We start from the raw sequence: 144,179 nt of genomic DNA, 5'->3' as shown, positions 1-144,179 counted from the left end.
ATGTATATACTTTATAGTCATGTCTTATCATCATGATTTTAAGGATATATTTTAGTTACATCTTCAAAAGAGATAGATTTGGTATTTCTTGTAAACCCTCCAATATGTTTGTCAACTTCTAGAAGCATAGGTGGTGATTCCACCATAAACTCTAGTGGAAGATTGGAGAGCTTAAATGTATATTTATTTCCATTGACAGTTTTTTTCCTCTCCCTTTCCAAAAGAATCTCAACAAAATGTCAAACACTTCACAAAGTGGACAATGCCCATGCTTAGAATCTCAAATGTCTTTAATTTGATAAAGAAAGATTGGAAGGAAGTATATGGTTGAGTTTCCATTTCAACCTCACCAACTTCTTCTATAGGTAAGGGTTAGAGAATATGTGTGTTGTGACTATGGTAAAAAAAAGAATTAATGAATTTAAATTAACTATGTGAATGTTAATCCTACTCTATGTCAATTCATATCATTATTTTTAACATGGTTGGAAAGTTTTTATATATATATATATATATATAATATATGGAGAATTGAATTTTAATATAAATTTTATGTCAGTTGAAAACTATTTATAGTTTAGTAAGAAATATTTTGAATAAAGAAGGTATATTATTATTATACTTTGAATATTTATCTCTTACTACATTGTCATTCATATTTATATTTAGACCAAAATGAACCAAATTAATAATAGAAATAGTCTATTTAAAACTATTAGTAAATATAGCAAAATCTAAACAGAATATCTAAAAACCCCTCAACATTACTGATATACAACAAATCAATAATACATCGATTTATTTTCAACTATTTGCATGTATAGTTTTATTTTCTTCTTCGTAATTTTTTCTACAATATTAGTTTTCGTAGTTTTATTTTTGGTTCATTTAAATAAGTTCCCTAGTCTATAAACAACACTGTTCTTCAACCATTTTTTATTATTTTCATTTTCGTAAGTCATTTCTCATCTATGCGTGTTTTATTTGATTGTTTTTTTTTAAAAAAAAAAAAAAATTTATCAACTGTGTTACTTTTTTTTATCAATTGTGTTTTTAATTAGTTTATAATCTTAGTGGTCTTCATAGTTTCGCATATTTTTTAGCCATTTTTTACGAAGTCGTTTTGTAGTTATTCTTTTTTATCAACTAAAGTTTCTTTTTCTTTCTTTGTTTTTTTTTAATAAACTGAGTATCTAATTAGCTCATGAGTTTTAGTCAACCTTCATGACTTTGTTTTTTGTTTTATCCCTAAAGTCTTCATATCTATAGAGATAATCATCCTCACTTTTATACCCATGATCTTCTTTTTATCTAACCAATGTAGGACTTTAGTCACATTCCTAACAGATTGAGTTTCTAATTTTATTATCTCCCTACCATTGATAAACTTCAGTAAGTGACAAGAGTTTATCACTAATAGACTTGAATTGTGAGTGAAGTCTTTGAGTGATTGGCAAACTCTTATCACAAATTGATGTAAAATATATTTATCATGATATTTGTGTCAATATTAGGAAGCTATTAGAGTCTAGCATTATGATTGAAGTATAAAGTTGAAAGGATTTTATCATTAATAAACTAATTGATAGTCTATTGATGATAGAAGACTATAACTAATATAAGTTTGCCTCCGACTACTACCTCCGATGGCAACCACCACCAATTGATAGTCTATTGATGATAGAAGACTATAACTATAACGGTCAGCTCCAATGACTAACTGCATCAATTATCTCCAACAATCAACTCCTAACGACTTACTCTAATGACCAATTAGATCAATCAAATACTAAAAAAAACTCAGCCAATGTGTTTTAAAATTATTAGTTCATAGTGTTTGATCTGTGTATTTTATAGTTATTTGACATAGATAGAAAAACTTTTATAGGACATTTGACGCGCAAAGTTGAGTTGAGTTGGTAATAATTATCTGTGGAGTTAAATTATCTATGTTTGGGTTGCAAAGTTATGTTTATGTTTGGGGTGTTGAGTTGAGTCAGAAAGTTTGTATTTATGCAAATTGTGATAGCTATATTCTTTTGATTATTCTTCTAGAAGCAGGTGATGTCAGCTAAGCTTACTGTAAAACACGTGGTGATTTCTATTAGACATATTTAAATAATAATATATTTAATTAAAGTATGGACTATATATGTGGATTAATAATTTATCATATTGGGTTATTTTATTAGATTGAGTCATATTATGTGATCTAATTAAATGACCCTAGATTCCTAATTGAATATAGACTTAATGAGTAAAAGTCTTTTCCTAGTTAATTAAGGTTTAATGGGAACCCTAATTGAACTAGTATATAAAGAGACCTTAGGGCTATGGTCCCCGGTATGTTATTATTCTTGACAATTTCGCACGATTGATTCTAGGGTTTATCTATTCAATATAGATAATTAGGCTAACAAGTGGTATCCGAGCATTTTTACAAGTGGTATTAGAGCATTTTATGTTGGATTGTTGGTTTATATTTGTTTTCCATTGGGATTTTGATTCAATTTTGGTTTTGATTAAAGAATTAAAGAGGTTTTTTTTTAAAAAAAAAAAAAAAAAAAAAAAGTGTGCAGTCGAACGAAGACTGTAGGTCTCGCCGGCAGAGGGACATCACCGGCGTGTAGTCTTGCCGACGGCGATGTCATTGGGGATCATGATTTTGCTGGTCCTTGGCCAATTGATTTTACCGGTTTTGTTTATTTGATGAAATTGGTGTTTTTTTAAGGTTACAATTCGTCGAGAAAAACTTATATTTATCAAGAATTAATCAATTTTAATTCACTATGAACTTCTATTGCAATCAAACAAAACCGTTGGTAATTCCTATTTAATTAGGAATTGGTTGATAATTACCTATTTAATTGGTTTAAATTATTGAATTTGAATCTCGTTTTAATTAATATTTTTGTAATTTTAAAATTTTAGTTTTTTTTAAATCAATAATTATGTGAATGTAAATCTCAATTTTAATTGATAATTGTGTACATCTAAATTTGAGTTAGATTGATCTAAGTTCTAATTAGATTGATCATTATCATGGATTAAATTTAAATTTAAATTTGATTAATTACATTGTGGTTTTAAGTTTAATTAATCATTATGCGGATTTAAGTTAAAATTTGATTAATTATGTTGTGGATTCAATTTTAGTTGATCATATTGTGGATTCAAATTTAATTGATCATGTTGTAGTGTCAACTTGAATATGATTAATAATTTTTTGGAGATATTCACATGTTTATGTTAGTTTAATTGTATTATATGTAATTATTGAGTGAATTTTGGGAAAGACTATTTGGTGTTCTTGTCCCATTATTTTTTGTACAATAATATCGTTATATTATTGTATCCTATATTTTAGATTGGATTGGTCAAAATAATATGTTACCAAAGTAACCTCCCTTATCTAGATTAATTTAATTATGAAGTATAAGATATGCATATTCATGAATTTATGTGGATAATTATCGGCCCAAAGGAAGCTAATTATTTTGCCAAATTGTGGTATGCATGTGGTAATAAGTATGTGGCAATTATAAGGATTACTCATATGAAAAATAGTCGGTCCAAAGAAAGGTTATTTTTCGACAGAGTTTATTATTAGTACTTGATTACTGCATTGAGAGTGCCATGTGCAATTGGTGTTGTTGCCCAAAGATTGGACATCAATGTTGTGCTAGGTATCTTGTTAAAGGGGCCCACCACATATGTGAAATTATTTTGTTAGATTTTAATTGTGAGTATATGTTTTGTTGTTTATTTGTTTCAGTTGGTCTTACTTAAATATCTGGAAATATGAGTTCGATCCCTAAATTGAGTGGAACAAACTTCAAGATTTGGAAGGAAAGCCTAGAGATACCTCTTGGGTATATGGATTTGGACCTTGCATTAAGGACCGATAAACCTACTTCTACTGAGGAACAGACAAATACGACTAATATAGAGAAGTGGGAACGGTCAAATCGCATGTGTCTGATGATCATTAAGCACTCCATTCCGGAGTCTTTTCAAGACTCTATCACGGAAAGTGAAAATGTCAATAAGTTCCTTGCTCAAATTGAGAAATATTTTGCTAAAAATGAAAAAGGGGAAGTAAGTAGTCTTTTGACTTCTTTAACTTCTATGAGGTATAAGAGCAATGGAAACATAAGGAGTACATTATGAAAATGTCCAATCTCGTAGGTAAATTAAAGGCACTTGATATCGAGATAAACGAAAATTTACTCATACATCTAATACTTATCTCTCTTATGTACAATTCACTCAGTTTAAGATAAGTTATAATCCTCTGAAGGATAAATGGAGTATTAATGAGTTTATCTCACAATGTGTGCAAGAAAAAGATAGGATTAAGAGAGGAAGAACATAAAGAGTTCATTTGGTAACTGACTCTCGTGATAAGAAGAAAAGAAAATTTACGGGTGCTGCAGAAGAGACATCTCAGCCGAACAAGAGCAAGAAACATGCTACTGAAAATCTTTGTTTTTCTACAAAAGGGGAGGTCACTTCAAGAAAGATTGTCCCAAGTACGCTAAGTGGCATGTAAAGAAGGGGTTGCCTGTAGAGTCGGCCGCCAAGTGATACCGAAAAATTCATCTATGTGGGTGATGACAAAGCAGTTCCAGTTGAAGCTATCGAGAATTTCATATTACTTTTAAAAACTGGTTGTTATTTGGATTTGAATAAGACTTTTGTTGTATCGTCATTTAGACGAAATTTAGTTTTTATTTTCAGTTTGGACAATTTTGGTTTTTCTTATTCTTTTCTTTTGGAAATAATAAAGTTAGTCTTTTTCAAGATTCCAAGCTTATTGGTACCGGTTCTTTAATTGATAATCTATATATACTTGATTCTTTTGCTTCATTTAACAAGATACTTTTATCTAATTCATATAGTACAAAGCGTAAATTAAATGAGAAATCTACTATGCTATGGCACAAGTGTTTAGGTCACATCTCTAAACAGAGAATTCAAAGACTTGTGTTAGATGGAATTCTTGATTCCCTTGATTTAAGTAACTTTGACATTTGTATGGAATGTATTAAGGAAAATAGACAAACATAAGAAAATTAAGTATCAACAGATGCTCAAATGTCTTAGAACTAATACGTACAGACATTTGTGGTCCATTCCCTAAGGCTTCTTGGAATGGACAAAAATATTTTATTATGTTCATAGAAAATTATTCAAGATGTGAGTATCTATATTTAATTCATGAGAAGTCTCAATCTTTGGATGTTTTCAAGTATTTCAAAGCTAAAGTTGAACTTCAACTTGAAAAGAAAATTAAGGTTGTCAAATTTGGCCGTGGTGGTGAATGCTACGGTAGATATAATGAATCAGGTGAACAACGTCCAAGGCCCTTTGCCAAATATCTAGAGGAATGTGAAATCGTCCCACAATACACTATGTTGGACAAACCTAGCATGAATGGTGTAGTAGAAAGGCGAAACAAAACACTTAAGGATATGGTAAGAAATATGATTAGTCATTCTTCTCTACCAGAATCCCTCTGGGGTGAGAAACTAGAGACTGCAACATATATCATTAATAGGGTACCTAGTAAAGCAATAGCTATAACCCCTTATGAGTTGTGGAAAGGAAAAAAAAAAACTAGTATTAAGCATCTTCACATATGGGTTTGTTCAGCTGAGGCTAGGCCTTACAGGCCTAATGAAAGAAAATTGGACTCAAGAATTATTAGCTCCTATTTTATTGGGTATTCTGAGCGCTCTCGGGATTTCAAGTTTTATGATCCCACTTATAGATCATTGTTTGAGACGGGAAGTGCTAGAGTCCTTGAGGATGTCAAGTTTTAGGGGAAGATAACATAAGGAAAGTTATCTTTGAAGAGGAATTAGTTTCTTTTCCTTATGTGGTTATAAATAATGTTTAGACTCCAATTCCTGATTTCACTATGTTATAGAACAAGACAACATTGAAGTCCCTATTACTGATCCTGAAGTTCAAACTCAACAACCTCAAGAAGTGTCACTAAGGAGATTTACTAGAGAGAGAATAAGTGCAATTCCAGATAATTATATTGTATTTCATCAAGAACATCAGGATGGTATGGGCATAATGGAAGATGATCCAATCAATATCTAACAAGCTATATAAAGTTCTAACACTTAAAAGTGGATAAATGTTATGGAAGAGGAAATAAAATACATGAAAGACAATGACATTTGGGAACTTGTCGAATTGCCATCAAGAGTGAAACCCATAGGTTGTAAATGGATATTTAAAACCAAAAGCGATTCACATAGCAATATCGAAAGATATAAATCTCGTCTTATTGCAAAGAGTTTTACTCAAAAGGAAGACATTGATTACAAAAAGACTTTCCCTCTGGTTTTATCGAAAGACTTTTTTAGGGTAATCATGGTACTAGTGGCTGATGACATGTAGAAATGCACGTCATTAGGCCTCTTATTTAGAATTATGAGGGCTGTTAAGCATAATATGCGGCAATTATGTTAGGAATTCATGAGAAAATGAGTTGCGTCGTTCAGCATCAAGAATCTCGGCTAACCCACTATTATGCGTTCAATTGTCTATCTTTGTAGCTAATGTAGGAATCGGACATAGACGCGGAAGCCGGGCTAACGTACAGACGACCGCATGCGGAGAAATTCTCCATCGCAAACGCGAGTGCATACGTTCAACGCATGGGTGTTGTGGTAATCAATCGCATGCGCCCATCACATAGGAGTTGCGATCGTCAAGCGATTGCGATCATCGTGTAAAAGTTGCGGTAACCAAGCGATTGCGGTCATTTCAAGATTGCTGCTACGCGATGATAACCATAATAGCAGGATCACCGCAAGGTTGGTGGAATGGAAGCATCAACGTATATCTCGAAAAAATCAAAAGATGATGTTGACATTTCACCTACCATGCCGTTAGCAGCCGAGATTTAGAAAAGGACCAATATGCCGCGAATATCAAAATCAGAGCAGGTCCATTAATGTTGTCGGCGATCAAGCTTTATAAATAGAAACCACTGAGCAGAATTTCAATTCATCCAAGGTTTTCTCCCAAGGTCTCCTACCTTCGGATGGATCTTTGTGATCCAGACGAACGCGTTAGAAGAAAGCTTGAAAGTTCTTCATCTCCTTCATCCATTCTGAGTGACGACCGGAACCTTCACCAGAGTTAGATCTTGAGAGAGTCAGCTCCACCGTCCTTTCATGGCACCACCGACAGCCTTGACACACATCCACTAGAAGCAAGACATTGCTTCCAATTGGTCCTTTCATTTTCTCTTCTTTTCTTATATTGTATTGTACTACATTTTGGATTAAGAAATTAATACATTGTGTGTTCAATGCATTTCTGTGTTTCCTTCGATTCCATCTCCATCTTTCTTTGCTTAGCACCTTTAACATTCATTGCATCACTTAGTGAGACTGTTAGAGTATCGTATACTTAATCATGCGGCATAGAAATATGAAGCATGTAGCAAACCACCGGAAGGTGTATGTTGTGTGAGTGTGTGAGAAAATCTTATTTGCTTAGTGTGAAGCTGTAGCAACGCCTGTCTGTAGGTAGACGCAACGCTTGTCTATGAGTAAAATCAGCAACAACTAACTGCATGGGAGGGTAAGTGGTTGGTCGCATTAAGCATTGTAAGCCAATGTTCACTAGAGATAGGAATAATCTTGCGTCAGCCAAGTTTATGTGATTATCTTGTCTTATGAGCGCATCATTCATCATTTAGGAGTACTTGGAAGAGTAGTCTAAAATCAAAATCTAAGTCTTGGGAGAGCAGATTGGATCGCATAAGCAAGAATGGGGAACTTAGGAATAAGCTCTGTTTGCTATTACACAGTGTATGCACCCTACGAAGAGGATATTACATGCGTCCAAGAAGTAGGATATGGTGGCAGTATGCGGTCATCCCAACATTTTGCATACACATCGCATACGTCCTAGAAATAGGCTCAAGCGTGTGTAGCATGATCGCATAGCTTGCATTGGCTAAGGTTGCCCTTGCAGTCACTCTTAAGGGTTGCGATGAAGACACCCTCACATTTTATCTATTTTCCATCTATTTACTTCACGTCAACAGTTGTGTATCTCTACCTCTCATTCACACTTCTCAATGCGTTGTTTGTTAGATAGGAGTAGGAGTAGTATTAGCTTATACCCTCCATCATCCTTTTATTCAACCGTCGCAAACATATTACCGCATAGCATTTAGTTACAAGTCCCTGAGTTCGACCTCAGATCACCCAAGAAACTTGCGTTCGCGTTATATTGGCTTGAGCGCAAGAAAACTTGTGACGGGAATGCATGGTCATCGCATACATTTGTTAACGTATAGTTTCATTCCAACACACAACCACCGACACATGAGAATCAACGCATATCTTAAGATATGCATCACATAGTGCATCCCCCTAATTTTAGTCATCAAGTCTTTGACAACTAATTTTTCGTCATCAGTAGCTGACTTTGATTTAGAGCTACACCAGATGGATGTAAAACTGTGTTTCTCAATAGGAACATTGATGAGACGATTTATATGATGCAATTAAAAAAATTTATGTCTGGTAATTCAAAGTCTTTGGTGTGCAAATTGAAGAAATCCATCTACACTCTCAAGCAAGCCTCTCGTCAATGGTATCACAAATTCCATGAAGTGATAAACTCCTTTGGTTTTTAGGTGAATATAGTGGAAGATTGTGTATATCACAAGTTTAGTGGGAGTAAATCAATCTTTTTGGTGTTATATGTCAATGGCATGCTCGTAGCAAGTAATGATGTAGGTTTATTGCATGACACTAAGAGATTTCTCAAAAGGAATTTTGAGATGAAGGATCTTTGTGATACTTCTTTTGTATTAGGAATTGAAATACTGCGAGATCGTTCTCGAGGTATTTTGAGATTGTCACAAAAGAACTACATTGAAAAGATTTTGAGTAGATTTGGCATGAAAGATCATGCACCAGGAGATACCTTGGTTGCTAAAAGTAATAAATTACATTTAGGTCAATGCCCTGAGACCCCACTCAAGACTAAGGAGATGTAGATGGTTCCCTATGCATCGGCTGTTGGAAGTCTAATGTACGCTCAAATATGTACGCATCTAGATATTGTGTTCATAGTTGGAGTGTTAAGAAGATATTTGAGCAACTCGAGGATGGATCATTGGAAAGCAGCCAAACGGGTTATAGGGTATTTACAAAGGACAAAAGATTATATGCTCACTTATCAGAAATCATAACTTTTGGAGATCATTGGGTATTCTAATTTCGATTATATTGGATGCTAAGATACTTTGCGATCCATTTCAGGCTATATCTTCATGTTGGTTGGAGGAGTTGTATCCTGGAAAAATGTTAAACTAACATGTTTCTTTTACCATGACTGCGGAGTTTATAACATGTTATGAGGTGTCCAATCATGGAATATGGTTGCGAAATTTTGTCATTGGGTTGTGGATAGTAGTTGACCTAGAAAGACCACTAAAATTATTTTGTGAAAATAAGTTGACAGTGATGTATTCCAATAACAACAGAGGCAATACAAAATCAAAGCATGTAGACATGAAGTTTCTGGTTATTAAAGAAAGAGTTTAGGATGGTCAAATTTCAATAGAACACATACGAACAAACTCTATGGTGGCAGATCCATTGACTAAAGGTTTACTACCTAAAGTTTTTCATGAGCATGTTGCTCATAAGAGTGTTAGTCACTTTTCTGATTCCATGGTTTAGTGGAAGTTTGTTATTGAGAATGTTCGTTGATCTTATTTGTTTATTTTCTGTATAGAATAAAGTCGATGGCTTATGTTTTATTGTCTAAACTTGTTTATCATGCATGCAGTTTAGCATAAATTTTATTTTATTTTATTTTTTTTAAGAATGATTGCACTAAGGAATTTGGACCAATTAAAAACAAGTATGATCTAGATCACTTTGCATGTGATTTCCATGCTATCCATCCATTCTTGATCTATGTCATTGAATGTATTGTAATTGGTGATCAAGGAAGGTTTAATTACAAGGATAGTGATGAAAGTTGCCTTAATTCTGTGCTAATATAAGAGATGGACTAGATTGAACTAAAGGGAAATTCTATTATTGAAATAACCTGTTTATGCGTGCTTAAGATTTATGTGATTTAATTATATCAGGTACATAGACATAGCCCAAGTGTGAAATTGTTAGACATATTTAAATAATAATATGTTTAATTAAAGTATGGACTATGTATGTGGAGTAATATTTTATTACATTGGATTATTTTATTAAATTGGGTCATATTATGTGATCTAATTAATTAGGGCCCTAGATTCCTAATTGAGTATGCACTTAATGGGCAGAAGTCTATTCCTAGTTCATTAGGTTTTAATGAGAACCCTAATTGAACTAGTATATAAAGAGTCTCCCATATACCAAAACAATAAGCACTCAGTCTTTCTTGACTCCCATCTAGAGAGAGATCCCACTAAAGGCATTCAGAGTTTTTGTTGAAGAATCTTGAAGCTATCATTAGCTTCTCAATGAAATCCAATGTCTTGACAATTTGGCATGAATGATATTATTGTTTATCTATTCAATATAGATATTAAGTAATTAGGCTAATAATTTCTGTTATTAATTCACAGAGGTTAGCACGTGATACACTGAGTAATTTTTTTATTACATTATTCATCGAATAAAAGCAGATTTATTGTACTTGAAGAAAAAGGAATATAGATAGAGGGATTTTGGGGGTTTTGAGAGAATTCTAAAGAAGATATTGAAATTCCTCCCAATATCGATAGAGGTTCGAGTTTGAATCTTCTATTAGTGCAAGGGGAAGGTTAGTTTGCAAAAGAAGGTTTCATCAAATCAGGTATTTGCAGAATATGAGTTTCTCCATCTTTTTCTACTTCATCATCTCAAAATTCCTAATGTGTAATGAATTGATGCAACCTTAATAAAAGTGACTAAAGTGGATGTAGACTTTTTATAGTCAAACCACTATAAATTGCTTGTGTTCCTTCTTCTACTCCTCTTGTTTTTATTTCCAGCAAGCTATCTTCTTCTTGATACTCTGGTTACTTGGTGTTGTTGCATTATCTCTGGCTTCTATAGTTTATTAAACTCGACAATTGGTATTAGAGCCAATTCAGCTAACCGATCGTTATTGTTTGCTTTATTTTCTGAGGAGGATGACAACCAAATTCCTAGTTAAGAGGTTCGATGGAAAAGAGGATTTCTCACCGTGGAAAAAGAAAATGAAGGCCTTACTAGTGTAGCATAAGGTAGTAAAGGCATTTTCCGAATCTGATGATAAACCTCAAAACATGACTGATGAGGATTTTGCTGAGATGAAAGAGATAGCATACAACACCATTATTTTGTACCTAAAATATTGATAGCTTGTAGAAATACAAATTATTGTAGCCTTTTACTTAGAATTACGAGGGCTAATACGCAGAAAATGTGTTAATAATACCAAGAATTCATGTGGAAAAGTGATCTTGCGTTGACTAGCACTGAAAATCCTCACTAACTCTATATCATGTGTTATTCTGCATCAACATGTCTATTTTTGCAGCTATTGCTGGAATTGATCGCATGCGTCGATCCCAGACCGCCGCAAGGTTAATCGCATGCGTTGATCCTCATGAAAACTAGTTCGTCGATGGAATGCTGCATCCACAGAGTGATAATCGTGATAGAAGGTTGATCACAAGGTGGGTGGAATGCGTTAACACTTCAGTAGAAATGAGCATGAACGCATACTTTGGGAGTATGTACAAGATAAGGTAATGCTGACATTTCCCATACTACGACAGAAGTAGCAGTGAGTCAGAATAGAATCATCAATGCTATTGACGTCTGAGCTCTATAAATAGAGCCTTTGAGCCTAACTTAAAGGGATCTGAGTTTCTGCTTTAGGCAGATTCTTGTGATCACAGATGAGAGCATGAGCAAGAGATTCTTTAAGAATTTTTCACTTCCACAAGCCCTTCTGAGTGATGATCGGAACTTCATCAGAGATTGGGCTCGAGAGAGACGTTTTCACCACTCATCCATGACACCACCGACAACCTTGACGCACTTCGGATGAAACGTAAGAGATTGCTTACATCCAGCCCTTCATCTCTCATCTTATCTTTTTATTGAATTACACTTTGGCTTAAGACATTAATACATTTTGTAAGCAATGCATCTCTTTAGTTCCTTCAACACCATCTTAATCATCTGCATCTTCTTTATCGTCATTTACCTCCATAGTTGAGTTAAGTGTTAATTGTAAGAATCGCACACTCAATCATGTGGCCTAGAGATATGACACATGTAGCAAATCACCGAGAGGTGTGCGTTGCATGAATATAGTGAATTAATCCTCTTTGCTTGGTGTGAGGCTATCGTAATGCTTGTCTATGAGTTGATTAGCTACAACCAACTGCCCGAGAGGGTAAGTAGTGAAGCACACTAAAGCAAAGTAAGCATTGTTCCTAGAGATAGGAACGATCTTATGCTCGATGCAACCATGCGTTATAGAGATATAAGCATGTGGTCGACCACCGAGAGGTGTGCGATGCGTTAGTATGGCAAGCTGGGATTACTCTTGCGACCAAGCGTAATGAAGTGGGGAATTCACTCCCTCCACGATTTTGTTCCTTCATTCACTTTATTATGTGTTAACATTTGTCGCATCTCTTCCAATTCTCACAGTCAAACTTCCATTGCTCAATCTGTTTAGTTAGAAGTAGGAGTAGTGCATATTCCATTAACTTCTGTCTTTTTACTTTTATTCATCGCCTCAAACGCATTACTTTACAAACATCATTTAATTACAAGTTCCTGTGTTCGACCTTGGATCATTTCAAGAAACTTGCATTCTCGTTATACTTGGCGAGAAAGCAAGAAAACTTATGACAGGAATGCATGGTGATCGCATACATGCTTAACGCATATTGCATATTCTCCAGTCCAATGCATGACCATCAATGCATAGAGATTAACGCATATCAAAAGACGAGTGCATTTTTCCTCTTTCTTTTTCTACCAACAAAGATAATGCACTTCAACAAATGAATGATCAAAATACTACAGAAGTGGTATGGAAAAAAATAGACGAAATCTACCTTACCAAATATTTGATTAAGTAACTATACCTAAAGGAGAAGTTCTTTGGCTTCAAAATGGATACATCAAAAGATCTTGAACAAAATCTGGATGAATTTAATAGGACCACAATCGATCAAAGTAACATAAGGGAAAATTAGATTATGAAAACAAGGCTATCATATTGCTTAACTCATTACTTGAATCATATAATGAGATTAAGAATGCAATTAAATGTAGTAGACTATGGAGATTATGGTGAATGCTCTAAGATCTCGTGATCTAGAATCTAAGAAATCTTGTTCCAAAGATGGTGAAGTTCACTTCACAAGGGAAAGGTCTAAAAAGAAGTCAAATAAAGGAAATCCAGCTGGGGAAAGTTAGAGAACAATAAAGAAAGATCTAAATCTCAGGGGAAAAGCAAGAAATTCTTTTATTGCCATAAGGAAGGCCATATCCAGAGGGATTACATCGAGTTGAAGAGTAAAAGAAAAACCCAAAATAAGAATAGAGAAGAGAATAACAATGCAAATGTCATTAAAGGTTATGATTCAACTGAAGTATTGATGGTAGCATAATGTGTATATGATTTTGGATCCTCTGATTGGATATTTGACTTGGGGTGTCCTTATCATGTAATACCCAATCGAAGTTGGTTTCAGGAATTTCAACCTATGAATGAAGGAACAATATACTGGGTAACCACTGTGAGTGTAAGGTAAAGAGCATTCAATCGATTCAAGTGAAAATGTGCGATAACTAAATTAGGACTATTCCACAAGTAAGATATGTTCTAGAATACGAGAGAATTCTTCTTTCTCTTGGAGTTTTTGACAAGGCTAGATACATATGTAAGACATAAAATGGTGTCATGAAGGTCATCAAGAGAGCCATGGTGAAACTGAAAGGAAAGTTGATTAATGGATTGTACATCCTTGAAGGATCCACTATTCTTGGATCAGCAGTAGTGGCTCATTATAATGATAAAAAAAGGTAGAGCTATGGCATGTCAGGCTTGGCCATATTAGTGAGAAGAGACTTACTGAATTAAATAAACAAAGGCTACTTAGATCCTCTCCAATTGGCACTCTAGGGTTGTGTGAACATTATATATGGTAAGACAACTCAGGTGTCATTTGGCAAAGGAAAACACACTTCCTCTGGTATGTTGAAGTATGTACATGCAGATCTATGAGGGTCTGAGAAAACACCATACTGGAAGGAGCTAAGTATTTTTTTTTTCAATAATGGATGATTACTCAAGAAAAGTATGGGTATATCCAATGAAATCAAAAGATGAAACATTTCAAAAGTTTCATCAATGGAAAGTCCTCACAGAAAATAAGATGACAAGAAACTGAAGTGTATCTGTGCTGACAATGGCTTGAATTTGGCAATCAACAATTCAAGCACATGTGTGAAAAAAGAAGGGATTGAGAGGCACTTCATTGTGAGAGACACACCTCGACAAAATGGACTTGCTGAACGCATGAACAGAATACTCTTGGAGCGAGTCAGGTGTCTTCTATCTAATGCAAATCTTGACAAATGTTTTTGGGGAGAATCCATAGTGACAGCAATATACTTGATCAATAGTAGACCTTCTTCAGAAATCAAGTTCAAAACACCTATGAAGATGTTGTTTAAAGCTCCCCTTATTCTATCCAATTTGAAAATATTTGGATATGTAGCTTACGCACATGCCAAAGAGGAAAAATTGGACAATCGTGCCAAGAATGCATCTTTTTGGGATACTTGCATAGTGTTAAAGGTTATAGACTATGGAACTTAGAAAATGAGAATGAGAAGTTATTTATAAGCTTAGATGTTACCTTTGATGAATCTACCATGGCAATGAAACAAGAAGTTTTAGACATCAGCTTCAGAGGTAAGAAGAAAATAGTTGTAGAAATTTAGCTCGGAGGAATTTCTCGCATGAATATGAGGAATTCTACTACACAAGACAACTTTGATCAAGGTGGAGTGTCTAGCACAGATTTGAGTGGAGTTCAATAGTCTTCTAAAGAAGTCCTACAAGTAGATTCGGAGCAATCCTCAGAGAATGGTCGGAGTGAGTCATCTAATGTACACCCAAATGATCTTCAATCTTAATTAGTCAGGGATAGGCAGAGGAGGGAGATCAAACAACCAACAAGGTATGCATATGATGATCTTGTTTATTATGCATTAAGTGCTAAGATGATTGAAGTTGATAATGAACCTTTAACTTTCAATGAGGCTATTAACTCATCTGATGGAGATAAATGGATGTTTACCGTGCAAGAAGAAATGGAATCAAACATAAAAATAATACGTGGACCTTAGTAGATGAACCAACTAATCAGAAATTAGTTGGTTGTAAGTGGATCTTTAAACTTAAACCTAGTGTTGATAATAGATAACCACCAAGGTATAAGGCAAGATTGGTTGTCAAGGGCTTTGCACAAACTCAAGGCGTAGATTATAAAGATATTTTTTCTCCTGTTATCCGATATACATCTATTAGAATTTTAATATCATTAATAGTTGCTTTTGATTTGGAACTAGAGCAACTTGATGTTAAGAAAACATTTTTATATGGAGATTTATAAGAGACAGTTTTTATGTCGCAACCTATAGGAATTGTTGATAAAGAAATTGAGAACAAGGTATGTCTCCTTAACAAGTCGATATATGGTCTAAAACGATCTCCAAGGCAATGACATTTGAAATTTGATTCTTTTATAGTTTCTTGTGGATTCTTTACAAGCATACTTGATCATCGTGTCTACTTTAAGCATAGTAAAGATAAATATTCAATCTTTTTGTTGCTTTATGTAGATGACATTGATTGCTAGTAAAGATAAGCTAGAATAGAAAATTTGAAATATAAATGAAAGAGAAAGTTCGATATAAAGGAACTTGGGCAAGCTAGAAGAATATTAGGAATTGATATCAAAAGAGATAAAAATGAAGGAAAATTAACACTATCCCAAGAATCATATTCTTCTAAAATGCTTGCTAGATTTAACATGACTGATTGTGAAGGAGTTACCATTCCTTTAGCTAAGCGTTTTAAACTTTTTGTTACGCAATCTCCTAACATAGACATATGAGAAACTTTATATAGCTAATGTTCCATATGCAAGTGTCGTTGGTTGATTGTTTGATGTACTTGAGGGTTTGTATTAGACCTGATTTATCACATTCAATGAGTATTATAAGCAGATTTATGAATAATCTGGGTAAAGAACATTGGAATGCTGTTAAATGGGTAATAAGGTATGTCAAATCAACCCTGCCTGTCGGTATACTATACACTAGAGATAATTCAAACCAAAATTGTTTGATTTGGGTATGTAGATGCTGAATATGCAGTGTAACAAGAAAAGATCATTATATGAATATGTTTTTTCATATTTAGGAAATCTGGTTAGTTGGAAAACTATATTGCAGCCTATTGTAGCTTTGTCGACTACAGAATCAGACTATACAACTGCCACTGATGCCATTAAATAAGAAATTTGGTTGAAAGAGAGTATTAATGAATTAGTACATGATGATAGTGTGATTAGGGTTTTTTTTTTTTTTTTAATAACCAAAATGTTGTGTATCTGTTTAAAAACCAAACTTTCCATAACAAAACAAAGCATATAGGTATTCAATATCATTTTCTAAGAGATATTTTGAGTAGTGGTAAGATCACTTTAGAGAAAATAAGCTCAAATGAAAATTTAGCAGATGCTTTTACTAATGCATTTCCATCGAGTAAGCTTGAGAGCTGTCTTAAAACTCTCAAGACTTCTTTTGTTTAAAGAAATTATGTTTGGAGAGTTATTTTTATTAGGTGTTTAGTAGTTGTGAAAAGATTTAAGCTAGCAAGGTAGAGATTTGTAAATTGTGATAGCTGAATTCTTTTGATTATTCTTCTAGAAGCAGGTGATGTCAACTAAGCTAGAAGATTGTTGTAAATCACGTGGCAGATAACAAATTTCTATTATTGATTCACAGATAGTGCGCGATACACTGTAGTAATTTTGTGATTATATTCTTCATCGAATAAAAGCTGATTTGTTATGCTTGAAAGAAGAAGGAAACAGGTTGAGGGATTTTGGGGTTTTGAGAGAGTTCTGCAGAAGATATTGAATTCCTCTCAATATCGATAGAGGTTTATAAGGCAGGGTGTTGGGTCTTCTTCCAGTGCAAGGGGAAGATTGGTTTGCAGAAGAAGGTTTCATCATATTAGGTATTTATAGAATCTGAGTTTCTCATTCTTCTTTTCCTTCATCGTCACAAAATTCCTGGAATATATCATATGTAATAAGCTGCCGAAATCCTAATAAAAGTGACTAAAGTGAATGTAAGACTTTTTATAGTCCAACCACCGTAAAGTGCTTGTGTTCTTTCTTTTACTCCTCTTGTTTTTATTTCCAACAAACTATCTTCTTCTTGATACTATGGTTGCTTGGTGTTGTTGTATTATCTTTAGTATCTAGAGTTTATTAAACTCAACAATTGGTATCAGAGCCAATTCAACTAATCAATCATTCTTATTTGCTTAATTTTCTTAAAACATAACGAATTCCTACAAAGTATTCATATACTAAAGAAAAATTTTGATTATAATTTTTGAACATCCGATTATATAACATATTTTTTCCATTCCTAAACACCAAACATATTTCAAACAAATGAAAACTTTTCAACTACTTAGCTCTCAATCATGAATACTGAATAAACTTAAAAATTGAATAGCCTTTTGTTTTTCCTTCTTGAAAAATGTAACATATTTTCACCACACAATTTAAACACTCAATTGCATAACAATTTTATTTACATCCAAAAGATATGTTATATTCCAATAAAATGAACATTTTTTCTACTCTCCAACTCTCAAATTTTAACTCTCAATTACTTAGAAACTGAATTTTTTTTAGGCCTAAAACAAAACTCCAAAAAATATAAATCTAAACGAAGAAACGAAAGCGAAATAGGAAAAATATTCAAACATACAAAAATAATCACATACCTAGTAGATCTAAAACAAATAACACAAAAAAGATAAAATCACCACAACCATTGGAGAAGTAGATGAACAAGAGAAAAGAGAGGTTCTTAATAAACATAAATTAAAAAGAACGTAACTAACAACCTAGAAGAGGGAGAGAAGAGAGAGGAGAGAGAATTTGAGGAAAATAATCCAGAGGGAATGAAGGAGAAGGGAAACTAGACAAGTGAAAGAAGAGAAAAGATGAAAGGAGTAATGTGAAGAAACATGTGAGAGAGAAAAACTCCATAGTTGAAACATGTGAAATGAGTAAATGAAGGGAGTTAGAAAACACGTGAGAGGAGTAATGTGAACAAAAAACATCTTATGAGATGATAAAACGATGAGTTACTAAATCTAATGTTTTTTATTATTAGGGGACAAAACGTTGGATGTGTTTTTTCTTTTGCCTACCCAATCCAACTCAATTTAAAGGGCTAAATGCTCCCTTAGTATATAACAAATCAAACAAATTTGTATATAAAAATATTTTTGAGAAAGTGATACATGAATGTTTTTATTTTAAGCGGTTTTTTAATGAAAATATTCAAATGAAAATGAATTTTTGAAAAGTCAATCAAACATACGGGCTGGGCCAAATGAAAGGGAGGATCTAGACCACTAAACATTGCCCAGTGTCGAATTTGGGCCTGGCTTTGGGCTACAGGCTATTTAACTGGGCCTATTCACAAAAGCCCACCAAAAAGTTATCAACAATTTCCGTTTTCTTTAGTCGTCGCCTCCGGCTATAAGTTTGGCATTCTATTCCACCTCTAGAACCCTAGAAACAATGGTGGGTTTAGAAAATGCAGACAAAGCTTCTGAAGCTTCTCTTCGAAACCCTAGAAAGAAGCGCAAACAGCGGCCTCCAAACAACCCTAAGAACTCCAAGAAGAGGAAGTCCGTTGTGAACAACAACCGCGATGCGCAAAATGCCAACAATGGTAGTGAAAACAGTGCATCGGAGGCACTTCCATTGGAGCCCTTCAGCTTTTTTCTGGATGAGTTCCAGACGGCTAATGATGTGCAGATTTCTTCGCTTGAGTTTGAGTCCATGAAAGGTACTTTACTAATCTGGATCATTTTCTCCTTTTTTGAGTCGAATAAAACGTAACATCTTTTGGAGTGTTTAATTAGCCGTTCTAGTGAAATGGTATTTAAAGTATGGTTGATAGAGCCTAATTGTATGACTTTTTCTGTAATGCGTGAGAATTTATTTGATTTTTGTTATGATTGGAGAATTTTGTAGATAGATGTATTCTGGGTCCTCCTGAAAGTTCAGTGCAGGATGATAAAACCTTGGTGAAACATATCAAGGAAGCTTTTGGGTCATCGTGGAAAGAAGTTCTTTGTAAAGGGAAACTCTTTGAAGGAAAGACTGAACCTGGTAGTCCTGCTGTTCTTATAATCAGCACATCTGCACTTAGGTCGATTGAACTTTTAAAGTAAGATGGAGACTGCTTTTCTGCTAGTATTGATATATATGGAGTGCCTGCTTTTGTTTAACTTATTTCTCTATATTCATCAGGGGTTTTCGATCGCTAACTGAAGAATGCCATGCTGTAAAGCTATTTTCAAAGCACATGAAGATTGAGGAGCAGGTAGTATGAAGTTTCTTTCCATTCTCTTTTCTCTTTTAAATGGTTCAGAGATAGGAAGGAGATAGGAGTAACATATGTTTTCGTTGTTTAATGATGTTTCAAGTTTTATTGTTCACTTATTTTGTGAATTGAATGCTTGTTGTATATCAACACTATACAGAGGGGGGATGATAATTGTTTTCATTTTGCTATCAGGAACAAGTAAGAAAAACTCCACTATATGCTTTTAGAGTTCTAAAGTATTCAAATTCTTATCTTTATTTTGAAACCCTCTTAGTTTCAAACTTTGGATTTGGGAGATGAAGATACTTCAAATAACTATCAGAGGCAAAAGCACTGCTGAATTTGATGGTTTGCACGTCAGTCTGATCCTGTATTTTCGTTACCTTTTCTTTTAATTGTACTGATTTCAGAACCTGGTCTTCTCTTGTGCTTAGTTCCTGTTTTGATCTTCATGGTCACATGATTAATTACGAATAATTTTTGTAATGCCCTGCTTTTCTTGATGAGCATGGAAAGCTCAAGCAATGATTTAGATTCTTGATTCTTAAACACATCAATTAACAATGTTCAGCAAGTGATTGGTGATTTTTTATGGCTCTAGTAGATTTGTGTCTTGACCAATTACTGGTTTGCAAGATGTTTCATATTTTTGTGGTGAGATGTGTTGTCCTTTCACCCTACTAGTTTCCGTTTTGATCTTCATGGTCATGTGATTAATTATGAATAATTTTTGTAATGCGCTGCTTTTCTTGATGAGCATGGAAAGCTCCAGCAATGATTTAGATTCTTGATTCTTGAACGGATCAATTAACAATATTCAGCAATAGTGGTTTGTGATTTTTATGACTCTAGTATATCCTGTGTCTTGGCCAATTACTGGTTTGCAAGTTATTTCATATTTTTGTGGTGAGATTTGTTGTCCGTCCATCCTACTAGTTTAGTTTATTGGGTTTGGGAATTGATGACAAGCTAGAAAATTTTCTCAGATGCAGCTGCTATGCTGAATGTATTATTTGCACGTCAGTCTGATCCCTTATTCTCAATGACAGTTGTCATTTCTCAGCTTCTGAATGCTGGACTTGTAATTACCTTGTTATTTTTATTGTTTTTTTAAATATGGATAAAGGAAATGGTGTTTTAGCATTTCCCTCCAACCTCTTAAAACAAACATTTACATCTTAACTTTTCCTGTTTTGAAAATTTTGTGTTTCTCATTCTTATGGTTTTCCTCCATCCATTTTATGCACAGGTCTGTTATTTTTATATGAAATCTTCAGCTGAACTCCCAATTTTATTGTCAGCTGTCTGTGTTGACTACAATTTTGGTTTCTTATTTTTATGTTTGGGAAATGAAGACAAATTGAACTGTTTCAACAGAGGTAGATACTGTGCTGAACTCTATTGCACGTCAGTCTGATCCCTATGATTATTGGGTATAACCTAAGCTCTTATTATGGGAAGTATATCTTTTGGCCCAAGATTTTTTTTTTTTTTTGGGGGGGGTGGGAATTCTGGGTTTTTTTGTACTTTTGTCATGATTTGGATCATTGTCTCAAATCCTCATTTCTGCTGAATTGGCAATCAAAGATCCTTTTGAATTGGCCAAATGACATTTTATTTCAATTTCGTCAAACTGTCTGTAATGCAATCTTACTTTGTGGTTTAGCTGCATCATCGTTTGATTTCTTAAAATCTCCAGTTTTGTAAACGATGGTTTTCAGTTGTGTTATTTTTAATGGACCATTAGTTTCTTGAACTGTTATTGTTTTCCCTTTATGATGGGTGCAGGTACAGCTGTTGAAGAACCGTGTTAACATTGCGAGTGGTACACCGAGCAGGTTAGCTTTCAGTATTGGGTTTATGACCGTTGATTAAAGAGTTCCAGTTCTAGGATTTTGTTTTGGATATAGGAGTGGTGTTGAGTATCGTTGGAGTAAAATAAATACTGAAAATCTACAACCTTCTTCCTGGATCTATCACCTTTTGCATCGATATTCAAAGAACATTTATTTTCTTTCCATTCATTCTAAAGTTTATCAACTGTTTGACTGATCCTTTGTCACATTCTCTAATTTATCAATTTTAGGATTAAAAAATTGATTGATACCGAGGCCTTGGGGCTTTCAAGATTAGCAGTTATTGTGCTCGACATTCAACCAGATATTAAGGGATATTCTTTATTTTCACTTCCACAAGTCAGGTTTGAACCTCATAATTTTTCGCAATTTCCCTTTCAAAACTTTTTATTCTATGCTCTTAATTGTGAAAATACAGATTAAAAAAAATATTTTCGTGTAGATTCACAAAAGCTAATCATTGGACTCTTTCTTACTCCTGAAATTCATGTTGCAGAGATGAGTTCTGGGATTTGTACAAGAGCTACTTACACCCAAGAGTTGTTGAAGGTGAGCTACGAATTTGCCTCTTTGGACCTTTACAACCTTCTCGAAAGCGAAGGAAAAAAGAACTTACCAGTCCACCAGGTGAGTAAAGTATCAACAAAGTCGAAATTTAGACCAGCCCTTTTGTTAATGTATCCTCAAATTAATTTCATCTGTTGATCAGTTTTCCTTTTCCTCCATTCCTATATTTCCCGATTTGGTTGGGTTGTACCAAAATTTTGCAACCTGAGCTGAGCCCTATTGTTGTAGTTTGGCTTATAGTTACCAAAATATATCTGAGAGTGCCCATGCTTTTCTTGAAGTCAGAGCCACGCGAAATTTTATATGGAATGTGGTGTTATACATTTTTTTTTTTGTATTATCTCCCATTTCTCAGGGCATAAAAATAGGTAGCCTTTATTTGTAATGTAAGAGGTTGTGGAACATTACATAAATTGTTTGTGTTGGAAGTAGATATGGAATCTGTGTTAGCTCGAAGGAAAATGGTTGTATATGCATGTAGATCCGTCGAAAATATATTTCAGAATATATAATTGTGCGTGTTTTTTCCATTAAATTTGAATACAAGACAAATACAATCACATGTTTAGCTTGGGTGGTGTATGGGCAGTTTTGCATGGATGACTATTTTGAGTCTCAGATTTTGATGAAAACCAAAGGTTTGTTTGTTTGTTTTTGACGTTTTGCTTGCATCATTGTTATGTGGAAGGAATGGCTAATGTTGGTGGTGGGTGTCACTCTTTGATCTCACCTTCGATCCTTGATTCATGTTCATTCTCCTTCTCGCTTCCACTATTTTTAGAAAATTCTTTCCCGATTGTTGCTTTAGTTTCAATTCATGTTTGATCCTTTCGCAAGAAAAAAATTTTCTTCTCTCAAAATTCTGCTTGAAGAAGAGAAAATTGAAGAATCTCAAAATCTTAAAAGTGTAGACTTAATACACCTAGAAGGAAGAAGGTACAAACTAGAGGAGGAACAAAAATTGAAAAGTGAGAGAGAGAATCAAGGAAAGAAGTCCATCACATGTACATTTTGTCATGTGAAATACAAATTATATGTTTGTATGTTTGTATTCTTTCTAAACACTTTTCTGATGTCGACCTTTTGTCACGTGAGATACAAATTATACCTTCAAAGTTTTAATAATATTTGAAAAGTCGTTACATTAGCTTTCTTTCCTTCTTTTCGATTCATTCCTTTAATGATGACATAAGTACCAATATTTCACCTGTGTTATTGATATCAAGTATGAGACAAGTAATGGAAGGTTATTCTTAGTTATTCAATTTTGGTCGAACTCCTCAACTTCTTTTCTCATTGTTCTCCCAGTTTTAGGCCAACATTCTTCTTGTTGATCGCTTTCAACGAGTTTTACTTCATTTTTTTTGTAGGTACAGAGCAAGAAGAATCAGAAATGGAGAGAATGTAAGTGTTGATGAAGTATCAGTGTACTTTCATAATGGGGCACACATTTAATCATGAAATCGCCTACACCAATGTAAGCGACTGAGTAATATTATATATAAGTGATCGTTACAATCATATAAACGATCAATTATTAAAAAAAAAAAAGCAAAATGTTGGGTTTAATCAAGTCTAAATACGATCAAGTTGGTCGAATATACCGTATGTCCGATGAGATTATGGGGTGAATATAACCTATGGGTGGGCTTACTGCGTGTTTGCACGAGGATCGCGATAAAGTCATATGCTCTTGTTAACGCATATGGCGAGGCACTGAAGTTTGCAAATCCGAGCATGGTCTTTGAGGTTGAAGTAGAAGACGATCAATACTTCACGTACGTCTTCATGGCATTCGATTTGCATATTAGGAGATTCTTGAACTGCATCTGCTCTGTAATTGTTGTTGACGGGACACATTTGCATGAGAAACATAAAGGTATATTGTTAATAGCAACGTGCATTGATCGTAATAACAACACATCCTATTGCGTTCAATATTGTAGATGGTGAGATGATGTGTCATGGAATTGGTTCATGACTCATTTGAAGGCTTTGATTGGAAACATTCCATATTTAGTGATTATATCAGATCGTTACATCTCCATTGGAAATGCTTTCACATGTATATTCCCCAACACATGCCATGCCCTATGTATATACCACATTTGGATTAATTTGATGGACAGATTCAAGAATAAGAACATAATCCCACACTTCTATTTTGCGACCAACGTTTATAGGATGTCTAAGTTTCAAATATCTTGGGCTAAGCTCCATCAATGTCCCGGGGTGGTAGCTATCTTGAGAAAGTTGGATTACAATGGTGGGCAAGAGTTTATCATGTCCATTGTAGATATGATAAGATGACGATGAATATAGTAGTATGTCTCAACGGTGGGCAAGATTTTATTAAGTCCATTGGAACATATTTGTGTATGGCTGCAGGGTTAGTTATGAAGGAACTCGTTTTACAGAGAACCTATGAGTGGAAGCGGATCGCCCAAATCTCATTTCGATTGAAACAAACATTTATAATAAAATAATACAAATTATGCATCATAACATAAGTTATAACATGCTTTCTAATAAGAAAAAGAGTTTAGAGATTTATCCTCCAATCTCACGTATATCCCTCGAACAAACTCGAACACTTCGAACAGCAACAAAACTCCTCGAACAACAACCAAACTTCAACCAAAAGGAGAAGAACACTACCAGTTGGTGACCTTGGTATTATCCGGGTGAGAATCCAGGAGTAGTGGGCTCTGGCTATTTTGGTTAGGAAGGAGTTTGTGAGATTGGAGGATGAAGACGATTGAAGGAAGAAACACAATATCGCATAGCAAAGTTTGCTTCAATCGTGTAGGCGATGAGACTATCGAATAGTCTCTGATTAATCGTGTAGCCTTGACTCAAGTCGTGTAACATTTCTTTTTGGAAAAAATAAAATCATATTTTATTTATCCCAATAGCCACAAAACCACTTAACTTCCCACTAAGGCGATTAGAGAAAAAAATGAATTAATTATCAAATAATTAACAATTATAAATAAATATGATAACCAACTTATCGTATTATATTTATAACCTATAGTTTTAATATTGAATCATATACAATATAAATAATAGTTCTTTTTTTCTATTTTATGGCATTTAATATAAATCATATTTATATTAATTTAACAACTATGAATCTTATTCATAGAAAATATACTTGAATCAGATTCAAATATTTGTTCCTCCAATTAAACTATAATGTATCATATACATTATGTCAATTATATCATATATAATTGAATCTATTTAATTATATCATATATAATTAAATTCCTTCTTATTAATTTGAACAATTCAAATTAACCCAAAAAATTATTTTCAACTAAATCCTTTTGAGCTACTAAGGGGACTTTATGGAGTTGTAGCTTGAAGCTCCAACGGTACGTGAATAAATAATTAAACTCTTTAATTTCATAATCCACCATCCGTTAACTATCGGGCACTCCACCAAAGACCGATAATTGTACTCTTCGTACTACAAACATATTTCTGTGCCCATTGAATATAACCAATCAATAGTACGATGACTCTTCACAAATTGCTCGTAAGTATAGCTAGGCCAAATTACCGTTTTGCCCCTATAGTTACATCTAACTTCTTATATACCACTTATCCCTCTAATGAATAATAGATCATAGTCCTACTATGACTAAACCCCTCTCGGGCCAAGAGATGGTGTGGCGCAACATTGTTCAAAACCCGGAATCAACCCTTATTGGATGTTAGTTTTTTGGTTTGTGGTTAATGCAACTAAAATATCATATATTTCATAGACAAAGTGAATAAAATATCGTATATTATTAATCACGGAAATGTTTTTTCATACAAGGGTTACAAACTATAGGACCCTACGAGATTTAGGGCATCAACACCAACAATCTCCAGCTTTTCCTACAACTAGTGGGGTGTACAAGATAATCAAACTACAAGTACACAAAACAATAAACTAGGACATAACATGCCCAGTACAAGATTTCCCACTTGCCCTAGTCTAGACGTGGTCTGTTCCATAGACCCATACTCTGCAGGTGACCCTCAAACACTGTAGACATGAGAGCCTTCGTAAATGGATCAGCAACATTGTGCTCCAAAGCTATCTTCGTGACAATCATGTCCCTTCGATGCATAATCTCTTGAATGAGATGGTATTTCTACTCAATTGCTTCAATCTTTACTTTGTCCACCTCCAACCCATCCAGGAAGACCTTATGTCCCAACACTATGCCCTCCTTCACCATGAAATGAAAATTTTCCCAATTAAGCACCAGATTTGTCTCTTCACATCTTTTCCGAATCTTCTTTAAGTTGGCTAGGTAGACTTCATAAGTGTTCCCATAAACGGAGAAGTCATCCATGAGATTGTGCATCGAGTGGACAAAGCAAAAATTGAACAACTTCCAAATCAGTCAAGAATTTTCTGAGCCAAACGACCTCCTTAGCAGCTTCACAAGTTGCTACATACTTAAACTCCATGGTGGAGTCCACGATGCACCCCTACTTGGTGCTTTGCCATAGTACAACCCCTCCGTTAAGAGTGAACACTGGTCCTGAAGTTGATTTATGAGAATCCCTATCAGTCTAAAAATTAGAGTTCGTGCATCTCGTAAGGATCAAATCCTTAGAACCATACACAAGCATGTAGTAGCTCGTTCTTCGTAGATACTTGAGGATGTTCTTGACGGCTGTCCAGTGATCCTAGATTAGACTGATATCTACTGACTATCCCTACGGCGTAGCAGATGTCATGTCTAGTACATAACATTGCATACATCAAACTGCCTACGACAGATGCATAGAGGACCTGTCTCATTTTCTCAACCTCTTGACGTGACTTAGGACATTGTTACTTAGACAATGTAACTCTGTTCCTGAAAGGCAAAAGGCCCCTCTTGGAGTTTTGCATCAAGTACTTGATAAACATCTTTCAATGTATGATGCGTGAGACAGTGCTAGCATTTTGTTCTTTCGATCCCGAATAATCTGAATCCCAAGAACAAACTGAGCCTCTCCCAAATCTTTCATTTGGAATTGGGTTGCTAGCCAGTTCTTAACTGCAGTCAGTAAGCCTATGTCATTCCTAATGAGTAGGATATCATCTACGTATAACACTAGGGAAACTACTGAACTGTTGATGATTTTCTTGTAGACACAAGGCTCATCAACGTTTTGGTCAAAGCCATATGATTTGATCGCAGTATCAAACCTTATGTTCCAAGATCGAGATGCCTGTTTCAGTCCATAAATGGACTGATTCAGCTTGCAAACCTTTTGCTCTTAACCTTGGACTATAAATCCCTTGGACTGCACCATATAAATGGTCTTCTCAAGATTGTCATTCAGAAAAGCAGTTTTGACATCCATTTTCCATATCTTATAGTCATAATATGAGGCAATGGATAGGAGGATGCAGATAGACTTCAGCATAGTAGCAGGCGAGAAAGTCTCCTCATAGTCAACTTCATCTGCCTAGGTATAACACTTTGCCACCAGTCTAGCATTAAATGTTTGCACCTTTCCATCAGCACCCCGTTTCCTCTTGTAGATCCATTTACAACCTATAGTTTTAATCCCATCAGGTTGATCTACAAGATCCCAAACTGAATTGAAGTATATAAACTCCATTTCGAGATCCATGGCTTTGATCCATTCATCTCTGTCAACACCCTCCATTGCCTTCTTATAAGACAATGGATCATCAACCTCGCCAATAACTACCATAGCCAGGATTTCAGTTAAACCCATATAGCGAATAGGTGGGTTTGCAACCCTCCCACTACGTTGAGGTTCTCTCAACACTTTAGGTGGATTTGACCTACTAGATGAACCTACTTTAACAATGAGGTACTAGGCTCTTCAACAACTCTTGTTGAAGATTCAATAGTTTCTTTGGAAAGCTCATTCAACACGATTTTGCTTCTAGATCTGTGCTCCTTTATATGATCTTACTCAAGAAAAGTAGCATTTGTCGATACAAACACTTTGTTTTCTTTAGGTTTATAGAAATAACCTTCTCTCGTTCCCTTGAGGTTGCCTACAAATAGGCAAAACCTCGAATGTAGTTCCAGCTTCTTAGGACTAGTCTCAAGCACAAGTGTTGAGCGACCCCAAATTCTGAAATGACGTAAACTAGCTTTACGACCATTCCATATCTCCAAAGGTGTTCTGGCAACACTCTTGGAGGGAACACAGTTCAGGATATAAGCTGCAGTCTCTACTGCATAACCCTAAAACGAGTCAGGCAAGGAAACGTAACTCATCATAGACCAAACCATGTCCAACAGGGTTCGATTTCTCCTCTCTGATACACCATTTTTCTGAGGTGCAGGTGCTGAGAGTTGGGAAACTATTTCACGTTTTATCAAATAGTTTTGGGAAGTTGAATCCGAAAACTCTCCACCTCGATCAGATTGAAGTGCCTTAATCATTCTATTTAATGTGTTTTCAACTTTAGCCTTGAACTCTTTGAACTTTTCAAAGGACTCAGACTTATGTTGCATTAAATAAATGTATCAATATCTAGAATAATCATCAGTAAAAGTGATGAAATATTCATAACCTTCCCTGGCTCTTACATTCATCGAATCGCAAAGGTCTGAATGCATTAGCTTTAGAGGTTCTTTGGCTCTATAACCTTTTTCAGTAAAAGGCCTTTTGATCATCTTGCCTTCAAGGCATGACCTATATACAGGTAAAGAATTTTCTTCTAACTCGCTTAGAAGTCTATGAAAGATCTCTTACCGAAGAGTTCTATGAGCGCGGTCGGATCGCTTCGATCTCACCGTGACTGAAATACATATTATACATTCAAACGCACAGTTATGCAAACGTGCAGTCAATTAAAGGCATGGTATGAACAACAAAAAAAAAAATAAGGGAATGAGTTGCTATACCAGTTGAAGACAATCTTCAATCTTCGGAACTCAACGCAGTGGAAACCTCCACGCAATCTACCAACACCCAGCAGAATCGTCGACTGCAGCAGCACGCACAACTGCACGAACACGAACGTAATGAGGACGACACCACCAGAAAAGAGCCCCGGGTATTCTCGGAGTGAGAACCCAAAGCGTGATCTTTGGTGAATTTGGTAGAGGAAGAAGGAAGACCAGATCGCATAGCAAAATCTTATCATTTAGGAGAAGCTACACGATCGTGTAGGTTTTACTAAATGATCATTTAGGAAAGGATAGACGATCATTTAGCTAACACGACATACTATACGATCGTTTAGGGAAGTTATTCAATCATTTAGGACTTAGTGTGTGATCGTTTAGGCGTGAGGTGGAAGATCGTCTAGGCGCAGAGCGACTATTTTATAGGCTTTCGATTTACTTAAGCGATCGTTTACGATTCACCAGCGCGCTTCTCTGATTTCTTTTTGGACGAGCGATTCAAAATGAAAACTATTTTCATTTTAGTTCATCAGTTACAATAACCGATGCTGCCCCATTAACCCATGTCCAAACATTATTTTTGGGTTAATTATCATATAATTAACCAATTAAAATATTAATAAATATAATTATATTATATTTTTACCCTATAGAAATATCACATATCTACTATAGTGTTTTCTCCTCTACTTGATATAAATCATATTTATATCTAATTTCCTCCAAAATAATGTATCTCATACATTTAGCCAATTATATCATATATACTCGAACTTCCTCTTATCAATTTGAATATTTCAAGTTAACCCAAATACTGGTTCTCGACTTTATCCAAGCTACCCAGGGGACCTAATGGATCTGTAGCTCTAAACTTCAATGGTTTGTGAATAGTTGACTAAACTCTTTAGCCTCGAGATCCATCATCTATTAACTGTCGGGCATTCCACTAAAGACCAACAGCTGAACTCTTTTTACCATAGATATATTTCTATGTCCATCGAATATAACTAATCATGAGTACGATGACCCTTCACAGATGCTCGTAAGTATAGCTAGGCCTAATTATCGTTTTGCTTCTGTAGTTACATCCCACTTCTTAAGTACCACTGATTCCTCTAATGAACAATACAACATAGTCCAACTATGTGTGAACACCTCTCAGACCAAGAGAAGGTGTGTGGCGCCACATCGTTCAAGCCCTGGAATTAGTCCTTAAGGGAGCTATCTATCTACTTACCCCTGCCTCGGGGAAGGAGTGAATTCCATCTTGTGTAGTTGCGTTCCCAGCTCCCAAATCAGACGAATCCCCAAAATGGTAGGTTTGAATCGACGATCTGGCCACTCGAACCCATACAAATCAAAGGATCACCCTCAATGGCAGAAGTTCCCAACTCACTCAGGATTGAGGTCATGTTACCTATGGTCATCTTAGTGAAGCAAAGTCTCTGTCATGAACGGTGTTATATAACGAGATGTTAACACTTCGTGGTCAGGTCTCATACACACTCTTTGTATAGGATGCCCCCGCTCACATGTCCCCAACACGAATGATCAAGATCAGACCATCTGACAAGTCACAACACTTGTGACCATTCCATAAAGTGGGCCGCATCCGTAGCGTTACCAGGATAAGGTTTCCCTCCTATATCCATATACTACAGACCATTTTGGTTATCACTCAAGACATGACCCACTTGTATGTCACCACATACATGCTTGAGTCACATACAGATAACCAGAGATTTTATGTTTATCCGTTTGTGGTAAAGTAAATAAAACAAGCAACTATGCAAAATACAAGATGTGAAGTAAATATCATATATTATACAACACAAGTGTTCGTACAAACTGTTTACAAACTATAGTGCACGAGACTTTAGGGCATCAATCCCAATAGTCTATTCTTCACCAACCTCTCGTTCCTATTGAGATTAATGTGTCCTAATCTTAGGTGGCAAAGTTGGGCGTTTTCTTTAGGAGAAATTTTAAGTCTTTTATTTTGAGTTACGACAATTTTAAACATCTCTATATTATGGAGGGTATTTTTGCTAACGGCCTTAGCACATACAAATTACTTTCTAGTTGAGCTGAACATATATCAACACTATTTTTCGTAATAAACACTTTATTAAATTAGAAAAAGAGTTGATATTTACATTCAAGCAGACACTTTACAGAAACTAAGTTCCTCTTTAAATCGAGAACTACATATACATAATTCGGAATGAGAATTTTGTTACGTAAAGTCAACTAGAAACCTCCCACTGCCATAGCTGAGACGATGTGCCCGATTCCAACTCGCATCGTCATCTCACCAGCACCAAGCTGTTGTTGGGATTGATGTCCTAAAGTCTCGTGTCCTGTAGTTTGTAAACAATTTTGTATGAATGCTTGTGATTTATAATATATATGATATTTACTTCATTTCTTGACTTTGCACATTTAGATGTTTTTTATTTTATCATAAACCAATAAACTTAAATTCCCTGATTGTCTTTACGTAACTTAAGCATGTATGTAGCGACATACAAGTGGATCATGCCTTAAGTGACAACCAAAATGGTCTGTAGTATATGGATATAGGAGGGAAACCTTATCCTGGTAACACTACGAATGCGACCCGCTTTGTGGAATAGTTACAAGTGTTGTGATTTGTCACAGATGGTCTGATCCTGATCATTCGTGTAGGGGACATGCGAGCTAGGACGTCCTATACAAAGAGTTTATATAAGACATGACCACGAAGTGTTAACGTTTCGTCATATAACTCCGTTCATGACAGAGACTTCATTTCACTAGGAAGACCATAGGTAACGTGACCTCAATCCTGAGTGAGTTTGGAACTCCTGTCATTGAGGGCAATCCTTTGATTTGCATGGGAGCGAGTGGCCAGAGTGCCGACTCAAACCTACCACTTTGGGAATTCGTCTGATTTGGGAGTTAGGAACTCAGCTTCATAAGATGGAATTCACTCCTTCCCCGAAGCAGGGGTAAGTAGATAGATTTCTCTCTTAAGGATTGATCCCAGGGCTTGAACGATGTGGCATCACACACCTTCTCATGGCCTGAAAGGTGTTCACATATAATAGGACTATGTTGTATTGTTCATTAAAGGGATCAGTGGTACTTAAGGAATAAGATGTAACTATATGGGCAAAACGGTAAATTGGCTCAGCTGTACTTACGAGCATTTGTGAAGGGTCATCATACTGATGATTGGTTATATCCAATGGATATAGAAATATATCTATGGTAAGAAGAGTTCAACTGTCGGTCTCTAGTGGAATGTTTGGCAGTTAACAGATGGTGGATATCGTGACTAAAGAGTTTAGTCAGTTATTCACATACCGTTGGAACTTTAAGCCATAGGTCCATAAGGTCCCTTTGGTAGCTTGGATAAAAGTTGAAAATCAGTTTTTGGGTCAGTTTGTAATGTTCAAATTGACAAGAGGGAGTTCAATTATATATGATATAACTGATTTAGTTAACTATATATGATATAATTAATTTTATGTATTAGATACATTAATTTGGAGGAAATTAGATATAAATATGATTTATATCTAGTGGAGGAAAAATACTATGGTTAATATATGATATTAATCCATAGATTACAAATATAATGTGATTATATTTATTGTCTATTAATTGGATGGTTAAGGGATAATTGGCCAGCATCTTTTCTGTTTTTATAACAGATGAGTAAGATGAAGAATGGTTTTGAGACGCTTAAATAGCTCAGAGTGTGTTAAGCATTGGATGCGCGACATAGTGTTGAAGTGTGTCATCGCATAGTAAAATCAGAGCCTATACGATAGTACTAAACGATCGTTTACCTATATTTTATAGTGTTGAGCGATCGCTTAACGCTTACACCCGCGTACGTGATATTTACTAAACAATTGTTTAGCGCTCGATATTTACTAGACGACCACTTAGCTTTTCCTACACGAACGTTTAGACGATCACTTACCTTTTCCTACACGATCGTATACTTCACCTAAACGATCAAACATTTTGTCTATACGATAGGCGAGCTTTTCTCGCACTTGCTTGATTGTTGTTTACGATCTCCCTTCCTGCTTCCCTCTACCAAATCCGAACAAAGCCCACCATTTGGATTCTCACTCCGAGAATACTAAGGGCTCTGAATGGTGGCGTCATCCTCGTTTCCTTCTATTTGTGTGGAGACTGTTCGAGGTAGACGATTGGGATTTGCTGAAGATAGCTTGCCATTCCAACGAAAGCGAGATTTGCTGTGAAGAAAAAGTCTTTAACTGGTATGATCTCTTAGTCTCTTGTTTATTGTTCCTTTGAGCATGCTTGTAATTTAGCATTATGAATGCATATCTATATGTTTGAATGTATATATGGAAATTCCGTCACAATGAATTGGAAAGATTCGCCTCCACTCGTAGGTACTCTTGAATAAGAGTTTCTTTAGCTGCCGCCAGGAACTAATTCCTTGAAATGGAGAAAAAACATGGTTAGTGGCCCTAGAGTTAATAATCCATGCAGAATCATCATTCTCCACTAAACAAGTTTTCAAAACTAATAAATCACATTTACCTTATTTGGTATTCTTCTTCTCTGCCAAATATCTGGGTAGTTCCTCTTCCAGTGCCCATTTTGGTTGCAATGGAAACATTTTCTTTTGTCAACTCGCATTGGTTGTCTACCCTTTGGGGTAGCAGGTTGTGGGTTAGCAGGCGCCTTCCCCTTACCACTCTTTTTCTTCTTCCACTTTCTGGTACCGGAAGAAGAAGATGCGGACTTAGTTCTAGAGGTCGAACATTTGTGGAACTTTTTGGATGATGAAGCAACATTTGCTTCACCAACCTTCTTCTTCTTACTTTTCAGTAAATATTGGAAAGCCTGCAACTCATTAAGTAGAGTTGTAAGGTTGTAGTCAACCCTATTCAGAGCAACGTTGCTAATGAAATGAAGGAAGCTTTCTGGCAAGGATTCCAGAATTATGCTAACCTGGCTAGCTCATCGCCTATTCATTTCAGCCACGTTAAAGTGGACCATCATGTTGTGAACATGTTCCCGAACAGATGTTCCTTCCTTCATGGGTGAGTAGAAGATGTACTTAAGAGCATCGTGTTTCAGCTGCACAGACGGTTTTCTAAACATTCCCATCAGGGACTCCATGATTTCTTATGCAATGACCAAGGCTCATGGTTCTTGGCCAAAACTTCGTTAAGGTTGGCTAAGATATACGTTCAGGCCTTTTCGTTCGCTCGTGTCAAACAATCATACGCTTCTCGAACGTTTTGAGCAGTAGTAGAAGGGAGAATAGGAGGACAATGCTCTATAAGGACGAACCTAAGATCATTAATGATCAATATCGTGTTAATGGTGATTTTCCAACTAGCATAATTTTCGTCAGTCAGTTTATCAGCGGCAAGAAAACTAAGTGTAGTGGTATCCATAAATAAATTGATGAAAAAATGAACAAACTTAATTAAGTCTACTTGCATTAAACCACTTTTAGAACCAATCAAGTTTTAGCAAAATAGTTCTAGTGTACCCTAAGTGACATCTATTTTGCAATGATGTTTCAGTGAGGCAGGACAAAAGTCACTGTAGGATGATCAAGTGCCCCTTCACTGAAATAAGACAATCTCAACCATTAGACAAAAACAACTGCTTGTAATTGAATCTAATAGTCACCATTGTTCGATCCAGAATTTGTTAACATCCTTAACAATTTTGTGTAAGCGTAACCCCTCATTTTAGGTCCTAGAGTTCCACCCTAATGAGCCAACCTTAGGGAAAAGCCGATTAGGACAAGAGATTAAAGCAACCCTATCCCTTTCTGGAGATCAAATAAAGAGTTGTGCAAAACTGTCATCCTTTAGGGGGACACCCACGATGCCACAAGGCGATGCACAAAAACTTTATCCAACCTAATGAGAGAGACTGAGAGATATGTTGTCACGCGTCTGGCTTCCACTTACTATGAACATTCTCTTGATTCACCTTGGTATTGACCTACCCAAATGCCACCAGTAAGAGGACACTCTCGTGGTGCCTCGAGGTCGAGGATAGATCTCACAGTGTGAACTTTTAAGGAGAAACGTGAAGAGGTTAAAGTGAAGTATCATATACCTTATTTACCTCCAACTAAATGTTCTACCTAAGGTTCATTAACTTAGGAAATTTGACTACTGATTTTATCTAAGTGATTTATTTAATTTGCTAAAAAGCAATACTTGCTTTTGATGATTAAACAACTTTGATTCAAGTCTTATTAAACTCTTTAATAGACTTTCATCAAATATGCATGCATGTAATATATCTATCTAATTCACCTTTTCAGGTAGGTTTCCAGGTAGGGGTGCGACGTTTTCATCGACTTAAGTACCCCAACCCTAACCAGAACCAGCCTTAAACAAAAGGTCCCTTATAGGTACATTTGTTACATATTTAATCTTTTATTAGAATCAATTTAATCCTACTAATCCGATTTAAAAGATTAAACTTAGAATTCTAATCTTATTAGAAATGTGATTTTAGATTTATCTCAATCAAATTTTAAAACACTTTTAAAAAATGATTAAAGCCTGGTGTGCATGCAACTCTTTATTATTGATTTTAATTCTAATTTCATTAATTATAACTTTTATAAAAAATGAAGCAATTAAAACCATTCAACATTACTAGCTAGACATACATAAGTTATTTATAACACTTATAAATGAACCTAAGGTAGTGTCATGCTTCTTGCAATATTCATTCATTACTAATATATAACTTTTGTATAAATAATAATGAGCTAAGTTGTAGCATACATTCCATGCCAACATACAACCTTATATTATAACATTTATAATATAAATGATGCATGGATATGCTATAATGCATATATATATTATCACTCTTATATTATATGATGCATGAACATGCTTAATGTAATTTAAACATGCATAGTAATATATTATAATACTTATAATATAAAATGATGCATGAAAAAAAATATGCATAACCTATGGTGGGTTTTAAAAACTATATGACATATATAATAAACATACATCAAATGCATATTTAAATAAAGTTGATGGACCGGGATAGTATATCTCAAAACCGGAAAAGAAGAGGCTAATCTATTACAAAATTTTGAGTCCTTCGTTTCGAAATAGGTGAACCGGGTCTTGAACCGCTCGCCTTGAAGCCTTGCAGCTTGATTGTGTAGCAATCCTTCTGATCGTCGAGCAACGAGCGTCAAGTATAAACAATCGTGTAGCAATGATCGCACAACTTTGGACTATGCAATGAGCATGAAAGTCCACGTCATCGTGCAACGTGCGTCGAGTAGCGCATACCATGCGATCGTGTAGCTAACGACTATGTATAGTTTACATGTATAGCACCGAGTATCATATACTATGCGATCATGTAACTAATGACTATACGATGAGCATGATAGTCTACATGATCGTTTAGCACACATGCCTTGCATCGAGTGTCAAATACCGCACGATCGTTTACCCCCAGTGCCTACACAATCATGCAACTAACGCAACACGATCGAGTAGAGAACTCTACACGATCGTGTAGCATTAGCCATGCGATCGTGTAGCTAATGACTATGCGATGAGCATGATAGTCTACACAATCGTGTAGCATGCACCGAGAATCGTATACTATGCGATCATGTAGCTAATGACTATGCGATGAGTATGATAGTCTACACGATCGTTTAGCACGCATGCCTTGCGTTAAGTATCAGATACCACATGCTCGTTTACCCCCGAGCGCCTACGCAATCATGCAGCCAACGCAACCTGGCTTTGGAATTTGGAATCAGAACTACAACCTGGCTTTGATACCAATTGAAGGAACTTGTTTTACAGAGAACCTATGAGCGAAAGCGGGTAATCCAATTCTCGTTTCGATTGAAACAAACATTTACAGTAAAATAGTCCATCATAACATAAATTATAGCATGCTTTCTAATAAGAAAAAAAGTTTAGAGATTATACCTTTCAAGAACACTTCTTCATGTATATCCCTCGAACAAACTCGAACACTTCAAATAGAAACAGAACTTCTTGAACAGCAACCAAACTCGAACCAAAAAGGAGGATGCTACCACTTGGCGACGGGGTGAGAACCCAGGAGTGCTGGGCTCTAGCTATATTGGTTGGGAGGGAGTTTGTGACATTGGAGGAGGAAGACGATTGAAGGAAGAAACACACTATCGCATAGCAAAGTTTGCTTCAATCGTGTAGGCGATGAGGCTATCGAATAGTCTCTGAGTTAATCATGTAGTCTTGACTCAAGTCGTGTAACCGTTCTTTTTGGAAAAAGTAAAATCATATTTTATTTATCCCAATAGCCAAAATATCACTTTCGCGTTTTCACCCGCCGGAAAGTTCGCGCACAAAAATTGGGTCCCGGGGCAACCCCGTTGAGCCCGATAGCCATTTAAGACATCAAATAAGCCCCGTTCGCAAAACTGTCTAGCGCATGGCTTTTTTTCATCGTTCTTAACCCTTGGGTCTGTTTTCGCGTTTTCGCCCACTGGAAAGTTCGGGGACAAAAATTGGTCCACGGAGCAGCCCCAAATGAGCTCCATTCGCAAAACCGTCTGGCACACGACGCTTTTTCATCGTTCTTAACCCCTAGGCACACAAAAATTGGGCCCTGAGGCAGCCCCACCGGGCTCGATAACCATTTGGGGATCCAAATGAGCTTCGTTCACAAAACCGTCTAGCAAACAGTTTTCTTTCATCGTTTTTAACCCCTGGGTCTGTTTTCGCGTTCTAGCCTGCCGGAAAATACGGGCACAAAAATTGGGCCCTAGGGCAGCCCCGCCAAGCCCGATAGCTATTTGGGACGTCGAATGAGCTTCATTCGCAAAACTGTCTGGCGCATGACTTTTTTTCATCGTTTTTAACCCCTGGGTCCATTTTTGTATTTCCGCCCGGTAGAAAGTTTGCGCATAAAAATTGGACCTCGTGGCAACCCCACCGGGCCCGATAGCCATTTAGAGAACCAAAGGAGCTCCATTTGCAAAACAGTCTGGCACACGGCTTTTTTTCATCATTTTTAACCCCTTGTTTCGTTTTCGTGTTTTCGCCCAGTGAAAAGTTTGCACACAAAAATTGGGTCCCAGGGCAGCACCACCAGGCCTGATAGCCATATGGGGCACCAAATGAGCTCCATTTGCAAAACTGTTTGGCGCACGACTTTTTATTATCGTTCTTAACCCCTGTGTCCGTTTTCACGTTTTCGCCTGCCAGAAAGTTCACGCACAGAAATTGGGCCCTAGGACAGCCCCGCCGAGACGATAACCATTTCGGGAATCGAATGAGCTCTGTTCACAAAACCGTCTAGCGCACGAATTTTTCTCATCGTTCTTAACCCTTGGGTCTGTTTTCGCGTTTTCTCCCGCCGGAAAGTTCAAGCACAAAAATTAGGCTCCAGGGCAGCCCCGTCGAGCCCGATAGCCATTTGGGGCACTAATGAGCTCCATTCGTAAAACCGTCTGCACGCACGACTTTTTTTTAATCATTCTTAACCCCTGGGTCCGTAGCTCTGCCTTGTTGTGATAGGGGGGTGAGAGGAATTTCTTCAGAAATGTCATAGGGCTCCGTCCTGGCCATCAGACGTCCCTTTTCCTTTGACCATTTTCAGCCGCCAGAACGTTCGTGCACAAAAATTAGGTCCTGGGCAGCCCTGCCGGTCCTGACAGCCATTTGGGGTACGAAATGAGCTCTCGTTTGCAAAACTGTCTGCGCATACGCGCCGGAAAGTTCGCGCACTAAAATTTGGCCTTAAGGCTACCCCGCCAGGCCCGATAGCCAATTTTGAGTACCAAATGAGCTTTGTTCGCAAAACCGTCTACGCGCACGACTTTTTTCATCGTTCTTAACTCCTGGGTCTGTTTTCGCATTTTTGCCCGCCGGAAATTTTGCACACAAAAATTAGGCCCGGGGTATCCCCGCCAGGCTCGATAACCGTTTGGGGCACCAAATGAGTTCTGTTCATAAAACCATCTGTTTGCACGAATTTTTTTCAATGTTCTTAACCCCTGGGTCCGTTTAAGCGTTTTCGATCGCTGGAAAGTACATGCACAAAAATTGGGCCCCAGGGCAACCTCGTCGGGCCCGATAGTCGTTTGGGGCACCAAATGAGCTCCGTTCGCAAAACCGTCTGCGCGCACGTCTTTTTTTCATCGTTTTTAACCCTTGGACCTGTTTTTGCATTGTCTCCCGCCGGAAAGTTCTCGGACATAAATTGGGCTTCGGGGCAATCCTGCCGGGCCCGATTGCCGTTTAGGGCTCCAAATGAGCTCTATTCAGAAACCGTCTGCACGAATGGCTTTCTTTCATCATTTTTAACCCTTGGGTCTATTTTCGCGTTATCACCAGCTGGAAAGTTCGCGCACAAAAATTGGGCCTCGGGGTAGCCGCGCCGCACCGATAGCCGTTTGGGGAAATAATATGAGCTCTATTCGCAAAATCGTCTATGCGCACTACTTTTTTTCATCGTTCTTAACACTTGGGTCCGTTTTCGTGATTTCACCCGCCAGAAAGTTTGTGCATAAAAATTGGGCCCGGGGCATCCCTGCCGGACCCGATAGCCGTTTGGGGCACAAAATGAGTTCCGTTCGAAAAATCGTCATTTCGTACGACTTTTTTTCGTTGTTCTTAACCCTGGATTCGTTTTCGCGTTTTCGGCCACCGGAAAGTTCGCACATAAAAATTGGGCCCCGCGGGGCCCGATAGCTGTTTAGGACACCAAATGAGCTCCGTTTGCAAAACCATCTACGCGCACAACTTTTGTTCATCGTTCTTAACCCCTGGGTCTGATTTTACGTTTTCACCCGTTGGAAAGTTCGCGCACAAAAATTGAGCTCCGAGACAGCCCCGCCGGGCCTGATAACATTTGGGGCACCAAATGAACTTCTTCGCAAACTGGTTTGCGCGCACGATTTTTTTCCATCATTTTTAACCCTTGGGTCAATTTTCGTGTTTTCGCCCATCAGAAAGTTTGCACACAAAAATTGGGCCCCGTGGCAGCCCCACCGGGCCCGATAGCCATTTGGGGCACCAGATGAGCTCCGTTCGAAAGGCCGTCAGCACGCACGACTTTTTGTCATCGTTCTTAACCCCTGGGTCCGTTTTCACGTTTTCGCCCGCCGAAAGTTTGCGCACAAAAATTGGGCCCCGGGGTAGCCCCGTCGGGCCTGATAGTCATTTGGGGCACCAAATGAGCTCTGTCCATAAAACCGTCTTCGCGCACGACTTTTTTGCATCGTTCTTAACGTCTGGGCCCGTTTCTTCCTGGTGGAAAGTTCACGCGTAAAAATTGTGCCCCTATGGCAGCCTCGTCGGCCCGATAGCCATTTGGGGCACCATATAAACTCTGTATTCAAAACCGTTTGCGTGCACAGGTTTTTTTTCATCGTTCTTAACCCCTTGGTTAGTTTTTGCATTTTTGCCCGTCGGAAAGTTCGTGGGCAAAAATTAGGCCCCGGGGCAGCCTCGCCGGGCTCGATAGTCATTTTGGGCACCAAATGAGCTCCATTCGCAAAACTATACGCGCGCACGGGTTTTTTTATCGTTTTTAACCCTGGGTTCGTTTTCGCATTTTCGCCCGCCGGAAAGTTCGCGCACTAAAATTGGGCCCTAGGGCAGCCTCACTGGGCCCAATAGCCATTTAGGGCACGAAATGAGCTCCGTTCACAAAATCGTATGCGCGCATGGCTTTTTTGCATCGTTCTTAACCCTTGGGTTCGTTTTCGCGTTTTCATCCGTCAGAATGTTTGTGCACAAAAATTGGGCCCTAGGCAGCCCTGTTGGTCTTGATAGCCGTTTTGGGAACCAAATGAGCTCTGTTCAAAAAATTGTCTGCGCGCACGACTATTTTTCATCATTCTTAACCCCTGGGTTCGTTTTCGCGTTTTCGCCCGTTGGAAAGTTCGTGTACAAAAATTGGGCCCGGGTAGCCCCGCCGGGGCCGATAGCCATTTGGGGAACGAAATAAGCTCCTGTTCGAAAAACTATCTACGCAGACGGGTTTTTTTCATCTTTCTTAACCCCTGGGCCCGTTTTCGAATTTTCAACCGCCGGAAAGTTCCAGCATAAAAATTGGTCCCCAGGGCAACCCCGCGGGGCCCGATAACCCTTCGGCATACCAAATGAGCTCCATTCGCAAAACCATCAGTGCGCACGACTTTTTTTCATTGTTCTTAACCCCTGGGTCCGTTTTCACATTTTCGCCCCACCTGGAAGTTCGCGCACAAAAATTAGGCCCAGGGCAGCTCTACCGGGCTCGATAGCCATTTGGAGCATGAAATGAGCTCCGTTCGCAAAACCGTCTGCCGCACGACTTTTTTTCATCGTTCTTAACCTCTGTGTCTATTTTCACATTTTTGCCCTCTTGAAAGTTTGCGCACAAAAATTGGTCCCCGGGGTGGCCCCAAGGCAGCCCGCTGGGCCCGATAGGTATTTGGGGCACCAAATGAGCTTTATTCTCAAAACCGTATGAACAAAGAATATAAAATTTTGAATCCCTTTCTTTCATTGGATCTATAATCTTGATTCCTCTACTGCAAATCAAGTGAACACCACCAAAATGGTTTTTCCAATATTCTCCTTGGACTAGTGAGGTAGAAGTAGGTGGGATCTTTAAAGGAAATTTTCTATGGTGAAAAAATCTAAAAAAGCCAGAAGCCAAGAGAGAAAAATTATGCATATCACTTTTTCTTCTGTGATGTAGAAACTAACTAGAGAGAAGGAGGTCGGGAGAAGATTTCTCTCTCAGTCCCATTTAACTCCCCACGTTGGGGAGTTAGTTACAACAAGTTTATTTAAATTTATTTAACCAATGAATTAAATCAATTTTAATTTATTTAATTAAATAACAATAAATTTTTTTAATTTATTAAATAAATAAAATAATTATTCATTAATAAAATTAATCATCAATAATTAAATATCTCATATTTAAGTAGATATGCATTAGAATCATATTCTAATACAACCCTCTCTCATAGCCTATAGTTTTAATTCAATTAATCTAATTTAATCAAATCAAATTAAATAAACAATTAATTAATTCTCCAATTAATTAATCATTAAATTAGATAACACATATTTAATTTAACCTTATGATCGAATCATATTTAATTATGTTTTCTCTCATACTACCTATAGTTTAATGTGCATCTAATACACATTAATTTTAACATATACTTTTAATATGAATTCTATTCATATTAAATTTAATATTTGAACTTCTTCAAATATTTAATCATAAATTAATTTTTGCATCGAATTCAAAATAAATTTATATTATACAATTTACTTAAAATATAAACTCTATATTATAATGTATCACCATACATTATATTCTTTCCCTTAGTAAATTTGAACATTTCAAATTACTTTAATTACCTCAATACCAGTGGAACCTAATGGACCTACAGATTATAACCTCCAACGACATGAGATTAATTGGCTAAACTCATTAACCAAGTTAATCAATATTCATTAACTGTGGGTACACTCCACTATAGACCCACAGTTGAACTCTTATCACTGTAGATATATTTCTGTGTACATGGATATTAACCAATGACAGCAAGTTAATCATTCACGAGTGTTTGTACACCAGCTGGGTCAAATTACCATTTTACCTCTTATTTACTAATGTATCCTTAAGTACTAGTGATCTTCTAATGAACAACTTGTTTATGGTTCAACAATTAAATAGAAACCCTCTCAAGCCAATGAGAGGGTCGCGCCCTTTGTTCAAATTTCAGAGACACCACTTAAGGGAATATCATCTACTTACCCTAAAGTCAGGAAGAAGCGAATTCCATCTTGTGAAATTATGTTCTCAGTTCCCCACTTGGTTTTGTCCCCAAAATGGTAGGCTTATTGAGTTGGCGAACTGGCCACTCTCACCCATACAAATCAAAGGACAATCCCTCATGAATAGGAGTCCATAATCTACTCAAAATTGGGACTAAGCTTCCTAAGTCAGCCTAGTGAAATATAAACCTAACTAGTCAATGGAGTTACATTTAAAGGTCACTATTTCATAGTCCGGTCTTATGCAAACTCATTGTATATGATACCCCTACTCACATGTTTCCTATAAGAATTTGTTGGGTCATTGCATTTGTATCAAATACAAAATGGGTCTTATCCATAGTGTCACTAGGATAAGATACCCAACCTTAACCATATACTATTGGCCCTTTTAGGCTGTATCTTGAACATTGATCCCCATATGTCTCCACATACAGTTCAAGACTCGTACAACAGTCTAGGATGTTAGTTTATTGGATTAGGACTATTTAGGCAAGATAAATACAAGATAAATAATAACTATTTATTATAAGAAATATTAATGACACTTTATTAATGATTGGTCAAATGTTACATTTACTATCTACGAGTTTTAGAGCATAAAACTTAACAAACTTCCACTTGAACTAAAACTCTAATTAGTAGGATGTATATATACAATAAATAATCCAAAGCTGGAAATGTCAAATGTATAATGCATATCACATGAAAAGTAAATATACAAATACAATAAACTAGGGCATCCTTATACCCATTACACATCTCCCACTTACCTTAGATTATATTATATGCATATCTCACAGGCTTGGACTCTCTAGATGACTCTCAAACACTTTAGCCAAGAGAGCCTTCGTAAATAGATATATGATCATGAGTATGTGTTAGTACTGAATGTTTTAGGGCAACTAAGTCATAAAGAGATAAGAATGTGCCTTGGAATATACGAATAGCTCAATACTGAAGGACTAAAAGAGAAGGTATCGGAGCTTAGTCTTAGATATGAGATTAGTATGAATAGCTCAATACTGAAAGTCTAAATGAGAAGGTACTGAAGCTCAGTCCTAAATACGACTTCAACATGGATAGCTCAGTACTGAAGGACTAAATGAGAAGGTACTGAAGCTCATGAAGGAAATCTAAACATGGCAATCCATTGAGCGAAAGCGGATCGTTCCAAATTTCATTGTTAAAGAACTCAAACAATTACAGTCTAAACAGAAATGATTATGCATATACTATAAATTACAACATGCTTCTTATAGATGAACAAACAAGGGATAGAGTACACAAACCTTTGAAGAACCTTTCTTCAAGTATCCCTCGATCGTTCAGCAACTAGTTCAACAACACGAACTTGAACGCAACGATTAGAACTTGATCTCAACGAACGACTGGATGAACCTCGATCACAATCGACTTCAACTCGATCCTCGAGCCTCAAATGGAACTAGAACACTACCACAAGAGTTATCTTGGTATTCTCGGTGTGAGAATCCAGGAGTTGTGGGCTATATGTGACTTTGGATAGAGGAATGAATGAGGTAGACGATTGAGTAAGTGGGAGATAGACTATTATATAGACTAGATACTCGATCATTTAGTAAGAAGAAGCCTATCATATAGACTTGCTACTCAATCATGTAGTATCGATATCATATAGTAAACTCGATATACAATCGTTTATTCTATGAGATATTATTGTTTAGTAAAACACTTTTACTCGATAGTCTTTTCTTTTGTGAAACAATACAATGAATCATCATCTGATTTTGGAAAACCATTTTCCTTTTATTTCACAGTTACCATAACTGTGTGTAACCTCCCACTGAAGTTGGTTATTAAAGAAAAAAAATAATTATCATAGAATTAATATATTATAAATAAATATGATAACCAACTTATCATATTATATTTATAACCTATAGTTTTACTATTTCATCATATGAAACATATAAACCATAGTTCTTTTTCTATATTATGATATCTAATACATCATATCAATTATATCACATATAATTTAATTAATTTAATTATATCACATATAATTAAATTTTCTCTTGTTAATTTGAACACTTCAAATTAACAAAAAATCTAATTCTCAACTTAAACCCATTAAGCTACCAAGGAGACCTTATGGACCTGTAGCTTAAAGCTCCAATAGTACGTGAATAATTGACTAAACTCTTTAATCACGAGATCCACTATCCGTTAGCTGTTGGCCACTCCACTAAAGACCGACAGTTGAACTCTTCGCACTACAAATATATTTTTGTGTCCATTGGATATAACCAATCAACAGAGCAATGACCCTTTACAAATAACTTGTAAGTACAGTTTGGCCAATTTACCGTTTTTCCCCTATAGTTGCATTTAACTTCTTAGGTACCACTGATTCCTCTAATGAACAATAAGCCATAGTCCTACTATGACTGAGTCCTCTCTTCCCAAGAGAGGGTGTGGCCACTATGTTCAAGACCCGGAATTAGCTCTTAAGGGAGCAATTTATCTACTTACCCCTACTTCGAGGAAGGAGTGAATTTTGTCTTATGTAGTTAAGTTCTCAGCTTCCCAATCAGACGAATACCCAAACTGGTAGGCTTGTTGAGTTAGAAATCTGACCACTCTTACCCATACAAATCAAAGGACCGCCCTCATGAGCAGGAGTTCCCAACTCACTCAGGATTAAAGGTCATGTCACCTATGGTCACACTAGATAAATGTAAGTCTCAATTATGAATAACGTTATATAAAGAGACTAATCATCTTGTGGTCCAGTCTTATACAAACTCTTTGTATAGGATACCCTCGTTCACATGTCTCCATATGAATGGTCATGATCAAACCATTTGTAGCACTTTACTTGTAACATCTACAAAGCGGACCGTATCCGTAGTGTCACCAGGATAAGGTATCCCTTCTTTATCCTTATACTACAGACCAGTTAGGTTATTACTTAAGGCATGATCCATTTGTATGTCTCCACATACATGCTTAAGTTACATAAAATAACCTGGGATCTTAGTTTATTGGATTGAGTGAATGATTATAAAATAACACTTATTTCATTAATAACAATATGTTTACAGATTGTTTACAAACTACGAGACTATCAGGAGAATTAGGACATTAATCCCAATAACTCAGTCTTAAATATGAACAGTATAGTACTAAAGAACTAGATGCGAAGGTATTGGGCTAAGTCTAGATATGAGTTCTGATGATAGGATCCAATCTACATGCACGTATGAGAGATAAGACTAGTAGAAAGGTGATCGATATAGGAGACACACCTTAACCTGCATATGTTATGAGGAAAGCTAGGTGGAAGGTAGTGGAGAAAGGCGACACACCTTAACCCAGAGTAGCATGGAGAGTTGGACAAAAGGGTTCCTTCTCCCAGCTAAGTAGTAATGCAGTTAAGTAAAGTAGAGAGTTTGACAAGAGGGTTCACTTTCAGGAAAGAGGCCAAGTGTTGGGAGTTAAGCAAGAGGGCCACTCTCAACATGAGGAATAGTTCATTTATGTTATAATGTTTAATGTGAATGTTGTTTACCTAAGTTTATGTTTCCAATTAAAGCTTTCATTTTTACTATCAGTTTTATGTATGATACCTTTGTTTTAAATGTTAGTCTCTCACTGGGCTTCTAGCTCATGTTTTCAAAATGTTCCTTCCCCCCTCCTCCCCCCAGGTAGCGGTCACTTCCCAGAAGACATCTCTGTTTCTGCTCTACCACTCAAAGACACAGGTTGAAGAAATTCATGACTCTGTAATTATTAGTACACATATGTCTGTCATATGGGGACTTAGTGTTGTATGTTGGGCTCACTAAGTTGTAATGTACATAAGTGTATGTATGAACAATGTTCAAAACCCTGTAATTTAAATGTGTTAAGTTTCGAGTTAACTCTTTAGTATGTTGATAAAATGTATGTATACCAGGGTTTAGGACAGATTGAACAAGTTAGTTAGGCAGTAAATACCAGAAAATGGATTGGTAATTGCTGCCGCCACATTTTCTTTTAGGGTAAGAGAGTAATCTGGGGCGGAGTGTGACACATTTCTAAACTAAGTAAATCATATTTACCTTATTTTTCTTTGCGAGGTATTTAAGGTCGTTCTTATTCCAATGTCCATCTTACATTGTAGTGAAAGTACCAACCCTTGTCAGCCAACTTGGCCTTTCCCTTGCCTTTTACAACAGTAGTAGGAGCCTTCTCTTTATCTCCCTTCTTCTATTGAATATTCTTCGAAGTAGAAGATTGAGGAACAGACTTAGTTCTAGAGGATGAACCCTTATGGAACTTTCTTTTGGATTGGGCAACGTTGCCTGTCCTTCAACCGATCCCTTATTTTTTTGTAAAAGTCTAGTAAGTCTGTAGCTTATTAAGGAGACTGGTCAGGTTATATTGGATCTTGTTCATCATCGCATTGCTATGAAATTATAGGAAAGTCTTCGGAAGAGATTCCATGATGAACACAACCTGACTGTGCTCGTCTATGACCGCTCCATCTGCCTTTGCTACGTTAAATTGAACCATCATGTCCAGGACATATTTTCGAACAAATGTACCTTATTTCCTGTGACAGTTGTAAATATATTGGAGGGCATTATGGTGGAGCTAATAGGACGGTTGTCCAAACATCTTCTTGAGAGATTCCATAATCTCTATCGCAGTTTCCATGACCTCATGCTTCTTGGGCAGAACTTCAAATAAGCTTGCCATGATGTGGAATGGGCCTTTTCGTTGGCCTTTATTCACCGGTCATAAGCATCCTTCGTAGCCTGGGATACAATCCTCCGTTAAGACGAACCATAGATCGTCAACAACAAGAATCATATTCAAGTTAGACTTCCACATAGAGTAATTATGGTCGACAAGTTTTTCATTTTTAAGTACTACAATTATTGAGGAAAACATTGCTGAAAATTAAAAACAAACATTGACCGTATTCGTTATCTTTGCCTTAACCACTTACACAAGCAAACAATTGCAAACTATCCAATCAATTTAGCAAAAATAAGCAATCATAGAACCCTAATAAACTATTGATTTAGTTTTTGTAACGATGCTTCAGGGGTTTAGAGCAACAACCATCGAAAGGTGATCAGTCATGCCTCCTCTGAAATGAGACAGCTCTTGGCTAATTCTAATATCATAATAACAAAAATTCCTACAGACATTAGCCACCATTGTTCGGTTAAGGATTAGTTAACTTTTAACTCATCCCCATAACTATAACTCTCCCACTTTCAGATCCTAGAGGTACCACCAACAGACTACCATTAAGAAAGAAAAATATTGGTAATTAACCTAAGTGACCCTATCATTTTCAGGAGTTCACCATGTTTTGAATCCTATGATCAAGCCCTCCGAAGGGATGGTTTCTCCAGGATAACACGTAGGCGGATCATGGAAATCTCAAGGTGTGACCTGGGGGTGGAGACCGATGGATACGTTGATACACGCTCCGCTCCCACTTACTATAGACATATTTCCCATTCACCTTGTTATTGACCCATGCAAACACTTTCTGAAGAGAGGCCGCACCCAAGGCAACATGAAGCCAAGCATGGATCTCATGTTATGAACGTACAGGGACATAGAAGCAAAACTTGATATAAATATCTTGTTTTATACTTTTCCTCCCACTAAAGTGTCCTACCATATTTTAGGGTTATTTAACTTAGATAGATCTGGCTAAGCCAATCTATCTACCGAACTAATCCTCTTAATTAACCTAGTGACATTGTATGCTAACATTAAACTATGATCAATTTAACTCAAGTTCTAAGTAGTTCCCATGTAGGAGGTGTTCCATAAATCATCAACTTAAATACCTCCAGCCTAGACAGAACTTAACCGATAGAGTTCCCTTATAATCATAATAATGTTTTTCCTACTTAGTTCATTAAAACTATTGTAATATTAAGTAAGAAATAATTCTAATCCTATTAGAATTAAAGTGATCTTAGGTCTAATTAATTTTAAACAAGTTAAAATTAATTGATTTATCCTATGGTCCTATGTTTACATGTAATTCTTGATTATAGATTGACGATTTCTAATAATTAATTTTTAAAACTAGTTTCAAATTTTAATGATTAGCCCTATATTCATGCTTTTTATGGTTTAGTTTAATTAAAAAAACATATTCTAATTAAATAATTAAACCATAAATAATGCACTGCACGATGATGGTATAACAAGGCATTCTTACAAAAGCTTCATTTGGGAAGGAGAAAGCTCAGGCCGCTCATAGATCTTCAAGCTCTATTACTTAGTGTGAGCTGCGAAATCATAACCTGCTTTTGCCAGCAGCTTGTAAGCCTTAGGGTCGAACCCATCTTTCATCTGTTTCAGGCATATTTACTTTCATCAGGTTTACCTTTGGTTTATAAATTTCTTGTTTCATTATCTTTCTGAGCAGTGTAACAAAATTCTCCTTTAAGATTTCAATATCATCGACCCTCGATCCCTTCGAGCATTCCACAAATGGAGACTTGCCCATCTCACTTCTCGACAAAGAAACATAACATAAGATTAGAAGGCTTGAAGCTTTTTCGTCTTTTAAAATCGTAATCTTTGTAATGCTGGTGGACGCCTCACTCTCTTTAGAGTTAGAGACAGCTGCCTTGTCGCTTGATTATTTCCTTGCATCTGCTTGTGATCTTAGCCAAGATCTTAGCCTCGTTCACTTTCATCCTTTACTAAAAGGGTCTCCATAGGCATTGCTTCATCGACACCATCATTCTCCAAGTAAAACTTCGCGTCTGTGAAGTAAGACTCAACTTTTGAGAATGGATTGGAGTCTGTTTCAACTTTCTTAATTCCATTTTGATAAAACTTGAATCCTAGGTGTAGTATTGAAGACATCACTCTATTTTCGTGAATCCAATGACGACCCAACAACAACTTATATGCACTCTGAACTGGAACAATGTGTGTCCCTTCAGATTATAGATGATAAGTTCTAAGCGTATGATGCCTACCGTGCTTTGGCTGCCTCGGTTGAAGTCCTGAATTACCAACTTACTATTTGATAGTTCTTCCATCAAGATTCCTAATTGCTTCATAGTTATCTTAGGCAATATATTGACAGTTAATCCATTATCGATGAGAATTTAACCAACCTCCATTCTCGAATGTATCCTAAGACATACAATGACCTATTATGAAGTTTTGATCCCAATAGTATATCTTCATCTGAGAAACCTATAAATGTACAGCAAGAGGCGCATGTGCGCGTTATAGAGGTCAGAGCATTAGATGCATTTGAATCTAACAATGCATCGATGAGAATCGTCTTAGTCTCCAGAGGAAGTGACAACAAGTTATTTATGTTTAACGATAAAATTCATTAATTCTCCCACCGTCTCCAATGAACTCAAAGGAGTATCCTCACTTTTTGTTGTGTTGGCAGCATGACACGCAATGACTTTTAGTGCTTTATTCGAACTGTCGTTGTAAAAGTTCTCTGAAAGGAAATCTACTAGTGTCACTTGTTGCCTAGGTCCAGAAAAGTTCTCATCTTCTTCCTCAACAAATTGAAGGGTTTGGAATACCTTGAAGTGGAAGCAATTGACTGTTATTGTGCTCCATTTTTGTTTTACATAACATTATAATTCAGAGGGACGAAAACTTTGATAAACATAATTAATTCTAAGCATGCTTTTCCCTACTGAGATTGTTATAGAGAGGAATTAGAGAATTGGAAACTTACCCTTAAAGAACCAAAGCCTTCACGTATCCTCTCCATAATCAAGAATGATCACAAACTATCACCTTCTCCCAAACTCGAACACCAGAAAGACAACAATCCAAAATAGTAAATGATGCTCCAAATTGAACACCACCACAAGATCTTCTAAGTTATTCTCAAGGTGAAAATCACATAGAGTTATGTGGGCCTGCGTTTTAATTTTATGAAAGGGATGGAGAGAGTTTTGTTGAGAGAAATTCCACACATATACAGAGAGATCTTGCTTCAATTTTTAGGGCAAGGAAGAAAAAAACCCACTTGATCCTTTTATCTCGTGTTACATGTAGAATAGAAAAAAATGGGAGTTTAGGGAAGTTGTTTAAATAACTCCCTCCCCATTTTTTTAATTTAATATATATATTAATCAATTTAATATATATCATATTAAACTATATGTTATATCACATGTAACATATATCCTACGATTTATATTATATCATATATAATATAACCCATAGTTTATTTTTCTCTTATTTAACTTATAGTATTAATATGAATCATATTCATATTAATTTTAAATTCATATAATTAATATTTGAATCATATTTAAATATTTATTTCTCTCATTAAAACTTTATATTATAATATATCATATACATTATCTTAATTATATCTTATATAATTACTTCCCTTCAATTAATTTGAACAATTCAAATCAATCCAAAATTAATTGATTCTTATTAATCCTTATTGAGCTAATAAGAGGATCTTATGGATGTATAGATTGAAGCTCCAATGATACTTGATTAATTAATTAAACTTTTTAATTAAATTAATCAACCTTCATTCAATGTCAATTAGTCCACTAAAGATCGACTATTGCACTATTTGAACTATAGATATAGTTATGCTTCTATTGGATATAACCAATCAATAGTGCGTTGACCCTTCACATATTGCTTGTAAGTACATGGTCATTGATATGATTCATGTTAATTGGCTATATGGGTCTTTAAGGGTCATATAGTCAATTACTTGGCTAATTGATATAATTCATGTTAATTGGCTATAGGGGTCTTTAAGGGTCTTTCCTTATTGGATTATGGAATGTTGAATTTTCAAGTAATTGTTCAAGAACGTGATAGAATTAAACCTAGTAACAAGATTTCCCAAGAATCTTTTTCTATCAACCAACTTTCTTTAAAAAAAAATAGTAAGTTGAGTTATAAATTGTTTTCATCTTCATTCTAGTTAGTTTTCTTTTTTTAGTTTCTCTACAAACAAAACCCCCCTAAGTTGATATCTTTTTTAATTCAAAGGTTATTCTCAACCAATTAATAGAGGTTCCCTTTTGGATCAACCTCCTACTACCACTTTAACTACGTATTAGTGTTCGAGCATTATAATTTCATTTTCTTAGGTAAGATAGGATTAATGACATTCATTTTGCACCAATCAAATTGGCACCATTTCCGAGGAACCATGCAATTGGCCTTTTAGAATCTTTGAATTCCTTTTTTTAAGAAAAGGAAATAAAACAAAAAATATTTAGTTTGATTAAACTTTCCTTTTGTGCATGACCCACTCCTCTCAGAGTGTGCTTTGTGATTTTGTTGTAGATATCGACCATGAGGAGAGGAAACTACAAGGAAAGAACAAAAAGAGAAGAAGGAGAATTTGAAGAATCGAGTCAAGAAGAGGAACCAATACAAACAAATACTATAGGTGAAGAAATGGAGCAAACGTTAAGAGAGCTTGCCGAACTGGATTACACTCAACAACCGTTATGTATAGTATATCCGGAAACTACGGTACCTTTTGAATTGAAACCTAGTTTAGTTCAGATGAGGACCCACATAAACACATGAAAGAATTCCATTTGGTATGTGATGGTATGCGCCCACATGGGTAACACAAGAACAACTTAATCTTAGGGTCCTTCCTTTTTCCTTGAAGGATGTGGCCAAATATTGGTTGTACTACTTTCAAACGAGATTGATTACCACGTGGAATGGTCTTAAGAAAAAGTTTTTAGAAATTTTTTTCCCTACATCTAAGGCTAATAATATTAGAAGAAAAAATATATGGTATAAAGCAATTGGTAAAAGAGTCCCTATATGAAAGGTATAAGGAACTTTGTGCTTTCTTTCCCCATCATCAATTTTCTAACCAATACCTTATCTAGTATTTCTATTTAGGATTGCTTCTATCTGAAAGGAGCAATATTGATGCGGCCGTCAGTGGAGCTCTAGCTAACAAAATGCCCACTAAAGCTAGTGAGCTAATATCAACCATGGAGGATAATTCACAGAATTTTGGATCAAGGACTCTTGAATATGATGATGTTCAAGCTAAAGAGGTTAGTGAGTTAAGAACTCAAGTATCTAATCTAGTTTCCTTTTTTATTCAGATTGCTCAAGGAGGTGTCACACCCCCTCCCAGCTTTAAAAAGCTGTAAGAAGATGTGATTGCAGCAGTTACCAACCCTTTCTCTGACACTTACTACCTACTAACTTGTTTCACCTCTCTTAGAACCCTGAAATGCATATATACTCAACCATATACTTAATACAATAACATTCATTAACAGAGTTCTACATTACTCTTCATTAATAGAACTCATATACTTTATAAAATCAATCAGCCTAACACACTCAACTAGTCCCTACATTACATAATACATGTGTACTACTTTATACATAAACCACACTTGGACTTTCTAACAATTTGGTCTTGAGTGGCAAAGCAACAGTAGAGTCGTCTTCTGGGGATGACTGCTACCTGTGGAGAAAATATTTAAACAAGGTGAGCTAGAAGCCCAGTGAGTGACTAACATTTGAAACGTAAAAGACATACATATCAAACATGCTTAACAAAGAAATCATGAACTGAAATCCATAGCTGAAAACTGAGAATCTAGTAAAGCAAGTATTTACATAAAACTTCTCTACACTTAACCAAACATAACATAGGCATAAGCTCTGGGAGGCCTTTAAGCCTTGACTTCCACATTAAACATCTTTATAGGAGAGCAAATTCTCTAGTCCAACTGAACTAAAACTTGGTTGGGAGAGAGACCCTCTGGCCAATCTTTCACTATAACCTTAGTCAAGGTGTGTCACTTCTGACCATTATTTATGTCTTTGACTGTAACTCATCGAACAACTTCCATAAAAATTGAAGCATAAAACATATAACATTCTGTGAATACTTCCTGAATTTTAGTTGAGAACGAGCATTCATCGCTTAAGCTCCCAACGTCTGTATCAAGCCAAGAGACCCATACTTCGGCCTTAAGTTACTGAAATATGGCCTAGGAGACCCATACTTCGGCCTCTCTATCAAAACTTTCTACGTCCTCATGGAGTTACTGAGTACCGTCAACACCTTAGGCAGTTCCTAAACATCTTCCATGCTTTCAGTATTCGGCTTACTAAAAGCATATCATGATTTTAAAATCATATATATTATGAATCTTTCATAACATAGCGTTTAGCTTAGCATTTGTAGAAACTTAGCTATAGTCTTTAGAACGCATGCTTCAACATAGAATACTTAATTTGAAATAAGACTAACATATCACCTTGGCATGCGATAAAACAAGTACATACTTAAGGAAAATGCTAAGCAATCTCATGAAACTTAGTTGCTGGAAAACATATAAACTTATCATCAATTAGCATTGGAATTGCATGGTTTATCATTCTTCATAGTTCTTGCTAATACGAAACCAACTCAATGCACCGCATTCTTTATTAACAAGTTTTACTGAAAATTGAGTTCATTTCCTGGGTTGTGGCTCCTCTGTCCATCACCTTCCCAATTCCATTTGCCCTATGTGTACGTGGCTAGGATCCTATCATTAACCATCTCTAAGCTCGATTACCACTTCGAGGTATTGAGTTAAAGATAATTTACTAGGAGTTCTTCACATAAACATCACACTTAGCTTTGTCTTGTAGAATTCTTTCCCTAATAGCATGCGATAACTATTCAGCCTTTGTCTAGGGCCACATACTTCATAAGCACTAGGCATTAATCACTTGGGAACATCATGCCTGAACCATACCTACCCATACTTTATAAATTATTAATCTATCAAGAATTCGTAAATATTAGTAAAGTAAATAGCTTGGCAAATGTTTGAGGCTGGCTATCAATAAGTAACTTTCATTAAAGCATGACTTGTTAAATCATTCATAAACATTTGTAAACATTAGAGTCACTCACAGTCTTCGAGAAATACTTTTAAGATTGATGAGCTTCTCCTACTAATGTCAACATTGTGAACATATCAATATACTTTAGTTACTGGCCGTGGTCTCCCTTTTAAACTCACTTTCAGAATTAAGCTCATATTAATCCTATCGCATAAGGCTTTCCAAATTCAATTTCTAACATAAATAACTAGAATTCTAGAACTTATCTGAAGGAAAGTACTTCTACAAACTTTCTTAGAATTAGGTTAACAACATTACTTCAAAATTTTAGCCTAAAAACTTTCATGATTTGTTTTGGAGCTTCAAATCTTCACCATCGGCTCTCAAACAAACAGTTGTCGGCTCATATAACGATTTCTAGGTTTAAATTTCAAAATATGTAACTCAAACCCCAGAGCTTATCTTGCAAAAGTTCCTTCTACAAACTTACTCATAAAAGTGATAACAATATTACCTTAAATTTTCAGCTTGAAATTCCATGTGGTTCGGCCTGGATCTTAATTTCTTCGTCAACGGCTTAGATTCACACGAAAACAGAACCCATCGTTTCTTCCTTCATTCTTCGGCCTTCTTTCGATGAGGCTTCCTTTCAATGGCTCAGGTTCAGAAACTAGACTCCTAGAGAGCTTTCCAACAGTACCAAGATCGCTTGATTTGCCTGAAGGAATCGTCCAAAACGAGCTCTTGAAGTTCCCTATTTCCTTTTTATACCACTACTCAAACTTCTGCATGAAATCTCCTTGAGCCACCTCAATTACTATTATCTTAAGGGATAAGATTAATCCAATTGTCCAATTTACTTAGGGTTTAAAGTAGAATACTTTGTACAAAACTTGATACTCGAAGAAAAACTTAATGGTCGATGGGGATACTCGATGCACGATCCTTCCTTTAACATACATACTCGATGCACGATCCTTCCTCGATCACACATACTCGATGCCTGCCTTGTGCTTACTCGATGCTCAGCCACCTTTTTCACAACCAGCACTTGGCCAAAATTTCTTTTTGCAAGGCTAGCTTGTTAAGCACCCGAGAGCCAAGTTTCTCATACTTAACATTTCCCTCTTCATTTCTTTATCCTTTACCTAATTCCCTACAATTCCACATTAACTTTTAATAACATAATAGTAATATCAGCCTTAAACTTTTGTAACATCCAGTCCTTTCCTTAAACACACTTAAGTAAGGTAATTAAAACTCGGGTTTTACAGGAGAACTCCCCAATATTTAAACGTGTGGAGCATGTGGTGTGGTTGGACATGTTTCTGAAGCTTGCCGGCAAGGTCAACCTCAAGTGAATGCAATAGGAGGTTTCTAAAGGAAGTATGATCCCCACAGGCAAACTTATAACCAATGGTGGCGAGATCATCCCAATTTCAAATGGGATCTAAAAGGAAATACGCGAGCTAAACTCGATCTTCTTCAAGCTCCTCAGGTATGTATCTCGAGGATATAGTGAAATCCCTTGCTGACCACTCTTTGAAATTTCAATAGGAACTCCACCATTTGCAAAAGGACAACATACAACTTCAATAAGACACAAAATCTTTTCAACAAAAGACTAGACAAGGCTTCTCAAAATTGGGCACACAAATCAAGCAACTTGCAACTGTGGTAAGCAAGCTTGAGAGTAAATCATCTGGAAAGCTCCTCGCTCAACCGAAACATGCAAATGTAAGTGCAATCACTCTCAGAAGCGGTAAGGAAATCCCCTCATCCTCTCAATATGTAAACCCGGTTCAATCTTCTTCTAGGAAGCAAAAAAAGTTAATGAAAAAACAAGAGAGCAAGGTAAGTGAACCAAAAGAGACTCCTATTTTTCCCGAGGTATGATATTACTCTCCTCCTAAAGTAGAGTCGTATGTACCTAAAGCACCATTCTCTAGTAGATTAGCAAGACCTAAGGTAGAAGATACCGACCTAAAGCTTGTTGAGATTTTAAAAAAGGTACAAATTAACATCCTGCGAAATTGTTAAAAGAATTGTGTACTAAGAAAAGAAAAGGGAAGGAAGAGAAGAGAGTAACTGTTAGAAAGAATGTCTCTGTTTTATTAAAAAAAAAAAAAAAAAAAGATATGCCCTAAAAATGTAGAGATCCGGGAATGTTTACCTTGCCATGCAAAATAAGAGATAGAATTATCGCTCATGGTATGCTAGATTTAGGTCCTTCAATAAACGTCATGCTTTTCATGTTTATGAATACCTTAAATTGAATAGCCAACAAAAAACGAATGTTTGCATACAACTAGCCGATAGGTCATACATACAACTTCTAGGCATAATAGAAGATGTTTTTTTTAGAGTTGGAGAATTAATCTTTCCAGTCGATTTTTACATTTTGAAAATGGATGAACCATATTCTACTTCTTCTTCTAATATTTTACTTGGTAGACCCTTCATGAAAACTACAAAAACTAGAATTGATGTAGATAAGGGGTCTTTATCAGTAGAATTTGATGGAGAGGTAAAATCCTTCAACATTTATGATGCCATGAAATTTTCAGAGGAGTATTTGTCTCTTTGTTCCATAGATACATGCGACATGTTTGATGAATTATTGTTTTCTATTAATGAAAAATTGGATTGTTTGGTTGCCTCTCCATTGATCTTGATGACAATGAGTCTTCGATTGACTCTTTCTTTACTTCAAATGATTTTGAATTGAATGATAATTATTCTAATAATGATGTTGTGGAATCTCAGGTATAGGGGTTGAGCTTAAGCCATTCCCTTCTCACATCAAATATGTTTTCTTCGGAGAAGAGAAAGCCTTTCCTGTGATCATATCTAGAGAACTCACATCTTCTCAAGAATGCTCACTAGTAGAAACATTGAAGGACCACAAAAAAGCAAACGGTTGGACTTTGGATGATATCAAAGGGATAAACCCTTCCCTTTGCATGCACAGAATTTCCCTAAAGGATGGAGCCATGGCAACCGTTCAACCACAAAGAAGACTAAATCCAACCATGAAAGAAAATGTTCACAAGGAAAACCTCAAGCTATTTGAAGCCAAAATAATATACCCAGTCAGCCAATGGGTAAGTCTAATACACGTGGTACCGAAGAAAATCGGGATGACCATTGTGAAAAATGATAAAGGTGAGATGATTCCAATAAGAGTGCAAAACGGTTGGAGAATGTGTATAGACTTCAGAAAACTCAACGAGGTAACAAAAGAAGATCACTTTCCTATATCTTTTATTGACCAAATGGTTGAACGGCTAGTCGGGAAGCCATATTTTTGTATTCTTGACGATTTTTCTAGATTTTATCAAATACAATTAGCATAGGAAGATCAAGAAAAGACCACTTTTACTTACATTTATAATACATATGCATTTAGGAGAATGCCATTTGGGCTATGTAATGCCCTTCAACGATGCATGATGAGCATTTCTTTGACTACTTAGAAGAGTGAATAGAAATTTTCATGGATGACTTCCTTGTGTATAGTAATTCTTTCAAAGATTGTTTGCACAATTTGAGTTTGATTTTGAAAAGATGCATAGAAACAAATTTGATTTTGAATTATGAAAAATGTCACTTCATGGCTTCTCACGTGATAGTTTTAGGACATCTTGTATCTTCTAAAGGCATAGAAGTTAATAAAGAAAAAATAAATGTCATAGCTAACCTACCCTATCCTAAAAACGTTAGGGAAGTGCGCTCTTTTCTTGGTAGTGCAGGGTTCTACAGGAGGTTCATTAAGGACTTTTCAAAAATTGCACTCCCTTTGTCAAGCCTACTTCAAAAAGATGCCACATTTGGTTTCAAGAAGGAATGCAAGGAAGCCTTTGACACACTCAAAGAGAAGTTGACATCAACCCCAATCGAACCACCCCGATGAGACTTACCATTTGAGATCATGTGCAATGCTAGCAACCTAGCAGTAGACAGTATTAGGACAAAAAGTTGACAAGAAGTGCCATGTGATCTGTTTCGCATCTAGAATGCTTAATTCATCTCAAATCAATTATTCGACCACAGAAAAAGAATTTCTTTCTATTATTTTTGCTTTGGTAAATTTAGATCTTACATTCTTGGTTTTTCAATAATTGTTTTCACTGGCCACACTACTCGTAGGTACCTCATGATGAAGAAAGAATCAAAGCCCATACTTGTTAGATGGATCCTTCTTTTGCAAGAGTTCAACTTGACTATCAAAGACAAAAAAGGATCTGAGAATTCAATTTCCAACCATCTAAGTCCAATCATGCAAGAAAAAAAGTTAATTCCAATTACAAAAGACTTTTTTTATGAACACCTTTTTAAGGTAACTACCGTCCTACCATGGTATACTGATATGGTAAATTGCCTTATTACGGGTAAGTTTCCCTTTAACATGTCTTCATCTAGAAGGTCTAAACTAAAAAATGAATCTAAATACTTTGTATGGGATCCTCCTTATCTATGAAAATTTTGCTCAAATCAAATCATTAGGAGATGTGTCCCTAACGAAGATTTTGAGTCTGTTTTGTCATTTTGTCATGAACATGCATGTGGAGGTCATTTTTTTCCAAAACGAACTGCTAGAAAAATTTTAGATTTAGGACTATTTTGGAATTCACTTTTTTCGATGCATATTGCAGGTCTTGTAAAAAGTGTCAAAAATCTGGATATTTGCCTAAAAGAAATTAAATGTCTCTCGATTCCATCATTGTTTGTGAAATATTTGACATGTGGGGATTAGATTTCATGGGTCCATTTCTTTCTTCGTTTGGTTATCTGTACATTTTGCTTGGAGTAGATTATGTTTCCAAGCAGGTCGAGGCAATCCCCATTAGAACAAATGATTCTTCTATTATTTCAAAATTCCTAAAAGATAACATCTTTTCTAGATTTGGAATTCCTAGGGCCATCATAAGTGTCCAAGGAACTCATTTTTGCAATAGGACCACAAGAAATTATTGAGGAAATATAGAGTTTACCACCGTGTTGCAACCCCATATCATCCTCAAACAAATGGCCAAGCGAAAATTTCAAATAGAGAAGTGAAAAACATTTTAGAAAAGACAGCAAACCTGAAAAGAAAAGATTGGAGTTCTAAACTTAATGATGCGCTTTGGCTTACAGAACCACTTTTAAGATGCCCATAGGAACAATCCCTACATAATTGTATATGGCAAGGCATGCCTTCTTCCAAAAGAGGTTGAACACAAAGCGTATTAGGCAGTAAAACAATGTAATTTGAATGGAGCCTAAGCCAGAAAGGAAAGACTCCTACAGTTACAACAATTAGAAGAATTAAGACAAGATGCTTATGAAAATTCAAAAATTTATATAGAGAAAACCAAAATTTTTCATGACAAAGGCTTAATAAGAAAAGACTTCTTGGACAAAAAGTTTGCCTCACAATTCTAGAGTACAATTGATGCCTAGAAAACTCAAGTTCAAGTGGCTAGGTCCTTTTGAAATTACTAATGTATTCTCCTATGGCGCAGTCAAAATAAAAAGCCTTGAAATAGGAAAAATCTTTAAGGTGAACGGGCACATACTCAAAATTTACAATGAAAGACATGTAAACCAAGTCCAATTTGGACTTGTGTTTGACTAGTCCCTCATATATATAATACCCCTCTTCACCAATGTCGAGCAAACGACGCTCAAAATTTATAAAGATAGGACAAATTTTCTTCTTTCCTTTTCATTTTTCTTTTATCTTTCTTTCTTACTTTTGCATATTTTTTATTAATAAAAAGAATAATTGATTCTTTTTCTTTTCTTTTTAAGTTAATAAAAATAAAAATAAAAGAAGGAAGCTCTCAAGGAAAAAAGAAACAAAAGCAAAGAATTCTCTCTCAAGCAAATAAATGATTAACCACAAAAACCAAGGAAGTTTCTCTCTACGTCCCTTACTTTTTGTTTCTTGAACTCATTTGCTTATTCTAAATATTGAGGACAATGTTTCATCTTGAAATTGAGGGTGAGAAACATTGCATGTTTTTGGTATTCTTTTTAGGATTCTTTGATTAGCTTTAAAAATGAGCCTTACTCAAAATTTTTGCACATAAATTCATGTCTGGAACCCTTGAGCATCTGAGCTCGGGTTAATAGATTGTTGATTAGTTGACTGATTACATAGATTTTGTGACTTTAATCTGACATATCTGAATAAAATTGAGGCTCTAATTCATCTTGTTAGCATAATTTTGATTCTTTGAAAAATATGACTATTGAATTCTTTATGCTTCAAAAGACCATTTTTACCTTGAATGAAATAAATTCACGAATGACTAAATGCATGAAAACACATAAATTAATCTCATTCACTTTGTTCTATACATCATTTGTTTTATACAATTTCTCGATTTTTATCAATGAAATTTTGATGACGCACTCTTTCAAGTAAGGATACAAACAAAATTTTAGATCTAAAATTTTCTAACAAAATTTTAACACTTATCTTTCAAAATAAACTTTCTTTATCTTTTAGTTTCATAAAAAAATCGAATACTTAGCTTTTTACATTTATTTTGAATCTTAAAAATCTTAAAAACATCATATCTACTTAATTTTCTTTGTTATCCCGATAGGAAAATATTTGGTCTAAGAACAACCATCTTGTTAGAGTAGCAAGTCTAAACAAAGAGGAACAAAAAGGGCCTAGTGATTAAAAAAAAAGTTGCTAGCATAAAAAAATAATAAAGCGAGCTTGTCAAATTAACATAACCTTCACTAATGTGTATGCGTGCGCATGGATAGAGGTGAAAAAAGCTACCTTCACCGTGTCTAGTCTGGGCCCGCAAAAAAAGAGCGATAGGTTCCCGACGGTGTGAGTGTAAAAGCTATCCCTCTAGGTAAAAGAAATGCTAATTACATTTTATGTGCATGAGTTTAAAAAGGCACACGTGTATTAGAATTGCCTCTCTCCAATGCAAGTTAGGTATATCTTAAACCGATAACGGGACTAGTGTAGGGCGAAGAGGAATTGAGAGTTGGATGCCTCCTTTCTATTAGTTTTGGCCTTTAAGTAAACAAAAACATGGTAGTCTTTTCTTTTTATGACTTTGCAAGAAAAATACTTTTTTCTTTTCAAAATAAGCTTCAACTTTTTGTTAGTAAAACTTTAAATTTCTAAATGCTTGCTTATATCCTTACTTCCTTGATCATTGAGAAAAGAGATGAGAATCAATTCATTGTGTATGACACTTGAATATATAGACCATTTGAATGTGTAGATGAAAATGTGCCAACTTGTATAAACCAATTTTGAATAAATGAATGAAACTTTAAATAAACAATCAAACAATTCATATTTTGCTTGAATGTAAGCATACTTTAATTCTCAACTTGTTCGGACGACCAAGAACTAAGTTGGAGGTATTTTGATAGGTCTTAAGAGCTATGTTTTGTATACGAATTCTCTCAATTTTACTTCAATTCTTTGTTTAAAATGTCTTGATAGGTAAATTCCAATCCCGACACAAATGGAGTTATTCGAAGAAGTTGGAGCTAAATCGGCTAAACGGCACCAAAGAATCACTTAAGAAAAAGAATCAAGACAAATTACCTCTTTGCCCTTCAAAAAGAATAAGTCAACACACTTCAGCATTGCTCGGAGTATCGCAACGCTCCCTACAACACTAAGCTCAAAATTAGCTCGACGCTAGAAAACAAAGTGCACCATTTTTCTATAAAATAGGGTAGTGTCGCAACGCTCTACACAACGTTGCAATGCTCCAAAAGTTGACGAAAAAATAAAAACTTGTGTGCGCGCCTGTGCAACGCAACGTTGGGACTTCTTCAGAGCAGCATTGCAATGCTAGGACCTTCTTCAGAACAAGAAGGCTTCAGTTCAAACTTCAACTAGGAAGAGAAAACTCATTAAGTTTGTTGATACAGAGAGCTTAGATTGAAACTAGAGAGAAAATTTCACAAATTTTTTCTTGTATGGAGAGATTTCTTGCAAAATTGACAATTTCCTAGTGAATTGCTTCATGGATTTCATCATATCTTCAAAGATTTCTTTCAAGACTTCTTAATCCCATGGCTAGATAATTCTATTTCTTGGGAAATCTTAATTCTAGGTTTAATTTCTTGAGTTCTTTTGTATATTTTCTTGAATTGTCAGAACTCTTGAATGCTCTTGGGCTGAATTTGAATGGAAATTTATGGAGGATAATTGACGCTTTGATTCTATTGACTTCTTGAATGTAATTCTTGCTTGGCACTATTACAAAATGGTGAGATAAGTTACAAAAATTAAGTTTTCTTGTGTTAATTAGGACTTTTTCCAAATTTAACTCTTGAATTTCTTGATTTAGAATATTCATTCAATCATTCTTGAAAATCACTTTAATGTGTTTCTTGAATATCATAATCATGATAACTCATGTCTTTAAAGCAATCTAAGAAAAGAACATGATAAATGCTATATGGAAGTATTTTTAACTTTGATTAGGGCTAATTGATATGATTTATGTCAATTGGCTGTATGAGTCTTTAAGGGTCTTTCCTTATTAGATTATGGAATGTTAAATTTTCAAGTAATTGTTCAAGAATAATGATAGGATTAAACCTATTAACAAGATTTCCCAATAATCTTTTTCTATCAACTATCTTTTAGAAAAAATAGTAAGTTGAGCTACAACTTGTCTTCATCTTCATTCTAGTTATTATTTTTTTTTTTTTTGGTTTCTTTACAAACAATCCCCTCTCTTTCTCAGCCAATTAATAGAGGTTTTCTTGGGATCGACTTTCTACTTCCACTTTAACTACGTATTAGTTTTAGTAGTTGTTCGAACATTATAAATTTCATTTGCTTAGGTAAGATAGGATTAATGACATCTATTTTATACCGATCACTAAATACCATCATGCCTTAGGTACTAAGCCAGATACCTTCTCATAGTTCTTCAGTATCAGCTTAACATATTCCTCATAAAACTCATTTATTGAAAGCATTATACTTGAAAGAATAGTAACATGAACATGAGTTTTAACATTTTTAACATATAAACATGATTTCTAACACATGCTTCATGAGCATTAAGAGCATAAATACTCAAACATGCTTTAATAAACTTCTTAAAGATAGGCATGCGTTAAAAGAGCTAGTTTGCTTGGTAACATTCTTTACAAATAAGCTAGCATAAGTCTGAATTTTAAGTAAAACATGAGTTTACTAAAACATTTGGAAACACTTAATCTTTGTCACTCATAGCCTTGGGAGTTCCTCCTAGGGTTGATAAGCTTTTCCTGTTGGTGTTAATCTTGTAGACATGAACAACATATTTAGCCAATGCTCATGGCCTCCTTGTGAGACTATCTCATATAAACTAGCTTAACATTTAACTTAAAACTTCACATTCCAGCTCAATGCCTACCTCCCTAATGCGTTCAACACTTAAAAAATCCTTAGGTGATGGCACTAGCCTATGCGGCCAACAATCATCAACTCATGTGCCAACGCATGCCCTATGCGTTCACTCAGCTACGCATCAACGCACACTCAGCACAACCTTGCGCTCAGTACCTCGCGCATCTGCTTGCACAACCTATTGCCCACACAGAACCTCTTTACGCTAATGGCTTCAGCACACACACTCTCTGTCTAACACATACCAGCACATCCTTGCACTCAACTTGCCCTTCGCACACACCTACAGCCTACTTGGGTTGAGCTGCTTGCTCGCTCAACGGTTGTAGTTGCCTGCTTGTTTAACCAAAATTCTATATTAACTTTTCTTTTTGTTTGGCTAGAAACCTTCAATCTTCACCATTGGCTTTGATTCATCCGAGAGCCTGACCTGCTTGAGAATTTCTTCAGATTTCACTTTGAATCCTTTGAAGATTCCTTTTGGCTTGACCTTTAACTATGCTCAACCTTCATTCAAATGGCTCTAAAATCACCTTAATAACACGAGTATTTTGCTCAAACCGACCCCTTGAACTAAGGTCTTCCTTTATATAGCTGAGACTGTATGCCCTCAATTCAACCTTAGGCTGACAACTCACTCACTAAGTGGGTTTAGTTCTTCTAGCCTCGACAGCTAGCCCATTCAAGTCGGTGATTAAGCTGTGTCACCTCTTAAACCAATGCATGTCTCACATTTTCTTACCATCGTATGGTACATTCAAACACACACCTTCAACACAAAGCCTAATCTCCAAACACTTACCAATGCATGGCAGCACTTCAACGCACAACCAACTAGTCAACGCATACCTTGGTGTCTTTTGCGCGCATCACTTAGGCTGGTGACTGTCGCATGGTCCTACCTGCCCACATAATTCATCCGGTCAATGCACGTAGCTCACCTATCCAACGCACATTGCATCCCCATCGCCTAAACGACCTTGCCATGTCGCGCGCATCCTTTCCCTTCTAACCTCACATGGGCTTTGGTTGGTGCATTGCCCACGTCGATCGTATGGTAACTCACAGCCAACACTTAGCCATTTTCTCCATGTAACATGCCCATCAAACACTCAACTAGCCTGTTAGGAACATGGCTGCCACACACTTCAACAACCTTCAATGCATGGGCTTCCAACGCATGGCACATTTAGCTTCCACACTTAGCCAAATTCTCCTTACTAAGTGTCATTAATACCTTGCTACTCGAGAGCCTTGTTTCTCAATACTTAAAACTTTTCCTTATCACTACAAGAAAAACCATCTTTCTTGATGTTTGCAATTTTAAATACTTGACGTTTTTATGAAAAAATGTCAAGAAATAGGTGATTTAAAAAAAAAAAAGAAAAAAAGTCAAGAATTGATTTTAAAAAACGGGGGTTGTGCATTTTTCCAGGAAAATACAATAATTGATATTTTAAAAATGTTAAAGTTCAATTAATGGATTCTTAACGTTTTAAAAACGTCAAGAATTGTAGAATATACAAGGTATCGTTTCAACACGAAAAAGTATTATTGCAACGCTACATATTTTGACGGAAGAATGAAAAACGTGTGCGCCTCACGCACGCAGCGTTGCAATGCTCTCAATAACATCGCAAGGCTACAGGTTTTGACAAAAAATAGTGTGCCTCTTGAACAGCGTTGCAACGCTATTTTAGTAGCATCGCAATGCTATCAGACAGATTTAAAATAAATTCCAACAGTCGATTTGCAGTCCCTTTGATTTTTTGTGCAATACACTCGAAATCTTCATGGTTTTTCACTTCCCTTTGATGCATCTTTGTTATTCGATCAATCTCGAATAGATTCTTCATTGAGGTAAGTAGATTTGAGGCATGAACTTTCAAAGTTAGGGCTTAATCTTGATTTTCTTGTTTAGATTAGGTTTAAGTCTTGATTTTTTTTTTTTTGTTTTATTAGGCTTAATATTGATTTTCTTGTTTAGATTAGGCTTAATCTTGTTTAGATTAGGTTTAATTCTTGATTTTCTTGGTTTGAGGCATGAAGTTTCAAAGTTAGGACTTGACTTCTTGGTTTGAGGCATGAACTTTCAAAGTTAGGGCTTGATTTTTTTGATTTGAGGCTTGAACTTTCAAAGTTAGGGTTTAATCTCTTATGTATGTTCTTGAATCTCATAATAAACTCTTGTTTCATATTGTTCTTGAATGAGATTGAATTTTAGAGAACTTGCCAAAGTTGGGATTGCCACTTTGCCAAAGTTAAGGCTTTAATTTTAGAGAACTTGCAAGAACTTGCCACTATTCTTTAATTAAATGCTTGCTAAAGTTAGATATGTCAATGTGTCTAATTTGTTTGGGCTTTATGAACTAAGTAAAGCTTTGCCAAACTTGGGTTCAATTTTTAGTTATTGGAATTAATATATGTTTAACACATTAGAGCACGTGCACACCTTGGGTTCAATTTTTTGAGGTTCGATTACATCTTGGGTTTAATTTTTTTAGATGTGTTTGTGTTTGTTCTCTGATTTGCCTTGAAGTTCTCTGATTTGTCTTACTTTCTTGAGGTTGGAATGTTGTAGAGCTAGAAATGACAAGTTGTATGTATTGGAAACTTGTTTGTTTTCCACAACTTGTTTTATGAAGTTGATCATTGTTTATCATCTTTTTTTTACTAGATTTATAATCATGAACGCACAAGAGTATATTATCCAAAGATTATGAATCGGGTGTAGAAAACTTCATAAAATTTGGATTTTCTAATACAAATAGCTCCTATATTCGTTGTCCTTATTTGAGATGTGGGAATTGTGAAAGCATAATAACAAGGATATTAGAGATTATTTATATGTCAATGGGATTGATGAAAGTTATAAAATTTGGTTTTGGCATGGGAAAAACTTTCCTAACTCATCATTTTGTGGAGAATTTTCTAAGTTTGACACCCATATGTATGAAGAGGCTGATGTTGGAAGTTTAAAAGAAATGGTTGAAGTTACTCACAAGGAATATTCAAGAGATCTAAATGGATATGAGAAGTTGCTTAATGATGCTGAAAAACCATTATACGAAAGGTGGAAAAAAATACACTAAGTTGTCTACATTAGTCAATTTGTATAATTTAAAAGTTAGATATGGATGGAGTTATGCTTATTTTTCAAAACTACTCAAAACCTTAAAGGAAATTTTGCCTACTAGCAATGAGTTCCCAAATTCAATGTATGAAGTTATATAGTAGAAGAAACCATTGAATTTTGTTCTGATTTCCTGTCTAGAGTATATCCTATTGGGATTAGCACTCATAATTCACAAGACTGTTTAGACAATTCAAATATTGGTAGACCATTATCCAAAGGAGTTTCTTTCAAACCTAAACAATAACTTTCGTATCAAGCTCATCGGTATGTTTTGGAAAATACAATTGATGTGCAACCATATTTAGACTAAGTTTTTTCAATGAGTTTGGCTTTATTTTTTTCATTTAGTTGTATGATATAAATATAACTATACAATGTTTCGATGTTCACTTCAAAGAAAACATATGATGGCTTTACAATTGCAACATCGAAATAAGTCCAAAAATAAAAATTGGATTCAAGAGGAACATAATCGGACTTTTATATATTGGCTATGAGAAGAGGTAAAATGTTCAACCTATTATTTTACATAGACATTTTAATGCCTGAGTTGGAACAGAAATTCTCATGTAGGTTGCAACTGAGCTTGAAATGGGAAATACTGAAGTTTCAGATAACTTAAGGTGGATTGCTCATGGTCCTCATCCTTTTGTGATTATGTATGGCAGTTACATAATTAATGGATGTCGCGATCACACAGAATCTTGTGATAAAGATCGAAGTGTACAAAATAGTGGAGTTAGTGTTGCAAAAATGATGAAAGTGTCTAGTTCAAAAGATAAAAATCTCATCATTGGAGATATGTCTTTTTATGGAGTGATACAAGAGATATGGGAACTAAATTACCATACGTTTAATGTTGCTGTGTTTAGATGTGATTGGGTTGAGAATAATAGTGGTATCAAAATCGATGAGCTCAATTTTGTCTTAGTTGATTTAAAAAGAATAGGTCACAAGTCTGATTCTTTTATACTAGCAACCCAAATAAGACAAGTATTTTATGTTAAGGATCCAAGTGATGTTAGATAGTCAATTATACTTACCCCACCACAAAGGGACTTTGAAGATAGATATAATAACGACGAACTTGGAGATACAACATTACACTATTAAGGAATACCCAATGATATGTCAAATGTTGATGTATATAATGACTTGGATGAGAATATATCAACATATGTACGATCGAATTGTTAAGGCACGTGGATACCTACATAACATTTTATGGGTAGGTTATATATTGTGTAATATGATAATTATTTTTTTTAATTTATAATTTTTATTAGTCATATTTAATTTTTTGTTTGCTTAATATGTATACAATACTAATTGCTTCTTAAATTTGATTGTAATTTTTTATTTATACATCAGATAGAGCATAGTACACTGGGTGACGAAGATTTAGAGTTTGGTGACAAAGAAATAGTAGTTGTTAGGTCAAATGAAACCACCAATCAAAAGAAAAGAGAACGAGGAGCTACTATTATGTTTGGTGTAACACATATTAGGAGTGCAAGAGAAAAGAAGTTTGTGGAATACAATGAAGACGATGTACCTATTGGTGAAAATGGAGCTAAGTTAAATTCTTTTATTGGGTCCTCTACATATTATCATGTACCTATTATATATACATTTTAGAAACATGTGCCTACTGAGTTGAAAGATAAGATATAGTACAGTTGAGTAATATATATTCAATTTGTTATCTTGATAATATTGTAGATGTATATGTGATATTTCCACTAACTTTTCAATATTTAGGCCACCTTTGTAATTGATACAAGATCTAGGAAGAACATTATGAAAACTGCAGGCATAGCTTTTCGCCAGTTTAAGAATTGGTTAACAACAAAATGCATTATGCCATTTAAAGATGAACCTCAACTTCTAATAAATCCACTAGAAAAATATTCATTTATTGATCAAAGTCATTAGAAAGAGTTTGTAAGATCAAGATTTTGTGTAAAGTTTCAGGTAAATTATTAATTTAATTTTATAGATATTTGTTATGTCATTCCCTACTAATAATCATTATGTTTGTATAGAAAAAAAGACACTTGCAACAAGAACGTCGATCTAAGAATAAGTACAATCATCGAATTTCAAGGAAAGGTTATACTAACCTTGTTGAGGAGATGGTAAGAATTTAGTATATGTTCTCACGATTCCTAAATTTATCACAATATCTACTTTTTTTTCTTCATTTGAATGTAGAAGAAAGTATCTTCAAATGAAAGTGATTTCGATCGAGCTAACCTGTGGAAGAAGGCTTGAGTTAATAAGAAAGGAGAATACGACAATGAAAATGTTCAAGAAGTTGTCAATCGAATAGTAAGACAAGTATTAAATTTACATGAAGTATATGATAGCTTAATTATATTAAATTTCATTTCTTTTAGGATGAGATCTCAAAGAATAATACAGATTCATTGTGCGATAAACATCACTCTCTCAATGATATCTTAACACAAGCTTTGGGTACTCAAGAAAGGCATGGGCATGTGTGTAGGATTGGTGGTTTTGTTACTGAAATGGCTTACTTTCATGTAGTGAAACGAAAGTCAAAACATGGGAAGGATGAAAACAAGAAAATTATAAGTGAAAATGAAGCACTTCGTCAACGTGTTAGAGAATTAGAAGCTCGTCTTCAAATGTCATGTTCTACAGCATTTTCTGGACATGGAAGTTGCTCCAAGAAATTCTTAGTAGATGAGATCGAATCTTAAAATAAACAAAAAGACAAGATGAAAACTACATATGAAAAGAAACGGAAAGAGAAGATTAAGGTGGAGGAGATTAAGTCCCAGAGAAACGAAAAGACAAGATAAAGTGAATTTAAATTACAACGCAGAAGAATTGAAAATATTTAAGGTAAATGACACTAATAAAATCAATTAAGTTCATCAAATGTCTAATTTTTCTACTTTATATACTTTTGTTGCTATGATTTTGTTGCATTAGGAGAAATCTTCAATGGAAATGACTAAGAAAAAAGAAGTTAGTGACTCAATATCGGTTTTTCCGGTATCTTTGAAATCCATTCTTAGATATGCTGAGAAGGTGATGGCCAAAGAGTCTAGTATTTCTTTACAACTTCCAGTTGGACTTTTTGGCATCAGCGAAAGAGTTATGTCTTGTGAGAGGACATAATTAACTTTTGTAACATGAATGAAGTCAAGACAATGACTTTAGTGGCTTACATGGCATAAGTAACATTATTACTTTTGTAGACTTTAGTTCTGACGTTTCTTTTCAATTTTGGTCGTCTATATTTATGTTATAAATCTTTTGTAGGTACTTGCACTCATCCTTTATCGATTCAAAAGAAAATTCACAATACACTTTTATAGATCCATCTCTCATTTCCTCTAGACAAAACTCTCAGGAAGTTAAAACTCGAAACCCGTGTAGTAGACTGATGGTCTCAGAAGCAAACGAATTATTTCTTGCTCCTTTTAATCATGGGTGAGTTAAAACACGTTTTTTTTAATCAATTTCCATCAGCAATAAAAATACAAGTTATATTTTATTAACTAGTGGTCATTGGGCACTACTTGCTATAAATGTATACGATGATATTGTGTACTACCTAGACTCAATAAGGACAACTCACGGGTAGATATACAATATATAACTGACATGTAAGTTAATATTTTTCATTTGAAGTGTTTTTTTTTTTAAAGTGTACTTTGTTTTAGAATAATTTGTGGTTATTTCTTGACAAGTAGGGTAATTGCGATATTTCAATCTTAAACGAATATTAAAAAAAAAAAAAAACCAGAAGCAAACCTTGTAGAGAACAATAAAGACAGGTATAAATTAAGAATGACTACTTATTCATCATATTAAGTAGACATCTAGTGTGTAAGGATTACTTCATTCTTATTTACTGGTTTTTCTCTGTAGTGTCTTCTACAAGTTGGGAGCACCGAATGTAGATATTATATCATGAAGTATATGAGGGATATTATGACCAAAAGAAGCATTTTCATCTCAAATTTGGTATGTTATCATTATTTCAACATTTCAAATAGCATAGAGAAAAATATAATCCATTATAATATTTGGCTTTTATATTTATAGATTGATACAGGGAAACTGTACTCACAAATTGAGTTAGATGAGGTTCAAATAGAGTTGGCTGAATTTTTAGGTTGCTACATGTGATCATTGTTGGTCATTTTGGATGTGTTTGTTCTAGTTGATCAATTTCTGTATTTACTTCATATCCATATAGTTGTAAATCTCATCCATACAATTAGTGTTTAAATCACATTCAAATATTTAATTCCTCCCAGAATAAACTTTATATTATAATGTACTGAATACATGATATTAATTACATCACATATAATTAATTCCTTCAATTAATTTGAACAATTCAAATTAGTCCAAAACTAATTCTGTTGAGCTACGGAAGGGACCTTATGGACCTGTAGATTGAAGCTCCAATGGTACTTGAATAATTAATTAAACTCCTTTAATTAAATTATTCAACATCCATAAACTATCGATCACTCTACCAAAGACTGACAACTGCAATATTCATACTACAAATATATTTATTTGTCCATTGGATAACCAGTCAATAGTGCAATGACCTTTCACAAATTACTCGTAATTACAATTGGACCAAAATTACCAGTAATTACATCTAACTCCTTAAGTATCACTGATCCCTCTAACAAACAGTAAGTCATAGTTCAACTATGACCAAATCCTTCTCGAGCCAAGAGTGGGTGTGGCCACATTGTTCAAGCCCCAGAATCAGCCCTTAGGGGAGTAATTTATCTACTTACCCCGACATCAGAGAATGGGTGAATTTTATCTTGTGTAGCTGTGTTCCTAGCTCCCTAATTAGATGAATCCCCAAAATAGTAGGCATATTAAGTCGGCGATCTGACCACTCTCACCCATGCAAATCAAAGGACTGCCTTTCATAGGTAGGAGTTCACAACTTATTAAGGTTTTAGGTCATGTCACCTATGGTCATCTTGGTGAAATGTAAATCTCTACTATTAATAGCATTATATAAAGAGACTATCTATTTTGTGCTCCGGTCTTATACAAACTCTCTGTATAGGATACCCCCGCTCGCATGTCTCCACATGAATGATCAGGATCAGATCATTTGTAGCACTTTTATAAAACTTGTAACATCTACAAAGCGGGTCATATATGTAATGTCATCAGGATAAGATACCCAACCTTATCTACTACTGACCATTTAGATTATCATTTAAATATGATCCACCTATATGTCTCTACATACATATTTAAGTTTTTTTTAAAAAAAAAAAGAAAAAGAAACAAAAGAATAAGAAAAATAGTCTGGAACTTTGTTTATTGGATTACATGTATGCTCATAAAATAACAATTATTTTAATAATAACAATCCGTTTATATAGAGTTTACAAACTGTGAGAATACAAGAGATATTTAGGACACCAATCTCAATATAAGCTTCCTAAAACAATTCTTAACAAGTTCCATGAAGGAAGTTTTGTCTAATGCGGGCTGGAATTGATGTTATAAGTGTTAGAAAATGAAGGAAAACAGAAGGGACCATGCGTCCAATGTGAGACCATGCGTCCAATAAGGGACCAAGAGGTCACCTATGCTACATAATGAAGAAGTGTGTGAAGGAACCTTGTTATGGTTCTTAAGTGGAAGAGATGGATTATCCCAATTTTCCAAAAAAATTACAGAACAGAAAATTTACAGAGAAACAACAAAATTATGCATTTAATGAAAAATTACAGCATGTTATTCACGAATAACATAAGAATTAAAATAAGGTTTAGAATCTTTACTTTGGAAGAAATCAATCTTCACCTCAATGGACACAATCACAAAAGTTACCGCGGTATTCTCTAGGATGAGACCCCAGGAGGAGTGGGACTCTGACTGTTTTGGTTTTTGAGAGGGATAAGATGAATTGAGAGAGATCGGAGAAGAGGAAGAGGAAAAGTTTTTTTTTTTTTATCATATAACTCTCTCTATGTTTTTTCTTTCAGGAAAAAGAAAAACGGAAGCCCTTCATCACTCATGCACTTTGTGGAGAGAAAAAGGAGGAGGGAGTTGAGAGGCACTCCCTAAAATTGTTTTCTAAAAAATTTTAATTAATAAAATTAGTTTAATTCTCTCAACAACGATATTTAATATAAATTCCATTTATATTAAATTTGATTATATGAATCCAATTCACATGATTAATATTTGAATCATATTCAAATATTTAATTTCTCTCAAATAAATACTTAATATTATAATGTATCAAATACATTATAGTAATAATATTGTATATAATTAAAATTTAATTAATTATATCATATATAATTAATTCTCTCAATTAATTTGAACAACTCAAATTAATCAAAAAATTGATTCTCATAAAATCCTATTAAGCTACCAAGGGGACCTCATGGACCTATAGCTTGAAGTTCCAATGGTATGTGAATAATTAATTAAACTCTTTAAATAAATTATTCACCATTCGTTAATTGTAGGGCACTATATTAAAGACCGACAACTATACTCTTCGCATTACAAATATATTTATGTGTCTATTGGATATAACTAAACAACTGTCTGATGACCCTTAAAATTACTCGTAAGTACAGCTGGGTCAAAATTACTATTTTGCCCCTATAGTTACATCTAACTCTTTAAGTACCACTGATCCCTCTAATGAATAATAAATCAAATATAGTATGAATCAGCTAACTAAGTGTAAGTGGCTTATAACTCTTAAAGTATTTCAAAGTTTATGCTTTTACTAGTTTTCAAGTTTTAGCATAATTGAAAATGATCAAATATAGTATGTTTGATAAATGAACTCATAGCATGCTTTAGATGAGTTAAGACTCAAACATGTTTATATTTTCCTATAAGCCAAAGTTGGACGCATAAACAATCCTATGGAATTAAGTGTTAAACTCATGTTTTATCTAAAACGTTAGGTTTTAAAAGGAGGCCAAAACATGAATTTCTTAAGAAAGCTAGATGATGTTCGCTAAAACACATGGTTTAATGTCAAAAACCATGCATGTCAATGCAAGGTTGAGGTTATTCGAGTTTGATGTTTCCAAAGCAAACTAAACCATGAGTTTTATACATGATTTTATTTGAAAGAGGTTAGCTCAAATGTTTTAGAGCATGATGTTTTCAGTATAAGATATTTGATGCGTGCATTCCTAATGATTATGTGTTTTATTGATGATATTCCCTCAAAATGATATGTTAATAAGGAATTCTATTTCAAAGTTGTTATGGGAAATATGTTTTAGTACCCTAGCTATGAAACCTGATATTGAAGGTTGTGAAGGTATCATGATCCCCCGTCACCAAAGGAGACGAAGGAATGTAGGGTTAATTACCCTCTAATGCTGAAAGAGACAAAGGTAACTTGGGAAAATCTCCACGTGCATGTACGATTATTATCGACGGGGATGTTGAACAAAAGGGGCTCCACTCAACTAAGGTTTAAAAGGGTACAAATATTTTATATGTTGATTTCGTAAGATGCTTTCAGAGTTTTCAAAGTTATTATTGTTATAAGTTGATATTTTATTATTTGACGAGCTTAATGAAAAGCTTGTTTTAAATCCTGAAACCATGAGGATGTTTTCAATTGATATTTGCGTTATGAATCTTCCAGTTTAGCATATTATGTTCTAAGTCTAGAAGTCTATGAGTTAAGTGAACTGTGTTTTTCACTAAATTATTTAAAAAGAGATTTCTAAGTTCAAGTTGGAAGAACATGCTAATGATTTAGAGAGTTGTTTGAGAAAAATATACTTTCATAGTAAAAGCTTATGTTTTTAAATATGCCACTCACTAGACTCCCCAACTCATGCTTTCCAATGTTTTTGTTTTCCCCCAAGTCGCAGGAGAGTTCCAGGATTCCAGGATTGCGGGTTACTTGACAGCGAAGGTCCAATCTGCAAGTTTCGTTATTCAGGTGTTGACATGAAAGTGATCGACAATTGGATAATCCTTACAGAATTAGAATCAAGGTTTAGTCTGTAATAAGATATTTCTTGAGCGATGATGTGGTAATAATATAATGCGATGATAAGTTATGTTGAGTTTTGTGATGATTATGATATTTTACATGTTCAGTTGGCAAAAGATGTCATAAGACGGTTGACATCTACTGTCTCACACCTCCTCTTAGGTTAAAAAGGTAATCTAGGAGGGGATGTACCATGTTTCATGGAGTTAAACTTGTGTTTGTGTTCATTTCATGCGATGTGGTTCAATCTCTAGAACTTGATCATCTAATTCTCTCTCAACTGGATCCATATGTTTGATTTGAATCTTTATAACTTGAGCTTCAAGGAGTGGTTCAGTCTTCAGGAGTCAACAAGTCAATCTTTTTAGACTCTCTGTAAAATTGTTGACTTCCCACAAATGAAGAGAACTTATCTATTTATAGGGTTCTCCTGTGGGCTTTGTAGGTTTGGGTTTGGTTAGTCCATGGAACTTGCCCTTGGGCCCAACTAATTGGATTTAGACTTGACATTTAGATCCAATTAAGCCTATTTTTAGGCTCAATTAGAATTTAACCCAAATAATAATATCAAATTGAATCAAATTATTTGATTCAATTCAACGGTCATGATGAAAACATGTGGCATCATCAAGATTTTCCAATTTATATATTCAGTTTCAATTAAGGACACATGTTAATTTTTTATAAGTCCTAAATTAAATTATTTGTAAATTCTTCATTAATTTAGTAAATAACATGACGATTTGTGATTTGTCAAAAATTTCTCATTCAACAGTTTATTAAAATATATGTTTTTACATCATTTAATTAAAACTAAAATTACTAATGTTGAACTTAATTAATTATAAAAATGATCAAACATTAGATTATAATTAATATGACATTCATTCAATATATTAATTGGTTAATTTTGATTAATTAATAATTAATAATAATTTTACTTATAAATTACTTAATTTTCAAATATTTATTAGGGGTGTTCATGGATTGGGTTGGATGTGATTGAAAGACTTTTTAGATCCAACCCAATTGTTCGGGTTGTAAATTTCTTCCACCTAAATAACCCTTATTAAAAAAATGAACCCAACCCAACTCAACCCAACCATGAAATATTTGGATTGGGTTGGTTCGGGTTAATCGAGTCATTTACTTAAAATTTTGTTATAAAAACAAACAAAACATAAATGGATAAAAATCCAATTTAATTATTTTCATATATTAAATTAAGATTAACAACTCAATTTCAATTTATATAGTGAAAAAAGTGCAAAGAAACTAAGATTTGTTGAATAATAAATTATTAAAAAAATATTGGAATGAAATAAAACTAAAATCAATATATGTATGAATAATTGTGTTATAAGTAATAAAAAAAATTTAAAATTAATAATCAACTCGGGTTGGTTTGGGTTAGTTTTGATTATATTAGGTGAACCCATGAACCAACCCAACCCATAAAATTTCATTTATTTGAACCCAACCCAACCCAAATGAGTTAGATAACCCAACCCAAACCGCATGGGTTGGGTTGAATTGTTCAATTTTTTCGGGTCATCGAGTTTTTTAAACACCCATAATATTTATAATTAAAAATATTATTGCTTCTTAATTAATTTTCACTCTCTTACTTGAGTAACGAAGTTTGTGGGGGCAAATATCACATCAATATATAGATTTTTCTTTTTTCTATGGGCCATGTTTCTTCTCCGTAAATAAATTTATGGTTGATGTTATGTGAATGCCATACTCTTTTCTGTCATAAATTTGGTATCAACACTATGAAATAGAATTGTAGTGTGGTAGGCTTCACCTGGGTTGTCAATGAAAAAAAGAAATGAGAGATAAAAAATAGCAAATGAATCACAAAATTGTACTTTTATTTCATCAATTTAACTCTTCTTCATCGTTGACTTTATAATTATTCATAACCAATAAATATTGTGCGAGCCAAAATCTTTTATTTTACGTGACCGCCTCAAATTTATTTATTTATTTTGCTTGTTATGCTATTTCAAGGGTTAAGCTAACTAGACGTGAAGACTATTAATTTTTCTTTTTAGACAATATTCCTTTATTGATTACGCCTATTCATTTGAAATTATAATTTTTCTAAGCTCTCGAAATAACGCATCTTGTGAAGGAGCATCCATTTTGGTGGTCAATGCCCAAAAATTTGATTAAACTTTGAAAATTAATACCCAAAAATATGGGCAACTTTATTTATTATCTATAGTTTAGAAAAATTATACAGGTCTGAAATTTGAAATTTGTTTTAACTAGTGTCTGAATTTTAAAATTGACCAATTTAATCTTGATATTTAGAAAATACTCTATTTTAACTACTCTACAAATCGAGTCAATTAAATATTAATAGAAATGTTAGCAAGATTTTTTAAAAAATTATAATTAAAATGATAATTAGAAAACAATTTTGAAGAGAGAGGGGAGATGGTCATCCGTAGATGGATTAAAATAGAGCATTTTTTAAATGTTAGCGACTAATTAAATTGTGAACCAATTTGAAACAAACTTCAAACCTCGTGATCACAAGTAAAATTTTTCTTTTCTTTCTAGTTTTTTTAGAGATAAAAAAATGGGTAAAATTTATAGCATTTATTTGCATGGATGGTTTGAGATAACTAAGTAGGATAATTTGTCCACCAACAAAAAGAATAAGCATTTGACCCAATGAGATAATGCATATGTAACTGTATTTGATGTTAGGAAAACAATGCACATCCATTAAAGAAGTTTTATATATCTGTCGTGATTGAATTTATAGACGTACAAGATTTTATCATTTTATGTATCTAATTTTACCTTTAAAGTTTCTGTAATGATCGATTTTATAAATGAAATTAACAATAAGATCGCCTATCTAATTTTCCTCTTAATGAATAGAAGTAAAATATATATTTTAGAGTATCTTACTAAATCAATTTATATCACGTTTCATGTTTTCAAATTACTATTTTTCTTTTTTTTTTTTTTCTAATAAAGCGTTATTATGTGATCCATACAAAGTTTGAAAACTGCATTTTGATGTTTCTAATGCATTCAATTTTTAAAGTTACAATTTCAAAATACAAATTTATAAATACAATATTTCATATCACAAACTTCATTGTTTTTTTCTTCTAAAAAAACCTTTATTGGTTTTTTGTCAAATAAAAAACAATTTCCCTAAAAACTAATGTATTGTTTTTATAAAATGTACGATATTACACAATACTAATTACACAAATTTGTAAACATAGATTACATTAATAGTAATTAATAATAATTTGAATTCAACATAATATTTAGAGGTGAAAATATTTTGTAACCTTACATTTATAATATATTTGGGAGTGTTATAAAATAGTCAAATTCAATTTTTTTTTTTTTTTTTTTTAATTTCAAAACTATTCACAATACTTTTAATCATTTATAATTGATTTTAATATATAAAAATAACATTAAAGCATATTAAAAAGTATTTTTGATAAAATCACTTTTACCATTTTTAAAATAAGAAAAAAAAAACTGATTTTAAAACTATTTCAAAATTATACTTAACAAAGGTCATATTTCAAAATCATCCCTGCCATTAATATACACGTTTAAAAAAAAAAGGAAAAAATTAGTGGGACGCCCAATAAAAAATTGAAACCGTTTGGTTCATCTCTCAATTAGTTTAATTCGCTTTCAAGTTTTATCTTTCTTCTCCGGCTCATCTCGCCACAGTCTCAACCAACTCTTTACTCCTCTTCCCTCTACATTCACCTTCTCGCTTTTTCTCTACAATTTCCCTGAAATTCACGCCATCTTCTGTACTTTTCACCCTTGATCTTGCGTTTTCCTTGGATTTTGGACTGTTTTTCCCCTTGTAAATGCTCGTTGTAATTGAGCTGATTTCGAGGAAGATTGCAAGCTGAATTTCTATGGAAAACGGCGTCTGTGACAACGGTGTGTGCTCCTCAGAGTCGGTTAACGGCGGCCAAGATGTCTGGAGCGCTAAGGAGAGTGATTCGCTATCCGCCGACCATCTTGTTGTTATGGTCAATGGCATAATGGGGAGGTCGGAGTTCTCTGCTCTATCTTTTTTTCCGTTCATAATGTTTCTCTATTTGCTAATTTTCACTATCCGAAAGATGCTAATCATCCGTTATGAATCTAATTCAACTGCATTTAGAGAGGATTTCCCCCTCTTTATTGCTAGTTTGTAACTTCGTATTCACATGAGCGTTTGATTAGATTATTTTGTTTCTTCGAATTTAAGAGTCTCCCATGAAATATCGCGCTGCTGTTGGATTTGGGCTTTATAATTCGTTTGGTGGTTTTCTAGTTTGGCGATTTATGTTCCAGGACTGATTGCTTGTTATTGGATCAAATTCTGAATGTACTTTTGAAGATATGCTTCCATTGCTAAGCTTATAACTGTTCCATCTGGATGAGAAATCAATAAAATATTTTGCACATACCACGTCAGCTTTGTATTATATTATCTTTTTGTCGGTTCTGTGCATTGCGATTTCTTTGGAATGTTGTATGTAGAGAATTCAGGTCATAATTGAGGGAAAGTTCTGTAAACAATTAAGCTGTTCTAGTGGGTAATGAGTTGGTTTCCTGAAAATGAAATATCTACATAGCGTTGCTTGAATTAAACTGCTCAGCCACTCGGGTGATGGCTGTTTTTAATCCTCTGTTTCGAGTTGACTGTCCACCTCACATTTTATCACAATTAAACCGTCTGCATAATTTCTGTCATTTGGTTATTCAAATTGTTTTGAACTTGTTTGTGCAGTTCCACAGATTGGCGGTATGCTGCAGAGCAATTTGTTAAAAGGCTTCCTGACAAGGTTTTCGTTCATTGTAAGTAGAATCAAGTACCACTTTCTGATCTTATGTTTGTAGAAACAAAGGCTTTACTGAATCAATGTAGAGAGGTACATGGGCTGGGTTGAGAATGTTATAGAATCAACTTGATTTTCTATCTAAGTGACCAAATTTTCTGTCTACATTGCCATAATAGATTCATAGTTAAGTGACTACTCGACTCGTTAGGTCATATTTTGTTAAATTGGAGACCTTCTCTCTCCCTTTTGTAGGTTTGTTTTTCTTTTATTGTAAGCGCTTCTATTCTTTCATTTTTTTTGAAGATAAAAGTCGATGTTTTATAAATAAAAGAAACAAAACAAGAACAAGAACACATAGCTTGAATGATAATAGTTATTTCCTTCTTTTCTTTACCTTTCTCATCTTCTCAATTTTAATCATTTTATTTTGTAGGTAGTGAGCGAAATGTGTCTAAATTGACGCTAGATGGCGTCGATGTGATGGGTGATCGATTGGCTGAAGAGGTCAGGTCTAGGCTTGACACTTTATCTGCTTACTAAATTGATTCCAGAGTTTCTTTCTGTTATTTGTACCCAAATCTGATGATTGTTTATGAACATTCTAGGTTCTTGAAGTGATTCAGCGAAAGCCCAATTTACGGAAGATCTCCTTTGTAGCACATTCTGTGGGAGGATTAGTGGCAAGGTATGCCATTGGAAAACTATATAGATCACCTGAGACTGAGGAATTAGAGGCGCCATCTACAAATGGACAACCGCAAGAGTCATCTGGTACAATAGGTGGTCTGGAGCCTGTGAACTTTGTCACTGTCGCCACACCACACCTTGGTTCAAGGGGTAATAAGCAGGTAACTAAATAATCTTTTCCTGCTCTTGCATTTGAGAGATCATTTATTTACTTAACTTTAGCATTCAGTGGTAAATTGTGCATTGTTTTCTGGATATGCAATTAACGAATTGGGTCTTTAAGTGCCTTAATAGTTGGCTTTGTATTTTAGAAGAAGTTGAAAACAGCCTGTTGGCGGCATTTGGAAAAGTAAAAGAGTTTAATTCCAGAATTGAAAGCTTTTGCAAATTCTTTAGGCATACTGTTACAGGAAGTTAATAACACCATGATTCGGGATTGTTATGACTCAACAAATCAACCCACGGTCTGATTTTTGTAACATTTGGAATATAGTTATAGCTATTCACATAAGCAAAAAAAGTTGTTTTCATTTCTTTTTTCTTTGTTCTTTTTTTTTCCCCATATATTTATTATGATGACATGCTTAATTCATGCTTCTCTCAAAATAAGAAATGAATTTTGTTTATTTTTCAATGGTTTGTTTCAATCAATGCCTTTTTTTGGTGTGTCTTTGTTTTTAGTTCCTGACAACTGTAGTCTTCTTTTCTGGTTTTTTTCCTTTTTTCTTATCCTTTTTTATTCATTTATCTTGCTTGGTTTTGCATTAAAAATGTATTCCAACTTGGAAAACTCTGTTTGCCACTTGGCAGGTTATTTTCAAGTAAAGGTTATCAGAAAAGAGAAACGCACATAAATGTATCAAATAAAGGCAGGATCTTGTTATTATGAAAAGTTATATTTGTTATTTTCTGAAAAGCAATTTGAAAGTTGAGATAAAAATTGTTTTCTAAACCGTTCCTTTATTTGAATACATTTTATCTACAACCCTCTCATACTTTGTTGGGGTAGGAGCCTTGAACAGTGGAGTGTCCTTTTGTTTTTTTAATATCAGATGTTCAGCATTTTGCAGGCTCTCTCTTTAAGTATTCTTTTATGGGAACTTCGAATGTTTTATTCCTCACACTTAAAAAAAAAAAAAAAAACAACAGTTCATTCAGGATTATTACATAAGTTGGATTGGGGGAAATCTTATGATTGATGATAATCATGCTAATTTATTAAGGTGGTTAGCTTCTTTCTCTTCTTCTCCTTTTGGGAGGGGATTTTGTTGGGTCTTTGGGCTATTTATTTTTCTACTCAGCAGTACCCATAGTGGTGATCATTCACGGTGTTCTACAACATCTGTTCTCTGATTTTGTCAATATCCGTTATGTTCTGATCTATTTTCTCGTCATGTTTATTAGCAATAAAAATAGTTATTTCCATAATCGGTGAATCTATCAAATTTTCACAACAGGCGAACAGTTATTGGAAATTTATTTATTACCCTCACATAATTGGTATGCTAAATGATGTAGCTTTAAAATTTAAAACCAAGGGAAGTGCCGTGACTCGTGATTATAACTTTTTCCAAGTATCTACCTATATTACAGTCATAATGATATTTTCATCAGCTTCTTTTTTAAGTTTCAGCTGTTGACATTTCAGTCAATATTCATTATCATCCTTTATTTAAGAGAGAACTTTTCATGTCTATCCTGCCAGGTACCATTTCTTTTTGGCCTAACTGCTATCGAGAAAATTGCGAGTTTGATTATCCATTGGATACTCAGAAGAACAGGTGAACACCTTTTTATGACTGATGATGATGGAGGAAAGCCTCCACTGGTTCAACGCATGATAGAAGATCAAGGCGAATACCACTTCATGTAAATATCGACACTGATATTCAATATGATCTTTTGGGTGGTAAAGTTCTTGGAGTTCCACAACAGCATAACAAAAATTTGTATCTATGCAGGTCTGCGTTGAAGTCTTTCAAACGCAGGGTTGTCTACTCTAATGTTGACTATGACCGTATCCTTTTTTCTATTTTTGCTGCCGTCTAGCCAATATCATTTCTATCAATATCAATTCTATCTAAGGTTGTAGATCAATGTTCAATTTTTTTTTTTCATTCTCCTTTACAAGATCTTGTAAAGATTTTGTTGGTTGGAGAACATCATCAATTAGACGTATAAATGAGCTGCCAAAGGTACTTCTCTCTACATTTGTAGTTTAACCACCTGATATTATTGTGACCAATTGATGAATTTGAAAATCATGATCACTAACCACTCCTTTTCCATATTATTTTTCAAAATTATTGGTTTATCAGTGGGAAGATGCGGTCAATGAAAAGTATCCTCATATTGTTTATGAAGAACGCTGCAAGGGTACTGATTCTGAGAAGAGTGAACCAACCTCAACAGAAGTTAGCTATCCTGAAAGGCTGGAAGGTTTGTTGTGTCTCACCTGTTGTGGAAGCTACATGCATTTCGGATTGTATGCCAATGTTGACAGCTAGATTTCAGGACCATGGTTGTCTAACATCCTTTATTTACTCATGGATTTTGTCTTTTAGAGGAGTTGGTGATGGGTCTATCTCGTCTGTCATGGGAAAAAGTAGATGTTAGCTTTCATAAATCAAGACAGAGGCTTGCAGCTCATAGCATCATTCAGGTAGCTCTCTCTCTCTCTCTCTTACACTCTTTCTAGCACTTCGAAACTCTAAACATGGATGCCATGATTCATTGAATATATTCTGATGGTCAATCTTATTAAAACCAAAACAACTAACACAGCCTCCATTCTTTACCATACGGCCGATCTTTGTCAAACGCAGTGGCTTAGTATTTCTATTTCATTGCTGTCTGATTTCCTTTTTCACTAATTTTTCACGTTTCAACTGATCATTTTACCTTGAATTACGTTAAAAAACTTTGAAATATTTTTTCTGATATATTACATATTGTCCACAATATAAAATTTTGCTAGTGTATTCTGTGTTATACTTGGTGCCAGGCATGACTAGAGTTGTATGTCATTTCTGATTTCAGAGATTGAAATTTGTTTTCCCTTGTGTCGTGGAAACGTTTCATGCCATTTGATAACATTTTAATTTTGGCCTTCTGTTGTTAAACATCGTGCTCTTTTGCCAGCATTTTTTCTTTGCCTGTAAGCCATTTTTCAAAATCATTTTTTAAATCATACCAATTTTTTTATCAATACTTGGATGCGTCTTGAGTTGTACATATCTTTTCATGTCTACCTCAATGGTACAGCAAAAAAAAAATTAAAAATATTTAAGGAAAAATAAAGAAAGAAGAGTCTGCTATGCATGTAGTAAATTACAGTTAAAGACAACTGTGTGGGCTGCAAAAGGATTAGTTCAGTCCAAGATGCACCTCATTCGGTGTTTTTTTAGTTTGATTAAGATTTTAAAAGTGTTTTTAAAAAGTGAAAGCTAAATAGATAATACATAGGTATGGTTAGATATAAGACTAAGTAATAGAAAACAAAGAACGAGATTTAAATCAAACAGGCATTGTCTCTTCTGAATGAGTGGCTATCCAAAGACTAGTAGAAAGAATAAAATGAACCGCTAGATGTAAAGAAAAAGCAGTTCGAAGTTTCAATCCTAGTTTAAGTTCTCCATTAGACTTGCTGTTTGGCGGCACTCGTCGGTCTCTCTAACTGGACATGCTTGGTTAGTGAGGTGATTAGTCCATTTCAGCTCCAATATTTTAACCCTATTCTGCTAGCTACAGGCATGCAATTTCTTACTTTCTAAGTATCTGTTAATCTTACTTTGTATCATCAACAGGTGAAAGATCACACCGCGCACATAGAAGGTGCTGATGTCATAGATCACATAATCGATCATTTTCAAACTTGATGACCGCTAACGACCACGAAACTAAATTACATATTACAAATATCGCTTATTCTGGGTAAGTTTTAAACTCTAATGACATTTTTCTTTAAATTATAATTCCACGATATCGAGGTGCAGAATTCAACTTTTTGATCTCTTGGTTTGAGATATGTAACTTAACTAATTGAACTTGAGATTGACAACGATAAATATGTATGTTAAAAATTACGGATTTAATTACAAAAAGCATAGTTACTAGACAGAGCATATCTCAACTAATTATATTCTCGAATAGAAAGTTAAAAGTTACTCCCCTAGAGATTTTTAACTCTTCCATTGGACTGCTTGCTTGCAGGTTGGAGATGCTTTTGCACTTGAGAAGACTCATTTTCCCATAACCTATGATTACAATTTAATGATGTCGCTTCATCCATTATGTTATAAATTGTACATGCATGGATATAGTAAAGTTATTTAGATAATCACAATAATTGTTGTAATAACTGTAGTAATATGATCGGTAATGCAAGAGGATGCTTGGACAGATAAAGTGGACGATGGATGTTTTGGATTAGAACCCGCTAAGTACGTGGTTACTTTGGAAGTATAAACTAATATTTCTGACAAAAGTTTATACTTACGTTAAACTTTGTTTATGCCAACATTTCATTGGTTTTTGCTTGCAATTTAATTTATCTTCTTGATAATACTCGTTAAAATATATGATTCTACTAACCACGGGACATTAAATGGTAATGCGTGACAACTAGTTTAGACATGATATCTTCAACCAAAGAGTTTGAAGTTCAAATCTCTACTTGAGTTAAATTCGAGAATGATAATAATATTAGTTATACATAACTTACCAATAAAAGGTATGATTTGAATGTTATGACGGTATGAGGGAATTATCTAAATATTTTATCGGTATGTGACTCTCAAATATATACATAATAATAATAAATTTACGACTGATGTTAACACTAAATAGTTGTAACTAATACATCTTGACCAATATTAATTAATCACATCATATCTCTTTCGAGATGGATTGTAGATGATTTAAACACCTATCTTGACAAAGAAATTCTAAAAAATCTTATTGGTAAATCAGTTACTAACATCGTGGCTAATTGGATGGAGGATTGAACAAGTAGTAGAATAGTGAACAGAGTGCTTTTTTAAACTATCCTATATCGAATTGTGTTTCTTGTGTGCTTTTTTAACCAAGCCAAAACATTCCCCAACAATAGAATAGTGAACAGAGTGGAACAAGAACAATACCGACAAAATTTATTCCAGATGAATCAATCTCAACTATTTTTGGATTTTTATAAGTTAAATACCAAATCAAGACGCACTTTTTCAGTTTTTCTGTGGAAGTAAAGATTAAACAGCGACACGTGTCACATTTTTTCAAAATCAACCACCACTATATTTAATTCGCTATCCAATCCCTCGCGGCAAAATTTTTGTTCTAAAAAAAAAAGAAATCCTATTTTAAATGCCAATGCTCTTTCTCCGATCCGACAGAAATGAACGCTTTCCCTTAAATTCACATATTTTTAATTAAAAAAATAAAAATAAATTATAATTCGACAATCCAACTTAACCCGCGCAGTTTTGCGATGAATTTTGGAGTTTCCACTTCCATGGACGTTGCAATCTCCACTCCGTCGCTTCACCTCTCCTTCAAGTCCACCGCTGCGATCTCATGTCAAGCTCCTAGAAGCCGGAATGCGTATTCCGCGAGCTTATTTTTCGGTTCCCGCCGGTTTGGGAGAAGGATCATCTCTGTCAAAGCTGACCAGTCTTCTTCCAGAGCCACGGACTACGATTTCATCATTGAAGACGTCCCTCACCTGACTGACTTTCTTCCCGACTTGCCGGTACTGCTCAAACGTTCATTACACAGTTTGTTGTACTACTTTTCTGGCTTACATGCTTAATCAGAGTGATATTATGCTCGTGTGTGTGCACATCATGTAAAACTGTCATGTCATTATGCTTTTGTATAACTCGAGCATACCTTTAATTCGATTTGCGCTAGGTTCGGATTTCTATATCGTGTTGTTTTGTTAATGTATTGGCTGTTTATGGCGTCTACGTTGTTTAGATTCTCAATTTCGTTCGAAACAGGCCCCGTTTTCTTGCTATGCCCTCATCTAGTTTATTTTTCACTCGCTCAAGGATTTTTTTCCTGCGTTATTTATGTATTACATTGATGTAGATAGGTTTTGAATACCTCAACATCGCTTATTTTCGAATGAACTATTCTGCAAACAAACTTTTGGTCGGAGTCCTTAGGAGGTTTCCGACTGTTTGTTCTGAAAACTTCATTACACTCTGGTGAAAATTTTATTGCATTCATAACCAGAGATTTGGAGACGCGAGGTGCTGGTAGATCGCATCCCCTGGAATTTGAATTATTTTATTTGGAATCTTGGCCTTGGAGTCATAATGTTATTTTTTCACGTCTGACATAGTTTGGACTTTGGTCACGGTATGTATGATGACTTTGATTGGTCATTAAGAAGAGCAGTTTGTCCATCATCTCATGTCAAGAAATTTATTGAAGTATGGAAATCGAAAATTTAAATTTCCTTATTCCCAAGCTATTTGCTTTTTTGGTTGTCTTAGACTCGAGTAAATGAACCATGTTCAAATTGAGACGCTGTGTGATTTGAAAATAGGAGTTATATGATTGCAGTTTAATTCGATAAAAATGGATTTTGATGTATTCCATTGGCATTGTCTATAACATTAAGGCTTACATGAATTTGATAAAGAACGCATTTGTTAGGTCTAGTTGGTTGACAATTGAAATTTTGAATGCATTTAAGTTGGGTAATAATAAAAAATTTATGGGTCGTGGCTATATAATTTTTTGTTATCATAGTGATTCCTTATTATCATGCATAAACCTCTAAAACCACTGATTTAAATTTATTACCCTCTGATTTTCTTTAGTCGTATCCAAATCCACTGAAAAACAGTCGGGCTTATGCAATTGTCAAGTAAGTGCGACAATAATGCTTTCAATTAGTCCTGTTATTACAATTTAACACATATCCTTGTCAAGTTTTCTGTTTTTATTTTGGAACCTCTTTTTGGTTATTATTTCTTAGGTTTGAATTATTTCAGGGAAACTTTTGTAAAGCCAGAAGATTGCACAAAAAGTAGGTGAACTATCTCTCTCTCTTGCAATTCATCATTATTTTTTCTTGTTATTTGAAAAAGCTTTTGATGGTATAATTACTAATGCAAAATCTTTGTTCATCATGCACTGGTTCCAGATTGTGGTTACAAAAGATAGCACTAGAGGAGTTCATTTTCGGCGAGCAGGTCCTCGTGAAAAGGTATCTCCTTATTCTGATCATGTTTGTCAAAACTTAAAAGGATGGACTGAGAACTTTGTGATGCAGGTTTATTTCAAGTCAGACGAGGTGCGTGCCTGTGTAGTAACATGTGGGGGATTGTGTCATGGGATTAACACAGTGGTTCGGGAGATTGTCTGTGGCTTGAACTATATGTATGGCGTTAATGATATGCTTGGAATTGAGGTATGAAAAATATTCTTGTTTACCTAACTTTTAATTTTTTTTTAACACAATTATTATCTTTCAATATAGTTTGTTATGACTTATTCCCCATGGATAGTATAAAGACTAGCAGATTAATTATTTTTGTTGATGATGTTATAGTTGTAATCCTTTTCCGACTCATGTAAATGTGGAAGTTTGAATTTATGAAATTATCTCAAAAGTTTCAGTTCGTCTTTTATCAAGTCCAATGACTCCAAACCTACAGTTTCATGATAATTCTTTTTGTTGATTGACGTGAAATTTGAATTTCCCCCTCTTGTAGAGGGTCTACTTCCATTTACGTGTGTGCCAGGCGTCACTACTAGATATGCATATTAAAATGACGAAAAGATTCCTTTCACTTAATGAAATAAGCTGCATGTGTACAAAGAAAGAATATGATAAGGGGCGAGGTTCAACGAACAAGTTCATTAAGATCCAAAGATCTCTAAACCTTGATTTTGCACCAATATTCCTTTTAAGCTTTTCGGTCTTTATTATCTTATTTCCAATTGGAGATCTCTATTGTAATCACCTATAGGTGCTTTCGGGTTTCCCCTTATTTCATTTATTCAATAAAATGTTTCTTATGTGAAAAAAAATCCCTAAACCTGAGTTGTCAACATACAGACAAGTAGGTGAGGCCACTCTTTGTAAATTTGATCTGGACTTTATTATCCTCACAGAGACCAAGTAGTTCATCTCTTAAATGGTGGTTAAAACTCTATGATGGAGCTCTGTAGATATTGTTTGGTCTGCTCTGGATGCATCTAGCTTTTTCTGTATATCTTCATTTTGTGGAAGGATAATTCGATTTTTGTTTCAAAAGTTGTGGAGGGGTCTTTCTCCCTTTTGGTGGCTTTTATCATGTATTATGCTTTTGTTGAATTTATGACAACTTTGATTTGGGCCCCCTCTCTCTCTCTCAATATTCTCTTCTATACATCTTGTTAACCTCTTGGGACTTGGATCACAAATATAAGATTACATACCAAACTAAACATAATCTGGTTGAATCAAAATCATAAGGTTCCAAAAATGTAGTACTTGTTCATGAAATCTACCAACATACTAAACACATAGTGATTTAGGACTAATATATAATGCTGTTCTCATCCCGTGAAATTGGGTTCATCAGTTGATTGACCGACTTGATATATTTATTTATTTTTGTTTTTAACATATCTGTTATTCTGTTTCATATCATCAGGGAGGATACAGAGGTTTTACTCAAAGAATACATTAAAGTTGACACCTAAAGTTGTCAACAATGTCCACAAACATGGTGGTACATTTCTTCGTACTTCACGAGGAGGTCATGATACAAATAAGATTGTTGATAACATTCAGGATCGTGGAATAAATCAGGTACAAGCAAAAAGGCTAGATGTTCATCTATTTCAGAGAAGAAGCGAGAGAGAAAAAAAGGGAAGAAGTAGAAGAAAACATTAGGAATGCTTAAAAAATTTTGACGTCTTCCTATGGTCTAGGTATATATCATTGGCGGTGATGGTACTCAAAGAGGAGCAGCTTTAATTTATCAGGTATTAATTCTTTCTATAATTTAACAATATTTTCTAACAATTCATTTGTTGAACTAAAGTAATGTTGCTTTTCTTCATCTAAAGGAAATTGCAAAACGTGGTCTTCAAGTTGCTGTTGCTGGGATCCACAAAACAATTGATAATGACATTGCTGTAAGTATTTTTCTGGACTTTCAGAATGTCTGAATAAATGTAAGAAACCTCTTCCGTTGTCAATATTATCATTATCTATTTTAGTCAAATATTCATTTTTGATGTAATATATGATTAATTCCTTTCCCTTTTTCATCACATGAGGAAAGTCAAGATCATCTTTACTTTTAAAACCTACCCATGGATGTCTATTCATTTGTAATTTCTGGTTTTGATGAAATTTATTTAAGTTATGCACTGCATAGTGTGTACTGAGCAAACTTGATCAATAATTTTTTCCTTAGTGTATAGACAATCCAAAGTATTGTTTTTGAAGGTCTCAATATATTAGGTATCCGGTTCACCTGCACATGAAATAAACACAAACACTCCCAAACAAGATACCCAACGCCCAGAAATCAGGGTATTTAGACTTGTCTGAGATATAAGATTGATATCAGTCCATAACATCACCAAAACAAGAGTCTCTAGCTCACAAATACACGATAACAAGTCAGAACAAGAAACAAGCAAAAGGAAAAGATATTCGGCAATTCGAGAGGCCGTCTCTCCTAAGAGTTCTCAGTCCCAAAAACATTCCCCCCCTTCTTCCCTTTTCAAAACCCTACAAATAACCCCTTTCACCGGTTCCCCCTTCGTACACTGCTCCTCTATGCACCTCCCGCCTCCAACAATTAATTCCTCTAGTGGTCCTCCTTCGCTGGTCCCCACCTTCCTTTCAGCTTCCACAATTCCTTTTTTGCCCCTCTTCCTCTCATACACTTTCATAATTGGAGGTCTCACACAGTACTCTTAAGCGAAGAAGGATACATCTAGATGGCAACAAAACTTTTCATATGGATCTTTATGCACTGTGTATATTTCTTGACTATAAGACTAGTACTTGGATAAATTTGTAGTTTGATCAAATGTTTCTTGTGATTTGAGTGCCTAGATATTTGCACACCTGAAGATTTTATCTTTAGTTCTATCAATGGATTTTTTTTTTTAAAAAAAGGGAAACGAAACTTTTCATTAATGAAATGAAAAGAGACCAATGCTCAAATCTCAATGAAACATAAGGAACAAAATGATCTCGAAAGCCACGGATCTGTAGATACACTCGGATATCTCAAGTAGGTTGAAACACCCATAGCACCCTAATCATATCCAAATACAAAATACATCTAATGAAGAGTTACAACTTATCATCTTGGGATGATTACATAGGAGAAATGAAAACATTCTAGTTTAGGCAAATATCCTGAATAGAATAGTCAATGAAAAATTTTGATTGAGAGCACCAAGAAGAAGCTAGTATACGGGTTGAGCCAAAACGATTTGGCCAATCATAAGACTTGTCATGAAAAACATGCTGATTGCGTCTGAACCAAATTTCTGAAATCAAGGGCTTAACTGCATTTGTCCATAAGAGTTGGGCTTTCCTCGATAGTAATGGGCCTACCAAGACATGAGAATTATAAATAGGACTTTGTGGATATAGTACACTTGCACATTAAGGAAAAGTTGGATGATAATGGAGAACTAGGACATTGTTTGGAATAGTAGTAGTAGGGAAACATTAGGATATTAGAAGTCCATAATAGTCCTTATTTTTGAAGGTCTTTCTTTGTGTTAGATGATGTAATATTAAATTTGTCATCACCCATCAACTTAAGCTTTTGGATCAATCAACAATTTAAAATGGTATTAGAGTAGATGGTCCCAGAGGTCTTGTGTTCAAACTCCTACAACGCTATTTCCTTTCCAATTAATATTGATTTCCACTTGTTGGGTCTTCCACATATTTCAAGCCCACAAGTGAGATGGAGTGTTAGATGATATAAAATTAAATTTACCTTCATCCATCAGCTTAAGCTTTTAGGCCAATCAATGATTTAACACTTTGCAAGATATTTGTCTAAATTGGGCTGTTACTTTTTTCTCTCTCTCTTGAGAGTTCCTATTTATAGTATTAGTCTCTTTTCATCTTTTCAATAAAGTTTCATCCATTGGGAGAGAAGTTAGCCTCTCAGATTCTTAGTACCTTCATAATTTTCTTGGTTTGTGTAACATACTTTTGCTCCTACCTCCCATTTCTCTAGATTTCCAGTCTCTGCCCCTTGTCGATTTGTTAAGCTTTTCTACCCCTGTTATGATGATTTAGGTGATAGACAAATCTTTTGGGTTTGATACTGCGGTTAAAGAAGCACAGAGGGCCATTAATGCTGCTCACGTTGAGGTTGAAAGTGTAGACAATGGAGTTGGAATCGTTAAACTTATGGGTCGATATAGCGGTATTTGTATTCAAATCTTTTCAATGATAATATCACTTTTTCCTTATATTTAACACCAATATTTTCCCCCACATTTTTGTGTTTTATGCTTTCTTATGGCAGGTTTTATTGCCACAATTGCAACTTTGGCAAGTAGAGACGTGGTGAGACTTCCTTCCGTCTTATTTATTCAATTTGTGTGAAATTCTGTATTTTCGTTCCACTATTGTTTTTTATGTAGTGATTCAGTCGATGACTTTCTGCGAAAATTGTTGTTAATCATAAAAACATAAACCTTGTCAGGGGAGGATTAATTTTAGAATTACTTAATGAAAAGGTCCAGAATTTACAACTAATATGTGGCTACTAATTGTGAGATTTAAAGATATCGATAATTAACCGTCTTTCGGATCTGAGGTCAAATAAAATTTTTAATGACTCTTACAAAGATGAGAAGTACCTCACTTTGCGAGCAGGAACATAACTCTAGTATTTGGCATGAGTGTGTAATATCTGGATCTAGTTTTTTTGTTTTCCCCGATAAGATATCTGTATCTAGTTTTAAAAAACATTTCTTGAATGTGACGTAGGCTAGTGATATTTTCTCCTCTCTGTTTCCCTATTTGTTGGCATCAGACTCTTCTGGCTTTATTTCTGTGAAATGTGAATCATTGGTAACAAGTACCATATTCTATTTTATATTCAGTTGTACTCCCCGTGTGTTTTTTTGTCTATGCTCACTTCAATGAAGTGTCTTTTTACCTAAAAAATTCAGTTGGTTCTTTAAAAATAAAAGTTGACGTGGAATGTGTTTAATTATTGTAATTTTAGATTTCTCCGTAAATTAATCTCAAATTTTTGTTTAGTAGCTATGTTGATAGCTATGAAATGTGGCAGGATTGTTGTTTGATTCCAGAATCACCATTCTACTTGGAAGGGACAGGAGGGCTCTTTGAATTTGTAGAACAGCGGCTTAAAGAGAATGGGCATATTGTTATTGTGTTAGCAGAAGGAGCAGGACAGAATTATATAGCACAGGACATGCATGCAGTTGAGGAGAAAGATGCGTCAGGAAGTAGATTGCTACTAGATGTTGGGCCGTGGTTATCTCAAAAGATTAAGGTGTGAGAAGCTTAGACATTTTCTTGATTATTTCGTGTTATATCAATCCTCATTTAAAATGGAATTCTTTTTCCATCGTCAAGAAGTCCTACATAGGTGACTCATGATCGTGATTTAAGAATTCCTAGTCTTGCCAAAGAACTTTGTCAGTATTATTATTTTTTCTTTTTTGAAAAGGATATGAGATTTTTCATAAGTAAACGAAAAGAGACTGATGCTCAAAATATATTTAAGTGCTAAAATGTAAAATATAAACTTTTCTAGCATTTCACTGAATTTTCAAAAGAAAAATATATTTTGACAGTAGTGTGTGCATACTACAATTGCAAATATCGAAATAGCAGCCTTTTCTTTTTTTCCTAATTGTTTATATTGTAGTTCCTTTTTATACGCCAATTTTTTTTAGGGATACCAGTTTTTAGTTCCATGTTGCTAATATTTTCCACCTATTGATAAATCAATCTCTTACAGGATCATTTTACTAAGGTTCAGAAGATGGCAATTAATATGAAATACATAGGTATGTCCCAAAACTTGTTCATGGCTTTCTTATCTTCCATTTGTAACGAATAGTTTTCCCTTCTATTTGGCTTTGCGGGAGCTCCTTGGAACTTAATGTACTTTGGGAACTAAGGTCATTTTTCACAGAATTGAAAGCTATATTTTGGTTTTTGGTTTTTGCTTTTGGAAAGTGCTGTGAAAATTGGAGTGATCTGTTTTTATGAAGTTGGTTGTCTACTCATGCCGCCTTATGTCAGTTTGAACTTCTAAAGTGAGGTTGCATCTTCCATTTCATAAAATGATCTGTAGTCATTAAGGGGGCATTTGGGTAAGGAGTGGAGTTGTGAAGTATGGAGAGTTATGAATTGTTGGGCCCACAATGTAAGGAGTTAATAAGGTATAAAATTAATGTATTTTAGTAGTAGGGCCCATAAACTCCATGGGACAAACAAAGAGTGGTGTTTACAACTCCCCTCCCCTCAACTCCTTGCCCCAAACACCCCCTAAGAGTCCCAATGAGGACTTGAGTGTTGGCTTGTTTGTGCTAATAGTACTATTGTTTGACAATCTGCGACATAATAGGGTTTATTTAAAAGTTATTGTTTTAAGTATTACCCGAGATCTTGGTTTGGCATAGGAAAGATTGGTGCTTATTTCCACAATGTTCTGACTTTTAAGGTGAATCGGGGAAATAGGATTTGTTTTTGGAAGGATAAATGGCCAGGAAATTCTGCCCTAGCCTCGACCTTTCCAGATCTGTTTAGTCTGTTTTTGAAGCAAGATGCAACTATTGTGGGTTGTTGGAAGGAGGAAAACTACTGGGATATTGGCTTAAAATAGTCTCTTGGATTGGGAGCTTCCTAGTTGTATAAGGCTGGTGGAAACGATTGATGTTATCCGAATGGAGGTGGAAAAGGTGAAGCAATTTGTTCTATTGAACAATCAAGGGTCTCCACCGCAAAGTCGGCTTTTTTCAAACCGACTGAAACTGTCCCCTCCCTCGAAGTCCCCTTTAATTGATGCTATTTGAAAGAGTGGTGCTCCTAAGAAGGCGAAAGGCTTCCCTTGTTGCTTGCCCAAAAGAAACATAAACAATAAACACTCGCGACTTGCTTCAAAGTAAATGCGTAAATAGGGAGATTTCTCCTTCAGTTTGTTTGTTGTGTATCAAAAACAGTGATTCTCTTGATCTGTTTATTCACTGTCCTTTTGCTTCGTGGGCATGATGTTAAGTAAATTTCATTCATCCGTGTATTTTCCTAAGAAAATTGGAAATTGGTTAATAGAGGCTTTGTGGAGTTGGAATATGAGAAACAAGGGAAAAGTTTTGGGTCTATGGCTGTTCGGGCGATTTTATGAAATTTATGGCCAAAATTAATCAGTGAACATTTGAGGAAAAGACATTTTTTATTTTTTTATAGTAATACACGGTTCTTATTTTTGTGGTGGTGCATGCACCAAAAATTCTTTTATAATTACTACTTGTCTACGATTCAATAAGCTTTTATTTAGCTTTTGTGGGAGGGGGTTCTCTCTTCCCCTTGCCCGCCTTGTGTATTAGATACCTCAAGTTTCTTATTAAGAAAAAAGAATTTACCCAAGAACTATTTATACTTATTGGTAGGGAGTCTGCTTATTGCTTTATTGCAATGTCGTATCTTTACTATTAGTTTCTAATCCTTCCATTGCAGATCCTACATATATGATTCGAGCTATCCCCAGTAATGCCTCGGATAATGTATATTGCACTCTTCTTGCTCAGAGTGCTGTCCATGGTGCCATGGCTGGATACACTGGGTTTACTGTTGGACCCGTAAATAGCAGACATGCTTATATTCCAATTGCTGTAAGAAACTTCTTTCTTCGCACCAAGTTTTTGAGTTCTTTGAGTGATGTGTCATTTTCAGCTTATCCATTCATAGTTTTTCTGTCAGCTAAAATTCTCTTAACCCCTCAAATGCTCCTTGGATTAGAACTTGTTACTATTAAGTATCACTGACCTTACAAAAATTTCTTCGCTATGAATGTAGCCGGAACATTTGATGTAGGGCATCTTATACATTAGCGAGGACTAAAGCCTATATGTATAATCAGACTATTCTCTTGGCCAGCAGCGCTGAAATTGTTTCTTATTCAAAAACCTATATGCATAAATTGTATTTTCTTAAACATTTACTTAGTATTTAACTTTAATCATTGCAATTGATGAAAGTGCACATTTCTGCTCATAAGTTAAAAATTAAGATCAATATTGTATTAGTTGGTAACCAAATACAAACTAGGCAACTGTCTGAGAGGTTCTCGTCTTTCCTATCTTTTTGAATACTCACCAGAAGCTTGGTACAATCACTCATCATGCATCTTTTCTTTCCATCTATATGTACATGTCTAACTCTAACGCACATTGCCCTTTTATATTTCCTCGACCAACCATCTTGTGAGTATCTATTCATCCTCTTCTCACATTTACGCTTCTGCCATTGCTTTTCCTTTCATAATTGTACTCTGGGTCCATCAATACCCTACCTGTTAGTTAATCATCATGGGTTGGCCTAATGGTAAAAAAAAGGAGACATAGTCTCAATAAATGGCTAAGAGGTCAAGGTTCAATCCATGATGGCCACCTACCTAGGAATTAATTAATTTCTCATGAGTTTCCTCAACACTCAAATGTGATAGGATCAGGTGGGGTGTCCCATGAGATCAGTTGAGGTGCGTGTAAGTTGGTCCGAACCCTTATGGATATAAAAAAAAAAAAAAAAACTACCTGTCAGTTACTAACTTGCTACCTTATCCTTCCATTGGACAAGGACTTGAGGATCCCTGTCATTGTTCTCAGCTCATGAACCCCTAGCACTGAATTGGATGTCCTTAAAATAAATCTGCTGTGAACTGGTTCAAAGGGTAAAAGTGGGCTGAGTGCTGCCACGTTCTTTATTTAGCTGAGAACGTGGAAGATGGATTGAACAACCCCTCTGGTAAGTTTAAACTGTACGCCACCTTTTCCACCATTCATGATTTGCAATGGCCATGGAACAGTGATTGAGCCCTCAAATCTCACGTTCACTACATTCAATAGTCGTGCTCTAGCCAAGTGAAGGTTCTTTCAGCATTACATCACGCTCTGTCAATAGTTGATCTATGCTAATAACAATAGAAGAATCCGGAGTATTTTGCAGGATGGGTGGAGGATCTTTGCCATATTTTAGAAATAAGAGGTGGAGTGAGAGGCAGAGAAATGAGAGGTGTTGTACTAAAAGATCATGGAAGCTGTCTAACCAAGAGTTGGCTCAAGTACAGGTACAATGGTCTTGACATGTTTAAGGCATTGGAAGGTGTTCTTAACTTGGAGCTTGTGCACAGCCATTGTTCTATAATTGTTGAGTGGGGATCAAGCAATTGAACCGTAGTTGGTCTTAGACTTTTAATAACCCTGGATCTCTAAAATGTCCTTTTTTTTTAGGTTAGAGGCAAATTTATCATAGCTCCATATTGTTGTCATTTTGTGCCAAGGTATTCTTAGCATTGGTGGGCAAATTGGCCAAATGCTGGGCATGTGACTTCAACATATATCATCGTGAAAGATTGAAAAGTTGACGGCCATATTAATTAACAACAAAATCTTAGTGGGAGATTTTTTTTTAATATTTAAAATAATTATTAAATAAAAAAAATTAAATTTTAAATAATAATTTATTTTATTAAAAAAAAGAAAAAAAAAAATACCCTTTTAGTGCCTGAGTTTTTAAGAATGGGTGCGTTTGGTACCTAATGTTTCAAATTAGCCATTCTAATCCCTGCGTTTTCAAGAATAGGTTTAAAAGGTCCCTCCCTCAATTAATAAATCTATTAAATTTAAATATAAATTAATTAAACATATGATGTGTCAAGATGAGTTGGAAAAAATATTTATTTTTTAATATTTTTGACTTCTCTCTCTTCTTTCTCTTTTCTTTCTTCTTCTTCTCTCATCTCTCTTCTCTCCATCTTCATGTCTCTTTGTCCTTTTCTCAATGGAAGAAGATGATGAAATTTGTCCACTTCCCTCTCTTCTTTCTCTCACAAGAAGTAGAACCTTATCACAAGGCTTCTTACCAATACTAACTACTATGAATCATAAATTCTGGCACGAATATGAACCCTTGAAATTCAAAAGCAACCTAACGAAGCTTTCAAGAACTAAGAAAATCTCATATTTTTGTTGAAAGGAAAATTCTCCCGATTTCAATACCTAAACACATCTTCAGAATCCTGAAACAATATAAATCTATGTGACTACACACCAATTTACCTCAAGTCTCTAATCCTCCAATTAGATATGCCCTAGTCTACACAAATAAATGGTTGCAATTCATTGTTGCTTCCTTCTGTTTGCCCTATTGCTCTTCTCTTTCTTTGTGACTATATTTTTTATTTATTTTAATTTTGTTTGCCCTAATTTTTCATATGCCCTAATCCTCCAATTAGATTTGCCTTAATGTTGGCTCTGTGATTTGTTTTCACATAGTATTTGTGTTTGTATTGTTCTTTTGAATCTTTGATCCATACATGCTCTCCTTTCTATTCATTTTCTTGTGAGAGAAAGAAGAGAGAGAAGCGAGCAAATTTCATCATTTTCTTCAAGTGAAAAAAATGACAGATAAAAAGATACGGAGATGGAGAAGAGAGGATAAGAGAGAGGAGAGAAGAGAGAAGAGAGAAGAAGAGGAAAGAGGACAGAAAGAAGAGAGAAGTGGAAAATATTAAAAAAATATATTTGTTTTCAACTCATCTTGCCACATCATATTTTTAATTAATTTTATATTTAAATTTAATACATATATTAGTTGAGGGACTTTTTAAACCTATTCTTGAAAACTCGGGGACTAAAATGGTTAATTTGTAACATTAGGGACCAAACACACCTATTATTAAAAACTCAGGGACCAAAAGGGTGTTTTCCTTTTTTTTTTAAAAAAAATTATAATTAATAATTATATTAAGTCTACTTTTAAGGAGCCCCACAAAAAATCAGGAGAGTAAATGCTCTCTCCTCTCTCCTCCCTTCCCTCCTCCCTGACCAAGCCCTCCGGCACCGCCTTCCTTTTCCGACCAGCTACACATAGCCCCCCGCCCCTCCCTTTCCCGGCCGACTCCCCTCCGTCCCTCTTCCCGTCTTCTTTCCCTCGTAGCCTTTCTCCTGCCTCCTTAGCTCGTTAGCCTTGCCCTCGTCACGATGGAACTAAAATGTTGTCGCATTTCAGACCATTTATTTTGTATGTGGCAGGTGAAGAATGGATTCTGGGTGGAAGACATGAAGAGAGGTCAGAAAACGTTCCTCTTTTCGGCCTCAGCGCATTGGTTACACGACAGTCTCTGTCGACTTTTGAGTGGTCCAACCTTCGAATTCTTTCTACTAAAGAAAGAGTAGACCAGGGCTTTATCCGGTTAGCAAAATTTCGAAGCAAGGATCAGTGGTACGTTGAATGTGCCGTCTGGCCCTCATCAGGAGGAAGGAAGAACATTCATATACCTATGGTGATGGTGAGACAGGCTGGTAGGATTTCAAGGAAATGGTGAGTTCATCTATTTCAGATCCCTTAACAACCGGTAGGTATTCGATCAGTAAGCAAGGACCCATAGCAAGAAGTTTCTCAGAAGTGGTGAAGGGCAAAAAGTTCTCCAACGTTTCATTACCAGAGCCTTTAGTACAAAAATCTTTCATATCACAACCTCAGCCCTCTGCTCCAAGCAAGAGAAAATAGAGCAAGCTCTGTTTCTAGGTACAAAAGGACTACGATGTCCTCCAAGAAGACTTCCATAACTTATGGCTAGTGTCAAGGTTATTTGTTCATAATGAATGGAAGGAAATAGCACAAGTCTTGAGAGGGTTTTTCAATTCTAATGTCTCTTAAATCCCCTTTATGCAGACACAACACTAATCAGAGTTGAACAAGAGGACTTAGCAAATTTGATCGATTTTCATGGTAAGTGGCAACAATTTGGTTCTTTTCACTTATTATTTGAGAAATGGAACTCGAAAAAGCATGGTAGACCAACAGTCATGAAAGGATTCGGGGGGTGGATATCCATAAAAAATCTCCCCCTCAACTTTTGGAGCATAAACACTTTTGTAACCATTGGAGCTTACTTTGGCGGTTTGGAAAGTATAGCGGCAGAGACTCTCAATCTCACTAACTGTCAGGAAGCCAAAATCAAAGTCAAAGGAAATTTGTGTGGTTACGTACCGGCGACTATTGAAGTTAAGCATGAAAGTCTTGGCAGTGTTTTTTTTTTAATTTTGGTGAGATTCAATGTTTAAAGCCACCTGATACCAGTTTTAGAGATCTATCCATTGAAGATTTTTCAAATCCTTTAGATATATTTCGTTTAAATCAAGTTTTGAAGGATGAAGGTGTCGATACAATTGCTATACATTCAGAATGGTCCTTTTTTACTTCCCCTCAGTCGATTCTAGGTTACTCGAGGGATCCAAAAGCCTCATTAGAAAATGTTTTTCAGCCGGCATACCAGCCGGAGAAGATCCCCCAGTCAAACAGAGTAGAAGAAGGTGAAATGGCATCAAAAGTCTTCTGCAAAGTGAGCGGGAACTGCCCAGAGAAAAGCGAGGAGTCGCATTTATTGAGGAAAAAGATGTTCTCAGCCGATCTAGGAATTATTAAAGGCTCCTCCAATATTCTCGAAAAAAAAGAAGGGGAAAGGTCACGGTTATCCCAAAAAAGTATTAGCCCTTTAGCTGCCCTTTCGACTTACCAAAAAGAAGTTATTATGCAAGGAGCACTCGAAGAGGCGTAGGGAAGTGAGCGGGGTGGTACTGATAAGCTGCTCTCCAATAACTCAGGAGAAACTGAAGAGTCTCAGGAGATAGGGCAGGACAGCTGTTCATCAAAGGGTCCCACAGGAAGCCCTCTGTTTTAATTTAGCAAAAGAAAATCCAAGTTGTCACTCAAGGAAGTCCCCTGCTTGCTCATCTCCTCACCAAAATCAATTATATGCTTGGGAACATTTTCCTAAATTCTTTATTAGGAAAAGAACCTCCTTCAACAACAAATGGATAGGATTTAATGATAATGCCACAAAGGAAGTAAGTACCCTCGTTCCAGTAGAGCAGCCCCTGGCGTTTTCGGGATTTTCCTTATCAACATTGATTGACAACAATCTGGACTTGCTAGAGGTTAGTTGCACGAAAATCCAACTTCCCTCTCCTCCTTCAAGGAAAGCTTTCCCCCTTCCACCACCTAAGCAGTTCAAGCACACCAACTTCACCATCCCGGATTCGAGTAACACCTTTACAAGGGGTTTACTTGCTCCCCACCTAATTCAAAAAAGTTAGAAGTCTCAGAGTTGGTATCACCCTTCAGTGCAAGTAGGCAGAATTGGAAGTCCTAAGGCCAGACTCTGTTCAGGTTGAAAGTAAACAAGACTCTGCCCTCGGTCTGGACCTGCAGGCTCTCTTCTCCTTCAAAGATAAGGAATTTCCCTTGAAGCATTATCCTTCTTGCCCCCTGCCCTTGCAGACACCAGAAATCCTAGATCACTTAACATCCATTGTTACGGATTGTGGTTTTATTTTGGCTTGAATTTCCCCTTTCCTGACAGCCTCCTCTCACTTTATATTTATTTTTATTTTATTACAACTACTTTCATTGAGAAAAAAAAAGAAAGAATATAAGGGCAACAAAAAATAAGCCCTCAAAAACCCCTCTAAAGGAAGGGTTTCCACCTAAACTAAGTATGATACTACCTAGAGGATGATTACAAAAAAGTTTTCGAAACCAAAATTCAAAGAGAAACATGAAACCTCACCAAGGACCAAACATTACCATGGTCCCTCTCCACACCTCCAAACACTTTGTTGGTCCTCTCCCCCAAATATCCCACAATAAAACACACACCTTAGCAAATCATAAAACCTATCTTTCCTCTTTAAAAGGCAGAGGGAGAAGGAACTCCTGGCGAGCTAACTTATGATCGAACTCCTTGAAAGATCGTACAGTTCCCGACTTTCTTGTGTGGTCAGGGAGTTCTGTGTCGTTTTCTTTTGGCTTGCGTCGTCATTTATCCAATAGGGAAATGATAGAGGTTGCATCTCTTATTTCGTTGTTGGATGGGTGCAATTTTTTTGGGAGGGTAGAAGGGATGTTCAGATTTGGAAGCTTAGTCCTAGTGAAGGCTTTTCTTGTAAATCTTTTTTTAGAGTGTTGTTGGATCCCTATCTTGTTAGTGAGTCGGTCTTTGAAGTGGTTTGGAGGATTAAGATACCAAAGAAAATTGAGTTCTTTACCTGGCAGTTTAATGTCCCAAAAAATAAAATCCAAAATAACACATTAATTCTTTTGGGACTCTTGGATTTCTACACGCCTTTGTAAATTCCCTTATCCAAAGGGGTAGAAGAGTTTAAATACTTGGAGAAGGATTTAACTAAATACCTACCAGAAGACTCTAGAGCCCAGACTCGAGACTCTGTATTTTCGTCGACCCTTTTGCTGTCAGTTGAGACAAAAGCTACTGGAGTTCATTGAGCTCTTCATCTTTGAGCTGCCTTCTGAGTAATGAACTCCAAGAATTCGTATTAAAATCCCAGTGATCATATATACTACCTTTAAGAAGCTTGGCCACATGGAAAATTCTTGGAAAACTCTCCTGAAAAGAGGAACCTGAACACCAAACATCAGTCCAGATATAAATATTCCTACCATCTCCAAGTTTAAAATGTGATAAGGATCCAAACGTGTCCCAAAGCTTTGAGATGCCAATCCAAGGACTACTCAAACTCAATCCATGCTTACCGGATGTATGCCAATTGTGAGGATCTGAACCATGAATGCTTTTAACCACCCTACTCCAAAGGGAATCTTGCTCGTTGATGAATCTCCAATTCCAGTTGAAAAGAAGAGCCGTATTTCTGTTTTTTAAATTTCTCACTCCAATGCCACAATCCTGAACAACCTTTGTACCAATTTCCCACCTTACTGAGCTTACTGCCTTTTTGGCTTTCCCACAAAAATCTGCACATTATCCTCTCAATCTTTGAAGCAACTGAAATGGGCATTTGGAAAATTGACATGGAATAGGTTGGAAGGTTTTCCAGGACCGAATTACAAAGAGTTAATCTGTCTCCTCTAATCAATTGTACCTTTTCCGTCTGTCAATCTTCAGATGCACTTTGTCAATAACTGTTTGCCAAAAAGAGTGCTGTTTTTGGGTATCCTCCAAGTGGTAATCCCAAATAAAGAAAGGGAAATTTACCAGCTTTGCAGCCCAATCTGTTCGCCATGAGATTTAAAGTATCGTCATCAATATTTACCCTATGTAATGTTGATTTCTCCCAATTAACCTTCTGTCCCGAGCACCATTCATACAAACCAATTGTTTGAATTAACGATGAGGAAGAGAGAAGGCGATAAGGGGTCTCCTTGACAAATACCTCAGGTGGCTTTGATAGCCCTCTTGGTCTACCATTGATGAACACCGGATATTTTGTATTTCGAACACATCCGTTGATCCATTCAACTCACTTAGGATGAAATCCCATAAGTTGAAGGATTTTTTCCAATCCAATCGATCAAATGCCTTCTCCATGTCTAATTTCAGCACCCACCCTTGTTTCTTTTTTGCTCTGTAGTTGTTGGCAGTAAGGACTGGATCTAAAATCTGTCTTCCTCCAATGGAAGTGCTTTGTGTTTAGATATAATGCTTGGAATAACTCTCCTTAGTCTCTCTGCAAGAACCTTAGTGAGTATTTTGTATGTTGAAGTTGTGAGGCTTATAGGGTGGAAGTCTTTAACACTAGTTGGATCTTCCTTTGGAATTAAACAAATAAAGTTCTCTCTAATGCACACGTTTAACTTTCCATTCAAGTAGAACTTCTCAAACATTTTCTGGAAGATATTCTTGAATTTCATCCACTGTTCGATAAAAAACACTACAATAAATCCATCGGGGCCAAGAGCTTTACTCTTCCCAAGTGACTTACATGCTTGCAGAACTTCACTGCGGAATGGAGCTATTAATGACAGATTTTGAGAAGAAGAAACTTGCAGGCTGTAGCCACGGTAAATCCATTGGTATGGATCTTGAGCCTGGTAGTTTGGTGTATAAATTTGCAAAGTAACCCCAAATTTCAGACTCAATATCACGAAAAGAATGAAGCACCATGCCTCCACAGGCAATAGTTCTGTGATCATATATTTTGTTTTCTCATCTCTCAACTTCAGCCAATTCAACTTGCTTTTTTGAATCAGATTCCTCTCCTCTAAAATATATAGATTTAGCAGGTCCCCCTTAATTGGAAACGTATATTGATCTCAAGTGTGGATAAATCTTCCTTTTCAGCCTTTGAGTCGAAGAATTCCAACTCCGATAATATGTCTTTCTTCGTTCTTGTTCTTTCAGATTCAAAATTGACAAACCAACCTCTAATTTCTTCCTTCATCTTGCGCAGCTTTAGATCAATGATAAAACTTGCCCAACCATTTGAATGATTAACACTCAAGGTTTGCTTAATGAGATTTGAGCACTCTTAATTAACATCCAGCTGTTGCAAAAAGGGAACGGAGAAGGACCCCAGGTAACCACACCAGCTTCTAGTAATAGGAAAGTAGTCAAAGAAGATTCTTGCTTTCCTACTAACTATTGAATTAGTGAACATCTCATCCCACTCTTTATTTGATTAAGAAGCGATCAATAAGAGAATGGGATCTCGTGTTGCCCTCCCTTGACCAAGTGTAGCTTCCATTGGATAACGACACTTGTAACAAACTAGCTTCTGCAATAAATTTATTAAATTTTTTTCATCCCTCTAGTAACTCTACCCATGAGAAATCTTTCATGTCTCCATCTTGTGATATTGAAGTCCCCTCCTAAACACCAAGCTTCCACACAATAATGAGATAAGGATGTAAGTTTCAACCAATGATACCTTCTTCCCCTATAATCTATTTCTCCATAAACATTTGTCACCCAACAACTGTTCCTACAATGTGTCCGTATTTTAACAGAAAGTGAATAGTCACCTTTAAGGAATTCCAAAGGTATAACTTTACTTTCATCCCACATGATTAATAAACCTCTTGATTTTCCAAAAGCCTCTAGAAGTGTCCAGCCAACATCATTTGTGTTCTCAATACTTTTGGAGAGAATAATGATCTTATTATTTAATCAGGTTGAGGATACATACATACATATATATATATGTATGTATGTATGTATGTATGTACATACATACATATATATATACATGTATGTATGTATGGTACATAAATACATAGATACATACATGTATGTATGTATGGTACATAAATACATAGATACATATATGTATGTATGTATGTACATACATAAATACATATATATGTATCTATGTATGTACATACATACATACATATATATATAAGCAACTAAGAAACCCTAATCTAGGAGATATAAAAATATAATAAAGGTTAACTAATCATAATTACAATATAAATACATATTATAACATTCCCCCTCAAGCTGGTGCAAATATGTCAATCATGCTCAGCTTGTTGCACAAATAGCCTATTCTTGCTCTAGTTATTGCTTTAGTAAAGATATCTCTCAATTGTTCTCCACTCTTCGCATATCATGTAAATATCAACCTTTCTTGTATTTTCTCGTAAATAAAATGACAATCCACTTCAATATGTTTAGTTTGTTCGTGAAATACTAGGTTGGATGCAATGTGGAGAACACCTTGATTATCACACCATAGTTTAGTTGGCACAGTAATACTGAAGTCCATCTCAGATAAAAGTTGATGTATCCACACTATTTCACACACAAATTGTGCCATAGCTCTATATTCTGGCTCAGTACTCGAACGTGAAACTACATTTTGTTTCTTACTTTTCCACGATACCAAGTTTCCTCCTACAAAAACACAATATCCAGAGGTCGATCTCCTATCTTCTCGAGATCTAGCCCAATCAGTATCTAAAAAGCATTCAAGCATTGTATGACCATGATCTTTATATAAGATCCCACATCTAGGTGCAACTTTTAGATAACATAAGATTTGTTCAACGGCAGCCCAATGATCCATAGTCGGGGAAGACATAAACTGACTCACAATACTCAGAATAAGCAATGTCAAGTCGTGTCACTGTTAAATAGTTTAACTTTCCAACTAACCTTCTATATCTCTCAGGATCTTTAAACAATTCTCCTTCCTTAGCAAGTTGCAAATTTGGTATTATCGAAGTACTACATGGTTTAACTCCTAATTTAACTATCTCAGACAACAAATCTGAGACAACAGATCAAAGGCTCAAAACTTTCAAAACTTATCTCAAATTTTCCCAGAGGAGCATCTTCAATTGATAGAGAAGCTGGAATGAAACCACATAAGTTATTTTCAATCTTTATAATGGTCTTTGAGCACTTTAAGCCATTTAAAGTTTGAGAAGAAATTTCCACTAAACCACGCAAGTGGTGACCGATAGCCTAAAAAACAGAGCTCTTCCAAAAGGGCAGAGGAAAGTTTTTAATCGAAATCCATCCTCCATAGGATTTAATATAGCCAGGGAGTGAATGTTCTTTCTTGGACCAACGCTCGATCTTTAAATGCATCTTACCATTCCTCGCTCTCCTTTCTAACCCAATAGGAAGGCAATTTGTGAGTTGTTTGTTGATGTCCGATTGCCTCACTCCCCTTAATTACTTCTGCAAATGATTTTGCTGCGCTGATCATATTCGCATTAAAGCTTCTATCCTCTAAAATCTCCTCTTCCGGAATTTGGACATTGATTATCTTCAAACTTGCACTGATCATTTCCATAAAAGCACACCACCCTTTTTTATTTATTCCAGCAGGGACATGGAGATTTCGTCTTCCACCAGAAGGGGGCCACCAAGCTATTTCTGCGAACCAATCTTTGATTTAAACTTTGCCAAGCCAATAAAGCCCTGCTCTGATCTGATCTTCTTTGAATAACAAACTTGCAGCAAATCCTTGACGACATTGAACATTTCTCCTTCCAGCCATAGCATCGATTGTTTAGTAAGAGTGACTTTCTGGCTTTTTCCACAAGCTTCCACTGAGAATCCAAAATCCTCTTGCCAAATACAGAAATATTGATTGTTAACACTGCAACACGTAGTTTCCATGTTGAATGAATTATATTACTGGAGATGTTGACTCGACCCCAAACTTACTGATGAATCTGAATGAGAGAGGAGAGAGGAGAGAGCAATCGGCATTGTCCTTGGTGAGGTTGTCGCTTTGGGGTTTGGTTTCAAAGGGTTTTTTTTTTTTTTTTTTTTTTTTTTTTAAAAAAAAAAATTATTCCCTTGCTAACATTACCCTTAGTTGGAAACCTTTTCTGTAAGGGGCTGTTTTTTTTTTTTTTTTTTTTTTTTTGGTATGGCAATGTATTCTTTCATTTTTTTTTTTCAATGAAAGTTATTTCATTTAAAGGAAAGATCAAATTTTAGCTTTGTTTAATATTCTCGTTTGTTCCCCTACAGGGACAATGATGAGAGATGTCAAACACTTTTGAGGACATTCGACTTGTGCTTAAACACATTTCAATCCTCAAATGGAATGTTTCACTACTCCTAGTCTCCTACATGAAATAGGCACCCTATTTCAAGATCAAATCTCATTCCACACAGTTAGGATCTGATCTGACAACTTGAGACATTCAGCATTTTTGAAGATTTTAATAACTTTCATATGCACCACCTAACCAAATTTTGAGACACCACACGTAAAGCACTCAGTTGATTGCTTAATTACATTCACGATAGGATTCCCACGATCTAAAACTGGATTAGAGTGATTCGGGTTATCTCTTGATTCTCACAAGGCTCTAGCTTTTACCGACCTGCTTTCATAAGAATTTGGACACTGACCTTCAGCAAATAGAAACTTTCTGTTGAATGCTCTGAACCCCTACATGATACACTTTGTGTATTTGGTTGATGATCATTTGGTTTTTTTTTTTTTTTTCAAAATTATGTTTATTTTCTTACATTTTCTTTACCATGATTTTCATCTTTATTAAGGAAACATTTGAATTCTTAATCAAATTTAAAAAACAAAAACAAATTTTATAGTTTACAAAAACATGATTAGTTTTTGGAATTTGATAAAGAATTTAAACCTTGATTTAAGAAAAATGAAAACCACACTAAAATGAAAACCACACTAAAGAAAGAGTGGGCATACAAACATAAATTTCAAAACAAAAAACAAAAACGAAATCGTTATCACATGGGACTTAGGTTTCTCTTGCATATTTTGTGTCTTGTTGATTTGTATGTGTCGGACTGCTTGTTTCATAGACTTAATATCGTACTAATTTTGAATGAAATTATACGTGATAGGAACAGAATGATTTCATGGTTGTTATAGTGCTTACGTGGTTTTGTTGGAAGACGGTCATCTCTTATACTTCTGTATCAATATTATCAGGAAAGCTAATATCATTAGAATTAATAATATGATTGTGTTGTATAGCGTGTTACGGAGACTCAAAACACAGTGAAGTTAACTGGCAGAATGTGGGCAAGACTTCTTGCGTCTACCAATCAACCTAGTTTCGTGACAAATTATGAGGCACTGAAAGAAAAAGCTGCTGATATCAACAACGTCGATATTTCTGCTCAGATTTAATGGCAGCATCGATATTTCTGCTCAGATATAATGGCCATTAGTTAAATTCAAACTGGACCAGTGTCGCATCCAGGATCTTTCATGTTGCCAGTCAGTTTTGTTGGTCTGGCAATTAGGATTTTTATGAGGTATGTCTGCTTTAAATAATGCCTCTGCACTCTTACATTTGTTTTCATTTAAGGTAACTATTGGGTTTTGGATTTTTGAAAATTAAGTCTATAAACACTCATTCCATTTATTGTTTTCTATGTTTTGTTGTCTATATTTTAAGAGTGTTTAAAATCAAAGCCAAATTTTGAAAATTAAAAAAATAGTTTTCAAAAACTTGTTTTTGTTTTTAGAAATTAGCTAAGAAATCATATGTCTACATAGGAAATATGAGAGAACCGTGAGGAAGAAATTGTGAGAAAACAAGCAGAATTTTCAAAAACCAAAAATAAAAAAGTTACCAAATGGGACCTTCATTAAACATATCTTTAGTCGAGTACTAAGGAGCAACATTCTAATACACGCAGGCACAGACATGGAGGAGACTCATTGGGAAACCTTGTCTTCACTAATGAGATTTCCAGCCATTTAAAGAGTAGAATGCCAAAGAAGTGAGAATTTTCAGTTTTATTTATACAACATTATGAATCGTCTTTATCATTCCTCTTTATTGGGTGGAAAATTCTCGTTATCGGAGGCGGGCTGTTCTCAGTTTAGCTGTATTTCCAGACCGTTAAAATAATTTTTCAACTGCAGTAATATTGCTATGAACTTCTATTGCAGTATTCTTTGATACGCAATCTTAATGGAGCTTGAAACAATGACAATTGGTTCTTGCATTGTCTCCCTCACACTCATCTCATTAAGACAGCAGGTATGTACTCACTTGTTAGTCCTTTTAAGCTATCAATAAATTTCCACTGCTATACTGTTCTATTGACTTACTTAAGCTTCTAGGAAATTCCTAGTTGATGTAAAAAAATGACTTTAAATTAAAAAGAAATCCCAATCTTGAGGTTGAATAGGCAGCTTGTATCTTTTTTTTTATGTGTCAATGAATATTTTAAAAGTTTTAGAAAAACCTCTTAAACTTGTGTGTAAAATTGCTTCAGCAGTTTAAGTCATGAATCCTAGTTTTAGGACATATATAAATGAAAATAGTATGTGTAGGTATTAATGTAAATAGTCTTTTGGCAATCTCAACTTCTTAAAATTTTACGAAATGATATTCAAATATGGATAGAAAATGTTTGAGAAGTGAAGCAAACATAAATGAGGAAATTGGTGCAACTTCGCCGGGGATATTTACAGAAAAAGAGAAATGATTGAATTTTTCATAGCGATATGAAATTTATAAGTTTATTTTTTAGGGTAAATTGCTAAAATCACTCATAAAGTGTGATATTAGTTTGAATTAAACTCTCAAACTTTTAATTATAAAATTGAGCCCTCAAAGTGATAAAAATGAAACTTTAAATCTACTATAGTTATAGAAATTGGATTCCAAACTTGTATAAGCTTGAGAGCTCGAATTGTACAATTGAAAGTTTAATAGAAATTGGTCTAACTTTTCAAGCATTTAATATTGAAAATAAGTCATTTTAGAAATTAATAGAAATTAGTCTAACTTTTCAAGTGTTTAATATTGAAAATAAGTCATTTTAAAAAAAAATTATAGTGTTCGACAATCACTAAAAGTAGTTTTTGAAACACTTTTAAAGTGTATTTTAAATCTTTTTTATAAAAGAGTTTAAATAAAAATATATATTTTTTAAAAAAATATTTTTTTAGTTAATTCAAACCTGACTTAATCTTATTTATTTTATTTTATTTTTTAATTATGAGAGCATACCGGCATATATCATAAGAATAACCAAGTGAGCTTAAATATGGCCGGGTAGTAAAGTTGGGTAGGCTATTTACATGCAAAATAATTTAGCGTAATTTTTGGTCATTACAGATGTAAAAGAAACAAAGAAGAGAATCGACATTTAAAAATTTAAGCCAATTGAGCTGATCACTTGGAAAGAGATCACTAGGAACCAAAAGCGCAGAATGGCCTATAGGGTATTTCACCTCTTCAAGAATTTTAATCAAAAGAGCGAAAATGATTTGTAGCCCGTAGGACAAAAAATACGGCCGATGTAGATCGACCAAGATATATATTTTTTTTTTTTCCAATTTATCTTTCCATTGAAAGACTTTTGATAAAACTCTTTAAAATAAAAACTCATGTGTTTAACAACTTTTTCTCCGAAGTCTTTTATATATAAATTCGTTTGGTTTATTATATACTAAGGGGGTGTTTGGTCCCCGAATTGGATTGGGTTGGGTTGGGTGGGTGGGTTACCCGCCGTTTGGTTTACCAATTATTAAAGAAGTTTATTACTTCGTTATTCGCGATAACTCACATTTCTCATTTTGTTATTCACATCAACTCCCTTAATTATTTTCCTTCTATAATAATTACCAATTCAACTTAACTCAACTTTGTGCGCCAAACGTCCCCTAAAAGTGTTTTTACTAATATCAAATTACTATAAAGGATGACTATAAAATACTATGAAGTATGAATTTATAACTTAAAATAATGATTGTTAGAGTTGATTGATTGGGGTGGTCGCTAGTGGGATTGGGCAGTGGCTACCACTAGAGTTGACTGACAATGGTGGTCAATGTCTGCGGTGGTTGGAGTTGGTAGTGGTAGCCACGACAACATAGTAGAAGTGATGTAGATAACTTTTGGGGTATTTTGGTGATGTAAGTATTATATAAATTAGGGAGAGATAGAACATTAAATACTTAATAGTCATTTTTCTATAAATTAATTTCAAGAGTTTATCCTATACCAACTTATTTTATTAGTTCATTTTTTTCAAATCTATTTTAAGTGGTTGTCAAACATTTGATTTTTTCTTCAAAATGATTTATTTTTTAAATTAAACACTTGAAAAGGTGTTCTAAACACATCCAAACTCTAAGGTGATTAAGATTTAAGCAATAATTTTGATATTTCTATTGGTTTTCATTTAAAATAAGGTGTTCATAAAAACAACCTAATCTTGGGTGTAAACCAAAATACATCTCAAAATAAATAAGTAGGAAAAAATATACAAATATATTTTCTTATACCTTCCCTCATGATGGAGCATGAGGATCACAAATGTCCAACGTGTGAAGAAGATAAAGAAATGGTTTTTTCCCCTAAATCTTTGTAAAGATTTTTACAAGTTGCTCGTTAGTAGAAATTTAATGTGTAGCAATGATACCATCCTGAATAATATCACAAACATAATAACAGTTTATCTTAATTTTTTTGTTTTTTCATGAAAAATTGAATTTCAAGCAATATATAATGTCGACTAAATGTCACAAAATAAATTTATGGCATATGGATGATTCACTCTTAGACCCTCAAGTAATGCTTTAAGCTCGAGTTTAGATATAATAGAAGCCATGGAGTGATACTCGACCTTTGCTGATGAATGAGACGTCATTTGTTGCTTCTTGGTTCCCCAAGAGATGAAGAAATTACCAAAAGAAATGGCAACCAATAAGAAAGTGGAAAGTCGATGAACAACACGCCTAATTTGAGTCACGCTAGTTTGATGGAGAGAGTGTTGGATTTTATGTCAAAAAACTCGTAGTTTGTAATATCATATTCTTGTTCAATATAGTTGTATTGAATTCATGAATCTAATAAACTAAGGATCCGAGGCTATTAAGTTTAAGTTTGAACTTTATGTAGTGACATAAATGTGGATCAAGTTCAAATATATAGCCAAAATGGTCTATAGTATATGAATAAGGTTGGGCGCCTTATTCTGGGGACACTATGGATGCGACCCATTTTATAGTTAGTACAAACGATGTGATCCTAAACCGTACATGAATGTGGAGGCATCCTATGTAAAGAGTTTATATAAGACGAACCATGAAATAGTCACTTTTTACATTATAAACGTCGTTTTATGTATAAAACTGACTATTTCGTTAATTGATGATCTAGGTAACTTAATCTTAATCCTGAGCTAACTATGAACTCTTATTCACTCAAAATTATTCTTAGATCTGCATAGGTCAGGGCAGCTCATTATCGTTGGCCCAATAGGCCTCTCATTTCAAGGGTAAGATCAGGTGGATAGCTGGGAATATAGGGTGCAAGACGGAATTCACAACTATTCGTTATAGGGATAGTAGATAGGTTATTCCCTTTAGTATTGAATCCAGGTCTTGAACAAGGGGCCCCACCCTCTTCTTGGTCCGAGAGGGGTTCGGTTTAAAAGTTGGACCTTAAACCAATTGTTCATTAGAGGATCAGTGGAACTTAAGGAATAAGATGTAGTCTTGGGGGTAAAACGGTTTTTATGACCCAGCCAAGATTATGAACAACCTATGAATGATTAGCTTACTAATCATGGTTATATCAAATGGACACAAATATATCTATAGTGAGGGGAGTGCAACTACGGGACTATAGTGGAATGACCCGTTAGTTAACGAATGTTGGTTAGCTCTGTCTAAAAGAGTTTAGCCAGCTAATCTCGGATTGTTGGAGCCCATGATTTATAGGTCCATTAGGTTCCCGTATTAGCTCATATGGATTAAACTTAGAACAGTATGATAGAATGATTCGAATTGTTCGAATTAGGTGAAGAGAGAGAAATCGACAAGTATATGTGATATAGTAGATGGTTTTCAGTTTAGAGATACAATTTTAATGATTAAATGTGATTTAAATATCAAGAATATGAATACGTTCATATTTGGAAGCTCAGAAATAATGGAAATGGTCAAAGATGTAAAAAGTCAAAGAATTGACTTTTGACCGACCTTATATTCAAATGTGATTTGAATTTCGAGAAAATGAATACGGATTCATGCTCGAGAGGTCAAAATTAGTCAACAAGGAAAAAATCATAAAAAGTCAAAGTGTTGACTTTTCGATCAAAGTTTGACTTTGACAAAATGACCATTTTGCCCATTGACTAAAGTTAGTGGGAAAATTCAAACTTTTGTTGGATAATTCTAGCTAGGTGTTGGCTTATGGAGATATCAAGTCCACTTAGATAGTGGATTTTGAAGTGTTGGGTTTTTATGAATTTGTTTTATACAATTTTTGCATGGTTTTTTTTCTATAAATTTGGGCTTTCAATTTGGATAGAAAATTTTTGATTTTTTTGCCAAAAATTAGTTTCTAAATTGGGCTGAAAAAAAATCCAACCCAAAAAAAATCCTATCTCCTATTTCCATCTCTTTCTCTCTCTTGGTTTCTTCTTCCATCGGGTCCCACAACCCGGTTCTGAGTCTAGAGGATAGTAGGTCAGCTCTAGTGATTGTCTGGTTCGTGTTTGGGCAAAGATAGAAGCGTTTCAGGAACTTCAAAGGTAATATTACAAAAAAATTCCTCATTAATTAAATAGGGTTGTATGTTATTTTTGTACAATTAGAATAAAATTGGTCCTCAATTCCGCTGCGCATGCCTATTTTTCCATCAGAGAGACCACAATTGGGGTGAAGAATGATTCCTTGATCAGGTTAACTTTTCAAATATGAATCGTACAAACTACAACATCCTAATGTTCTATTAGGTGCCTACATAAATTGAGCTAAGATATGCATCACACAAGCCAAGTTAGTTCAGGTAAAGGACAAATATACGAGATGTTCGACTAGATGCCTATATCGTTAAGGATCTGTCAACAAAGTATTAGTACTTAATGTTAGGTGATGATTTTGCTCAATCGAAAATCCTGCAAGTTTATCTCTTAAGAGCCCCATTTCTGAAATATGGTCAAGAGTGTACTTTGTCTTGACAAAGAAAAATGTCATCTCAAGTTGAAAACAAATTTTAGGGGGGCTATAAAGTCGTGTTGTTGCTTATTGCTTTCTGGTTGTACGACTAGTGTTCATTGTTTACACATGCTTTCAAACGTTTGCAAAAATCTTTTCCTCTGAACCCGTTTTCTAAAACATTTTCTGAAGAACAGGGGTGGAGTTTGTTTGTAATGCCCAGTATGTCGTCAGCTATTTGGATTTGGATTTGGATTTGCTAACTTGTTCAAGGGCGAGAACAAGTCTGCACAATCGCCTCAAGACACTTATGAAGGTGCGATTGTGACAGTTGGTATCAAAGCAAAGTCAGCTCATGGAGTTGAGAAGCTGTGATCATGTTTGCTACAAAGTAATTGGGCAAGTCTCATGTTGACTGGTTGGTCGAGATAGAAGAGCAAATGCTCTATCTAATAGAAGTCCCTGATCAAATTCGATTCCTAGAAACTTGGTTACAAGAACTCGCTGACAAGGTCGATGAAATTGACGTGGTGGTTGGCCGCTTAGACGGGATGCTCATCAGGGAATTGTTGACAGGGGTTGAGACCCTAGAGGCAAAAGCCACAAGAAGTGGGCCTCTCGAGCATGGGGATGGTTCGTCGAGCTCTGTTGCCCCTGTGGAAGAGTGTGTCAAAGAACTAGATAGCTCACAGAGAGTGATAATTCAGATGGTGACTAAATTGTCTGAGGACTTTTGAGCCACCATTGATGTCATCCGAGGAGATATTATGAACATTAGTGCAAGAGTTAACCTCACCATGAGAGTAGTGAGAAATCAAGCCCCAACCAGGGGTGCAGTCCAATTCAACAGGGTAAAAGTACCTGAGCCTAAGCCCTTCTGTGGAGCTCGCGATGCGAAAGCGCTAGAAAATTTTATCTTTGACATGGAGCAGTATTTCAGAGCTACGAACACAGCGACTGAAGAGTCGAAGATCACCCTAGTGACGATGCATCTAGTAGAGGATGCCAAGTTATGGTGGAGGTCTCGTTTCATGGACATCCAAGAGGGTCGGTGCACCGTCGACATGTGGGAAAGACTAAAACAAGAATTGCGTTCTCAGTTCTTCCTCGAAAATATTGAGATTTTGGCAAGATGTAAATTATAGGAATTGAAAAATACTGGCACCATTAGAGACTATGTGAAACAATTTGTCGGGTTGATGTTGGACATAAGAGATATATTTGAAAAAGACAAAATTTTCTGTTTTGTCAAAGGTCTGAAACCGTGGGCAAAGACAAACTGTATGAACAGAGAATACAGGATCTCCAGCTGCATATACGGTGGCTGAACGTTGTTCAACTTGATTGATGAATCTCAAGAGATGAGGCAACACTCGAGATCCCCGAATAAAGGGAGAAATAGCAATGAATCAAGCCCATCATGGAATAGTGGAGGAGAGAGAGACACTAGTGGGGATGGAAAACCACTTCAGCAGGCAATGAAAATACATGGCTGAGGCAGAATCATCAGAATTTCTATTGGCCTCTTTCCTGTTATATATGCAAGGGACAACATAAGGCGAGCGAATGTCCGAAACAAGCAGCTTTTAACGCTTTTCAAGCCTCATTAGCCTTGGACTGGAAAGGCAAAGCTGTTCAGGTAGAGAACGAGAATGTACAAGCCGAACAAGATAAGATCCCACGAGTCCGGGCCCTAAGATTTTTAGCTACCCTCCAGAAGAATACAAGAGAAACAAATGAGCCCCAAAGGGGCAGGCTGATGTATGTGGATGCTTGTGTCAACCATAGATAGGCCAAAAGTACTATGGTCGACTTGGGAGCCACCCATAATTTTATGTTGGAAATAGAAGCCAGACGATTGAATGTTCATTGGGAAGGAGGCGCAGGTAAAATGAAAACTGTGAACTTTATGGCCTTGCCAATTACAGGAATGGCGAAGAGAACAATCGTGAAGTTAGGGGATTGGAATGGCCCTATCGATTTCATGATCATTAAAATGGATGATTTTGACGTGGTATTTGGGATGGAGTTCTTGCTTGAACATAAGGTAATACCGATACCCCTCGCCAAATGTTTAATGATCATAGAGTCCACGCCCACCGTTGTGCATGTCGGGATTAAACAGTCGAAAAGGATAAAGATGATCTCAGTCCTCTAGTTGGAGAAGGACCTTACCAATGAACCAGTCGAAACCACGGAAGAGAAGGCCCATCAAGACATTCTGTGTGTCTTGAAGAAGTGTCGTGTTTCAAGCCGGACAGTTTACACAAGTCCCTACCTCCAAAGAGGAAGATGAGTGAAAGAAGAAAGCCCAGACACCGAGAGCTCTTACTAGAGGATAGGGTTCGAGGAAACTTGTGCCTAGGACAGTTTCGAAGTCGAGGACAAAGAGAATGTCGCCTCGTGAGTAGCTTTAGAGGACCGGTGGAAGTCATCGAAAGGGTTGGGAAAGCCTCTTATCGGGTGTAGTTACCATTGTGGATAGAGAGTCATCCCGTCATCCACGTAAGTAGACTGAAACCGTGTCATCTCGACCATGCCAAGGAGTGATGTAGGGTGGTGACCTGTTTGACTGACACGATGAAGAGAATGATAGAGGAAGAAGTCAATGAGAGACTTGCTGAGAGAAACGACAAAGTTGAAAGACCAGGACCAAGCTGGGAAGAGTTCTTGGAGAGATGGAAAAGCCTCCAAGACAAAGAAGTTCGTTGGGAGCGCGTAGAAGGCCTCAAAGGCAATTGCTCAATAATTTGCTAAGTTCAAACAAAGTTGGTTGATGAGGACGTCAACCAATTGAGTGAGGGAGAATGTCACAGTCATGCTTGTTTAGGGCATATTGCCCATGGCTGCATGCCCGCCTCCACCTCTTTTTACTATGCTTTCATCTTATATATTTCCTTTTGCTAGGTAGTTTGCTTTATATGTACTTTTCTTAGTATGTGATCGCTAGCCCATTTCCATATGCAAGGGTGACAGATGTAATTTTGTTCAGAATGCACTATATAGAGGCAAGACTAATCATCATATCCTCATGCCAGTGAGTTGTATGCTATAAAGCCGTGTTATTGCTTATTGCTTTCTAGCTATACGACTAATGTTTATTGTACACATGCTTTCAAACGTTTGCGAAAATCTTTTCCTCTAAACCCATTTTCTAAAACCTTTTCTGAAGAACGGGGGTGGAGGTTGTTTGAAACGCCCATTGTGCCATCGACTATTTGGATTTGGATTGGTTGACTTGTCTGAGGGCGAGAACAAGTGCTGCACAATTATCTCGAGATCTATACGAAGGTGCGATTGTGACATAGTGTATCATTTCTTTCTTTCTTTCTTTTTTTTTTCAATAAAAGTTCTGTTTCTTACCATTATTTTTCTAAAAATTAATTTTTAAATTTTTAACATTTCGTTAAGTTTTTTAAAACTTTTTTTTTTAATTTTTAAAGGTAGCTAATAACGTAAAGAACCACATAGTGAAATTGACATTTATAGGCTAAAATATCAAACGTTTTTATGGTTATCAAACCCAAATCTTCTTTTGTTTATAATTTTTCATTCAAATCCTCTATATATAACTAGTTTTATTTTATTTATTTATTTTATTGCGAAACAAATTTTTTTTTTTGTGAATTATCTTATTCATCTATTATATTCTTAAACATAATTTGAATACTAGTCATCAAAAGTAGATTAGTGATGCCAAAGTGACTTTAATTCAATATTAATTGATACAACCTTCTTCTTTCGAGTTTGAAGATTCGATCTCCATCTTCTCAATTATTCTATTAAAAAAAAAAAAGTAGATTAGGAACGAGTAGTGTTTTGTTTTTCTTTTAATGAAGGAAATAAATGGAGTAGTTCGAATAACTTCATGAACATGGTAATCTTTGGAGCCCTCTGCCTAAGAAGACACATTCTCCTATTTAATTTCCTTGTTGTAATGAGATTTCATGTCATTGAAAGTAGGATCACAAATAATGAAAATAACACAACAAAACACAACCAACCGACATAAAACTCTTGATTTGCTTTTCTCAGAGTCAATCCTTGAGATATAATTACAACTTGTGCTTTGGATTGGTGTTATCCATATCCATTCATGCACCTTCCTTTGCTTTTGCAGGGACCACTCCTTCAACATGGACAATTTCCTGTCTCTATATATATCGGTTTCATTCTTTTTTTTTTTAGGGACAGGGCAGCTGCGAGAGTGAAAGAAAGGAAAGGGACAATTCTGGGCCAATGGAAGTGACTCAACTCTTCCAACCCATTTTATTACATGTAAGGACAGGCGCAGCCTCTTTTTTGTCTGTTTCTTCATTAAATGATTGCTGCTTCACACTTGATACACAGACAGCTTCAATCTTTTTTTTTTTTTTTTTTTTTTTTTTTTTTTTTTTTTTTTTTTAATAAATTATTTTTATGACATTGGTCATAATACAGATATTTTGCTTCGTAGTTATCAGGTCTGTTGACCAGAGTTGGAGTGAATGATTCAAAGAGTTGGACTTAGAAGGGAGTGAACCATTCCGTGTTTATGTCTAGAAAAACCTCCTACTACTATCATAAGAATAAGTAGAAAATAATAAAATAAAAAAAATACAAAAATTAACAAGAAAGACTCCAAATTTGAAGAAAAATCACGATCTACTAAAAAGAAATCTTACTATGTAAAAATTGTTACACTCGTACAGAGTAATTGTCTCTCCAATTTTAATTACTAGAGTATTATCTCAAAGCATTATATCACTCACACAACTGAGCTATACAAGTTTAAAGTGCTATTCAAATTGGGATGATTAGAAACCAAAGACAAACTTCTTTTATGATGTTTGAAGTCTATCACTTTCTTTAATCTTTTAGATGTGATATAATTGCATTTCTAATATTTTGCCAAAATTCAACAAATTTCATGCTTTATTAACTCATTACATTTTGGGTTTTACGACTTCACAACTCCTCAAACTTTACAATTTTTTTAAAGGTTCACAACTCTCTAGAGGTTCATAACTCCACTATATGCTACAAACACTCCCTTAGATGTTTCAAAGATACGACTTATCAGAAAAATTTCATGTATGATGAGATATATGAATGTCCTTTTTATTTAGTATCTCTCATGTCAACATTATTTTAAAAATGATGTTGTGCCTAATCTGTTTAACATTATTTTAAAAAATATATTTATAAAGATAAAATTATAGTGTAAAGAAATGGAGTATGTTACCTTCGCCATACTAAAAGTTTTCTAGACTGATTAGAGAGGGGGACATTATTAGCTTTCTTTATGGCAACCAATTCTATTTTAATTTAGACACAATCTAATAATGTCTAACTACTAATGTGATGGTCTAGGAGGAGGCAATGTCTACACAAGTTGGTTTCTCACAACAGGAGAGAATATAATATACTGTTGCTTGATTTAGACCATTTTTTATTTTGTGGTGCTGTTCCTGAATGGTTGTGGAAAATTGGTTCCTCAAACAAAATTTGTTTTTAGATGGTGATTCTTCTAATAGTCAATTGAGATATTTTTACAACAATCTTTTATTAGGTGAGAAGCTTGAAAATCACAAGAAAGCTAAAGATGATACTTGATTGATGTGAGATTTTATGAGTCGAATCGAATCTTTTTTATCTTAATTAAATAGCAAGTTTTATATTAGTGCGGAGATAAAGAGATAGAAAGTGATAATTAAATCATATGCTAAACTTAGAGAGTATATTTGCTATTTAAATTTATTTTTATTTTATGAAAATCACATTTAAAAACGTAAAATTAAATAATAAATTGATTTTGAATGGTTAAAAATATATTTAACAATCTAAAAATCAGTCAATAATATATTTTAAATGTTGATTAAGAAATTAGTTGATTTTATACACAAGCTTTGAGTACATGGATAAACATGGCCATATGGTCTATAAAACTCTATTGGACAAGTGGGCATACTTTGATCAAGGGGAGGTTTGTTGTACCTTGGTGTAGGAAAGAAGAATACCATTGTTAGGAGTGAAACAAAGTTCTACATTGATGAGGGAAAGAAGCGATCGTGAGTATATAAATAAGGGCAAGTATTTGTTTAGTATGAGGCTCTTTTGGGTGGTTTCAAAAGCAAATTTATGTTTAAAGTGAAAAATATCATACCATGTGGAGATAGAGGGAGGTTCTATTGTTCTTAATATTAGAGCCATGGTCTAAACCTAATTGTGTAGATGAGATCCTAAGTGATTTTGAACAAAAGTAGTAAGTCTTATGGATGAGTCTTCCGATGGACAAAAGGTGCTTGGAGTGACAATCAAGTAACAACTGTATATCAAGTAAACTTATTGGTGGAGGAGTAAATCTTTGTTCAAGGAGGAGTCTCATGGTTGAGCTCTATCTGACTTTGCAACTGGGTTTTGATAAGAGCAAGTTTTCTTAAGCAATCAAGAGTGAACAAATTATGAGAGAAGAATTAGGTGGTATTTTGTTCAAAAAGAGGATTCTTAGGAGTACAAACAAAGTTGCATGTTGATTTAGGGTTTCATTAGTATGAGGTCATTTTAGGTAGTTCCAAAAACAAAACACGAGGTCTAAATCCAAAATGGACAATATTACACTATTGTGGAGATAGTTGAAGGTTTTATTGCCCTTATCAACTGTCTTGTTTTGTTAGTGATCGGAGAACAAAAATATTGAAAACAAGAAATTCAATGAGGTTCTTAAGAATAATGTGATATAGAATGAGATATGTATTAATTTCTCATAAGAATTGTTAGAGTGGCAAAAATGAGAATAGCATTTAGTATTAGATTTCCAACGATGTGGTTTGTGATTGAGTTTAATCAAATGAAGTGACAAGAAAAAAATACTAACTTTTTTTAATTACTTTTGAGACACTAACACCCTAAATTAAATAGGATAAGGGGAAAGAAGTAAAGAAGAAGTATGCTTTTTCACGATTGTATTTGTTGGAGAATAAGTAACTTTGTTGTAATAATGCCTCACATGAGAGAAGGAAACCGATCTCAACGCATAAACAAAATCCTTTAGATTCATCTATGAAAAGGGAGATTTTTGTAAGACTCACAGATGCGTCGTTCAAAAGGTTAATGACCTCTAAATAATTAGATTCTACCAAAATGTTCTGCATACTGATGGAAAGGAGACTCTCTAAACTATCGAGGATAGCCATTCTTCAAAAACTTTTATCTGATAGCAGCCATAAATGACTTCAAAACCCTGCTAGTTGAACGCGACCCAAATGGTCCTGAAGCACCCAACCCCGACCTCTGACTTATTTATCTGAATTTCATATCCCATCCTTGTTAAGCTTCTAGAAACCTAGTAGGGAAGGAAATCAACCAATAGTGATTGGTTGAATAATTATAACTTTAATTAAAATTTTGAATTTTGAATTCTCACTTACATATCGTTGAATTAAAGAAAAATGTGTGATGAGAATAAATAGATAATTTTATTCTAGCGAAAAGGTGCAGCCATCATTATTTGTTTACAAGCCGGATAACATCTCTTGTAGTTTGAAGTCTTGTACCTATAGTCCATTTGACTCAATATATATATAGAGAGAGAAATTTGAACTTCATACCTTTTGATCAAATAATATTATGTGAGTTGAATTATACTAATTTGAAAAAAATAAAGAAAGAAAACAAAACAAAAAACAAACAAACACTAGAAGTTGAAAAGAAGAAATAAAATCAAATAGGTAAAAACTTCATTGAAGCACTTTCATTTTATTCTTATTTTGGTCATAAATTAAACCAGGATAAAAGTAACCACTCATATTTACATAAAATTAGCTAGCATATTAAGTATTACATTTAACTGTCAAAATGAACTTAATCATTAACATAATCTTCTTCTTTAGAAGTTACACATTTGATCTTTCACCTACTTCTTCTTAGGAAATGATCTTCCATCTCCAGAGTAGTAAAAAAACATTTAACTTTAGCAAAAAAAAAAGTTACATTTAACTTTAACCCAATCATACATGTAGTTCATAGTTTTTTTTTTTTTTTTTTTCCAATTTAATTTCCACTTATTAGCATTCACTTCTCATTCATTGCCATCAATGCCTTAGGAACAGTCCTCCATTTCTGCCCCTTTCTCCTTTTCCGGTCAGCCTCCGCCGGCGGGTTGGGTTCCCCGGCTTCCAATGGAAAATTCAAAATGGCTTTTCTCCCTCTCAGCCTAAACGCCGCACAATCGTAAGCCTTAGCTGCGTCTATATCACTGTCGTAAGTCCCTAACCAAACCCGGCTTCCTTTCTGGGTCGGGTCACGGATCTCCGCCGCAAATTTCCCCCATGGCCGCCGCCGCACTCCCCGGAAATGCCTCCTCCCCTTCCCGCCACTTGCCCCTACCACGGCAGCTTCCGTCTCGGCCCCACGGATCTGCTCCGACACATCAGGCTCAGGCGTCGATGGGTCTAGAACTTCGCCCGGCTTCGTCTCATTGTCGGAGATCTCCGGCGGCGGCGGCGGCGGCGGAATTGGGGAATCGAAGAAGAAATCTTCCAATTTGATGGGATGGAGATAGGGGGAATCCGTTGGGAAATGGGTTTGATGATCTGAGAAATCTCCCAATAGAAATTGGGTGATGAATTCTATGGTTAAGAATTCTTCTGAGGATGCCATTTTCAGAGAGAGATTAAGGATTTAAGTTTCAGATCAGATGATGGTTCTTTCTTTTTTTTTTTTCAGGATTTATGAAGATGAAGAGGTATATATATGATATATCTATACATATATATATACAGAGAGAGACTTTCAATTGGAGGTAAGAGACAAGAACTTCCCATTCCCAACTGTATTTTGAAAGCAATAATAGCACTGCTAGTGATTTAAACCCAAAATCCAATCCACAAGTAACAGTTCTTTCTACAAAAATGGTTATAAAATTGACCATTAATGATAAATCGAAAACGAGAATGATAGAGAATTGATATAAAGATTTACGTGACCTACTGATAATCAGGTTATCAACGTCTACAGATAGAGAGAGATTAATTTTATTATTGGAGAGTAATTAAAAAAAATAAAATATTATGCTTGGTAATTGATGCCAGATAACAAATTTAAACATTATAACAAAAATATTTGTGGAAATGAACATTTTAAAAGATAATTATAAACATCTCCAAGATAAGAATGCAATTGGTATTTTCTATATTAAAAAAAAAAAAAAATAGAGAGAGAAAGTGATTGATGAGTGATAACCATGATTTATCTTAGTCAGTACACCAACATCAATCATTAATTATGCAAATTATTGATTATAGAAAAATGTTAATTAGTAATGGTTGTAAATAGTGATTATTATTATCACACCCCCTCTCAAATTACTCTTTTATTTTGGAAGAGGATATGACCGTGGTAGCTATTAGCCCTACTGCCAGCATTCACCACCCAAACCTTCTAATCTAGATACCAACCTATTCATCTTATTAGTAATATACACAAACAGCTAACCTCCCTTAAGTTCTTACAAAGGTTACAGCATATAGCCAAGACATTACTTTTATAGAAAAATATTCACATATGGCCCAAACATTCATATAGAAACCCTAGTCCCTCACAAAACATGTGTACATAAAAAGATTATCAATCTAAGTCTTTTAATAAGCTGAGTCTTTCGGTGGCAAGCAGCAGCAGGATCACCCTTGAGGAAACTGACCGCTACCTGAAAATGGAAAAACAGAAATTCTGTGAGCTAAAGGTTCAGTGAGAGACTACAGAATCGTAAAGCAACAAGTGTAGCATCACTATAAACATGTAAATATACCAATGAGTAAACTCAAGTAATTGTCTCTATATGTAGTTGTAAACCATTCTCAGACATCATTAAACATTATTATTCCCTAGTTGAGAACGAGCCTAAATGCTCTAGCTCTCAAACGTTTATTACCGACCAAGAAACCCATACTTCGGTCTCTCATTCATAATTGCCTACGTGCACGTGGCCACACTAAGTACCATCATATTTTAGGTACTTCCACTCAGATACCTTCTCAAATTTGTCCTTCAGTATCAAGCTACTATGATACATTCTCATATGTACTTGGGTGTCAAATTGGTCCGATACCTTCTCAAATGTCCTTCGGTATCAAATTGGCCAGGTACCTTCTCAAATGTCCTTCGGTACCTAATTGGTTAGATACCTTCTCAACGTCCTTCGGTATCAAATGTGTATTTTGTAACATCAAATTAAGTTCCATTGCCTAGTATTTACACAAGAGTTGTTCCATTGCCACTCACTTACACAAGAACTCATTCTCTCATAGCCTTCCTCTAGGAAGCATATATCAAAATAAAAAACATAGCTTTTATAATGGTTACACAACATACCTTGACTTGTGTTACACACATAAGCCGGGAAACATGCATTAAGTTATTCTCCAACCATTTGTTGCTTGAGGAAGTATAAATACTTCATTAATGTCACTATGCTTTACTTGATCATATATGCATGAGTATTGGAAACCTTAAGTTTACTGAGTCACTCACCGTTCGTCAGGCTCTTATTGGTTACCCCTAGCTCTTCTTGGCCTGAAAAGATATAATTCCCGATTAAATTACTTAGAATTCCTAGTAAAATATCTCAAATAATTCATTTATTAAAGGAACTTCCATCAATACAGACAACTTTATTGGCGAGATCCCCTTAAGCGATGCTAGCGAGATCCTCTAGAGCGATGTTAATGAGATCCTCTAGAGCGATGCCAGCGAGATCCTCTATAGCAATGCCAGCAAGATCCTTTAGAGCGAGATCAAGCTTTTCTTGTGAAATTCTTAGCGATACTTACCTCAATTCCTAGCGAGATTTCCCCCTAGAGCGAGATCCTCCTTACAGAATCAGCGAGATTTCCTTTATAAACGAGATCCTTATGCCCAAATCTCGCTATAATTCTCCACGATGAACTACTTGCTTGTTTCTCACAAGTAGTTATCTGCTTATGCACCAATTCCCTGTTATAATTTCAAAAATTCATAACTCAAAATCCAGAGCTCTTTTCAAGAAACTTCCTTCTACAAACTTGTTTAGATTCCTTACCTTAAAATTTCAGCCCATAATTCCTTATAATTTGGCTTGGAACTTCCAAACTTCACCTCGAGCCCTGATTAATTCGTGGTTCTGTCTCTTCTGCAAATTCTCCACTTTTGTTGTTCTCCTCTTGCAATCTTTCTCCAGCAGGACAACTTTGAAAACTAGATTCTCCTAGCTTTCAAATGGCACCGAATTCGCTAAATTTGCTCTTGTCAATTGCCAGAACCATGTTTTTGAAGTTTCACTTCCCTTTTTAATCTTTTTGCCGCTTCCTGAGTTCAAAGAATAAATTGACACGTCACTCCACACTTAGTGCCTCCAGCCAGACTAATGATTGAGTTTTTTTCATTTGATATATTTTCCTTCCCTTCCTTCATAATCCCTATAAACAACATGAATTTCTATTTAATAAATATGTAATATAACATTTCTTTGACTAAACATACTTATCTAGGGAACCTAAGTTCGGGGTTTACAACTACACACTTAAAAGATCTTTGGCCCTAAAGATGTATTTTTCCGCGAACCAGCCTTTTACGGAGGCAAAGATTACTCATAGAGGTGGGAAATAAGGGAGGAAGTGGGAAAATTTTTCTGTTAAGTTATTATTATTCTCTATCTTTGCCTTTGTCCCGTTTGCTGTTCAAATTCAAATTTTCTATGTGAAATTAATCATTCAAATGAAATTTTTTAGTGAAAAATTAACTATTTAATTAAAGTACAAATAAATATAATTCAATTGATAGTAAATACGTGTTATCAACCTGAAAGTAAAAACAGAGACACAAAAGCCATCTCTAATCCTTTGAGCAACTCTACTTAAGCATAGTGTGTACTCAAAAAGAAGAAAAGAATCCTTGGCAACAAAAGATGTCTTTTGTTGGTTATGTCAATCAAAAAATAGAAAAATTGCCATTTTTTTAATTAATTAATTGACACAAAATATTTTAGAATTTAAGGCAATCTATTCAAATCTCTTCGTGGAATCGATTTAATTTATTAGTAATTACTATTAACTTTAAACACAAAGTACTTTAAAGAAAGTTTTCTTTGGGAGATGTCTAAAGCAGTTCTAATATTCCGTACTAAATAAATTTGTCACTGTTTGGAGTGTTTTTGGCTCTATACTATTGTAAAGCATTCGAACTTTTTTCTACAACAATATTCTTCAAAAAAAACAAAAAAACGTTTTACAAAAATGCTCCATTATCGTTATTTTTACATTTTTATAGAATCTACATTCTTATTATATTATAAAAAATCATGAAACATAGAATATAAGCCATCAAAATATGATGAATGTGATTATAATATAACTAATAAACATTTTAAATTATTTAAAAAACATAGAACATTTGTTTATTTTTACTTTTACAAATATTTCTAGAAATATATGGCAACAACAAATTTTTTTAGGTGTTTTCACAATTATTTTTTAAAATTAAGATTTCAATATTTTCATGGATATCCACCATTTAAATTTTGAATGGTTAATGATTAATATATTTACCTCAAAATTTTAAAAAAAAATAATGAAGATTTTCAAAATCACTTTTTTTAATAAAAAATATTTATTTATTATTTTGTTTTCTGAAAAGCCCTTTTAATGGGTCCAAAAATACTTTTCACCCACCATCAATAAAGCAAGATAGAGACAATTAACTTCATGGTTAAGGATGTTTTTTAAGCTATTAGTTTTAAAAATAAGTCACCTTCAAAAAAAAAATTAAAAGGACTCAAAATAGTTTTTAAAACATTTTCAAAGTATATTTTAAATAATTTCTATAAATAAAATTTAAATATATTATTAACTAAAAATAAATCATTTCGTATTTCAACTGAATTAATTGTGTAATTGATATAAGGATTTAAATTTTGGTTAAGATATCATTGAAGTTGTTCAATTTCAGTCCTTATATTTTTAATGAATTTTAAATTTATGAAATAAATCTTTTTGTTCCACTGACCATATATTTTTAAACGTCTAATTTTATTTCCTATATTTTCAATAAGTTATTTTTTTTTTCAAAATTTGTTAAATAACATTAACAAAAATTTCATGTAAGAAAGTATAATATGTAAGTATATTACCAAAATTTATATAGAAAATTCTAATATATAATAAAAAAAATTTGAAATATCAACAATAATTTTACTGCAGAAATTAAATTTAAGATTTATTGAAAATATAAATACTAAAATTAGATATTTGAAAGATTATAAGCTAAAACTAATCAAACTCGAACCAAATAACTGTTAAGGGAGTGTTTGGAGAGCTGAGTTAGTTACTATAGTAAATGATTATTATATTATGTGGGTTATTATATTATGTGTTTGAGGTGCACACTAATTTAGTTTAGATTATAATGTTTGTGTTTGGGTGCAGACTACTCTAGTACGGGTAGGAAACAATAAACATACAAAGAGAGAAAAAGATGAGTAAGAAATAGTAAACATTATAACAAATAGAGATTAAAAATAGTAATACTGTAGTCAATTGTAGACTATAATAATTCGAAACATGAATTATTATAATTGGAGTTCCAAATATGAGATGAATTATAATAATCCACTCTACTCAGTTGAAATTGGAGGTCGAACTTCCGTAAAACTTTCTATGTTGTTGGTGTGTTTCTAGAAAGAAGAGGGGCACAGCCCCAATTTTGGCGATGTTCTTCAACCTTAGCTTTAGGTCAGGTGCATTGCATTGGGGGAATTCGCAGTACTCTTAATTCTTATTCAATGATTAAACAAACAAACAATAATGTTACAATCCAATAACTTCTGCCCACAAATTTCCCAAACATGATTAATTTTTGTCATTTAATTTTTGATAATTTCTTCCATGCATATACAATCTCTCTCTGTTTTTTTTTTTTTTTTTTGGTCAAATTCATGTTCTGGTCAATGAGAAGTTACTCTACGTTTAATGTAACTCTAAATGTTATAACATTTTCAATTGGAATAAAAGAAAAGAGAGTTCCTAATTCTCAGAATGTTATAAAGTGAGTTGTTAAACCATGATTTCAACCTCACTGAGGCGGATTCTTTTGGGGATCAGATCGATGATAGATGTAGTTATCTCTATAAACGTTGTTAAGTTTTTTTTTTTCCTCCTAGAGACGAGAACAAAACAACCTGTTCGATTGATATTTTGGCATCTTCTCTTAGTGAATTTTTTGTTTGGAAAGAGAGTTTTCTAAATTGTATTCTCTCCTTCATTTATAAGGATATATTATTTTAGTTGGTGGGTTAGTTTGCCGGTTTTTAGTTTTTTTTTTTTTTTTTTTTTTTTTTTTTTTTAAATACAAATGAAAAAAGGGTTATTGAGTTATAATTAACCGAAAAATGTAGAATTGTAGCTTTTAAAATGATGGAAATTAAATTAATGAATAGAATATATTTCATAGTACCAAAGTGAACATACCTCAACGATAATTGACATAAACTATCTCTCTTAAGATCGAAAGTTCAATCCTCTTCCTTCAATTATTGCACTAAAAAAAAGTCATAGGAATTGGATCTTGCCAATCATATGCCACTATTTTCAAGTAGCACTACTTAGAAGTGATTTGAATTTAAAATGGTTTAAAATGGCTTCTCAGTGCAACAAGAATAAAATACAAAAAATGGATTTCTTTGTTAAAAAATTGGTCAAATCTATTTTTGATTTAATCATAATATTGGGAATGTATTCAAATATCCACATTGATAAGATAAAGAAAAGATCATGAATATACAAGGGAGGATAACTATATCTTCCATAATAATATGTGATCTTTTGGAAAACAAAAAGTAAAATCATGAGGTTTATACTCAAAGTGGACAACATCATACTATTGTGGAGATGTGTAGAGACTCGTTGTCTCTAATAATTGGTATTAGAGTCATATGTCCTGACTTAGCCTTGTAGATAGAATTCTCGGATGCCGAATGAAGAAATGAAGAACCTCAAAATATGAAGTCATGGTAGTAGCCATATGTGGTTGGGCTTTTAGACAACGATATGCTCAAGTGTAATTTAGAGAGACGACTATTTAAGTGGAGGTTCAGTGGTCAATTGTAAAAACATGTAGAGATCCATTATTTCTAACAGATAGGTTAATTGAGAAGACGAGTAGTACTTTTCTAAAAGGTTAAAAGCTAGACCCTCCACTCTCACACCTTTGTCAAACTATTTAAAGAAAAAAAAAAAAAAAAAAACTTCATAGTTCTACCCTTCAATTCTGAAACAATTAATTTTATTGCATAAAAGGTGTCATATGGAATAGAAAGGATCAATGATGAAAATAGAGGGTCTACTATCTTATCCTTTGAGGTAATTTTGTATTGGTGCATGAGAGTGATGTAAAATGCATAAAGACATTGGACATGAAAGAGGTTACCATTTTCTCAAGTTGTGTGCTTTATTTCGTAGGGACCATATGATGTCTTTGTTTTCACTGAGAGCTTAGTTTTTGCTGTATTTTGTCCAAGATACATAGAGACTCCAAATTTTCTAGATATCTTTAAAATGTTATTATAAAATTAAATATTTGAGACATCATTTTAAGGTAATTATTTGAAGTTCATCAAAGTTGAATGATGTATAACATATAGAATTAAAAATTTATAAACTAAATTTGTATTTTTTTTCTTTTACGTATTTTAGTACTTTTGTGAAGCTCTAAACTAAACCCCTAAATAAAATTCTAAATATATAGCAGGTTGAATTGAAATAAAAGTAATAGTAATGAACTTGGCAGCTTTGTTGCAATATTAAAAAAGAGAGTTAGATAGACATTAAGGGTCTATTTGGATTGATTAAAGAAAAAAGTATTTTAAAAAAAGTTATTTTCATTTAATCTCTCTTGATAAAAACGGTTTAAAGTACACTTTGCAAGTGTTTCAAAAACTATTTTGAGCGAATGCCGAACAATTCATTTTTTTTAAAAGGACTTATTTTCAAAATTAAACTCTTAAAAAGTTAAACTAAATACAACCTAAGAATAAAATGTTGTTTTAACTTTTTATGCATGAAAAAATAAAGTTGAATTAAAAAAAATTGGGAATATATTTTTAAATTTTTTTTTTAAAAAAAAACTTGTCAAATGAGCTACTGAAAAAGATAGTAAGTTTATGGAAAGACTAGAGGACTATGATAGCAAAAATCATCAAATAATTACCTGGTTGAGTAACAGTTCCATCCTTGCTATCCATACCTAGTTTGATGCATTCGGTACTGCTAAAGAACTTTGAGATTTTTTGTCTACGCGATTCCAAACTGTTGGTCTTGCTCACTATTATCAACTTCATACTACTCTGGTAGGCATCAATCAGGAGACCGGACAATCTGTGAATGAGTACCTTGCCATTCTCCAGTCTATTTGGACTCAGTTAGACCAGGCTAAGATTAGTCTAGATCATCTACGACTTATCAAGGTTCTTATGGGAGTCCAGAATATGAGTCTATTCAAGCTGCCTTGTTGCATTGCAATCCTCTACCATCCCTTGATGCTTCAATTCAAGAAATTCTCTTTAAGGAAAAAAGACTTGGGCTAGTCTCCTCACTGTCATCGGATATTGCTCTCGCAACCAACCATTCACATTTTTCGACTGAGTCATCTTTTTACAAAAACTATAAATTGCATGGTTAGAAGTTCTCTAATTGCCCTACCAATGAGTGCAGGTATTGCCAGAAGCGTGGTCATATCTTGGACAACTTTCCTACCAAACTACCTCGACCCCTTAGGGTCGAAGCACTAAAAGAAAAGGACCAGGAAACGTGGCAGTATAGGAACCACGGGACACCAATAAGTTTAAGAATTCTTCTAAGCATGGTTCTCCATCTATTGTGGCTATCGCCACTACCTCCGATGTGGCCTTCCAATCCTTCGAGTATCCAAATCAGTGACCTTCAAGATTTGTTGAAACAGGTGTTATCTTCTAATTCTCTTGCCTTTTCTGTCACACTAGGTACATCTTGGCTCCTTGATTCAACCTGTTGCAATCACATGACCTCAAATATAGTCTTGTTGTCTTCCTCCACCCCTGTAAAGTCCCTTCCTCTAGTACATCCCGCTGATAATAACCACATGCCTATTTCACACATTGGGACTGTTAATACACCAAGTATTAACCTATTTGCTACTTATCATATCCCAAACCTGACCTTTAATCTTGTCTCTGTTGGACAACCGTATGACCTAGGATTAACTGTTCTCTTTTCTTCTCATGGCTGTCAGATTCAGGATCCTTGGACAGGTTAGATGGTTCGTACGGGTCGAAAGGTGGAAAGATTATTTGAGCTTACATCCTTTAAGCCACATATTCTGCCATCCATTTCTACGGCTGTCACTGATACCGACATGTATCGATGACATCTTCGTCTTGGTCATGTATCATTTGACAAACTTCGAGCTTAATTTTGTTGGTATCTTAAATAATGTTTCTTTATTTCATTTGTTTGATTGTTTACATTACAAACTGGCAAAACACTCTTCTTTATCTTTTTCTAATTCAACATCATTGTGTGATAAGCCATTTGGTCTTATTCATATGATATTTGGGGCCCTACTCCTACTCCTATAGTAAATGATTATCGATATTTTGTATTATTTATTGATGACTACTCTCGTTCTACGTGGATATATTTTTTTAGGAGTCGTTCTTCCTTACTTCAAATTTACATTGAGTTTGCCAAAATGATTCAAACTTAGTTTTCTCAAACCATCAAAATTCTTCGGGCTGACAAAGAAATGGAGTATAAGGGCTCTTATCTGCTCTCTTTTCTTGCCCAATAGGACACTCTTGTCCAACGTTCCTGTCCTTGTACTTCTCAATAAAATGGTCGGGCTAAATGGAAACATCAACATATTTTTTTATTCTCTCTATGCTTAGCTTCTCGCCGCATCTTACCCTGAAAAGTTTTGGGGGTGAAGCTATGCTTACATCTGTTTATTTTATCAATCGCCTTCCCTCGCTGTTCTCCACAATTTATCTCCTTTTTGAGCGGTTGCATGGTACTTCTCCCTCTTATTCTCATCTCAAAGTTTTTGGTTGTGCATGTTGTTGAGTTTTATGCCCTAAAACTCGTAGATAGTAAATGTTATTAATTGACCATCATCAATGAAAAGTTAAATCAATAAATGTTATTGTTTGTTAGTGTCTATTTTGTCTAAATAGCTCTAAATCCAATAAACTAACATCCAAGGTTGTCTTATGAATCTTGAACTATATGTGGAGACATACATGGATCAAGTTCAAGATACAGCCTAAAGGGTCCATAATATAGGGATAAGGTTAGGAACTACTTTGTATTTGATACAAATGTAATGATCCAACCGTTCGTGTAGGCGACACGCGAGGCGGGTATCCTATGCAATGAGTTTTCATAAGACTGGACCGCGAAATAGTAACCACTAGATGTAGCACCGTTGGGTAGTTGGATTTCTCTTTCAATAGGACGACCTAGGCGACTTAGTCTTAGTCTTGAATATATTTTGAAATTCTGTTCACGAGGGATTGTCTTTTGATTTGTTAGAGAATCTAAATTCTGTTTTGAAAACAACATTTTTATATTTTCAGTGTATCCTAATCTTGAACTTGAAATTTTAAAATGCAAAAATATTTTAAAAGATATCAAAACGCTAGAAAGAAATATAATATTTAATGTGGTAGACTCCTTTCATCTATCTGTTACATTAAAATATGTCTTATTTAATGTATTATAAATTTTTTTGGATCAAACCTTTCACCTCTTGGATGAAAGATTATGTCAATTATTTTTTAGCTAAGCTCAATTTGGAATGTACTATAAATTTTTTGAAACAAAATAATAATTATACAAAATTTTTAATATAAAACGAGTTCATAAATTAATTAATAATAGTTTATATTCAACCTAATGTTTAGTGGGTGACTATTTTTTTTTTTTTTTTTTTAGTTTTCAAAAGTTGGCTTGATCGTTGAAAACATGATATAAAAGGATAGGTGATAAAATTTAATTATACATTTGGAAAAATGACAAAACATCTTTATTATTGCAAAAATGACAAAATAAAATATTTTAATATTAAATAGAATTTACTTAATGACTAAAATATCCATATCATAACTGAATATTTTAAATCTCAAACAATTAGGATCAATTAACTTAAAATTAAAATTAAAATTTAAACTTAAAGTTTAAAATAAAATAAGATAAATTAATTTATATTTCGAATTAAAACTAAATTTGTAACCAAAATAAGATCACTAAAAAAAATCTAAAAAATGTTAGATTCATGTAGAATTATCAGATATTTTGAATAGCAATCTTGTAAAATTATCATGTATTAAAAAAATAATTATAAGGAGAAAATACACTATTGTGTTGGATTGTATCAGCAAGCAGCGGAAGTAACAAGGATCAATAAGCATTTTAATTCATTAATTTTGGTAGAAATTAAAGCATGCTCTTGTAGAAACAAGTGAGTTTCAAGTTATACCTTTGTAAAACTCTTGAAATCTCAATTTTTAGCTACAAAACTCTCCAAATCTCGTTGTAGACCATCCCAAGATCTTCCCCACTATTCTCTTGGTGCTCTAGATTGAGTTGTGAGACTCAAAATAAGCTTGAATTAAGGGAACTTGGAGAAGTACTCACAGCAACAACCCACTTGAAGAACACCTTCTTCATATAAATTTTTCAGCAAAAATTCTACAGATTGCATGCATCAAATTCACTCCAATCTTCTCAATATATTGTAGACTATGACGCAAAGAAGATGATTGCATGAGATGCAGCTCATGCTTGGAGTAGAAAATATGCGATATGTGTTTAAGCACATATACAATGACCATGTGTTCCTGTCACAAGTTTTCTTGCTTTCTCGCCAAGTATAACAAGAACGCAAGTTTCTCGGGATGAACCGAGGTCAAACACATGGACTTGTAGCTCAATAATATTTGTGAAGCAACATGTTTGAGGAGATAAATAAAAGTAAAAAGACAGAAGTTAAAGGATTATGCACTACTCCTACTCCTAATTGAATAGATTGAGCAATGGAAGTTTAACTAAGAAAATTGATAGAGATGCATCAACTGTTAATGCATAATAAGATGACTTCATTATATTTGGTCGCTCGAGTAATTCCAGCTCATCGCACTAACACATCGCACACCTTTCGGTGTGCAACCGCATGCATATATCTCTATAATGCATGGTTGCGTCGAGCATAAGGTTGCTCCTATCTTTAGGAACAAAGCTTACTTTGCTTTAGTGTGTTCCTCTACTTACCCTCTCGGGCAGTTAGTTGTAGCTAATCAGCTCATAGACAAGCATTGCGACAGCCTTACACCAAGCACAGAGGATTAACTCGAGATACTCGTGCAACACACACCTCTCTGTGGGTTGCTACATGTGTCCTTTCTCTAGGTTGCACAACTGAGTATGCGACTGTCTTCGATACTTAACTAAACGATGAATGTAGACGATGATAAAGACAAAGAAGATGATGGAGATGGTGTTGAAGGAACTAAGATATACATTGATTACAAAATGTATTAATGTCTTAACCTAAAATGTAATACAATACAGAGATTAGAGGAGAGGTGGAAGACTGGATGTAAGCAATCTCTTGCTTTTTCATCCAAAATGCGTCAAGGCTGCTGGTGGTGCCATGGATGAATGGTGGAGAAGTCTCTCTCGAGCTCTATCTCTGGTGAAACTCTAGTCGTCACTCGGAAGGGGCTGTGGAGGTGAAGAATCCTCAAAGAGTGTCTTGCTCATGCTCTCATCTGTGATCACGAAAATCTGCTTTAAGGTAGAAACTCGGATAGTTTGAAGTGAAGATCCAAGGCTCTATTTACAGAGCTCAAACATTGACAACTCCGATCCCCCATTCTGACTAGCTGTTGCCTCTATCGCGGTATGGGAAATGTCAACATCACCTTATCTTGTGGATACTCCCAAGGTATGCGTTCATGCTTGTTTCTCCTAAAGTGTCAACGCATTCCATCTACCTTGCGATCAGTTTTCTATCACGATTATCACTCTATGGACGCAACATTCCATGCGACGGACTAGTCTTCATGACGATCAATGCATGCCGTCAGCCTTGTGACGGTCTGGGACCGACACATGCGATCAATTTCTGTAATATCTGCATAAATAGACACTTTGATGCGGAATAACTCATGATATAGGGTTAGTGAGGATTTTTGGTACTGGTCGACGCAAGCTCACTTTTCGACATGAATTCTTGGTATTATTAACACATATTCTTCTTATTAGCCCTCGTAATTCTAAGTAAAAAGCTACAATAGCTTGTATTTCTACAAGCTATCAAAATCGATAGAGGAATCAAATGACTTATCATTTTTCACCATGGATGACCTATTGTCTCTCCCTCAAACGGATAAAATGACCCTTATCGATGCATTGTTAGAATCTAATGCATCTGGTGTATCGACCTCGTAGCGCGCGCATGCCTTATGTTGTACATCCATAGGTTTCTCTAATAAAGATCTATTGTTGGGATCCAAGGTGCACAATAGGCCTTTGTACATCTCATGATGCATCGAGGACAGAGGGTTGGTTAAATTCTCATCGATAATGGATCAACCATCAATATAATACCTAAGACGACTAGTTCGGTATCCTCATGGAGGAATTATCAAATAGCAAACTAGTGATTCAAGGTTTCAACCAAGGCACTTAAAGGGCGATAGGCATGATACGCTTAAAACTCCTCATTGGTGACCTAAAAGCTGACGTGCTATTCCATGTTATAAATTCAAAGACCACCTATAAACTGCTATTGGTATGCCCTTGGATTCATGGAAATGGTGTGATAACGTTAATACTGCATCAATGTTTCAAGTTCTATCAGGACAGGATTAAGAAGGTTGAAGCAAACTCTAATCCATTTTTAGAATTTGAATCTCACTTCGCAGATGCGAAGTTTTATTTGAAGAGTGAGAATGGCGGTGAAACAATACTCATGGAGACCTCACTAATAAAGGAAAAAGGTGAGTCTAGGTTAAAGTCACCAATAGATGCAGGGAAAGAAATAGGTAGTAAGGCTCGGGCCTCCAGCATAAAAGGAAATGAGATGTCCATCGATATTGGAGAGACACGTATTTTAAGGAATGAAAAGGCTCCAAGCCCTTCAGTTTTGTACTACGTCCCTTTTTCGAGACGAAAGAAGGGTGAGTCACCTTTTATGGAATGTTCGAAAGGTTTGTAGGTCGACGATATCGAAATCTTAAAGAAGAGTTTTGATGCTTGATTTTATGAAGTGGAAATGTGGATGATATGCATTGATGAAATTGCGTTGTGCACTCAAGTTTCCCCAGCGGAATCCAAGTGTAAATTCCTTTGATTTCTTGGTAAGTCCAGGGTCAAACACAGGGATTATTGAAAACAGATTACGTTGGTAATTTTTATGAAAACCTTGCGATAACCGAGTAAATAAATTGTTGGTTTGTTGTTAATTGCGTTAATGAGAAAACAAACAATTGCGGCAGATTTGAGCAAAGGCAGTTGTATGATAGATGCAATGAGTATGTGATGAACGAATTGAGAAGATCTTTAGCTAGATTTACTTAGGAATGCATCAGACTATGCGATCATGTTACAACCATACACAATAAGTCATTTTCTAATGAAAATGTGATACTCCTAAGTCTAGGACACATGTGTTGAATGCAAAAGTGTCCATAGAGCTTATTCCTAAGTCTCTACTCTTGTTCTATGTGATGATGCAAAATGCATGAAAGCAAGGTGACCGCATAAAATCAAATCCTATCTCTAGAATGCATGCGATGCGTTAATAACAAATAGTGCTCATATCTCTTGTATTATGTGTTCTTATCTGACTCTCCCGAGTCTAGATTCTAACCTGACCTTCCCAATTCTAGATCCTATCCTTAGACTACCCTCCCGAGTATCTCTAATGGACGAATGAAGTATACATAATACAAGATAATCGCAAAGAATAAAGATTTCCTAGTTGTGCTAGCTAAATGTTTCTTAACCCATTCGATTGATTTAGCTACTCATGCGTAAATAACACAGAGTGAACAGATATAGAGAAGGAAATTTCATTTTTATAAATGAGTTTGAGTACAAAAGAATAATGGAAGTTAAAGGTAAAGAGCCTGGTAGCAATTCCTTGCTAACTGAGGCTTTTACACTAAAATCTCTATTCGGTTCTAAATATGTTCCTGCTTCCGCAGGCGTTAGCCCTCTCTCTGCCCTTGAAACTTCTGGCGCTCTCCCAAGCTTACCGGAATGATCTGCCAGCACAACCTCCTTCCCCACTTCCACCTTAAAATGAAAGAAAACTAAGAACAAAGACATATGAACTAAAGAATGGTGAACCGACCAACTCATCAACCCTTTTTCTGAAGAATGCCTTTGGTATTTATAGAGCATCCATGGTGAAAGGCGGCTTCTCTCTCATGGTTGTACAGATGGGATGGCTTTAATTCCTGACTGATGCGCCGAATAATTGTCACTAAAAAGCTGAATGTATTTTGAGACCGTTATCGACTGTCAACTTAATTTAGATTCGATTGTCATCAGCTTTTTGTCCCATCGCAATTGGTTAGCCTTTCACCCAGATGCGCCCACCATGTTGCATTGACCAAGTTGCGATGATCCTTCTCGGGTGAATGTTTGTGAACACAATCATCGCAAAGCCTTGTGGTGAAGTTGCACTCGACCAATGATTTCCTATGATCGCAATTCTTGCATTACGTTAACGCATATTCTGCACAAAAATACAAAAATCAACTGTTCTAATAGCTGAATGCATGCGACCGGAATATTATGAAATCGATGCTTAATGGACGCAAATTACCATATTTCATCAACGCAATCCAACATTGTTTAAGAACTTAGCACTATGATAACATGCATTTCTGCCTGTTATCAAGTTTCGTCACACCACTCAGGTCAATAACGAAATAAGAAATCCATAAACCAAAAGCAAATTTGATAAAGGTAAATATGCCCGAAAAGCAAACAGAAGACGAGTTTGATCCTAAGGTTTAGAAACTGTTGGTGAAGGTAGCTTATGACTTCACGACTCATACTAAGTTTAAGAGCTTGAAGATTTATAAGCGACCCGAGCTTTCTTCGACCCAGAAGAGGCATTTGCAAGAGGGGCACACCATATCGGCGTCTTGGAGGGGACTTGGATATAAGTCGTTGGAGCCAGTTCAAATAACTGGAAATGTGAAAGAAAAGGTGGCCAATAGCAATAATATAACTGCAGAAGAAGTTGATGATGGAGGAGAAAAGAAGGGCAAGTATAAAAGAACCTCAACCTTCAACCGTGTTAAGTCGTCTGCCATACGTTCTTTGATCTTTGAGAGATTGAGCACGACAAAAACAGAAAGAGAAAATCTACGCACGATCCTCAGACCTACTCGATGCTCAGCCTTTCAAAGATTGACTTTGCCTGACGAAGGAGAAGAGGAAACCGTTTGTCAATCTCAAGTAGTGGCACGACCATCAGCCTTCAAGAGATTAGGTGTAGTTTCAAAGAAAAGCAAAGAAAATCCTCGAAAAGGAAAACCCTGTGCACCCATTTTTTATCACCTTAAGCGTAAAGGTGTTGAAGATCAATTCAACAGACATATCTCTAGCGAGATAAAGGGCAAAAGAGAAGCTCGAAATGACATCCCTAGTATAGCCATAAGAAAGAGGGAGCCGATACTTCGCGGTTCAATTTAGTGACGTCTCAGCCATATGGATACTAAAAGGCCATCAGACGAGAAACCATCTGGTGAGGCAAGAAGTGATGGAGAAATTCGTAGTACCGTTCATTCAAAAATGAAGAGAAAGCCCTTCGTCACTCTAAATACAAGTGAAGGTTCACTCAAGGTGAAGAGGCGCGATGTTGTCTTCACTAACCCCTGTAATGGAGGCTTAGAGCAGGAAGAAGGTGAAACTTCATGTTACCACATTACCATCACTGAAGAGTCTGAAGATGATACGACCGAAGAGGAAATGGAAGATGCTCCATTAGGTATAGAGGATGTTGGTCAATCCACGGTGGACAAACTCAAAGAGGTGAATCTGAAAACAATGGAGAAACCACGGCCGACTTTTGTCACTGCATCCCTTTTCAAAGAGGAAGAGGGAAAATATGTGAGTTTGCTCACCGAATACAGGGTTGTTTTCACTTGGTCATAGTCGGGACTGGATTCGAAGGTAGCAGCCCACCATCTCACAATCAAACAAGGGTGTAGACCTGTTAAGCAAGCTCAACGACGCTTTCGACCAGAACTTATTCCTCAAATTGAAGCTAAAGTCAATAAGTTGATTGAAGTAGGGTTTATTCGCAAATTTAAATACCTAACATAGATAGTTAACATTGTCCTAGTTAGAAAAAAGAACGTACAACTTCATATATGCGTGGACTTTCGTGATTTAAACAGTGCGTGCTCGAGGGACGATTTTCCATTGCCTATTATGGGGATCATGGTTTATGCGACAACAGAACATGAGGCTCTATCCTTCATGGATGGATCGTCGGGTGTAATTAAATACGAATGCCCCTTGTTGATGAGGAAATGACGACCTTTCAAACCCCAAAGGGAATATATTTCTACAAGGTAATGCCCTTCGGATTAAAGAATGTTGCCACTACTTACCAACGCGCCATGCAAAAGGTGTTTGACGACATACTGCTAAACACGTAGAATGTTATATGGATGACCTCGTGGTCAAATCCAAGAAGCGCCAAGACCATTTGAAGGATCTGAGATTTATGTTCGATCACCTGTGAAAGTACCAGTTGAAGATGAAACCTCTCAAGTGCACATTCGGTGTAACCTCAGGGAAGTTTCTTGATTTCGTGGTAAGGCATCGAGGGATTGAGATAGATTAACCCAAGATTGATGCCATCCAGAAAATGTCGAGACCTGAGTTAATAAGTCTTTAACGGTGTTTTGCCTACATTCAGTGGTTTATCTCTAACTTTGTGGGTCGTTGTCAACCTTTTCAGAGATTGATGAGAAAAGGAGAAAAATTTGAATGGGACGAGGCCTACCAGAATTCTTTCAACAGCATAAAAAGGTACTTTCTTAGTCCTTCCTTCCTAGATCGTTGGAGGCGTTATTGGCATAAGAGGGAGAGAAGAGAAAAGAACGGGCCCTCTACTACCTAAGCAGGACTTTAAACGGGGCTAATTAATTACTCTCCTATTGAGAAGACATACCTTGCACTCTTTTTTTCTATCGATAAACTGAGAAATATATGTAAGCTTTCACAGTTTGTCTAATTACAAAAGTTGATCCCATCAAATATGTTCTATCTAGGCCAATCATCTTGGGGTGTTTGACCAAATGGGCAATCAAGCTCCAACAATATGACATTGTTTATGTGCCACAAAAGACGATTAAAGGACAAGCATTGGCTGACTTCTTGGCAGTTCACCTAGTTTTATCGGATCGGAAGTTGAGTGAAGACTAACCCGACGATGAAGTTCTTTTTACATAAATCACGGGGCCTTGGATCATGTTCTTCTATTGTGCAACCTGGAAAAATGGTGCGGAGGGCACTCATCGTCCTCATTTCACCAGAAAAACACATGTTACCTTATAGCTTCGCGCTTGCTAAATTACGCTCGAACAATGTCGCTGAATACTAAGCCTTGATAATTGGCCTCCAAATGGCTTTGGAGATTAGAGTATCTTACATAGAGATTTTTGGTGACTCGAAATTGATAATCAATCAGCTCTTACTCTAATACAATATGAAGCATGACAACTTGAAACCTTACTTCATTTATGCCCGACAGTTGATGGAAAAATTCGAAAATGTGACATTAGAACATGTCCCGATGACGGAAAATAAGAAGGCGGACACTTTTGCGAACTTAGCTACTGCCTTGACGGTTCTAAACGATGTATCCTTTAGTATATTTCTTTGTCGAAGGTAGGTTATACTTTCGGTCAAGACTGCATGTGAGGAAATGAATGCAATATCAGTTTGCTTAACTGATGAGGAAGATAGCGGCAACCCATTATAGATTACCTTGAGCATGGAAGGCTTCTGGACGACCCCGACCATAAAATCGAGATTCGAAGGAAGGCTGCGAATTTCATTTATTACAAAGGGGTTTTATATTGCCACTCCTTTGAAGGACTCTTTTTTCAATGCCTTGGAAAAGTGGAATCAATGAAGGCTTTGGAAGAAGTGCATTCAGGCGTATACGACGCGCATCAATTTGGACCAAAGTTATAGTTCCAGCTGAAAAAATGGGATACTACTGGCCGGGGATGATCCAAGATTCGATGGAATATGCAAAGAAGTATGAGACTTGTCGATATCATGTGAACTTCATTCATCAACCGCCCAAGCCTTTGCATTCGATTATACTTTTATAGTCTTTTGAAGTGTGGGGGCTTGATCTTGTTGGCCCTATATCACGTAAGTCATCAGTAGGGCATTCTTACATCCTCGCAGCCCTGATTACTTTTTAAGATGGGCTGAGGTTATCACCTTAAGGGAAGCTAAGAAAGAAAATGTGGTGGACTTTATCCGCACTCACATCATCTATCGATACAATATCCCCCATTGAATTGTGATAGATAATGGAAGCCAGTTCTCCAATAGCTTAATGGAAAGGTTGTGTGAAAAGTTCATGTTCAAGAAATTCAAGTCATCCATGTACAACGCTGCTGCAAATGGGTTGGCAGAGGCATTCAACAAAACGTTGTGCAACTTGTTAAAAAAGATTATCTCTAAGTCAACGAGGGATTGGCAAGAGAAGATTGGTAAGGCATTGTGGGCTTACCGAACCACTCATTGTACTCATACACCCCATACACTCTTGCTTATGGGGTAGAGGTTGTCCTTCCTTTTGAAAGAAAAATCTTGTTGCTAAGAATGGCAGTACAAGAGGGATTGACTATAGAAGACAATGCCAAGCTACATTTTCAAGAGTTAGAAGCACTGGATGAAAAACGACTCGAAGCTCAACATGGTTGGAGTGTTACCAAGCACGAATTTTTAAGCTTTCGATAAGCACATAAAGCCTCGATCTTTTCAAGTTGGTGATCTAGTGCTTGCTGTAAGAAGACCTATTTTCACGAAAAGACATACGGGAAATAAGTTCACACCTAAATGGGATGAGCCCTACGTTGTCAAAGAAGTCTATATAAATAAAGCATATAAGATTATTGATCAAGACGGATTGAGAGCTGGTCCAATCAAAGGCAAGTTTCTTAAGAAGTTTTATTCTTAACGAATGTAAAAAAAAAAAAGAAAAAAGAAAAAAAGAAAAAAAAAACTTCTTATCGCAAGAGCCTAAACTGCTCGTTGCTCTTGACCCGCATGAGCTTAAAAGGTGAACGACCTAAAAAAAATCTCTTTGTGAACTACATTATGACTTGATCCCTATTCATTGTAAAGGGTACATATGTAGCTTAAAAGAAACTTTAAGTTCAGTCCAAATAAACGAAGAAAAATTGAACTACGTAATGACTTGATCCCTTTATTCAAGGGTATGTGGGCAACTTAAAGAAATTTAATTTCAATCTGCCGGAAAGGGTTCCACAACCACCTACGTATGACACTACAAGATTGATGTTGATCATCCCCACTAAAAAATGACACTCCAAATTGAATATGTTCATCCCTCGTAAGGAGCTAACACAATAAATTAAAAGCACACACTTGGTATGGCGCTTTGCTTCCTTTTTGAAGTCAAGTTTGGAGGCTTCACTACTTCCTCGTTGAAGTTAAGTTTGGATGTTTCGTTGCTTCCTCTTCAAAGTTCAAGTTTTGTGCGACTTCCCTGCTTTCCCTAAAAAAATATTATTCCCTGTAGCTTTGCTTCTTCTCTAAAAGTTGTTGCAGTTCCGTCTCCTCTATAAAGATGTTGGCGTTGCTGCTTCTTCATCTCCAAGTTCGAGAATCATACTGCTACTTTGATGGTTGCACCCCTGTTTCTCCATCTACGAATTTGATGGTTACACTGTTGCTTCTTCGTCTCCAAGTTCGAAGGTTGCACAATTGCTTCTACAACTCTAAGTTCGATGGTTGCATTGATGCCTCTCCATCTTCAAGTTCTGAGGTTTCGTCGATGCTCCCCCGTCTTCAAGTTTAGAGGGTTCGTTGATGCTCTTCCATATTCAGAGGCTTTGTCGATGCTCTTCCATCTTAAAGTTCAGAGGCTTCGTCGATACTTCTCCATCCTCAAGTTTGGAGGATTTACATTGTTATCTTCATGATTAAAGTCGCCAAGTCAAGCTTAATGTAGAAGATTCACCAATGCTTCGTCAAACTCAAATGTAGAGGATTCACCGATACTTTAAGCTCATATGTCGAAGATTCACCGATGTTTCATCAAACTTAAGTGTAGAGGATTCACTGATATTTCAAGCTCAAGTTCAGAGGCTCCGTCGATGCTCCTCCATCTTCAAGTTCAGAGGCTTCGTCGATTCTACTCCATCTTCAAGTTCAGAGGCTTCGTCGATGCTCCTTCATCTTCAAGTTCAGAGGCTTCGTCAATGCTCTTCCATCTTCAAGTTCGGAAGCTTCACCACTTACTTTTCAAAGTCAAGTTTGGATACTTTTCTCCCTCTTCAAAGTAATGGTGTAACTTCCTTCCTTCTCCAAATTATTGGTGCAACTTTGCCTCTTCCCCAAAAAATTTAGATAAGGCTTTGTTCCTTCTCCAAAATGTTAGTGCAACTTCACTCCCTCTCCAAAATATTGATGTAGCTTCGCTCCCTGATAGGTCTTGTAAAAGACTATCTTTTTTATGTGAAGACCCTCAATTCTATCATATTTGTTTGCTTAAAATGTCTATTTTATAGGTAAAAGACAATCCCAACACTCTTGAAGCTATTTTAAGGAATTTAGAGCATAATGGAGTCAAATTAACCAGAAGAGATTAAAGGATGTGGAGAAAAGAAGGAAGAAAATAT

General features: G+C 35.2%; 5 protein-coding genes, 1 long non-coding RNA gene and 3 other non-coding genes across 20 annotated transcripts; 8 read left to right on the top strand and 1 right to left on the bottom strand.

The window, feature by feature from the left end:
* The first annotated feature begins 18,856 nt into the window (after nucleotides 1–18,856).
* Nucleotides 18,857–24,073, top strand: LOC120091981 (U3 containing 90S pre-ribosomal complex subunit). Of its 4 annotated transcripts, none has more exons than XM_039050175.2 (9): nucleotides 18,867–19,169; nucleotides 19,358–19,553; nucleotides 19,637–19,709; nucleotides 19,870–19,910; nucleotides 19,987–20,068; nucleotides 21,501–21,550; nucleotides 21,799–21,912; nucleotides 22,065–22,195; nucleotides 23,512–24,073. In XM_039050175.2, exons 1-9 carry the CDS (start codon nucleotides 18,899–18,901, stop codon nucleotides 23,541–23,543), a joined length of 990 nt encoding a protein of 329 aa, XP_038906103.1. In that variant the 5' UTR covers nucleotides 18,867–18,898; the 3' UTR covers nucleotides 23,544–24,073. The 4 variants fall into 4 exon arrangements, with proteins under 4 accessions (XP_038906109.1, XP_038906103.1, XP_038906095.1 ...); XM_039050167.2 differs by having other exon boundaries at nucleotides 18,868–19,169; nucleotides 23,506–24,073; XM_039050181.2 differs by lacking the exons at nucleotides 19,870–19,910; nucleotides 19,987–20,068 and having other exon boundaries at nucleotides 18,857–19,169; nucleotides 23,506–24,073.
* On the top strand, nucleotides 20,001–20,085 carry LOC120070433 (small nucleolar RNA Z122). The gene has a single exon (XR_005479928.1). It is a non-coding gene; the product is annotated as a small nucleolar RNA Z122 (small nucleolar RNA).
* On the top strand, nucleotides 20,663–20,748 carry LOC120070432 (small nucleolar RNA Z122). Its single transcript, XR_005479927.1, has one exon. It is a non-coding gene; the product is annotated as a small nucleolar RNA Z122 (small nucleolar RNA).
* LOC120070434 (small nucleolar RNA Z122) lies at nucleotides 21,054–21,136 on the top strand. The gene has a single exon (XR_005479929.1). It is a non-coding gene; the product is annotated as a small nucleolar RNA Z122 (small nucleolar RNA).
* An 11,282-nt stretch (nucleotides 24,074–35,355) lies between the features above and the next one.
* On the top strand, nucleotides 35,356–62,765 carry LOC150038664 (uncharacterized). The gene is made up of 3 exons (XR_016524751.1): nucleotides 35,356–35,443; nucleotides 57,489–59,061; nucleotides 62,194–62,765. It is a non-coding gene; the product is annotated as an uncharacterized LOC150038664 (long non-coding RNA).
* Nucleotides 62,766–78,884: 16,119 nt separating this feature from the next.
* Nucleotides 78,885–85,271, top strand: LOC120069218 (lipid droplet phospholipase 1-like). Its single transcript, XM_039020956.2, has 11 exons — nucleotides 78,885–79,320; nucleotides 80,047–80,114; nucleotides 80,532–80,602; nucleotides 80,704–80,946; nucleotides 82,491–82,654; nucleotides 82,747–82,802; nucleotides 82,928–82,980; nucleotides 83,104–83,224; nucleotides 83,350–83,447; nucleotides 84,592–84,718; nucleotides 84,998–85,271. The coding sequence occupies exons 1-10, from the start codon at nucleotides 79,184–79,186 to the stop codon at nucleotides 84,661–84,663; spliced, it is 1,083 nt and encodes a 360-aa protein (XP_038876884.1). The 5' UTR covers nucleotides 78,885–79,183; the 3' UTR covers nucleotides 84,664–84,718; nucleotides 84,998–85,271.
* Nucleotides 85,272–86,294: 1,023 nt separating this feature from the next.
* Nucleotides 86,295–89,956, top strand: LOC150038663 (ATP-dependent 6-phosphofructokinase 4, chloroplastic-like). Its single transcript, XM_090314072.1, has 7 exons — nucleotides 86,295–86,531; nucleotides 87,939–88,001; nucleotides 88,068–88,205; nucleotides 88,913–88,919; nucleotides 89,437–89,594; nucleotides 89,717–89,770; nucleotides 89,855–89,956. The coding sequence occupies exons 1-7, from the start codon at nucleotides 86,295–86,297 to the stop codon at nucleotides 89,954–89,956; spliced, it is 759 nt and encodes a 252-aa protein (XP_090170198.1).
* Nucleotides 86,392–118,764, top strand: LOC120091673 (ATP-dependent 6-phosphofructokinase 4, chloroplastic-like). 9 transcript variants are annotated; one of them, XM_090316216.1, is made up of 19 exons: nucleotides 86,392–86,531; nucleotides 87,020–87,145; nucleotides 87,613–87,659; nucleotides 87,771–87,821; nucleotides 87,939–88,001; nucleotides 88,068–88,205; nucleotides 89,437–89,594; nucleotides 89,717–89,770; nucleotides 89,855–89,923; nucleotides 92,070–92,199; nucleotides 92,302–92,342; nucleotides 93,045–93,300; nucleotides 93,772–93,820; nucleotides 95,493–95,647; nucleotides 108,281–108,564; nucleotides 108,952–109,035; nucleotides 109,208–109,298; nucleotides 118,338–118,495; nucleotides 118,674–118,764. In XM_090316216.1, the coding sequence occupies exons 10-15, from the start codon at nucleotides 92,161–92,163 to the stop codon at nucleotides 108,434–108,436; spliced, it is 696 nt and encodes a 231-aa protein (XP_090172342.1). In that variant the 5' UTR covers nucleotides 86,392–86,531; nucleotides 87,020–87,145; nucleotides 87,613–87,659; nucleotides 87,771–87,821; nucleotides 87,939–88,001; nucleotides 88,068–88,205; nucleotides 89,437–89,594; nucleotides 89,717–89,770; nucleotides 89,855–89,923; nucleotides 92,070–92,160; the 3' UTR covers nucleotides 108,437–108,564; nucleotides 108,952–109,035; nucleotides 109,208–109,298; nucleotides 118,338–118,495; nucleotides 118,674–118,764. The 9 variants fall into 9 exon arrangements, with proteins under 9 accessions (XP_090172342.1, XP_090172345.1, XP_090172333.1 ...); XM_090316219.1 differs by lacking the exon at nucleotides 118,674–118,764 and adding an exon at nucleotides 117,390–117,508 and having other exon boundaries at nucleotides 118,338–118,566; XM_090316207.1 differs by lacking the exon at nucleotides 118,674–118,764 and having other exon boundaries at nucleotides 87,787–87,821; nucleotides 118,338–118,566.
* A 3,276-nt stretch (nucleotides 118,765–122,040) lies between these two features.
* LOC120070358 (ethylene-responsive transcription factor ERF104-like) lies at nucleotides 122,041–123,130 on the bottom strand. Its single transcript, XM_039022298.2, has one exon. The coding sequence runs from the start codon at nucleotides 122,855–122,857 to the stop codon at nucleotides 122,270–122,272; it is 588 nt and encodes a 195-aa protein (XP_038878226.1). The 5' UTR covers nucleotides 122,858–123,130; the 3' UTR covers nucleotides 122,041–122,269.
* Nucleotides 123,131–144,179: the final 21,049 nt, after the last annotated feature.

This window comes from Benincasa hispida, chromosome 1, assembly GCF_027475165.1.
Source record: "Benincasa hispida cultivar pf3 chromosome 1, pf3_genome.v1.1, whole genome shotgun sequence".
NCBI lineage: Eukaryota > Viridiplantae > Streptophyta > Magnoliopsida > Cucurbitales > Cucurbitaceae > Benincasa > Benincasa hispida.
Note: the sequence above shows the minus strand (reverse complement) of the source record. Positions and strands in the feature narration are given on the sequence as shown.

Bases quoted from the DNA above. Each gene is read 5' to 3' on its own strand.
- LOC120091981 (XM_039050167.2), top strand. From the start codon at position 18,899: ATGGTGGGTTTAGAAAATGCAGACAAAGCTTCTGAAGCTTCTCTTCGA. The intron at 19,710-19,869 runs GTAGTATGAAGT...AACACTATACAG, and splicing joins ACATGAAGATTGAGGAGCAG to AGGGGGGATGATAATTGTTT. The intron at 19,911-19,986 runs GTAAGAAAAACT...AAACCCTCTTAG, and splicing joins CATTTTGCTATCAGGAACAA to TTTCAAACTTTGGATTTGGG.
- LOC120069218 (XM_039020956.2), top strand. From the start codon at position 79,184: ATGGAAAACGGCGTCTGTGACAACGGTGTGTGCTCCTCAGAGTCGGTT. The intron at 79,321-80,046 runs GTCGGAGTTCTC...TTGTTTGTGCAG, and splicing joins GTCAATGGCATAATGGGGAG to TTCCACAGATTGGCGGTATG. The intron at 80,115-80,531 runs GTAAGTAGAATC...TTTATTTTGTAG, and splicing joins TGACAAGGTTTTCGTTCATT to GTAGTGAGCGAAATGTGTCT.
- LOC150038663 (XM_090314072.1), top strand. From the start codon at position 86,295: ATGGACGTTGCAATCTCCACTCCGTCGCTTCACCTCTCCTTCAAGTCC. The intron at 88,002-88,067 runs GTATCTCCTTAT...TTTGTGATGCAG, and splicing joins GAGCAGGTCCTCGTGAAAAG to GTTTATTTCAAGTCAGACGA. The intron at 89,595-89,716 runs GTACAAGCAAAA...CCTATGGTCTAG, and splicing joins AGGATCGTGGAATAAATCAG to GTATATATCATTGGCGGTGA.
- LOC120091673 (XM_090316216.1), top strand. From the start codon at position 92,161: ATGGAGTTGGAATCGTTAAACTTATGGGTCGATATAGCG. The intron at 92,200-92,301 runs GTATTTGTATTC...TTCTTATGGCAG, and splicing joins ACTTATGGGTCGATATAGCG to GTTTTATTGCCACAATTGCA. The intron at 92,343-93,044 runs GTGAGACTTCCT...ATTTTTGTTTAG, and splicing joins CTTTGGCAAGTAGAGACGTG to TAGCTATGTTGATAGCTATG.
- LOC120070358 (XM_039022298.2), bottom strand. From the start codon at position 122,857: ATGGCATCCTCAGAAGAATTCTTAACCATAGAATTCATCACCCAATTT.